A 144,179-nucleotide genomic window follows, 5' to 3' on the forward strand; every position below is an offset into this window, starting at 1 on the left:
TCATTTCTAGGCAGAAGTTTTAAAAGTCATTCTGTGATGAACTATGCTCCCTTTGGCCTGCCTTTCAAATCATGAATACATAGAGATGGAACCTTGCTTTGCCTGGATCCCACAGAACATCCCGACACTAGGGTAAATGAAAAATAGACATTTGTTGTTTTAGCCACTGAGATTTGGGTTGGTTTTTTTGTTTGTTTGTTATTTACAAGAGCATAACTTAGCCTATACCAACTGATAAAGCACATGTTGAAAAGTCTGGGTTAGAACAGTTAGACAAGAAAAAGAAAAAGTATCCAAATTGGAAAAGAAGTAAAATTATCTCTGTTCATACATGTCATGATCTTATGTAGAAAATCCTAAAGAATCTGTTTGTAAAATCTGTTACAACTAATTAATGATTTCAACGAAGTTTCAGGATACAAAATCAACATGGAAAAATCAGTTGCAGTTCAGTACGGCTAACAATGACCAATCAAAAAAGAAACTAAGGAAACAATCCAATTTGCTATAGCATCAAAAAGAATAAAATACCTAGGAGTAAACCTAACTAAGGAGGTGAAAGACTTGTACACTGAAAATTACAAAATGTTGCTAAAAGTAATCAGAGAATATACAAGAGAGTGGGAAGACATTCTGTGCTGGAGGATTGGAAGACTCAACAAAATGTCCATACTACCCAAAGCGATCTATGGATTCAATACTATCTCTTATCAAAATACCAATAACATTTGTAGAAATGGAAAAGGAAAAAATGCCAATACTGGTATGGAATCTCAAGGGATCCCGAATAGCCAAAACAATCTTGGAAAGGAAGAACAAAGTTGGAGGCCTCATGCTTCCTGATTTCAAAACATACTACAAAGCAAAGTACTAATCAAGACAGTGTTGTACTGACATAAAGACAGATATACAGACCAAATGCAATGATAGAGAGCCCAGAAATAAACCCATACACATACAGACGTTCCTTTATATTAGCAGGGGATTGGTTCCAGGACCCTCACAGACGCCAAAATCTGTGGATGCTCAAGTCCCTTATATAAAGTGGTGAAGTATTTGCGTCTAACCTATGCACATCCTCCCATATACTTTATTTATTTATTTATTTATTTTGTGTGCAGTACGTGGGCTTCTCACTACCGTGGCCTCTCCCGCTGTGGAGCACAGGCTCTGGATGCGCAGGCTCAGCGGCCATGGCTCACGGGCCCAGCCGCTCCACGGCATGTGGGATCCTCCCGGACCGGGGCACGAACCCACGTCCCCCACACCGGCAGGTGGACTCTCAATCACTGCGCCACCAGGGAAGGCCCATCCCATATACTTTAAACCATCTCTAGATTACTTACAATAATGCAATATAGTTACCAGTGCACAGCAAATTCAAATTTTGCTTTTTGGAATTTTCTGGAACTTTTTCCCCCAAATATTTTCTGTCCCCAGCTGCTTGAATCCACTGGTGCAATACCTTTGGATATGTTGGGCTGACCGTATTGCCAAATGATTCTCTACAAGGGTACAAGACCACACATGGGAAAAGGACAGTCTCTTGAACAAATGGTTCTCAGAAAACTGGATATCCACATGCAAAAGAATGAAGTTAGACTCTTACGCCATATACAAAAATTAACTCAAAGTGGATCAAAGACCTACACACATGACCTAAACTATAAAACTAGAAAAAACAAAGGAGAAAACTTTAGGACATTAGATTTCACAATGATTTATTGGGTGTGACACCAAAAATATTGACAACAAAAGCAAAACTAGACAAATGGGACTACGTCAAACTAAAAACCTTTTGTGTATCAAAAGAATCAAGAGAGTGGAAGGCAGGGCTTCCCTGCTGGCGCAGTGGTTGAGAATCTGCCTGCTAATGCAGGGGACACGGGTTCGAGCCCTGGTCTGGGAAGATCCCACATGCCGCGGAGCAACTAGGCCTGTGAGCCACAACTACTGAGCCTGCGCGTCTGGAGCCTGTGCTCCCAACAAGAGAGGCCGCAATAGTGAGAGGCCCGCGCACTGCGATGAAGAGTGGCCCCCACTTGCCAGAACTAGAGAAAGCCCTCACACAGAAATGAAGACCCAACACAGCCATAAATAAATAAATAAATAAAAGCCAAGCATTTGAAGCCCTTAAGAAAAAAAAGAGGAAGGCAATCTATGGAATTGGAGAAAATATTTGGAAATCATATATCTGATTAGGGATTAATATCCAAAATTTATAAGGAACTTCAACAACAGAAAACAGTCTGATTTTAAAAACGGGCAAAAGACTTGAACAGACAGTTCTCTGAAGAAGATACACAAATAGACAACAAGCACATGAAAAAGATGCTCGACATCACCAATGAGAAAGGCAAATCAAAACCACAATGAGGTATTACATCTCTCCCATTAGGGTAGCCACTCTCAAAAAAACAGAAAATGAACAAGGGTTGGTGAGGATGTGACCAACATCCTATTAATTGGAACACTTGTGCACTATAGGTAGGAATGTAAAATGGTACAGCTGATATGGAAAATAGTAGTTTTTGAGGTGGTTCCTCAAAAAAATTATAGAATTACCATATGATCTGGCAATCTGGTTATATATACAATAGAATTCAAAGCAGAGTCTGAAAGAGATATGTGCACACCCATGTTCATTGCAGCATTATTCACAATAACCAAGAGGTGGAAGAAACCCAAATATCCTCTTAAAAATGATAAAGATGGCAAGTGTAATGTGATCTGTGTTTTACTACAATTAAAAAAACATATTACAAGATCCAAGCGATGGCACAGTGAGAAATGAAAGTTTAATGATCAAAGGAAGTCACAAACCCATTAAGAATTGCTTCTCTGTTTGCTGTAGTCCTGTGGGACTCATGGACACAAGCCCTGTTGGCTTTCAGAGCTAGGTGTTTTAGGGACCCATCCCTGATGTGAGAACCTTAAAAGTTGGGGCACAAGATGTGGGTCCAAACCTTTCACTCCTCAGGGAGAAGGTGGGAATTGGGGGTTCCCCCCCAATTGTATGGCCCTGTACTGAGGGTGAGGTTCATGGTGAGAGTGTGTCTCAGCCTTTCCTACCCATTTTGAGGTGGGTATTTTCTCATCTACTCGATGTGTAGAAGTCGCTAAGCTAGTTTCTGGATTTCTCCCAGAGGAATTGCTCTGTACGTGGCTGTACATTCTGTGTGTCCATGGGAGGAAGGAAGTTCATGAGCCTTCGATGTCACCATCTTGGTCCCTCTTCATAATAAGGAAATTTTTTAATTATAGAAAAATGCAAGGAAGTGCTCAAAAATTGATGGGGACTTGCCAAAAGAAACAGGAACCAGCTTGAAAAGTCTCATGTTGGTCAAATTTGAGACAATTGAAGGATCAAAATTAGTAATGACAGTAGTGGATTATCACATGATTATTTTTAATTTTTATTGATATATATTTGATGTATAACATTGTATAAATGTAAGGTGTACATGTTCATTTTTAATAAAGAATCCATGTGTCCATAAGATATTAAGAGTAAACAAAGAAAATGAGAGAGATGGGGGAGCTTTTTTGTATAGGAATATTACAACTGATAAATGTAGAAGGAAGGATAGAAATATAAAATCATTTACAATCATCATTGTAATAACTGATTTGGGCAAGAATCATCAGTGGATGTCAGAACCATTGGTAAAAAGCTGTAGGGAAAAAGATACTTTCAGAACCTCAAAGTATTATCCCATAGATTACTATACATACCTTTACAATAGAGAAATTTGGCAAACACTGCCTTACCCAAATGATCAAACTTGATGTCACTACTGATGGGACAAACTGACATAATGTACATCATGGTGTGGGATATATAAGGATACATTAATTATGTAGTATTTTTGTCCCCCCAAATTAAAAAAAAATCTAATTATGAGGAAACTGAAATCCAAAGTTTAGGGACATTCTGCAAAACAGTCGGTTTGGAGTCTTAAAAAATGTCAATGTCATGAAAGAAAAAAAAAAGGCTACAGAACTGTTTTTATATTAAAGGAGACTAGGCATGAAAACTAAATGCAATGTGTGATCCTTGATTGTACCCTGAATTAAAAAAATAAGAAACTAGAGTTCTCAGAGTGTCTTCCCTTGGGTGGATTCTTGGCTTTTCTCCCAGCATGGCCCCCAAACACCAGTCTTCACTTCCACCCCAAGCAAAGAAACCGAAGAAACCAAGACTGACTCCTGCCTTCAGGCCAGAGGAAACGTCTGCTTCTCCGAACTTGACCAATGAAAAAAAAGAACAGCAAGAAGCAATTGAACATATTGATGAAGTACAAAATGAAACAGACTTAACGAACAAGCCTGTGAGGAGATTTTGAAAGTAGAACAGAAATATAACAAACTCCGCCAACCATTTTTTCAGAAGAGGTCGGAATTGATGGCCAAAATCCCAAATTTTGGGGTAACATTTGTTAACCATCCACAAGTGTCTGCACTGCTTGGGGAGGAGGATGAAGAGGCGCTGCATTATTTGACAAGAGTGAAGTGACAGAATGTGAAGATATTAACTCAGGTTACAGAATAGATTTTTATTTTGATGAAAACCCTTACTTCGAAAATAAAGTTCTCTCCAAAGAATTTCATCTGAATGAGAGTAGTGATCCATCTTCAAAGTCCACTCAAATCAAATGGAAATCCAGAAAGGATTTGACAAAACATTCAAATCAAATGCAGAATAAAGCCAGCAGGAAGAGACAGCATGAGGAACCAGAAAGCTTCTTCACCTGGTTTACTGATCATTCTGATGCTGGTGCAGATGAGTTAGGAGAGGTCCTCAAAGATGATATTTGGCCAAATCCATTACAGTGCTACTTGGTTCTGGATGTGGATGATGAGGAAGGGGAAGGTGAAGAAGAAGATGATGATGAAGAGGAAGAAGGATTGGAAGATACTGATGAAGAAGGGGATGCGGATGAAGGTGAAGAAGATGAAGATGATGATGGGGGGGAGGAGAGGAAGATGGAGAAGATGACTAATGGAACCCTGATGGATTCCAGCCTGCCTTTTTTAATTTTCTTCAGTCTCTGGGAGCAAGTTGCAGTCTTTTTCTTTTCTCCTCCTCTTGTGTTCAGGCGCCCTGTTTTTGAGGTCTCTCTTCTCCTTTATACCAGGGCTCACAACTTATTTTGGGGGAAAATACCTTGAGCAGAATTCAGTGGGAAAAGAATCTCTACCCCTTTCTATTCCAAATTCATTTTTATTCTTTCCTGTCTCAACAAAAACTTTATGGAATCAACACCACCATTCTCTGTGGGAAAAAAGAAAAACCTTCTGCTCCCTTAGCTCTGCTGGAAGCTGGAGGGTGCTAGGCCCCTGTGTAGTAGTACATAGAATTCTAGCTTTTTTCCTCCTTTCTCTGTATATTGGGCTCAGAGATTACACTGTGTCTCTATGTGAGTATGGACAGTTAGTGTTTACCAACATGTATCTGTCTACTTTCTCTTGTTTAAAAAAAGGAAAAAAAACTTTAAAAAATGGGGTTATAGGGCTTCCCTGGTGGCGCAGTGGTTGAGAGTCCGCCTGCCGATGCAGGGGACACGGGTTCGTGCCCCGGTCCGGGAAGATCCCACATGCCGCAGAGCGGCTGGGCCCGTGAGCCATGGCAGCTGAGCCTGCGCGTCCGGAGCCTGTGCTCCGCAACGGGAGAGGCCACAACAGTGAGAGGCCTGCGTACCGCAAAAAAAAAAAAAAAAAAAAAAGGTTATAGAAGGTCAGCAAAGGGTGGGTTTGAGATGTTTGGGTGGGTTAAGTGGGCATTTTGACAACATGGCTTCTCCTTTGGCATGTTTAATTGTGATGTTTAACGGACATCCTTGCAATTTAAGATGACACTTTTAAAATAAAATTCTCTCCTAATCATGACTCGAGCCCTACCACTCGATGGGAGAATCAGCAGAACCTGTAGGATCTTATTTGCAATTGACATTCTCTATTGTAATTTCATTCCTGTTTATTTTTAAATTTTTCTTTTTGTTTCACTGGAAAGATGATGTTCAGTTTTAAACGTTAAAAGTGTACAAGTTGCTTTGTTACAATAAAACTAAATGTGTACACACACACCAAAAAAAAAGAAACTGTAAAGGATATTATTGGGACAATTGAGGAAATTTAAATAATGGGCCGACTGTAATTGTATTTATGTTAAGTTTCCTTAGAGTGAATAGTATATAGTAGTTGCATGTAAGGATAGCTTTGTTCCTAGGAAATACCTGCTGAATGTTTAGGTGTGAAGGGTCACAATAGCTTCAAGTAACTGTTTAATGGATTGGGGAAAAACAGATAAGTAGATAGATAGATAGATAGATGGAAGAGGGAGGGAGAGAGAGAATGTAGCAAAACATCAACAAATGATATGCCTAAATGAAGTGTGTAGGGTATTTATTTACTTATTTTTTTTTTGGCTGCATCCTGCAACTTGCAGTTTCCCTGACCAGGGATTGAACCCATGCACTCTGCATTGGCAGGCAGATTCTCAACCACTGTGCCACCAGGGAAGTCCCTCAACTACTGTTAATTGAGTCAAGGGTAGGGCATCTTACCCACAAACATCTAATCTATAGATTGGCAGTGGGTTCACGAGATGGAGTGTCTTAAGGAAATAGATCCTCTCTGGGGAATTTAGATCTCAAGACATGAAGAGTTGAACAGCTATAGCAAGATTAGAAATCATACATAAAGAAAAGCAGGGATGCACCTGAAACGAGTACCAAGATGGCAGAGTCCTGGGATAAGAATTGATCAAAAACTTACTAATGCTGAGGGAGTGACAGCCAGGTCTACACTGGATCCTAAGGGCCACCCAGTTCCTGAGCTATGTTCCACTCTCTGTGAGACCTACATATTCAGCCCTTCTTGTAGTGACAAGTAGGGTTCCTGAACTTCCATGGGGCCCAACTGTGTGTCTGAGGTTCCTGTTTCTCTATGTATCCTTAAAATGTACCTCCAGGGCTTCCCTGGTGGCGCAGTGGTTGAGAGTCCGCCTGCTGATGCAGGAGACACGGGTTCGTGCCCCGGTCTGGGAAGATCCCACATGCCGCGGAGCGGCTGGGCCCGTGAGCCATGGCCGCTGAGCCTGCGCGTCCGGAGCCTGTGCTCCGCAACGGGAGAGGCCACAACAGTGAGAGGCCCACGTACCGCAAAAAAAAAAAAAAAAAAAAAAAAAAAAAAAAAAAAAAATGTACCTCCAGGTTTCAGTTAGGGTGGTTCCAGTTCAAGCAGTGGGAATCCTAACTCAGTCTACCTTAACCAGTGAGGAAATACATCTCAAATAACAGGAGTTTCAAAGGTAGTGAGCTCTATAACCAGCACTATCAGGGCTGAAGCTCCGTATCTCTCAGTTCTGACCTTCCTCCTCTGTTGGCTTTGTCATCAAAGCCCCCAGTTGGCTGTAAACAGAAGTTGGAACAACATGTTCCTTGTTCATACCTGTTAGAAATAGGGTCTCTTCCCCAAACCATGTAATAAAAATCCTGCTCGTCAGCATGATTGTGCCAACTTTGGACAGATGCCAATCTTTGAATGGCCTAAGAAATGCCACACGCAGGGAATTCCCTGGCGGTCCAGTGGTTAGGACTCTGCACTCTCATTGCTGAGGGCCCGGGGTTCAATCCCTGGTCGGGGAACTAAAATCCCACAAGCTGCACAGCAGGGCCAAAAAAACAAGCCAAAACAAAACAAAATAAAAAAGAAATGCCACAGGCTGATTAGGTTAAGCCAGAATCTCTGAACCAATAAAAGGCAAGGGGATGATATTGGCATGACTGACTTTAACTGCAGCGACCTACTCTTGGAGCTGAAGATAGTCAGCTTTTTCTTAGTGACATGGGATATGTAAGGGGAGATGTGGACTCCTGAACAAAACTGGGATTTTATCAAGAAGGAAGAAGGAAGGAAATGGATGTCCTGAAGGCAGACAATAGTATTCACTACACCTCATTCTCAAACCTGTTGTTTGAGGTGGAACTATACAAGTTGGAACTGTTTCAGCCTAGAGAGAGTTTCTGAACATTAGTTTTTCGAAGTTTTCCTCAAGTAACCCACTTTCATGTTTCTTAATTCTCCTTTAATTTTCCCACGTAAAAATATGTAATACTTCATACATTCAAAAGCATACATTTATATTAAGTATATATGATATGTGTATTTAAATGTATACCTTTGTATGAAATACTGTATAACATATAGATACTATAAAATATTACATACATAGAGTATATTTAAGGGATAAAGAATATTACTAAAATGAACACCCTTGTACATATAACCTAATTTAAGAAAAAGAATATTACCCATAACTTTGACACTTTCTATATAATCCTCTCTGATTACGTTCCCTCCTTCTCTCAGCTCCACCCCACCTCTTGGGTAACCACTCTCCTGGATTTTGTATTTGTCATCCTTTTGGTTTACTTTATAGTTTTACCCACTACTTGTATACCTTAACAATATATTTGTAATGTGTATGCTTTTGAGTTGCCTGTAAATGAAAACATACTGTATATAGTAATTTTTGTGGTAGAATATACATAACATAAAATTCACCATGTTGGGCTTCCCTGGTGGCGCAGTGGTTGAGAGTCCACCTGCCGATGCAGGGGACACGGGTTCGTGCCCCGGTCCGGGAAGATCCCACATGCCGTGGAGCGGCTGGGCCCGTGAGCCATGGCCGCTGGGCCTGCGCGTCTGGAGCCTGTGCTCTGCAACGGGAGAGGCCACAACAGTGAGAGGCCCATGTACCACCAAAAAAAAAAAAAAAAAAAAAATTCACCATGTTAACCATTTTCAAGTGTACAGTTCAGTGGCATTAAGTACATTCACAGTGTCGTGCAACCATCACCACCGTCCAACTCCAAATTTTTTTGTTTTCTAAAACTGAAACTCTGTACCCATTAAACAAAAGCTTCCAATTCTTCCCTTCCCCCAACCCCTGTCAATCCTGATTCTATTTTTTGTCTTCATGAATTTGACTACTCTAGTTACCTCATATAAGTGGAATCATATAGTATTTGTCCTTTTGTGACTGGCTTATTTCACTTAGCATAATGTTCAAGATTCATTCATGTTGTAACATGTATCAGAATTTCCTTCCTTTTAAGGTTGAATAATATTCCATTGTAGGTATAAGCCACATTTTGTTTATCCATTCATCTGTGGATGGGGCACTTGGGTTGCTTCCATCTTTTGGCCATTGTGAATAATACTGCTATGAATATGGGTGTACAAATACCTGTTCAAGTTTCTGCTTTCAATTCTTTGGAGTATATAGTTTTTTGCAACTTTCTCTTTTTTTCTGAGTTATGTTTGTGAGATTCATCCATGTTAGTTTTAGCTTTAGTTCACTCACCTTAATTGCTGTATGATATTTCAGTGTGAATATTAAACGACTTGTTTATTCATGCTCATATAGATGATCATTTAAGTTTTTGCCGTTTTTAATATTAGAAACAGAGCTTTATTCTTTTACATGCCTCCTTGTACATATGTAAAAAAGTATCTGTAGTCCAAGATAATATACTTAGAAGTGAAATTGTGTCATAAGGCATTGTATGTCTTCAAATTATTGAAGATAATATATTCTCAAATTATTCTTTAAGTACTGTACACATTCATACTCCCATAAACAGTGTGGGAGTTTCTGTTGCTCCACAGCCATATTAGAACTTGTCATTGTCAGTGTAACAGATATTGCCAGTTGTCCCAGCATTCACTCTTCCCTTCTTCCTTTAATAATAGGTCTTATGAGTTTTATTTGGGTTGCCCAAGTAGAAATTTTATTTCCCTGCCTTCCTTGCAGTTAGGCATGGCCTACCATTTAAGTTGTAGACAACAGGGTGTAACTGAAAATGATAAGTATCTCTTCTGGGTTATGACCTTAAAAGTCATGCTCCTTGGGACTTCCCTGGCCCTCCAGTGGTTAAGCTTCCGTGCTTGCACTGCAGGGGGCGTTCAACCCCTGGTCAGGGAACTAAGATCGCACATGCTGGGGGGCAACTAAGTCTGCATGCCGCAACTGCTGAGCACGCACACCACAACTAGAGAGACTGCACACCATAACAAAGAGCCTGCGCATCGCAACTAAAACCTGACATGGCCAAAAATAAATAAATTAATTAATTTAAAAAAAATTTTTTTAAAGGTATACTCCCCTAACCCATTCTACCTCCCTACTGACTAGATGCAGATTTGATGACAGGAGCCAGAGCAGCCACCTTGAACCCAGAGATGGAAGCTTTAGGTTAAAGATGACAACTTTGGACTGCTTACCTCTGAATTGTTCTATGAGTGAAAATGAACTTTTGTTTTGCTTAATCCACTGTACTTCAGTGTCTCATTGCTATAGCAACTTGGACTACTTCCTAATGAATACATTTATTCTTTGATTTTAAAATCATTCCCAATTTTTCCTTGCTCAGAAAGCCTCTGTTTATTCTCTCTCAAAATCTTTGTGGTGGTATTCTTTTTGCATTTGATTGATAATGCTAATCTCCTTTTTATGCCCAGGTCTTTGAATACATTTACCTGAAAATGGAGGCCCTTCCCCCAGGGGAGTGGATATTTGTTGCTTTTGTTTGCTCACATCCACTCCTTTCTAAGAGTATCCAGACTTTTTTCTTGGCACATTACACTCAAATTATACGCAGTTGTATTAGGATTTAGATTAGAGTGCCCAGCCTTTTCACTATAGGTGTTGAAGGGGAGAACTGAAGAATCCTTCCTCTTGTTAGGGAAAACACTGACTGAAACCGCCAGCCCTGGCCAGGCAACATAGTAACCACTTGCATGAGTTATCTTAAACAGGAAGTCCTGGTAAGGAACGCAGAACTAACAAGCAACCACCAACCGGAAGAATTCGGGAAAGGTCAAAAGGAGAGAGGAGATGCCAATCCATATGTCCTTCTAACCTCCCAGAATCCTCGCTGGAATCCATTTTGGCCTGGCGATGTGTGAGCCACCAGGAGGGAGCCTGAGTCAGAATGATTGGCCAGAGACAACCCGAAAACTAACCCCATTCCCATAAAACCCGAGACTGCAAGCCCCGTGGCAGAGAGTCCTCCCAGGTTCCCTTACCCTCCTGCTCTCCACCTGAGTTCCCCTTCCCAATAAAGTCTTGTTTTGTCAGCACGTGTGTCTCCTCAGACAATTCATTTCCGAGTGTTAGACAAGAGCCCACTCTTAGCCCTGGAACAGGTTCCCCTTCCTGCAACATTCTCACCACCCCCTATATCTGAGAAGGCATTGAGTGGCTAAAGGAAAAAAAAAAAGAGTTTAACTTTGTTTCATACAGCATCCAGAGCTTTGATAGTATAATAGCTCCTGGATTGGCTTTTTCCTGCTCCTAGACCTAGTTATATGGCCTTCTTGTCTGCTTTGTGACTTCCATAATATCTTTCTAAATATATTTCTTTTAAAGTTTTAGCTGCTGCTATGGATAACATCCAAAGAACTGTAAGGGATCAACCACTCTCAAGTTACAGGCTCTCCTAAACTGTGCAGATCCACTGGGAATGAAAGACTGACCACATGCAATTGAGATTACTTATTAACACCTATGGAGTTTATTTTTAGGATAAAATGAAAGCGTGACTCCATGGTGTTAAGAAGGGAAAGAAGTACTCACACTGCCAAGGTTATATATGATCAGGTTACCCTGAGCCTAGACACTATCCATCCCAAATCTTAAGGGGTCCAATAGCAGATAATCTGCCTCTAGATCCTGTTGTTTAGAATGGTACAAGCTGCGAGAGGTAGCAGGGATTTTATTCCACAAAATAATACGCAAGCCACCAGCCAATCAGAATATGGCTTCAAACCACTAACCAATCAAATGTCACCCCCTTGTCCCCGCCCTCACCCAAGTCCCCCTAGTAACAGCAAGAATGAAACATAAGGAAAGAAGGGCAGCTGGATTTTTTTTTTTAATATTTATATATTTATTTGGCTGCACCGAGTCTTAGTTGCAGTATGCGAGCCTTTTAAGTTGTGGCATGTGGGATCTAGTTCCCTGACCATGGGTCGAACCCTGGCCCCCCTGCATTCGGAGCACAGAGTCTTATCCACTGGACCACCAGGAAAGTCCCGGGCAGCTGGATTGTAAACCTAACCCAGAGAAGGCTCATGCTGAGTTGATTTTGACAGCATTGACAATTAACAGCTGACCACCCCCCCCCCCCCCGCTAGAGTTTCCCACACAAAACCTTCTGTGTGATTTGTGCTTTAATTCATCCCTTATTTCATTTTGAATAAGAGCACTTTATGTTTTTATTGTTCTTTACTTTTTGCATTCTAGATTAGTAAAATTAGTCTCTAAAAAATGGGCTTGGGGTTGGTCACATAACGTGAAATCAATGTTACTAAAATGTCATAAGGAGAGTATTACACAAACAATGAGTCTTCTTTTTTTTTTTTTTTTTGCGGTACGCGGGCCTCTTACTGTTGTGGCCTCTCCCGTTGCGGAGCACAGGCTCCGGACGCGCAGGCTCAGCGGCCATGGCTCACGGGCCCAGCTGCTCTGCGGCATGTGGGATCTTCCCGGACCGGGGCACGAACCCGTGTCCCCTGCATCGGCAGGCGGACTCTCAGCCACTGCGCCACCAGGGAAGCCCTAATGAGTCTTCTTTTAAATAATTTTCTGGAGACGGGTTCTGTATAACGAAGATGGCTGTGACTTTTGAAAATTAATTGTGCAGGTTACAAAATTTGAACGGCCAACTATATGTTAGTTCCTTAAGTGTAAGAATGTAGCAGATAGAGGCTTCCCTGGTGATGCAGTGGTTAAGAATCCTCCTGCCAATGCAGGGGACACGGGTTTGAGCCCTGGTCTGGGAAGAGCCCACATATTGCGGAGCAACTAAGCCCGTGCGCCACAACTACTGAGCCTGTGCTCTAGAGCCCGCGAGCCACAGCTACTGAGCCCGCATGCCACGACTACTGAAGCCTGCGCGCCTAGAGCCGGTGCTCCACAACAAGAGAAGCCACTGCAATGAGAAGGCCCTGCTCGCCGCAACTAAAGAAAGCCCGCGCGCGGCAACAAAGACCCAACACAGCCAAAAATAAAATAAATAAATTTATTTTTTTAAAAAAGGGATGTAGCAGATAGAATTTCCTATAGGATCTAGAAAAATGCTGAAATCTATCTTGAAACAATGAGGGGAACGTGGAAGGGCCTGTTTTAAACAGCGTTGCTGCTTCCCTATTAGGTGCCTTGCTGAGGGAGGGTTTCTGGATAGAGGGCCTGGGGCCTGACAGCTAGAACCTATCATGCCAGGTAGGAAAGGAAAAGGCAAAGAGAAAGCTTCCTGCCTTCCTCAACCTAATCTCATCTTTTCTTTGTCTTCCACTACCATCACTTTTCTTCTCCTTCCCACTCTTAAAAAATTTTTTTTAAAATTATGAGGTACAAAACACAAACAGGGGGCTTCCCTGGTGGCGCAGTGGCTGAGAGTCCGCCTGCCGATGCAGGGGACGCGGGTTCGTGCCCCGGTCCGGGAAGATCCCACATGCCATGGAGCGGCTGGGCCCGTGAGCCATGGCCGCTGAGCCTGCACGTCCGGAGCCTGTGCTCCACAACGGGAGAGGCCACAACAGTGAGAGGCCTGCGTACAGCAAAAAAAAAAAAAAAAAACACAAACAGGAAAGCGCAAATGATAAATTTACAGCTCATAAGTTTTAACAAAGCAAATATTTATGTAATTACCACTTGGTTCAAGAAATAGAACATTGTTAGCACTTAAAACCCTACTTGTGACCCCTCTTGGTCACTACCCTTTTCCTTCTCCCCAAAGGCAACCACTACCTTCCTTATTTTCTTTTTTTTTTTTTAGGCCTCACCGTGTGGCATGCGGGATCTTAGTTCCCCAACCAGGGATTGAACCCGTGCCCCCAGCAATGGGAGTGCAGAGCCCTAACCACTGGACCGCCAGGGAAGTCCTTACCTTCACTTTTAACATTATGATTTAATTTTGTCTATTTTTGAACTATATGTAAAGTCAATTTTACAGTAAATATTCTTTTGAACTTCCATATTTCACAGTTTTCTTGGAGGTACATTATTATTGAATTATACAAACAGAAAAGTGCACAAATCAAAAGTGGTTCAGCTTGAACTTTTCATAAACTGAGCATACCTATGTAACAAGCACCCAGATCACAAAACAGCCTTAGCAGCTCCCGTTCAGTCACTATCCCTCCACTGTCCTGAATTCTAACACTATATATAAATTTTGTCTATTTTTGAACTTATATATGTGAAAACATATAGTATATATTCTTTTCTGTCTAGCTTCTTCTGCTCAACATTGTGAGATTCATCTGAGTGGTTTCATGTAGTTATAGATCATTCATTCTCTTTGGTGTTTTGTATTCCATTGTACAAATATACCACAATTTGATTATGTATTCTAGTGTAGGTAGACATTTGTGTTGTTTTCCAGTTTTCAGCCATTACAAATAATGTTGCTGTGAACATCCTTGTACATACCTTCTGGTGAACATATATATGCATTTCTGTTGGTTATATGTTTAGGAGTGGGATTCCTGGGTCATAGGCTCTGGGGCTGTTCAGCTTTAGTAGATAGTGCCAAATAGTATTTCAGAGTAGTCATCCCAATTTACACTCCCACCAGTGGCATATGAGAATTCCATTTATTCCATTCTTTGGCTTGCAGCTGCATAACTCCATTTCTGCCTTCACCATCACATGGCATTCTCTCTGTGTGCTGTCTTCAAATGGCCATGTTATAAGGAGACTACTTGGGCCCATCCTACTCCAGTATGACTTCATCTTAATTAATTACACCTGGGACAACCCTATTTCCAAATAAGGTCACATTCTGAGGTGCTGGGGGTTAGGATTTAAACATCTTTTTTGGGGGTGTGTGGGGGGGACACAGTTCAACCTGTAACAGACATGATAGCAGTGGACATCTGTTCTTGATCTCAGTGGGAAAACTTTCAAGTTTTCAGCATTAACTGTGATGTTTGCTGTAGTTTTCTTAGTAAATACTCTGTATAAGATTAAGGAAGTTTCCTTTTATTTCTGGCTTGCAAATCTTTTTAAAAATCATAAATGGATATTGAAATTTATGAAATGAAAGAAACCATTCTTTTTCTGCATCTAATGAGATGATCATCTGATTTTCTCCTTGTCTGTTCTATAGTAAATTACATTTATTTTTATAGTTTTCAAAGAGAATTTCAATTGAAAATATTAAAATTACAAGTGGGATTTCTGAGTTGGATAATGTTCTGTTTCTTGATCTGTACACAAGTGTGATTGTTTTGTGAAAATTCACTAAGCTGTACACTATGATTTGTAATTTTATGTATATACTTTATATTTCAATAAAAGCTAAAAGAAACACAGCTAAATTCCTATTTGAGAATGAAAAGCTCTTTCTTCCAAAGGAAACTTAGCTGCCCCACTTTCCGCTCACATCCACCTCCTATGAGAGGTGAAGATCTGGGTTATTAAGATGGAAGCAAGGTCAAACCTTTAAGTGGTGCACAACTGACACACTGACACACTTAATAGTCTCAGAGTTAGGTAGGTTTTTGTTTTGTTTTGTTTTGTTTTGTTTTCAGAATTCAGTGTGTATCAGCTTTGTTTTTCAGTGATTCTCTCAAGCCAAATGGGTTCATGTTTAGTATTACATGAGATTGGATTATTTTCTAAATCCAATCTGGCCCTCTCTAGACAATCTTGTTATCTGGCTTTTGCTATCTTTCCTTTGACTGATAGTCTCCAACATAAATTCTTCTGCGTTGAATTATTCTAAAGAATTCCCTTTCTTCCCTTTTACAATACCTGCAGGAATTGATGTACTCTTACATTCTGCCTTCAGAATACATCTTCACAGATTTGTTCCTAATTGGATTTTTTGTTAGAATTGAATTAAGTCTATTCACTTAATTTGAGTAGAACTGACATCTTTATAATTTTTCCTCTTTTCATTCAGAACCATGGTAAACCTCTCCATTATTTCAAGTCTAATTTTATTCCACTCGGATATGAGACTGTGTAGTTCTGTAGTTTCCTTTATAGAGATTCTGCATATTTCTTATTAGTGTTATTCCTACCTGCTTCATGTTTTTTTTGTTGTTGTTGCTATTGTTAATGGAACCTTTTTTTTTTTTCCATTCAAAAGCGAACCCGTAGAGCGATAGGATCTCTACCACCGCTCTCAGCTGTGAGACTCTATGGTTCCTTGGCTATATAGGAACATTCACTCGCCCCTACATTATCCCAACCGGAAGGAAGATGGCAACCGAGAGTCGCCAAGCAAAGGGCCGCTCTATCTTGCCTTTGTTCTCCTCTCGGTGGCTACTGCGCAGGCGTAATCGCCCCGGTACCGTCCCCACCTTCCCGGTCGCGGGCGCAGCTCGGTAGCGCCGGCGCACTGGCGCGCTCCGTTTACACGCTCCGGGGCCTGTAGGCGCCGCGAGTTCCGGCTGTCGCCGTCGTCGCCGCAGCTCCTGGAGGTCGGTTGCGAAGCGTAACGACGCCGGGACGAGCGCTGCGCCTTCTTCTCCGATATGTACCCGAATTGGGGCCGGTATGGCGGGAGCAGCCACTATCCGCCGCCGCCGGTCCCGCCGCCACCGCCGGTGGCGCTTCCTGAGGCCTCGCCGGGGCCCGGGTACTCGAGCTCGACGACTCCCGCGGCCCCCTCCTCTTCTGGCTTCATGAGCTTCCGCGAGCAGCACCTGGCGCAGCTCCAGCAGCTGCAGCAGATGCACCAGAAGCAAATGCAGTGCGTGCTCCAGCCCCATCACCTTCCTCCGCCCCCCCTGCCACCCCCGCCGGTGATGCCGGGGGGCGGCTACGGGGACTGGCAGACACCGCCGCCGCCGATGCCCCCGCCGCCTGGGCCGGCTCTCAGCTATCAGAAGCAGCAGCAGTACAAACACCAGATGCTCCACCACCAACGAGACGGGCCTCCTGGTTTGGTTCCCATGGAGCTGGATTCTCCCCCTGAATCTCCCCCAGTACCGCCGGGGTCTTACATGCCTCCGTCTCAATCTTACATGCCTCCACCTCAGCCACCACCCTCGTACTATCCCCCGGCCTCGTCTCAGCCCTACCTGCCTCCCGCTCAGCCGTCCCCTTCTCAGTCCCCACCTTCCCAGTCCTACCTGGCGCCCACTCCATCTTATTCTTCCTCTTCCTCCTCCTCGCAGTCCTATTTGAGCCATTCCCAGTCCTACTTGCCCTCTTCTCAGGCATCTCCTTCCCGCCCCTCCCAAGGCCATTCTAAATCCCAGCTGCTAGCTCCGCCACCGCCGTCCGCCCCTTCTGGGAATAAGACAACTGTCCAGCAAGAGCCTTTGGAGAGCGGGGCCAAGAACAAGGGTGCTGAACAGCAGCAAGCTGCCCCTGAGCCAGATCCCTCTACGATGACTCCACAGGTAAGAAAACATCTGCCCAAGCTGCGTCTCTCACCTAGAGGGCCCTAAGTGAGCAGGCCTGGGGGCTTTACCCAGTGCTTAGCCTAATTCCAACACACAATAACTGGCTAATTTACACTCCAGAGTATTCCATAAAAGTCAAAGGTCTGACATCCCAGCTTTTTAATTAGCTAAATGTGGATTATTAAAAGAACAGTGTTTGAAGATATTTCTAGACACCAGAGTGATGGGGTGGCTCAAGAGTTACTTCTCAGATATATTCCTTGGTTTCCTTTGACCATGCTTCTAGGTTTTGTTGCTGTTGCAAAGGGCTTTTTTGTTGTTCTTGTTTAATTGTAACTTAAACTAAAATTCTATTTTAGAGGTGGCATAAAAAAGAAGCTTCTCAAAGAGCTGACACCTGAAATGCATATGAATCTTATGACCAGTTAGTTGCTTTAAAAGAAAATTGAGGGCCACTGATAGCTGTCAGCTTCCTGAATTAAGAAGTCTCAGCAAATGAAGGATGGAAATCTTGTTCTAATCAGGAACATCCTAATTATGTTTATAGATATATATGCCATACCTAGGGAAGTCTACATATTTGACCTTTTTGGGAATCTGTTGGTCATTTAAGGAGCTGACCCGTACATCCTTTTCTCACATCACTTACAGATAGTTTTAAGACATGACCAATTTGCTGCATTGCATTGTTGTTACCATTTACTCCACAGTAGCAGCCTTGGAATTCGGCCAAGTTTTTAAAAAATGGTTGTGACATCTCTTCATTCATGAGAGAGCCATTCTTCTAAACTTCTCTTTCAAGTGATGCTTCCCTGTCAAAGATTGATAGGGTAGCAGTAATATGAATTCCTTTCTTAAGAAAGAAGATAAAATTAAAGTGGAAGAAATAATTTGTTTTGGTTTCTTAAAATAGACACTTTTATCAATTACTAATCTACCTGGATTCCCTCGTGAAAAAAGAGAATCTTTTAATCTACAAGCTCAGATTTACATATAAAGATTTCCAAAAGACATTATTCTAATTTTACAGTGGTTTGGCATTAGAAATTAAGAAGAGAAACAGGTTGTTTTAAGTAAGCAAGATGTGGTACTTGGCACATCATCAGGAGAAAACACTTGAGATGCTGGGATAAAACAGTAGAATGAGAGATTCTGTTAGCTTACACCAAATTAGTACTATCCCATCAGGTTATTTCTCCAGATTCCTCTATTATAATAGAGATGGAATTTTTGCCCCCTTTACCACCTCACTCTGAAATTTCCAGTGCTTTTGTTGTCCAGCACTCTCAGAGTTAGTCCAAGCCAAAATATGACATTTATATCCTCATCTCTACTGGACTTTTTCTGGCCTCTTTTAGACAAATGAATTGTTTTTTGGTAGTGGGGGATGGGGGCGGGAATCAGACCGGTCCTTAATATGAATATTTAGCACGAACACTGTTTTTGTTTTTCTGTCTTTGTACCTTTGTCTATAGTGAACTTCTTTTAGTGCTTTGACTATTCAGTGCCTCAAATTCTTTGATGAGAGCCGTAAAGAAAGTGGTGGAAGATGAGATTTGAGAGGTGTGAATGGGCCAGATCAAGAAGGCCCTTGCTGAGCCTCTTTAGGTTTTTTTTACCTCTCTCTAGAATTCATCCCAACTTCCTCAACCCTCTCTCCCCCCTTACAGTTGTATTGCTTTCGAGGCACATCTCAAATATCAGGGTCTCTGTGAAGCCGTGCTTCAGCTTACCCATGTGGTTTGGCTCTGTTCTTCAAATTGTAAGTCCCTTGCAGACAGAGACTGCCTCACTTACCTTTTTATCCCCTGTAGCACCTAGGACAGTGTCTTGCCAACTGTCGGCTCTCCACAAAGTTTTGTTGAATAAGATACAAGAGTTGTCGTGTTCTAGACTTAGGATACTTTGGTTTATTAGGTGGTAAACATTTTCTTCATGCCAGTGCCAATCTCTGACAATTAACCCTTCTTTGTTGATTCATATTTTATTTTTGGAATATTTCATTAAAAATTTTTTTATGGTGAAAGATTTTAAACATGCACAAAAGTAGAGAAAATGGTATGATTCTCCCCATATACCCATCACTCAGATTCAACAGCTGTCAAGATTTTGCCATGTATGCTTCGCCTAGGCCTTTACTGTTGTTCTTTATTGTTGTTGTTGTTTTGTTTTTGTTTTTGTTTTTTGCGGTACGCGGGCCTCTCAGTGTTGTGGCCTCTCCTGTTGCGGAGCACAGGCTCCGGACGCGCAGGCTCAGTGGCCATGGCTCACGGGCCCAGCCGCTCTGCGGCATGTGGGATCTTCCCGGACCGGGGCACGAACCTGCGTCCCCTGCATCGGCAGGCGGACTCTCAACCACTGCGCCACCAGGGAAGCCCCTTTACTGTTGTTCTTGCTGAAATATTTTTAAATGAATCTTAGATCTCACATCATTTCATTCCTACATTCTTAGACATTTTTTAAAGGACTTTTTCTAAGGTAAACACGTTATAACACCTAACAAAATTAACAGGTTTCTATCATCTAATACCAGATCTGTTCAGATTTCCCCTATTGTCTCATCATACTAATAAAAATTCCTTGATATTATCCATGTTAAAATTCCCCCATGGACTTAATAAAGTTTTGATGGTTTGTTCAAATTGGGATTCAATATAAACATTTTGGGGCAGAATAATTCTGTTGTGGGGCTGTCTTGTGCATTGTAGGATGTTTAGCAGCATCTCTGGCCTCTACCTGCTAGATGCCAGCAGCAGCCCCCAGTTGTGACAACCAAAAATGTTTCCAGATATTGCCAGATATCCCCTGGGGGGCAAAATCACTCTCACTTGAGAATCCCTGATTTAGGTCAGTCTCTCCTATTCTGCTTCTCTACCCTTGCCATTGAGCTTGTTGAAAAATCTGTTAGTTATCCTGTAGAATGTCCCACGTCCTGGATTTGTCTGCTGTCTCGTTGGTGTCATTTGACTTGTTCCTCTCTCTCCCATTTTTTTTGTAAACTAGGCATTAACTGTGCAGCCTTCTTAGATTTAAGTTCACCTTTCTTTTGGCAAGTGTACTTCGTAACCTAGGTAGTGCTGTGTACTTCATTTGCATCCCATCAGGAGTCACTCAATGCCCCCACTCACTGGTTGTCCCATAGTTAGTGGTGCCAAGATTGATCAAGGGGGGTGACTGGTTTCTCTGCTGTAAAGTTTCCCATCAATTTTGCATCTAATATTTCATGTAGTGGTTCATCCATTGATGGTCTTTGCTTGAGTAAATTTTTTCTTTGTTAGAGGTTACAATATGGTGATTTTTTTCCTGCTATTTCTTCTATATTTACCATAAGGAATTCTGTAAAGAAAAACTTTCACTCATGAACTAGGGCTGTTTGATTGGACATACAGTTAGCATAGAAAAGACAGGATAAGTGCTTGATATTCTTCCATTTAATTTCTAGTTTTCAGAGTAAAGTGGTGATGTAATGGAATGTGTCTTTTTTGAAGAATTAACTTTTCTGTGTGTTTAAAGGACTGGCTAGTTAAAATGTATACTGGTCTTTTTTTTAATGAACTGTGATTTATTCTTTTATTCTTAAAACTTGTTTAGGTAAAGCTGTTGACTTTGATTAGAGTTCTTAGTCACTATTTAATACTTAAATATATATTGAGTAACAGCTGTGTGCCAAGAACTGTGCTTAGTACTGGAGATGAAATGGTGAACAAAATAGACAAGGTACCTGCCCTCATTCACTTGTTCCAATGCGGGGAAGAGACATTTAAAAAGTAATTGAAGACGTGTAAGGTGCTGTGGAATTATAAAATAGAAAATATCACTAGACCATTCCATAAGGATTAGCTTTTTTTTAAGCTCACCATTGTATTCACAGGGCTTTGCTCAGGGTCTAGCACATAGTAGGTGAAGAATAAATATTTTTCAAATGATTGAATATAGCTGGGAGCTCTGACCTAATTGAAGAGATCTCCCTTTGCAAGTAATATTTAAATGAAACCTGAAGAATGGGTAGGAAATAACCTGATAAGAGTTCAAAGAGTTAAGTTCAGTAGGGCTTACTGAAGGTACAAACCAGGCCAGGGAGGACCTATGAAGACTTTATCCTAAGGGCAGTAGGAAGCCATTGAAGGATTTTATATAGGCAAATGTGACAGATTGGCTTTTCTGAAAGTTCACACTGCTTTGGGGAGAGTGGAATCGAAAGGAGCAAGAGTGATTTAGAGAGAATAGTGAATAGAGTGATCCAGGCAAGAGTTAGTAGTGTCTTGGACTTGGATGGTGATGGAGGAGATGGAGAGAAGTGGAAAGACTGGAGAAATATTTTGGTGCTGGAATCCAGTTGGAGGTTGAGTAGTAGTGGAGACGGAAGCATCAAGGACGATTCCTGGGTTTCTGGAATAGAAAACTGGGTGGATGGTGGTTCCATATACTAATAACCTACAGGAGGGGGAAGAACAGGTCTGGGGATGAAGGGAAAATGATGAGTTAAGTTTTAGACTTGTACTGAGTTTAAGATCCTTGAGACATAAGATTCCAAATGGAGATGTCCAGTTAGAAGTTAGATACAGGTCTGGAGTCTAGAAGTGAGATCTGGGAGACATGGTCGTGTGAGTCATCAGCATAAAAATGGTATTTGAAGGCACAGAAATAGATGAGGTCTCCTGAGGAGTGTGTGTAGAGTAAGAATAAAGTTTAAAGGACATTGAGCCTAGCCCTGCAGAACCACAGTACCTAAGGGAACCAATGGGAAGAAAGGCCAAATAGGTAGATGGAAAATCAGGACAGTGCAGTGCCACAGAAGTGAAGGGAAGACTGTTTCTAGGAGGAGGGTATAGTCAGCTGTGTTACTGCTGAGAGGTCAAGGAAGATGAAGACTGTGAGTTATCTTTTGCATTTACTGACATGTAGATTATTGTTGACCTTGGCAGGAGCAGTTTCATAGTGACTGAAGCCATATTGCATTGATTTGAGGAGTGATGGAAGGTGAGGAAATGGGGATGGTGAGTACAGACAACTCTTTTAAGAAGTTTGACTGAAGGAGAGAGAGAGAATGTGGGCAGGAGCTGGAGGAAGAGGCACAGTAAAGGAGTTTTTGTTGTTTTTTTTTTAAGATGGGACCATAATTCCTGGAATAGAGTGTGAACTTCAAAAATGTTGAAAATAAATATATTTTAAATAAATTTAAAAAATGGAAATCCATTTCATTATTTTACCAAGTCCCCCCTCCCCATCCCACTTGCTTTAGGGTATGACACTGAACATTTAATGTTACAGGCATTTATCCTAATCAACCTGGACAGGAAAGGCAACCTTTCAAAATTAATCTTTAAAACATCACACACATAGACACATGTGTCCATTCATTCATTCATCCATTCATTCATTCATCCTCTCTCTCTCTCTCTCTCCCTGTCCCTCCTTCTTTATATTTACCTACTTGGAGAATCATTTAGTACCTAGTTCCTTACTGTACTGGTAGCAAGTGGTCAGTAAATACTTGCTGAATTAATTAGCATCTTTTTTGGTAATGATATTTATGACAAATACATCCTTACTTTTTAACTCTATTCAGTCTCTTTTTGAATGTGACATTTACTGTGATTTTCCTCTACCTATGAACTAACATCCCATATGAGATGGAGTTGTCTGATATAATGGGACATTCAGAAGAACTGGCTACTATTTCAGCTTCATTAGCAAGTCCAGGCAGGTTTTATTCCTTTTTAAAATAGAGATAAAGCAACCTTCTCTGGGGTCAATGAGGACATTTCTGAATGATTTCATCATTATTCATTTGCAGAGCTTTAAAAATGTGCCAAAGCCTCGTCCTAGGATTGAATTAGATCTGGTTCTGCTTATTGGGTTCATATTAAATAGAAATTGATCTGCAGTGCATACTGTTAGTAAATCAACAAGTACTTGAGCTCCTAACAAGGTTCTTAACCTTAGACTAGGTCTAAGACAAAGATAGAAAGCATGAGAATAAGGTGGGTATAAATTGATAAGGAATTGAGACCTGAATAATCTTCCTATCTATAGCCACTAGCTTCTAGTTTATGAAAGATAGTTTGCATCTTCGTATCTTTTGGTGATGCTTTCAAAGTAACTTAAAAAAAAGGAAACTTTTAACTTCTACTTGAAAGAGTTTATTAATTTTTTAAAGCTAAAAAACAAGCCTGTTGCTGTTTTCAGTATTTTCATACAATAATGGAAGAAAGTTGAAAATGTTTTAATACCACATAATTGTTGACTATCATGAACAGTGTGTTAGGTTTTTTTCTCTTTTTTTCATGTTGAATAGTAAAAGTAATTATATTTCAGGAACTGATGATTATGTGTATGATAATTAAAAAGAGAAAAACCCAGTCATGACCCAAACTTCAGGTTGGAGTTAGTGAGATGGAATTTACTCTTCCCAAGGGATGTAGCAAGTTTCAGGTCATAGAAATTAGTAGCCTAGAAGGGAACTCTTTAGCTGATCAGCAACTATTTATTGACATTCTACTGTGTGTTCCAGCACTATGCTTAAGCACCAGACAGGATATGAGAAAAGCATGAAACACCTCTCTCCCAAGACAGTTACATTCTGCGAATGAGAAAACAGATAACAAGACAGTATGCTTCGTGAGAAAAGAGTATCATGTATATTTGCATGTGTAAAATTGGAGAGGTTATACAGTAAAATAGTAACAATATAGGAAATCCTGGTTATCCAGAGATAATGAATCTCAGTGAATGCAAGTAAAATGAATCCATTTAACACAAGGACCAAAAGTTTATTGTAAAAAGTAAAAAATTTAATTTGGGACACAATCTTGAAAAATAAAGCTCAAAAATCATAAAGAACAGCTGAGTCTTAGAGTTTATAAAGAATAAAGTGTAGATTAGGTTTCTGTACTATAATTTTTGTGACAAAATTGTGTGACAACATTTTATTATCATCATTTATTTCATTTTTGAATATGTTGAAAAAATATTTTAGGGATTTATACATTTTTCCAAGGGCTGTTTTTCAACATTTGATATTCATGTCATTCTCTTTTGCAGTTCCTATTATAAAAATTCTTTTTGGTTGTTAACTGGTAGTACTTCTGCTAGATCCTGCATCTTTATAATTGTAGTAGAAATGTATGCTATTGTTTTTGTTTTTGTTTATATGCTGCTGTTAATTATAGAAGTATATAGGGCAGTTCATTAGTGAATATTTTAGTGTTATGACAACTTTTTTTTCCTTATGCCACCTTGTAACCATGGGGAATTATATAGTGAACACTGGGATAATGAAGATCCTGTAGTTATTTCTGAGCGGTGAGATTTTTTTAAATTGATTTTAATTATTGCTTATTTGTAGTTGAGTCTCTTTATTTGAGGTATTTATATTTTATAAAGTTGTCAAGAGCCCTGAATTAGTGAATACTGAACGATTGCTCCTAGGGGAAGTGCAGGGTTAGGTTCCTGTGGGCCTTTGGTCACATTTTCTTCAACCAATCAATACATAACCTTGTTTTATATGTGTTTCTGTTTAAAAACAACTTATTTAATGTATATTGTTGATTCATTAACATTGAACTCACAGCCAACAGCACTATAACACATGCCTGAAAGAAGCTTATCCAACACAAGTATTTTCTTCTTAAGGCACATCATAGCGTTCTCGCACTTAGGAATACTAGACAGCACTTCAGCACAATGCTTGGGGGCCATTTTAAACAGCAAAATCTTCAACCAAAAAGTACAGAAATGTGAAAAATGTGGCCCTAAATAGACCTTGAAAAGAACACTTATTTACAATATAAGGGCTAAACAAAAAGGCAGAGCATGGCCGTGTTCTGCCTCAGACAGGAACGTGCAAGTCAGATAACTAATTTTTTGCCCATCTACGCGTGTCCACAAATCACTGTGAAAGTTCCCTGAGTGTTGATTTCTGAGTTAGAAATAAATTTTAGCAAGTTGGCAAATTCACAAATACAGAATCCATGAATAATCAGGATAGGCTATATCTTCTAATTTTTTTTCCACATTAAACTTATTATTGTGGTAATTTTTAGAAAGTGGAAGCACAAAATAAGCTTCCAGAAAATCAAATTACAGTATAACTTGGAAGACAAAGTGAAACTTTTAAAATAAATAGAAAGCATTCTAAAACACAGTGTATTTTCATTTATGTATATATACCTGGGTATGGCAAGGTAAATGATACAGCAGGTGTTTAAAAGAGGGAAGGACACTGCCGAAGAGAAGACAGAGAGAAGAGGTAGGACTATTATGTTCATTAATCACGAGACCCCCATGGATAAAACTGAACCAACTAAAGGCAAGTTAAAAACAATAGCTATGAATACTGAAAAGATTTACTCTGATCTTTTATCAGAAAGACTACTCTCACCTCCAAAAGCATGTTTTTTTAATGAGAATAGAGAAGTATGTTGAATTAACATGTATGGTTTAACTTAAATATATAAATTTGGGGGAGGAATTGAAAGATCGTGTTTATTTATTTGCCTTTCTCAGTTCAGATTTGCCTTTTCTTATGTATAAATACATGAACACAGACACAAATGTAGCTCCCTGTCAAAACCAAGTTGCAGATATACAGGATTGTCGATTAAAATTCTTTTTTTTTTTTAATTTTTAAATTTAATTTAATTTATTTTTTTATACAGCAGGTTCTTATTAGTCATCCATTTTATACACATCAGTGTATACATGTCAATCCCAATCTCCCAATTCATCACACCACCACCAGCCCAGCCACTTTCCCCCCTTGGTGTCCATACGTTTGTTCTTTACATCTGTGTCTCTGTTTCTGCGCTGCAAACCGGTTCATCTGTACCATTTTTCTAGGTTCCACGTATATGCGTTAATATAGGATATTTGTTTTTCTCTTTCTGACTTAAAAATGGTTTCTGTTGTAGGAACAGCAGCAGTATTGGTATCGACAGCACCTGCTTAGTTTGCAGCAGAGGACAAAAGTGCATTTGCCGGGACACAAAAAAGGTCCTGTTGTAGCAAAGGATGCAGCTGAGCCAGTAAAGGAAGAAGTTACTGTACCTGCCACCAGCCAAGTACCAGAACCCCCTCCATCGGAGGAGCCCCCATTACCGCCCCCTAATGAGGACGTACCACCTCCTCTCCCACCTGAGGAACCCCAGGTAACCATGAAATTAATTACTTGGTATTTATTAAGTTCTTCCATTTTTTTATGATTCATATATATATGTACCTTTGTTATAAATGGATATATATTTTCATGTGTTTTTTTTTTAAGTGCATGTAAAATTTCATTTGTGGAATAGTCAGATGTGTGCCATATCGGGTTTAGAAAAGGCATTTTTTCGTCATTTAAGTGAGCGTGAAGAATTAGACACTCTTCTGAATTGAGTGTCTCTAAGCACTAAAGGGATGCAAGGGTGGGTGTTTTCATATTGGCAGCACAGGGCAATAATTAAGAGATTCAGCTTTTATTGTCAAACTGCCCGGGCTGTAGTCCAGGCATTGCTACTTGCTGGTGGTGACTCTGAGCAAGTTAGTTAACCATTCTGTGCTTCAATTTCCTCATCTACAAAATGGGCATATTCAAATAGTAGCTTTCTTATTGAGCTATTAAAGCATTAAATGTGATAATCCTTGTCGCTTAGCATACTGACTGGCACATGGAAAGTTCTCACATTGGTCCAAAGGTCATTGTTCTCCCAAGAGCCTTATGTGGAAACATTAATGAAACATGATTACACTGTAGTCAGCTGGTGAAAAGTGACTAAGGTGAAAAAGAGATTTCTCATATAGTGAAAAGGATAGTAACTGTGGATTGATTTTCTGCTGGGGAAATGGTTATCCTATTTAGGAACAGTGAGGTGATTATTCTCGTAAAGACCATGGGATTTATAAATTCCTTTGTATTAGTATCCATGATCACAGTATAGATAGAACTAGGTATTTTATCTAAAGATAGAATAGCTTTTCTCAGAGTTGCAGGGATTCTGGACTTTATAACACAACACTATTACAACACAATACTTTATAAAATATTCAGGTTTCTTACTAATTTGGTTGCTGTTTATGACTTAGAAAAAAACTGTACCCTCTCTTTTATCTTTAGTCTGAGGACCCGGAAGAAGACGCCAGGTTAAAGCAGTTGCAGGCTGCAGCAGCACACTGGCAGCAGCACCAGCAGCATCGAGTTGGCTTCCAGTATCAGGGAATAATGCAGAAGCACACTCAGTTACAGCAGATCCTACAACAGTACCAGCAGATTATACAGCATCCACCACATATACAGGTGAGCGCTTCCTCAGTTGCCACATGGGAAATTGCCCCAGGATGTTAAAGGGATTTGTTTCTCATGAAAGAGATTTAAGTATGAAGAAGGAAAGATATCAGATGTTTCCCCTGGAGTGCCCAAGTAGTTATTTGTCACATTACTGGGGGCTTGGGAAATGTGGTATTGTGAAAATGCTCTTGGGGAAGGGCAGGTATAGTGGAATCTTCTGATCATGTTAACCCAGGCAGATGTTAGAGTACTGTTGCTAAGGGATTTAAGAACCAGGGCTTCTTACAGACTCAACAGACATAGAAACGAACTTATGGTTATCAAAGGGGAAAGCAGGGGGAGGGATAAATTAGGAGTTTGGGGTTAACAGATACACACTACTATATATATAATAGATAAACAACAAGGACTTAACTGTATAGCACAGGGAGCTATATTCACTCTCTTGTAATAACCTATAATGGAAAAGAATCTGAAAAAGAATGTGTGTGTGTGTGTGTATATATATATATTTTAATTTTTTTGCTGTACACCTGAAACTAACACAATATTGTAAATCAACTATACTTCAATTAAAAAAAAAAAAAAAAAAGAATTCCCTGGTGGTCCAGTGGTTAGGACTCTGTGTTTTCACGTCCGAGGGCGTGGGGTTCAATCCTTGGTCGGGGAACTAAGGTCCTGTAAGCTGTGCAGAGTGGCCAAAAAAAAGAAGAAGAAGAAGAACCAAGGCTTCTTATGTCACTTCAAGTTAACCTGTGATTTTGCCTGAAAAGCACTGCAGTAACAAGCAGAAATCCACCAGCAATATCGAAGCAACCACCACAAAAAACCTAAGCAAATGCACCACAAAAGATGAAGTGACTTAGATACTTGTTTGTCTTGTATCTGTGAGGTATAAACTTATGCCTATATGTCTATAACAGATCATTTTCAATAGTAATATTTAAAGTGACCCATAGTAGTAATAAAAACTTGAAAAATACTTATTGCTGAGATAGGTATTTGCTTTAGTGTTTGGTAGATTTTTTTCCAACTCAGTGATAACATATAAATAAGTCAAAGGGATAAAGGCGAATGATCATCATGGAAAGGATTTAACAAGCTTATCCTTAGCCTCCCAAAGCCTTGTGTTCTAATTTCCTAAGGCTGCAAATGCCCTTGATTCATTCATATTTTAACTTATGATTAATTTTCTTATACGAATGTCTTGAAATAATTTTTATCCCTTTATTTGTAGACGATGTCTGTAGATTTGCAGATGCGGCATTATGAGATGCAGCAGCAGCAGTTTCAACATCTCTACCAAGAATGGGAGCGAGAGTTTCAGCTGTGGGAGGAACAGCTTCATTCCTATCCTCATAAAGATCAGCTTCAGGAGTATGAGAAGCAGTGGAAAACATGGCAGGGACATATGAAAGCCACTCAGACCTATCTCCAGGAGAAAGTCAGTTCATTTCAGAACATGAAGAACCAGTATATGGGGAACATGTCCATGCCGCCACCTTTTGTCCCATATTCTCAGATGCCTCCACCTCTACCAACAATGCCTCCTCCGGTATTGCCTCCATCATTGCCACCACCAGTGATGCCCCCTGCCCTGCCTGCTTCAGTGCCACCACCTGGCATGCCCCCACCTGTGATGCCACCTTCTCTACCAACCTCTGTGCCCCCACCTGTGATGCCTCCATCTCTCTCTGCTGCAGGGCCACCACCAGTTCTACCCCCGCCTTCCCTCTCTTCTGCAGGGCCGCCACCAGTTCTTCCCCCACCGTCTCTCTCTTCAACAGCGCCTCCACCTGTTATGCCCCTCCCACCATTATCTTCAGCCACACCTCCTCCAGGAATACCTCCCCCTGGAGTTCCACAAGGGATACCTCCTCAGTTAACAACAGCCCCAGTTCCACCAGCCTCCAGTTCTCAGAACTCCCAAGTTCCAGAGAAACCTAGACCAGCACTGCTTCCCACTCCTGTGTCCTTTGGTTCAGCCCCACCCTCAACTTACCATCCTCCATTGCAATCAGCCATTGGCCCATCTGAACAAGTGAATTCTAAAGCTCCACTGAGCAAGTCTGCTCTGCCGTACAGTTCATTCTCATCTGAGCAAGGACTTGGGGAGTCTTCAGCTGCTCCATCTCAGCCAATCACTTCAGTCAAGGACATGCCAGGGCGGTCAGGTGGATTGCTTCCAGATCCTCCTAGAAGCAGTTACTTGGAAGGTCCAAGAGGCCCAAGGTAGGTCTGCCTTTTTTTTGGGAGTGGGTGGGGAGTGGGGGGGGTGGTTTTGCTGCTTTGCTGATACAGACTGAGTAGGCTTTTACGTTCTCTTTGTACTTTTATATACATTCCTGGTTTACAGTTAATAATGTTAGTGTTGTTCACTTATTAGACATGACGTAATGAAATCTAGAAATGACAACATGCCCCCCTTTCTTTGATGTCATTGCTTTTATCCTGTATGTAGCGATTTTAGTCCAGGATGAATGTAGTGGTTTAGAGTAATGCTTATCAATTCCTTAGTGACTGTCAGTTTCAAAAGCAATTTTTATTAAATTTATTGATCTTTTTTGCTTTTTGTTTATGTAACAAATAACTGGATTGGTAACTTTCTGTGACATGATATGCCAGCTGTTGGAGATAAAAATGAATAAGCATCTAGTGAAATAAGGTAATGGAATTTAGTGTAAGGGTAAATAGGACTTTTATCCATTTGTTCAGCAAATATTTATTAATATTTGTGCTTCCAGCAGTGAATGTAACATAACAGACACAATCCCTGCCCCCGTGGAACTTTTATCCTTTATATTTTCCTCAGTTTAGGAGATGTTTTTGTTTGAACCACATTTTTATTTAGAAAAGCACACAAAACATTTACTAGTAGTTTCTAAATTTTTTCTTTTACCTTTTAAAAGGTGTTAAATTTATTTTTCCAAGTTTGTAAAAGTATTTTTTCCCCAAGTTGGCCTAAATGATAATTTTCTTATAGAAAAACATTTTCAATCAGATTTTTTTCCAGTTGGAAATTGTACTGGAAATACTCCTTATACAAAATTTAGACAGGACAGGAAAGTATTGAAAAAATGTAAAAGTCACCTAATTCTACTATCTGGAGGTAATAATTTTTAAAACATATGTCATAAAAAATTGAAGCATACTAAGTGTATTAGTTTGTAACTTGTGTAACTTGGTTTTTCCACTTGTCAGCATTGGTTAGTTTTCCATCTCAGTGTTGATGGATCTACATCATCATTTTAAATTTAAACCTAATTTCAATATTTGAAAACAAAATATATTTTTTATTCTCCAAGTTTATATTCAGAAAACAGAACTCCATCCAAAAATGAAAGCTAATTAAAGGCAATTAACGTGAATTCCACTGAGTACCAGAAGCCTTGTCAGAAGCTTTACATACATTATCCCATGAAGTCTTCTCGACAGCCTGTGAACTTGGCAGTTTCATACCCTACATTTACCCTTTACAAACTGGGGCTGAGAGGATTGGGTAACTTGCTCAGGATCATGTAGGTGGGAGAGTAGAGCCTAAGTCCACATAGTGGGAGCTGAGTCCAGAGGGTCCCCAGAGCAAGAGCACTAGTTAAGCACTGTGTTTAATGCCGTGATTCAGTGATGTTCATCCTGTCAGTGATTACAAGTGCATTTGTAGTGCTGATTTATTTGGCATGTGTTTCATCTTGATTTGAATTCCTACTTATCTCCTGGATTGAGCATTACCTTTTAGATATGGTAACTGATTTGCTATATGAGAAGTATGTTCTTATAACCTCATAAAACACAGATTTCCTGCTCCCTTCTTTTCTGTCATAATACTGTTTTCTCTCTTTTGCCTACCAAATCTTGACTTTGTAAATTTAGGACCTACTTTAACTTTTTTTTTTTTTTTTTTTTTTTTGTGGTATGCGGGCCTCTCACTGTTGTGGCCTCTCCCGTTGCGGAGCACAGGCTCCGGATGCGCAGGCTCAGCAGCCATGGCTCACGGGCCCAGCCGCTCCGCGGCATATGGGATCCTCCCAGACCGGGGCACGAACCCGTATCCCCTGCATCGGCAGGCGGACTCTCAACCACTGCGCCACCCGGGAGGCCCTTAACTTTTTTTCTTTTGCCTCAGGGGACAGTTAATAATTTCAGTGCTAGGAGGACTTAGCAGTTACCTAGTGCAACTTTCCCTCTATATAGCAACTCACCTTTGTATTGCATTTTGTCATCCTAGGTCTTGCACATATTATCTCATTTATTCCTCTCAGTGATCTCATGAAGTAAATGGATAAAGGGAGCAGAGATTTGGAGAGGTTATAAATAAATTGCCCCAGATGACACAGCAAATAAATGGTTGAGATGGGGTTAGAATCCAGGGCCTTCTGACACACTCTTAAGTCCATTGTGCTTCCTGTGGCAAGCAGCTGATGAGCTCTGCTTGAGCGTTGGCACTGTGATAAGGAACACTGCCCTACGAGGTGCTGACAGTTTTACAGAAATTGTGTTTCTTGCATTGAACATAAATGTGTTGCCTTGACTTCTGCCTGTTGATTCTAGATCTGCCTGTGTGGTGCAACACATAATGATTTATCCTGTCCCTCTTCTAAAGTGTATTCCTGCTGTTGTTTAAAGACCATCCTCTTGTCTCCCTCCACCCACCTTAACCATTCTGCTGTGCCATCACATAAACTGAAGTTCTCTTCATATTAACATTGGTGCTAGCTTTCTCCTGCTATATTGTTCACTGTCCTTTTTAAAAAAAAATTATTGATTATTTGGCTGCGCTGGGTCTTAGTTGCAGCACTCAGGATCTTCGTTGTGGCATACGGGATCTTTTTAGTTGGGGCATGTGGTATCTAGCTCTCTGACCAGGGATCGAACCTGGGTCCCCTGCATTGGGAGCGTGGAGTTTTAACTGCTGGACCACCAGGGAAGTCCCTGTTCACTGTCCTTTGAAGGGCCTTTGGTTTGTCAGTCTCCTTCAGAATGAACACTTACTTCAGATGGAGAAGACCATAGGCCTATTACTAACTTTGTTATAAAAATGTACTTATATAGCTGAACAAATTGCTTTTTTTTTTTTGGGTCAGTACTCTCACAGTGTTGACTCATGTTGAGCTTACATCAATTTGGCCAGCCAGGTCTTTTTCACCTTACTGTTATTAAGCCAGTTCTCTGTCACCCTGAACTTGTACAGTTTTTTTGTCTTGTGTTTTTTTTTTTTTTTCCTAAGACTTTACATTTCATCTAGTTAGGTGGGCCTGCATTCTAGTCTGCTGAATCTTCATGAATGGAGATTACACTGTTTTTAGATATGAGATATCCCTTCCTGGCTTTTTCCACCTGCAGCTTTGATAAGGATGGCATATTTTGTCCTTGAATTGTATCCTGCTCACATTTCTACCTTGTTGTTTTTTTTTTTTCCTACTTTGTTTTAAAAACCTTTCCCCGATCTAGCTGTGTCATTGCCATTTCTATTACCCTTCTACTTCTATTGTTCACTTAGCCCATGTAAAGTATAGTTTGTGACTGTTGCCCAGGCATGGTTTTTTTTTTTGTTTTGTTTTTTAACCTTGTTACGTGAGGGAAAAAAAGATCAGTGGGAAGCCGGTAAGTGAGTAAAAGAGACTGAGGTAAGAATAATCCACACTATTAAGAAAACTTGTGAATTTCCTTTATTAGTTGAATTCAGAGTTTGCTATATATATAACATACGGTAAGCCACTCTAGTTGTGTGTGTGTGTGTGTGTGTGTGTGTGTGTGTGTGTGTTGTTTCTTAAACAAACCTGGGTAGAAAAACAAGAACTGAGAACACAGTTAACTGATTTACCAATTATGCACTGTTAAATAAAGTACTGGAAATTACTTTGAGTTTTTTGAAAAATCCAGATTTAGGCTGCTTTCTAAAAACTGAAGGTTCACAAAAAGTCAAGTGACATAAATGCATCATATGTAAATAGCATACCACATTGTTGAGCATCTGGGGCAGCTTTTTGAAACTGTTTATATGTGTATGTATCATTGGATTCATGAAGTCTTGTAGAAGACTACCACAGCTCCAGTAAACTGTCATGTTAGTGGATGTTGGTTTCCAAGAATCTTTTATTTTCAATAATAAAACTTATCGAAGAGGAACATACAGAGATGTGCACAATCATAAGTGTACAGCTTAGTAAATTTTCACAGATACACCTGTGTTATCGCGACTCAGATTAAGAAATAGAAATTAACAGTGTCTGAGAAGTCCCACTCATGCCGCTTCCCATTTTTCCTCATCCCAAAGATAACCACTATTCCAACTTTTTACACGATAGATTAGTTTTGCCTATTTTTGAACTTTATATAAATGGACTCATGCTGTACGTACTCTTGAGTCTGGCTTCTTTCACTTGACATTATATTATTGTGAGATTTATCCATGTTGTGTGTAGCTGTAGTTTGTTCAATTCTCATTTTTTTTTTTTGCCAAAAATAAAATAAATTTATTAAAAAAAGAAAAGACATAGGCAATTCACAGAAGAGGCAATAGAAATAGTCAATAGACACTTGAAATATATTTAACCTAATTTATAGTAAATCAATCATTTAAATGTCTATTAAACCAATAACAAAATACCATTTTCACATATGAAATTGGCAAAAATGAAAATATAATTTTAAAAAATAGACCATAAAAGTGAATCCGTTTCCAAATCTGAATATAAAGAAATTTCAATGAAATACATGAACAATTAAGGATATTAACCCTTTCTTGGTCATGTATGTCTTCCCTGTTTTTTCTTTTTTTTTTTTTACATCTTTATTGGAGTATAATTGCTTAACAATGGTGTGTTAGTTTCTGCTTTATAACAAAATGAATCAGTTATACATATACATATATTCCCATATCCCCTCCCTCTTGGGTCTCCCTCCCACCCTCCCTATCCCACCCCTCCAGGCGGTGACAAAGCACCGAGCTGATCTCCCCGTGCCACGCGGCTGCCTCCCACCAGCCATCCACCCCACGCCCGGTAGTGTATATACGTCCATGCCCCCCCGCCACCCCGCCACAGCCCACCCTTCCCCCTCCTCATATCCTCAAGTCCATTCTCTTAGTAGGTCTGTGTCTTTATTCCTGTCTTACCCCCATGTTCTTCAGGACATTTTTTTCCTTAAATTCCATGTATATGTGTCAGCATACAGTATTTGTCTTTCTCTTTCTGACTTACTTCACTCTGTATGACAGACTCTAGGTCCATCCACCTCATTACAAATAGCTCAATTTTGTTTCTTTTTATGGCTGAGTAATATTCCATTGCATATATGTGCCACATCTTCTTTATCCATTCATCCAATGATGGACACTGAGGTTGTTTCCATCTCCGGGCTATTGTAAATAGGGCTGCTATGAACATTTTGGTACATGGCTCTTTTTGAATTATGGTTTTCTCAGTAGTGGGATTGCTGGGTCATATGGTAGTTCTATTTGTAGTTTTTTAAGGAACCTCCATACTGTTCTCCATAGCGGCTGTACCAATTCACATTCCCACCAGCAGTGCAAGAGTGTTCCCTTTTTCCCACACCCTCTCCAGCATTTACTGTTTCTAGATTTTTTGATGATGGCCATTCTGACTGGTGTGAGATGATATCTCATTGTAGTGGTTTTTTTTTTTTTTTTTTTTTTTTTTGCGGTACGCGGGCCTCTCACTGTTGTGGCCTCTCCCGTTGCGGAGCACAGGCTCCAGATGCACAGGCTCAGCGGCCATGGCTCACGGGCCCAGCCGCTCCGCGGCATGTGGGATCTTCCCGGACCGGGGCACGAACCTGTGTCCCCTGCAATGGCAGGAGAACTCTCAACCACTGCGCCACCAGGGAAGCCCTCATTGTAGTTTTGATTTGCATTTCTCTAATGATTAAAGATGTTGAGCCTCCTTTCATGTGTTTGTTGGCAGTCTGTATATCTTCTGTGGAGAAATGTCTATTTAGGTCTTCTGCCCATTTTTGGATTGGGTTGTTTGTTTTTTTGTTATTGAGCTGCATGAGCTGCTTATAAATTTCAGAGATTAATCCTTTGTCAGTTGCTTCATTTACAAATATTTTCTCCCATTCTAAGGGTTGTCTTTTGGTCTTGTTTATGGTTTCCTTTGCTGTGCAAAAGCTTTTAAGTTTCATTAGGTCCCATGTGTTTATTTTTGTCTTTATTTCCATTTCCCTAGGAGGTGGGTCAAAAAGGATCTTGCTGTGATTTATGTCATACAGTGTTCTGCCTATGTTTTCCTCTAAGAGTTTGATAGTGTCTGGCCTTACATTTAGGTCTTTAATCCATTTTGAGCTTATTTTTGTGTATGGTGTTAGGGAGTGTTCTAATCTCATACTTTTACATGTCCCTGTCCAGTTTTCCCAGCACCACTTATTGAAGAGACTGTCCTTTCTCCACTGTACATTCCTGCCTCCTTTATCAAAGATAAGGTGACCATATGTGCGTGGGTTTATCTCTGGGCTTTCTGTCCTGTTCCATTGATCTATATTTCTGTTTGTGCCAGTACCATACTGTCTTGATTACTGTAGCTTTGTAGTATAGTCTGAAGTCAGGGAGCCTGATTGCTCCAGCTCCATTTTTCGTTCTCAAGATTGCTTTGGCTATTCGGGGTCTTTTGTGTTTCCATACAAATTGTGAAATTTTTTGTTCTAGTTCTGTGAAAAATGCCAGTGGTAGTTTGATAGGGATTGCATTGAATCTGTAGATTGCTTTGGGTAGTAGAGTTATTTTCACAATGTTGATTCTTCCAATCCAAGAACGTGGTATATCTCTCCATCTATTTGTATCATCTTTAATTTCATTCATCAGTGTCTTATAATTTTCTGCATACAGGTCTTTTGTCTCCTTAGGTAGGTTTATTCCTAGATATTTTATTCTTTTTGTTGCAATGGTGAATGGGAGTGTTTTCTTGATTTCACTTTCAGATTTTTCATCATTAGTATATAGGAATGCCAGAGATTTCTGTGCATTAATTTTGTATCCTGCCACTTGACCAAATTCATTGATTAGCTCTAGTAGTTTTCTGGTGGCATCTTTAGGATTCTCTATGTATAGTATCATGTCATCTGCAAACAGTGACAGCTTTACTTCTTCTTTTCTGATTTGGATTCCTTTTATTTCCTTTTCTTCTCTGATTGCTGTGGCTAAAAATTCCAAAACTCTGTTGCATAAGAGTGGTGAGAGTGGGCAGCCTTGTCTTGTTCCTGACCTTAGTGGAAACGCTTTCAGTTTTTCACCATTGAGGACGATGTTGGCTGTGGGTTTGTCATATATGGCCTTTATTATGTTGAGGAAAGTTCCCTCTGTGCCTACTTTCTGCAGAGTTTTTTATCATAAATGGGTGTTGAATTTTGTCGAAAGCTTTCTCTGCATCTATTGAGATGATCATATGGTTTTTCTCCTTCAATTTGTTAATATGGTGTATCACGTTGATTGATTTGCGTATATTGAAGAATCCTTGCATTCCTGGAATAAACCCCACTTGATCATGGTGTATGATCCTTTTAATGTGCTGTTGGATTCTGTTTGCTAGTATTTTGTTGAGGATTTTTGCATCTATGTTCATCAGTGATATTGGCCTGTAGTTTTCTTTCTTTGTGACATCCTTGCCTGGTTTTGGTATCAAGGTGATGGTGGCCTCGTAGAATGAGTTTGGGAGTGTTCCTCCCTCTGCTATATTTTGGAAGAGTTTGAGAAGGATAGGTGTTAGCTCTTCTCTAAATGCTTGATAGAATTTGCCTGTGAAGCCATCTGGTCCTGGGCTTTTGTTTGTTGGAAGATTTTTTATCACAGTTTCAATTTCAGTGCTTGTGATTGGTCTGTTCATATTTTCTATTTCTTCCTGATTCAGTCTTGGCAGGTTGTCCATTTCTAAGAATTTGTCCGTTTCTTCCAGGTTGTCCATTTTATTGGCATAGAGTTGCTTGTAGTAATCTCTCAATATCTTTTGTATTTCTGCAGTGTCAGTTGTTACTTCTCCGTTTTCATTTCTAATTCTATTGATTTGAGTCTTCTCCCTTTTTTCTTGGTGAGTCTGGCTAATGGTTTATCAATTTTGTTTGTCTTCTCAAAGAACCAGCTTTTAGTTTTATTGATCTTTGCTATCGTTTCCTTCATTTCTTTTTCATTTATTTCTGATCTGATTTTTATGATTTCTTTCCTTCTGCTAACTTTGGGATGTTTTTGTTCTTCTTTCTCTAATTGCTTTAGGTGCAAGGTTAGGTTGTTTATTCGAGATGTTTCCTGTTTCTTAAGGTGGGATTGTATTGCTATAAACTTCCCTCTTAGAACTGCTTTTGCTGCATCCCATAGGTTTTGGGTCGTCGTGTCTCCATTGTCATTTGTTTCCAGGTATTTTTTGATTTCCTCTTTGATTTCTTCAGTGATCACTTCGTTATTAAGTAGTGTATTGTTTAGCCTCCATGTGTTTGTATTTTTTACAGATCTTTTCCTGTAATTGATATCTAGTCTCATAGCATTGTGGTCGGAAAAGATACTTGATACAATTTCAATTTTCTTAAATTTACCAAGGCTTGATTTGTGACCCAAGATATCTATCCTGGAGAATGTTCCATGAGCACTTGAGAAAAATGTGTATTCTGTTGTTTTTGGATGGAATGTCCTATAAATATCAATTAAGTCCATCTTGTTTAATGTATCATTTAAAGCTTGTGTTTCCTTATTTATTTTCATTTTGGATGATCTGTCCATTGGTGAAAGTGGGGTGTTAAAGTCCCCTACTATGAATGTGTTACTGTCGATTTCCCCTTTTATGGCTGTTAGTATTTGCCTTATGTATTGAGGTGCTCCTATGTTGGGTGCATAAATATTTACAATTGTTATATCTTCTTCTTGGATCGATCCCTTGATCATTATGTAGTGTCCTTCTTTGTCTCTTCTAGTAGTCTTTATTTTAAAGTCTATTTTGTCTGATATGAGAATTGCTACTCCAGCTTTCTTTTGGTTTCCATTTGCATGGAATATCTTTTTCCATCCCCTTACTTTCAGTCTGTATGTGTCTCTAGGTCTGAAGTGGGTCTCTTGTAGACAGCATATATATGGGTCTTGTTTTTGTATCCATTCAGCCAATCTGTGTCTTTTGGTGGGAGCATTTAGTCCATTTACATTTAAGGTAATTATCGATATGTATGTTCCTATTCCCATTTTCTTAATTGTTTTAGGTTCATTATTGTAGGTCTTTTCCTTCTGTTGTGTTTCTTGCCTAGAGAAGTTCCTTTATCATTTGTTGTAAAGCTGGTTTGGTGGTGCTGAACTCTCTCAGCTTTTGCTTGTCTGTAAACGTTTTAATTTCTCCATCAAATCTGAATGAGATCCTTGCTGGGTAGAGTAATCTTGGTTGCAGGTTTTTCTCCTTCATCACTTTAATTATGTCCTGCCAGTCCCTTCTGGCTCGCAGAGTTTCTGCTGAAAGATCAGCTGTTAACCTTATGGGGATTCCCTTGTGTGTTATTTATTGTTTTTCCCTTGCTGCTTTTAATATGTTTTCTTTGTATTTAATTTTTGACAGTTTGATTAATATGTGTCTTGGCGTATTTCTCCTTGGATTTATCCTGTATGGGACTCTCTGTGCCTCCTGGACTTGACTGACTATTTCCTTTCCCATATTAGGGAAGTTTTCAACTATAATCTCTTCAAATATTTTCTCAGTCCCTTTCTTTTTCTCTTCTTCTTCTGGAACCCCTATAATTTGAATGTTGGTGCATTTAATGTTGTCCTAGAGGTCTCTGAGACTGTCCTCAGTTCTTTTCATTCTTTTTTCTTTCTTCTGCTCTGCAGTAGTTATTTCCACTATTTTATCTTCCACGTCACTTATCTGTTCTTCTGCCTCAGTTATTCTGCTATTGATCCCATCTATAGTATTTTTCATTTCATTTATTGTGTTTTTAATCGTTGCTTGATTCATCTTTAGTTCTTCTAGGTCCTTGTTAACTGTTTCTTGCATTTTGTCTATTCTATTTCCAAGATTTTGGATCATCTTTACTATCATTATTCTGAATTCTTTTTCAGGTAGACTGCATATTTCCTCTTCATTTGTTAGGTCTGGTGGGTTTTTATCTTGCTCCTTCACCTGCTGTGTGTTTTTCTGTCTTCTCATTTTGCTTATCTTACTGTGTTTGGGGTCTCCTTTTTGCAGGCTGCAGGTTCGTAGTTCCCATTGTTTTTGGTGTCTGTCCCCAGTGGCTAAGGTTGGTTCAGTGGGTTGTGTAGGCTTCCTGGTGGAGGGAACTAGTGCCTGTGTTCTGGTGGATGAGGCTGAATCTTGTCTTTCTGGTGGGCAGGTCCACGTTTGGTGGTGTGTTTTGGGGTGTCTGTGGACGTTTTATGATTTTAGGCAGCCTCTCCGCTAATGGGTGGCGTTGTGTTCCTGGCTTGCTAGTTATTTGGCATGGGGCATCCAGCACTGTAGCTTGCTGGTCGTTGAGTGAAACTGGGTGCTGGTGTTGAGATGGAGATCTCTGGAAGATTTTCGCCATTTGATATTATGTGGAGCTGGGAGGTCTCTTGTGGACCAGTGTCCTGAAGTTGGCTCTCCCACCTCAGAGGCACAGCACTGACTCCTGGCTCCTCAATTTGGGCTTATTTGTTGTCTCTTCATGTATTCCACAGATGCAGGGTACATCAAGTTGATTGTGGAGCTTTAATCTGCTGCTTTTGAGGCTGCTGGGAGATATTTCCCTTTCTCTTCTTTGTTCTCACAGCTCCCGGGTCTCAGCTTTGGATTTGGCCCCGCCTGTGCGTGTAGGTCGCCGGAGGGCGTCTGTTCTTCACTCAGACAGGACAGGGTTAAAGGAGCAGCCGCTTTGGGGACTCTGGCTCACTCAGGCCGGGGGGGAGGGAGGGGCACGGAGTGCGGGGGCGAGCCTGCAGCGGCAGAGGCCGGCGTGACGTTGCGCCAGCCCGAGGCGCGCCGTGTGTTCTCCCAGGGAAGCCATCTGTGGATCCCGGGACCCTGGCAGTGACGGGCTGCACAAGTTCTCCGGAAGGGGGGCGTGGACAGTGACCTGCGCTCGCACACAGGCCTTGTGGCGGTGGCAGCAGCCCCAGCGTCCCTCGCCCGTCTCTGGGGTCCGTACTTTCAGCCGCGGCTGGCACCCGTGTCTGGGGCTCCTTTAAGCAGCGCTCTTAATCCCCTCTCCTCGCGCACCAGGAAACAAAGAGGGAAGAGAAAGTCTCTTGCCTCTTCGGCAGGTCCAGACCTTTTCCCGGACTCCCTCCCGGCTAGCTGTGGCGCATTAGCTCCTTCAGGATGTGTTCATGCTGCCAGCCCCAGTCCTCTCCCTGCGCTCCGACTGGAGCCCGAGCCTCAGCTCCCAGCGCCGCCCGCCCCGGCGGGCGAGCAGACAAGCCTCTCGGGCTGGTGAGTGCCGGTTGGCACCCATCCTCTGTGCGGCTATCTCTCCACTTTGCCCTACCCAGGTACGTGGGGAGTTTCTTGCCTTTTGGTAGGTCTGAAGTTTTCTGCCAGCGTTCAGTAGGTGTTCTGTAGGAGTTGTTCCACGTGTAGCTGTGTTTCTGGTGTATCTGTGGGGAGGAAGGTGATCTCCGCTCATTCTCATTTCTTTACAGTATTTTATTGTATGAATATATCACAATTTGTTTATCCATTCTAATATTGATGGTCATTTAAGTTTTTGGTGGTTATTATGAAAAACACTGCTTTGTGTCTTTGGTGCTATATATGTCCCTTTAGGGGTGTGTGTGTGTGTGTGTGTGTGTGTGTTTAATTTTGTTTAGATATATGCCAAGGACGGGAATTGCTTGGTCATAAGAGTACAAATATGTTCTGCTTTGAGAGATATCGTCAAACAGTTTTCCAAAGTGGTTGTGTCAGTTTACACTCTCACCACCAGTGTTTCTGTATTCCAGTTTTTTTCTATCCTCATTAGTACTTGGTGTTATTAAACTTTAAAATTTTAGCAATCTTGGTGGATGTCTAGTGGTATTGTAATATGGCTTTAATTTATATTTCCCTGATGACGAATGAGATTGACTTCCATTCCATTTGATTTTCGTTCAGTTGGATTTCTTCTTTTATGAAATGCTGATTCAAGTCTTTTCCCTGTTTTTCTGTTGGGTTATGTTTTTTTCTTATTGGTTTGTAAGAGTCCTTTATATATACTAGATATCAGTTCATATGTCTAGATTGTCTTGACTATTTCTCACTCTGCAGCACTTTTTGCATTCTTATCCTTCAGTATACTAAAAGAAAGTAGTCTTCACTTTACCATCTAGATGGTCCATAGGAACTTTTAAAGAAATATTTATTTAGGGGCTTCCCTGGTGGCGCAGTGGTTGAGAGTCCGCCTGCCGATGCAGGGGACCCGGGTTTGTGCCCCGGTCCGGGAAGATCCCACATGCCACGGAGCAGCTGGGCCCGTGGGCCATGGCCGCTGAGCCTGCGCGTCCGGAGCCTGTGCTCCGCAACGGGAGAGGCCACAGCAGTGAGGGGCCCACGTACCGCCAAAAAAATATATATATATATATATATATTTTTAAAATTAATTTATTTATATTTTAGCTGCGCCGGGTTTTAGTTGCGGCATGCACAGCCTTTAGTTGCAGCATGCTGACTGTTAGTTGCGGCATGCAGGCTTCTTAGTTGCAGTTGTGGACTCTTAGTTACGGCACGTGAACTCTTAAATGCGGCATGCATGTGGGATCTAGTTTCCCAACTCAGGATTGAACCCAGGCCCCCTGCATTGGACACATGGAGTCTTACCCCCTGGACCACCAGGGAAGTCCTGGAAACTTTTTATTTTTTTAATTTAAAAGTAATTTTACAAAGGCATAATGAAAACAACTTACTAGAAATTTTAATTAAATTTTTTAAAATTAATTAATTTATTTTTGTCTGCGTTGGGTCTTCGTTGCTGCACGCAGGCTTTCTCTAGTTGCGGCGAGCGGGGGCTACTCTTCGTTGAGTTGCGTGGGCTTCTCATTGTGGTGGCTTCTCTTGTTGAGCATGGGCTCTAGGCGTGTGGGCTTCAGTAGTTGTGGCACGTGTACTCAGTAGTTGTGGCTTGTGGGCTCTAGAGCGCAGGCTCAGTAGTTGTGACGCACGGGCTTAGTTGCTCTGTGGCATGTGGGATCGTCCCAGACCAGGGCTCAAATCCATGTCCACTGCATTGGCAGGAGGCCCTTAACCACTGCGCCACCAGGGAAGCCCCTAAAAATTTTTAAAGAGTAAAACTCTTTGCATCAAGTAAATTTTGACACACAAACATTATAGAAGATGAAATAATTCTGTCACATATTCTTTTAGCAAAGCAGAATGGTCCAGGTTCTTGCCAAAAATACGTGATGAAGTCTTTCCTGTTTAATAACTAACTGGATGACGATACCACATTTCCTTTCTGTCCTTAGAAATATATTGTTCACTCATCTATCTTGAGTTTGAGAATATTCATCTAGGATATTGTCATCCGAGGACTCATAGTCAGAGATTTTGCTTGTATGATTAATTTCACATCTTTATTAGGACCTAGAGTGTAGCTGTCTCTGCATTTATCTTTTGATTCATTTAATAATTTTTTTTTTTTTTGCGGTACGTGGGCCTCTCACTGTTGTGGCCCTTCCTGTTGCGGAGCAAGGCTCCGGACGCACAGGCTCAGCGGCCACGGCTCATGGGCCCAGCCGCTCCGCAGCATGTGGGATCTTCGCAGACCGGGGCACGAGCCCGTGTCCCCTGCATTGGCAGGCGGACTCTCAACCACTGCGCCACCAGGGAAGCCCTAATAATTTTTTTAAAATAAATTTATTTATTTATTTTATTTTTGGCTGCATTGGGTCTTCGTTGCTGTGTGCAGGCTTTCTCTAGTTCTGTCAAGCGGGGGCTACTCTTGATTGCAGTGCGTGGGCTTCTCATTGTGGTGGCTTCTCTTGTTATGGAGCATGGGCTTTAGGCACGCGGGCTTCAGTAGTTGTGGCTCGTGGGCTCTAGAGCGTGGGCTCAGTAGTTGTGGCGCACGGGTTTAGTTGCTCTGCGGCATGTGGGATCTTCCCGGACCAGGACTTGAACCTGTGTTCCCTGCATTGGTGGGTGGATTCTTAACCACTGCGCCACCAGGGAAGGCCCGTCTAATAATTTTGACACAACTTTCTCTGTCACTTTTCTTTGTCAGGAAATGAAAATTTCTGAATTCTCAGTTGTGCTCAATGAAGCCTAAAAGCAGGCTGCAATATTTGGGGCAATGCAAGGAGGGGTGACAGCTTATTTTACAATTCTATCATTCTTTTGTTGTCTTTGTATTTTGATCTTTAGCATAGTTGGGGATAATTGATAAGGAATGATGAGTAATAATGAATTCTAGGATAAGAAGATCACAAAATGTTTCAATATATAGAAAGAAGATCCCATAATGTATCTTAGGTTTATGAAAGAATTCAGTGGACCTATATGGTAATTGCAAGATAATGTAAACTTCATTCTATTTTTCAAAAAGTAAATTTTCTCTTTGTTCTTAGGAAAGCCTGTAGGAAGAAAAAAGTCATGAAATATCAATCCTTACAAATAGAACTGTTTTTAAAAAACTCAAAAACTATAATTGATTCCAGTGAACCCAAATGAACCCCAAGGGTTAATGGTATCTTTTTTTGTTTGTTTGTTTGTGGTACGCGGGCCTCTCACTGTTGTGGCCTCTCCCATTGCAGAGCACAGGCTCCCGACGCGCAGGCTCAGTGGCCATGGCTCACGGGCCCAGCCGCTCCACGGCATGTGGGATCTTCCCGGACCAGGGCACGAACCTGTGTCCCCTGCATCGGCAGGTGGACTCTCAACCACTGCGCCACCAGTGAAGCCCAGTGGTATCTTTTGATTAATAGAAATTCTTGATTTTTTTAATTTAGTAGTCTAATTTATTGATCTTTTCTTTATGGTTAGTGCCTTTTCATGTCCTGTTTAAGAGATCTTTGCTTACTCCAAGGCCATAAATACATTATTGTATTTTTTTTTATTGTTTTGCCTTTCTGTTTTAAAATCAACAATCCATATAGAATTGATTTTTCTGTTAATGTATAGTATGAGGTAGGGTAAAGTTCATTGTTTTCCATATGGCTATCAAGTTGACCCCAGTACCATTTATTGAAAAAGCCATCCTTTTCTTACTACTTTACAGTGTCTCCATCATAAATCAAGTGACTATATATGTGGATTTGTCTGTGGACTCTGTTACTTTGGTTTATTTGTCTATCCTTGCACCAGTGTCAAATAGTTTTAATTACTGTAGCTTCATAATAAATCTTGATATCTCTTAGTGTAAGTCCTCCAGTTCTATGTTTCTAGATCAGGGATTTTCTGTGAAGGGCTGAATGGTAAATATTTTTAGGCTTTGTGGGCCATGTTTGGTCTCTGTCAAATATTTTTCTTTCTTCCTTTTTTTCTTTCTTTCTTTTTTAACCTATAAAAATATTTTAAAAGTCAGTCTTAACTGGGTTTGGCCCTGGGCCGTAGTTTGCTGACCCCTGATCTAGATTGTCTTGACCATTCTTGGTCCTTTCTGTTTCCCATATAATGCTTAGAAGCAGCTTGTCAGTTTTCAAAAAACCGCTGGAATTTTGCTGAACATTGCATAGACTCTATTGACCATGTTGAGGAAGAACTGACATTTTAATAATATCAAGGCTTCTGATCAGTTATACCTATTTTTGATTAGTTTTAGGATTGGAATTGTGACCTCTTCCATTCTGTAGCTGTCTTACTAGGTTTAACAAGGGACTATGAACACCATAATTTTTCTTAATGCTTCCATTTGCCATGGCTTTTCCTGTTTATAGTGATTATTTCTCTTCGGAATTTTGATTTTAGGATCTTGGTTATACATATTAGAAAATGGCATTATTTCACATGAAAACTAAAAGGGCAGGAATTTGATTCCAGAATTTAAAATCTTGTAATTACCGTGGTCTGCTGATGTGAATGTGTTTATATATTGTGATAATCAGACATTATCTTGTTTAAGGGTATTTGTATTTCTGCATCCCTCTTTAAGTTTTTGTACCCAATTTGGAGTATATTTTTTGTATCAAGTTTTGAAATTTTTATACCTAGTTCTAATGGTTTCATACCTAGTTTTAGGGATATTATTTTTTAGAAGTTTATGAAATACCTAACTGTACAAGCAAAAATTTTCAAAATATTTAAACACCAGATATTTGTCTTTTTTTCTTTTCATCTAACCAATGTACAATGCGTGTGTTTTTGTGTGGTTGTATTTAGTGAATGTATACTACGTTTGTACTTTATTTCCAGTACGTTTTTATATGTTGAAAAGGTCATAGTAGTTCATTGTGTTGATGTAAAGATGGCTTATTTTTGTACATGTGTTTAATATGAGTATCTCTTATTATATTTATTCCAAAGGCCTAAAAGCTATTTACTTTTATAAATCAAAAAGGTTTTGATAGTCTGACATTTTTAACATCCTTGAACTTTGAAAAATTTGAAGTGCAGTATTGATAACTAATTTCCATTTATATGTAGTGTTGAAAGTATATTTCAATTGGTTTAACATATTCTGACTCCCCAAATAAAAATAAAATGATGACCCTTGGCTCCTGGTCAACAATTAAATCTAAAAGCAAAGCACCCTACCTTTTCATAAACACTGCATATTATATATGCAGACATGAGGCTTACAGAAGTGAGTTCATTACGTTTTACAACTTTTCCGCCATGTTCACTTCTTCTATATCTTCACACCTTTTAGTGCCTCCTGCTTCCTTTATCCTTCCCTCTGGCCTTTGCATATGCTCTTTTCCTTGTTTGGAATCCCCTTTCTGTCATTTTTTGCTTTATCAATTCCTACTTTTCCTGCCCTGGGGATGACACTTCTATAATTATGTGTCGAGATCTTTCAGTGAGTCAGACATTGGGGATACTTAAGTGAGCAAGACCAACATGCCCCATATTTCTCAAATTCTGTTCTAACTGTTGATTTACTTGTTTCATTCTTCTTATGGACTGTGAACTCCTTGAGGTTAGGTATCAGTTTATTTCCAGCACTAACACAGTACATGACAATTAGTAGGTGTTCAATAAATGTTGCTTATGCCAGAATGTCTTAGTTATGGGTAAAATTCTCAAGGCATTCACAGTTTAGTTAGAAAGCAGTTCATTCATATTCAGAATTTGATTATAACACTAGCTAACATGTTGAAAAGTGTTCTTATACTGACTTGTGTATTATATATAGTCTTCTCTTATCACTTATATGAACTAAAAATTGCTGAATTCAATACAAAACAGATGACTTTACATATCTTTAATGACCTAAGGTGTTATTTCGGACACTTTGAATTAATAAATGTAACTTCAAGAAAAGGAACCAAATCATCACAAAACCTGAAATGGCATACTTTTTTTCCTTCATAAATATGTGGTCTTTATCTTTAGCATTGCAACGTACCTGTTTTGGGGGGGGCTGTATCACGCAGCTTGTGGGATCTTAGTTCCCTGAACAGGGATCAAAGTGGAAGCTCAGAGTCCTAACCAGGAGTTCCCTGTGACATAGTTTTGTCAAGCACCTGGTCAGCTCCTTTCCTCTTTGTCCAACAATAGCTGTGTCAAGCCTTCACTATTTTGCATAGACCATCTGTGCTAATGCTGCTTTCTCCGTCTTAGCAAACATTATTATTTCTCTTTGTATCTTTCATTTAGCTTCCTGCTTCACAGAGAGAATCAAGGCTTTCAGGCCCAGTGAAACTCACTTCCAGGCCTTACTATTACTTAAGTTGCCATCCTTATCTTTCTTGTAGTCTCAGAAGAAGCCCTTTTCCTGGTTAGGGCTAACACTCTCTGTGTGTCTTTTAAAGAAATACATTTTACATTTTTATCGAAGTGATACATACACATAGTTTTTTAAAAATCAAGATAAACAACCACCCACTGCCCCAAACCACCCTAGACGTGTTTCCTAATGACATCTTTTAATTCTTTAGCTGTTTCTTTTGGTAGTTACCTTCATATCACTAAATAATGTGTTGCTCCTTTCTTGACTTATACATGTATACTTATACATTAGATACTACATGTTTACTTCCTATTCTGATAGATAAAAGTTTAGTTCTTATACTGTTCTCTAACCCCATCTGCCCAATATATTTATTTCATTCAGTAAATAATGTTCATAGAGGCAAGTGGTGTACTGTGATTACATTTCCTTTAGCATAATAACTTTTTTAGAATTTCCAGTTGCCTTTCTTCTTGCAACATCTTTTTTAAAAAATATTTTATTTATTTATTCGACTGCATTGGGTCTTAGTTGTGGCACGCAGGATCTTGTTGCAGTGTATGGGCTCTTAGTTGTGGCACACAGGCTTCTCTAGTTGTGGCACACAGACTTCTCTCTAGCTGTGGCATGTGGGCTCTCTAGTTGTCATGCGCAGGCTCAGTAGTTGTGGCACGCGGGCTTAGCCCCTGGACAACCAGGTAAGTCCCTCTTCTTACAGCATCTTTAAAATAATCCTCCAACTCCAGTCTCAAAAGCAACATCTCTTTTTCTCTTGAGATCTCTCCCCCAGATTCATGCATTCTCTTGCTTTTGCCTGGGCTGGTTGGCTGGTTTGCTGCTCTCAAGATCTGTCATATGGCTGTTACTCCAGCATTTCCCTTGACTCTGCTTCTAGATTGGATTCACTGTTTACTGAATCTCATGGCTTCCAGTTTGTGGTTTAGTGCCTCCTTTTCCTGGAGTGCATGCTCAACTAAGAAATTGTGGGTTGGAGTTTCCTGAGCCCTTGCATGCCTGAAAATGTTTTAATCTAACCTCACACTTGATTAGTAATTTGGATATATAATTTGAGGTTGAATATATTTTTATTATAATTTATGTAAACTAAAAAACAAAAGAAAACAAAAAGTTTACCCATTTTTCCCACCTCCACACCCTGCCTCTGGCAGCCATCAGTCTGTTCTCCATATCTATGAGCTTGGTTTTTTAATTAATTAAAAAATTTTTAAGATTCCAAATATAAGAGAGATCATACAGTATGTCTTCCTCTGACTTATTTCACTTAGCATAATGCTCTGCAGGTCCATTTATATCGTTGCAAACGAAAAGATTTCATTGTTTTTTGTGGCTGAATAATATTCCATTGAATGTATATACCACATCTTCGTTATCCATTCATCCATCAGTGGACACTTAGGTTGTTTCCATACCTCAGCTATTGTAAATGATGCTGCATTGAACACGGGGTTGGGGGGAGGTGCATATATCTTTTTGAGTTAGTTTTTTCATTTTCTTCCAATAAATACCCAGAAGTGGAATTGCTGGGTCATATGATAGTTCTATTTTTAATATTTTGAAGAGCCTTCATACTGTTTTCCATAGTGGGCTTCACCAGTTTTCATTCCTACCAATAGTACACAAGGGTTCCCTTTTCTCTGTATCCTTGCCAACACTTGTTATTTCTAGTCTTTTTTTTTTTTTTTTTTTTTTTGCGGTATGCGGGCCTCTCACTGTTGTGGCCTCTCCCATTGCAGAGCACAGGCTCCGGATGCGCAGGCTCAGCGGCCATGGCTCACGGGCCCAGCTGCTCCGCGGCATGTGGGATCTTCCCGGACCGGGGCACGAACCCGTGTCCCCGTGTCCCCTGCATTGGCAGGCAGACTCTCAACCACTGCACCATCAGGGAAGCCCCATTTCTAGTCTTTTTGATAATAGCCTTTCTAACAAATGTAAAGTACTATCTCATTGTGGTTTTGATTTGCATTTCCCTGATGATTAGTGATGTAGGGCATCTTTTCATGATGTCTTCTTTGGAAAGACATCTGTGTATCTTCTTTGGAAAGACATCTGTGTATCTTCTTTGGAAAAATGTCATTTGTCTGTTGGAAAAGTGTCTGTGATCTTCTGCTCATTTTAAAATCATATTGTTTCTTTTTTTGCTGTTGTATGAGTTCTTTATATATTTTGGAATTAGCCCCTTATCAGATACATGATTTGCAAATATTTTCTCCCATTCAGTAGGCTGCCTTTTCATTTTATTGATGGTTTGCTTTGCTGTGCAGAAGCTTTTTAGTTTGACGTAGTCCCACTTTATTTTTGCTTTTGTTGTTTTGCTTTTTTTTTTAAGTAAGCTTTTTTAAAATTTTTATTTACTTTATTTATTTTTGGCTGCATTGGGTCTTCACTGCTGCACGCAGGCTATTCTCTAGTTGTGGCGACCAGGGGCTACTCTTCGTTGAGTTGTGTGGGCTTCTCATTGTGGTGTCTTGTTGTGTAGCGCAGGCTCTAGGTGCTTGGGCTTCTGTAGTTGTGGCACGCGGGCTCAGTAGTTATGGCTTGCAGGCTCAGTAGTTGTGATGCATGGGCTTAGTTGCTCCACGGCATGTGGGATTTTCCCAGACCAGGGCTCAAACCCATGTTCCCTGCATTGGCAGGCAGATTCTTAACCACTACACCACCAGGGAAGTCCCTGTTGCTTTGCTTTTGGTGACAGAATCAAAAAATCATTGCCAAGATCTATGTCAAGGAGCCTACTGCCTATATTTCTTCTAGGAGTTTCATTGTTTCAGGTCTTACACTCAAGTCTTTCATCTATTTGTTTTTCTTTCATCTATTTTGAGTTAATTTTTGTATATGGTGTAAGGTAATAGTCCAGTTTCATTCTTTTGCATGTGGCTGTCCAGTTTTCCCGATACCATTTATTGAAGAGACTATCCTTTCTCCATTGTATTTATATTCTTGGCTCCTTCGTCATGAATTAGTATAAACATGGGTTTATTTTTAGGTTCTTTATTCTGTTCCATTGATATGTGTGTTTGTTTTTGTACCATACTATTTAAAACTGTTTATAAACTGTTTACTGAAGTTGAACATAATTTAGGATCAGCGTTTAATGTCAAGGTTTTAGGGTCAGCGAGCATTCTCTTTTCTTTTTTTTTTTCTTTTTTTTTTTGAGGTACGCGTGCCTCTCACTGTTGTGGCCTCTCCCGTTGCGGAGCGCAGGCTCAGCGGCCATGGCTCACGGGCCCAGCCGCTCCGCGGCATGTGGGATCTTCCCGGACCGGGGCATGAACCCATGTTCCCTGCATCGGCAGGCGGACTCCCAACCACTGCGCCACCAGGGAAGCCCCCTCTTTTCTTCTGTTACCTAGTGTAGCTGTTGTACTGTTTTGATTCTTTTCCTTTTTAGATGGTTTCTCCCTACTGCCAGAATCTTTTTATTTAATCCGTTTTCTTTTAGTATTTTATAGTGGTTTTTGTTTGTTTAGTTTTATTGACTGTACTGGATACTTAGGGAGCTGGGCCCTTTCCATCTGGAGATTAGAGTCTCTTAACTCTGGGAAATTTCTTTGTCCTATTTCTTCATTTATTTATTTATGTACTCTTATTTTCTGTTTTTATCTTTCTGGAACTCTTCATTTGTAGGATTTGGACCTGTTGGATTGATCATATTTGTCTCTATTCTCTCTCATTTTGTTGTACTTTCTGAGATACTTCTAATCCTTTTATTGCGTTTTTTTAAATTTTGAGAATTAAAAAACAGTTCTACAGTTCTGGTTCTGATCCTTTTTTTTAAATAAATTTATTCATTTATTTATTTTTGGCTGCATTGGATATTCAGTGCTCTGCACAGACTTTCTCTAGTTGCAGTGAGCGGGGGCTACTCTTTTTTGTTTGTTTGTTTTGTGGTACACGGGCCTCTCACTGTCGTGGCCTCTCCCCTTGTGGAGCACAGGCTCCGGACACACAGGCTCAGCGGCCATGGCTCACGGGCCCAGCCGCTCCGTGGCATGTGGGATCTTCCCGGACCGGGGCATGAACCCGTGTCCCCTGCATCGGCAGGCAGACTCTCAACCACTGCGCCACCAGGGAAGCCCACGGGGGCTACTCTTCGTTGTGGTGTGCATGCTTCTAGTTGCAATGGCTTCTCTTGTTGCAGAGAACAGGCTCTAGGTGCCCGGGCTTCAGTAGTTGTGGCTCGTGGGCTCTAGAGTGCAGGCTCAGTAGTTGTGGTGCAGGGGCTTAGTTACTCCACGGCATGTGGGATCTTCCCAAACCAGGGCTCAAACCCATGTCCCCTGCATTGGCAGGTGGATTCTTAACCACTGTGCCACCAGGGAAGTCCTGATCCTTTTTTATATATAGCAAATTGTTGTCAATTTACTGATACAGTATCTTTAAGAATGTCTCTGAGGATACTAACTTGAGGGTTGTTTTTTTTTAAGTTCTTTTCTGTTTGTTTTTTTTGTTTGTTTTTTTTTTTGCATTATGTCTGTTTCCTCCAGATCCATGTTCTGTTTATCTTTGGTCTCTTCTTTTCATTTTGGAGACATTTCTCAAATACATTGTGATCTCTGGTTGTCCATTTATGTTTAAGAGTGGGAGACACTGAAGCTGATTGGGAGCTCTGTGTGTATGTAGAGGGCTAACCAATTGTCAGACTTTGCTTTAGGTGATAGGGCAAAAACTGTGCTAACGCTACAGGACTCTCAAATTCAGGCATTTAGAGACATTCAAGACCAGGGAAAGGCTGATCAGTGGTTCTGAATATAGATTTTAATTTACATAATTTTAGCCCCAAGTCTTGTCTTTCCCCAGCACCCCTGGATTCTGAGAGTCCTGATCCTCTCTGGGTTTCTGTGGGCAGGCCAGCCCCATTTTGATTGTATCCTTCTCTGCTACCAGCACTCTAAACTGCGGCTTCTTCCTGTTCCATATGTTACCACTCATGTTTGTTCTTTGTCTTCCAGAATTTAAAAACAAAATTCTCATCTACTGGTAGCCCCTTCTCTCTGTTTATAGTGACTTTATGTATTTTTATTTTTATTTATTTATTTTTAAAACGTTATTTATTTATTTATTTCTGCATTGGGTTTTCGTTGCTGCGCGCGGGCTTTCTCTAGTTGTTGCGAGCGGGGGCTACTCTTCGTTGCAGTACGCGGGCTTCTTATTGTGGTGGCTTCTCTTGTTACGGAGCACCGGCCCTAGGCACGCAGGCTTCAGTAGTTGTGGCTCTTGGGCTCTAGAGCGCAGGCTCAGTAGTTGTGGCGCACGGGCTTAGTTGCTCCGCGGCATGAGTTTATGTATTTTTTAATTCCTTGTGATGACTCTATATAGTGTCAACTTGGCTGGGCTGAAGTACATTTTCCAGCCATGTTTCTTTCTTTCTTCGATGTTTCTTATTAGGGTGGGTCACAGGGGAGATTTTTGTATCTAACATGAAACATTTATCCCTGGACAACCAGAAATTTTCTAACCCTTTCCCCAGAAAAGATTATAAAGCCCCTTTTTTGTCTTTGGGGAAATCGTCATTCTCCCTAGCTGGTTTACATCCCCTCTTTGATATTCTGTAACTTAAATTCTGAGATATAAAGCTAGCTAGTACTAATACATCTTATGTTAGATGATAAGGAAGAAAAATCAATCAAAAATATTTGACTAATAAATATATATTTAAACATTTAATATCAAACGTTAAGGAAGAAATATTCATAACTATCACAGCCCTTATTTCAGCAACTGGTCATGTAATTACAGTTGGTATTTATAACTTGCCTTCTTCCTCTACTTAATCCATATTCCCTTTGCTCTCAGTGAGCACCTCAGCTGGTCTTGGTTCCTTGTCTGGTGGAGTGACCCAAACCTTCATTTTTGAAAGGTTTGAGCTATTCTCAACCCTGCCTGAATTGAGTTATTGTAGTTTTCTGTTGACTTTAATCACAGGACATGGAAGTACTAAGGGGTGTCCTAGAGGATCTCCTCCATTCCAGACATACTCCTCACCCTCACTGTGTAGAAGTAACCCAATTTCCCCTTGAACGACAGGATTAATCCCCCCCAGCCAGTACAATAACTCCCTTTTTTGCTTGTTGATTCAGAACCTAAAGTGGCCAGATGGCAGTCTGAACTGGAGTTTAATAGAGTCATTGTTGTGTCCCCTGATAGACGCATTCTCCCTTTGAAACTAAGACTTCTAGATCACCAAAGACTGATGTCACAGGGATGGGAAGTTAATATTTTGCTGAAACCGAATTTATTACTCTCATTTATTTCCCTAACAAATGAAAGAAAAACCCTTCTATTTCTCATTAGAGGCATGAAAGGCATCACCATCACCGAAGCCAAAAACCTTGGAACCATCCTAAATTCTTCCTTTTCCATTATTTTAATCCCACGTGTTAGAAAATTTATCAGCTTTACTTTCCTTCACATCTCTCACTTTTACCTCCTCCTTTGCATCCTCAAATCAATCACTGCCTTAAAACAGACTTCACCTTCACTTACTCAAATTGTAGAGACAATCTACAGTTAGCTTTTCCCACTTATCCATCTACTACTTTTCTGCTAGAGAAATCTTTTAAAAATCACGTCATATTTAGTGGCTCTACGTGCTTAAGGTAATTTCCAACTCCTTACCCAGCTGAATTAATTCATCTGTTGTAACAGAGATCCAAAGTCACATGGCTTTAACACGTTAGAAGTTTATTCTCTCTCAGGACTTGTATGGTGGCTCTGCAGTGTCAAGAATCCAGGTTCCTTCTGATTTGTTACTTTACCATCTCTTAGTATGTTGCCCTTATCTACATGGTTCAGGATGCCTCACCACCATGTCAGAGCCAGCATGAAAAAGAAAATGGTGAAGAGAAGGATGTGTTCTTCCCTTTAAGTTTACAACCTGGAAGGATGTGTAAATCATTTTCACTCTCAGCTCATTGGCCAGAACATGGCTAAAAGTTCCAACTGCCAGAGAGTTTTGGAAAAAGAGTTTTTAGTCTGGCTATCCTTATGTCTAGCTAATAATGGAGAGCCTCAGTTACTGTAGAAAAAGGGGGAATGAATATTGGAGGTGTACCAGTAGTCCATGCCACCGAGGTATACAAGGTCTTCTGGAGATTGACCCTTGCCTGCCTCTTTACCTTATCTCTTAGTGTGCTGCTTTTCCACTCCTTCTCCTTTCCTAGGTGTCCTAGACTTTGTTTCCTCTTCCTTTCAGCCATGCTAAACTGTTTGCCAAACATGCTATGCTGGTATGTGTTTCTCTGCCTTTCCTCATAATGCTTCCTTAGCCTGAGATGTCCTTGCCACCCACTCCCGTCATCTCTAATACTCTCTGTTAACCTGATCCCTGAGAATTTGTTTTTCAAGAGTTAACTTAAGCATCTTCTACTATATAAAGCCTTTATTGGAGAGCACCACCTTCACCCTGGTAGAACTGACCATTCTCTCCTCTGTTGCCCTTATTATATGCAGATAGACTTTAGTCATTGTACCTTTTGGCAGTTATTTACACTTAGATTCTTTCTTTTCCATTGTAAACCCTTTGAGGGTAAAGAAGACATTTTATTCACGTATCCCTTGGATGTAGCATAGTGCCTGACAGAGGATATACACTAAATATTTACCGAATATGCAAGTGGGTCTATAGGAAAAATATCTCTGTCCAGATTTTTAAATGTCAGGGCATGCCCTTAAGGCATAGCTGGCTGCTGTTTTTTAAACTTTTGTCGATTAGTCAAGATGATAATGTTAGCTCCAACATTATCTATAATCATCCTATATTATCTTGTTAATTGTTTCATATTTAGTTTTTAGTTATAATTTAACTCTAAAAGTACTTTCAGAATTAGCTACGGGACTTTTTTTTCTGTTTGAAATGAGTGGACTTTTCTGTCTACTAAGGCACAATATTTATAATTGCTTTTTAACAATTCAGCATATCAGTGACTTGCTGCAGGAGATTTGTCCTGAGACCTTCTGAGCTCTGCCACCTTAACATACTGGTTCTAAGATACAGATATCTCAGGGTTTGTTTAATGACTAAGAGTCATTTTTGTAAACAGATACTAAGGCAAGATTGCCTTAAATATTTTTACATGGAGAATTTTTTTTTTCTGCTTTACTGTCTTGAGTAATATCTTTTGTTTTACTTGTAGATTTGATGGTCCTCGAAGATTTGAGGATTTAGGGTCAAGGTGTGAAGGACCGAGACCCAAAGGGCCTCGTTTTGAAGGAAATCGCCCCGATGGGCCAAGACCCAGATATGAAGGTCACCCAACAGAGGGTGCTAAAAGCAAATGGGGAGTGATTCCCCGGGGGCCAGCATCTCAGTTCTATATTACCCCCAATACATCCCTCAGTCCTCGACAGAGTGGACCACAGTGGAAAGGCCCCAAACCAGCTTTTGGACAGCAACATCAGCAGCAACCTAAGTCACAAGCAGAACCAGGAAACAAAGAACCATTAGCAGACACCAGTAGTAACCAGCAGAAGAATTTTAAAATGCAATCAGCTGCATTTTCCATTGCTGCAGATGTAAAGGATGCCAAGGCGGCTCAGTCAAATGAGAATCTAAGCGACTCTCAACAAGAGCCACCTAAAAGCGAAGTCTCGGAAGGGCCCATAGAGCCTTCTAATTGGGACCAGAATTCTCAAAGTATGGAGACTCAAATGGACAAAGCCCAAGCTGTTACTCAGCCTGTACCCCTTGCAAATAAACCTGTACCTTCTCAATCTACTTTTCCCTCAAAAACAGGGGGGATGGAGGGAGGAACAGCAGTAGCAGCAGCATCATCACTAACTGCAGATAATGATTTTAAACCTTTGGGTATTGGTCTTCCCCATTCAGAAAACAACCAGGATAAAGGCCTGCCTCGGCCAGATAACAGAGATAATAGGTTAGAAGGCAATCGCGGCAGCAGCTCATCTTACAGAGGTCCTGGGCAAAGCAGAATGGAAGACACACGGGATAAAGGACTAGTAAATAGAGGTCGAGGCCAGGCAATCAGCCGTGGCCCAGGGTTGGTCAAGCAAGAAGACTTTCGTGATAAAATGATGGGTAGAAGAGAAGACAGTCGAGAGAAGATGAGTAGAGGAGAAGGCAGCCGGGACAGAGGCTTGGTGAGGCCAGGAAGCAGTCGGGAGAAAATGCCAGGTGGTCTGCAGGGCAGCCAGGAGAGGGGTAGAGCTGGCAGCCGAGAAAGGGGACCACCTCGGAGGGCTGGCAGTCAGGAGAGAGGACCCCCTCGAAGACCTGGGAGTAGAGAGAGGGTACCACCCCGAAGAGCCGGGAGCAGGGAGAGGGGACCACCTCGAGGGCCTGGCAGTCGGGAAAGGGGTCTGGGAAGACCAGATTTTGGTCGTGACAGAGGTCCATTTAGACCAGAACCAGGAGATGGTGGGGAAAAAATGTATTCATATCACCGAGATGAGCCTCCTAGGGCAACATGGAACCATGGAGAAGAGAGAGGGCATGAAGAGTTCCCATTAGATGGTAGAAATGCTCCAGTGGAACGAGAAAGACATGATGATTGGGATAGAGAGAGATACTGGAGAGAATGTGAACATGACTATCAAGATGATACACTAGATTCATATAACAGAGAGGACAGGTTTTCGGCACCATCTCGATCTCATGATGGAGATAGACGAGGCCCTTGGTGGGATGATTGGGAGAGAGAGCAGGATATGGATGAGGACTACAACAGGGAAATGGACAGGAACTTGGACAGGGATGTGGATCGGATTGGAAGACCTATGGATATGTATGATAGAAATTTGGATAATGAGTGGGACAGAGATTATGGGAGACCACTGGATGAACAAGAATCACAGTTCCGTGAACGAGATATTCCATCTCTTCCACCTTTACCACCCCTCCCACCTCTTCCACCTGTGGATAGATATCGGGATGATAGATGGCGAGAAGAAAGAAATCGAGACCATGGGTATGATCGAGATTTCCGTGATAGGGGTGAGTTGAGGATCCGAGAGTACCCAGAAAGAGGAGATACATGGCGGGAAAAGCGAGATTATATTCCTGACAGAATGGACTGGGAAAGAGAACGATTGTCAGACAGATGGTACCCATCTGATGTGGATAGACATTCCCCCATGGCGGAACATATGCCCTCCTCACATCATTCTTCTGAAATGATGGGGTCGGATGCAAACTTAGACTCTGACCAAGGCCTTGGAGGGGTAATGGTTCTCAGTCAGAGGCAGCATGAAATCATTTTGAAAGCTGCACAAGAACTGAAAATGCTTCGGTAAGTTAACTTAAGATCATTTCTTTTAGTCAAAACTGCATTCAGACTGCTCTTTTTAAAATGATGTATTATATTTGAATGGAATCATTTTTTTTCAAGTTCTTACCACATGATTTTAATTTTAATTTGTAGTCATTGAGTGCTGTTTTAGGGTAGGATGGATATTTAGGAACTGTATTAATTAACTGTATTAATTATAAACTTACGTCCTGAAATATGAAAATTTGATAGCCATTCTTGGCTTTTGTAGATATGTTGCCGACGTGTCATGCCTGTGATTGTTTCAAGTTCAAACTTCAACTTTCCAGTGCTCTGGATTTCACAGAGCTCATACGTAGTAAAATCCCTTTTTTCCCCTGAGGCAGTTTGTTCTTTGGTATTAGATCTGATAGACTTCATATTCGGTAATCTTTGGTATAACTTTGGAAAGTGCTGGAAGGATTTATATTTTTCTCTGTTGAAGCTAAGAATAGTTTACCTGGAAGCAGCCTCAGATATATCTAACTATTGATTCTTTCTTTTTGGGATGTTTTATCTTTCATTATAACTAGAAGCAGGTATCTCTACTTGAGGATGTTACTTGTTTCTACATAATCAAATATTTTCTTTGTGAGATGGAGAATAGAATTTGGATTTCTTGATTTACAATCACCCAACTATGTATAGGTATCTACATAATGCTTCCCATTAGTAGCAGTAATAATAAAAGCTAACATTTATTGCATGCTTACTATGTACCAGGAACTGTACTAAGTGCTTTGTATGTATTAATTCATGTAATACTTATACCAACTATATCCTGAGATGAGAATTTAGGAGTCCCTGACAGATTGCAATGAGAAATTACTTTTTGAGTAATTTCTTAGGAATTAGCAATGTTTTGTGAAAATAATGGTTAGTTTTTTATATATTCCAATGTATTGTGTTTTTTTCATTTTTCAATTCTGGTCTACATTTGTGGATTATGCCGATTGAAATTATAACTGAAGCTTTTTGACTAAAAAAGTATAATGAGGAAAAATACCTGTAAGTAAAGATGAAGGATCAGGTGCCTCAGGAAACAAAACAGATTTCTGTGGTCTATAGAAGATACACTCTAAGAGATTTGACTTTTCCAGATTACTCCTGAAGAAAGTAGTAAATGTGGAAAAAGTATGCTATAGAACATTTAGCTATTCTCTGTTCACTTTTAAATTATGGACACCTTTAATTTAACACCTACTGTGTGCTGGCACTGTGCTGATAATTTAGCATGTATTATCTCAATCCTCCTATCTCAAATCCCTATCTCAAAGGCCTGCAAAGATAAGCAGTAGTATTCTCACTTCACCAAAGACACTAAGGCTCAGAGAGTACCACTTGGCTACTAGAATTGGTAAACCTAGAATTTGAACCCAGTCTGTCCAACTCTAAAATCTATGTTGTTTATGGAGAACACCAAGCTGATTGGTGTTACTAAGCTGCCAAGGTTTCTTTCCTTTCCTTTTTGAAATTTCCTTTTCACCCATTATTGCTTTGTATAGAAATGCTGGATACAAGGTGCCTCATCATCCTTTTTTTAAAGCTCTTTCTAGGCCACATAATAAAATAGGTGAAGTGATGGGTAAGAGTGGTCATAGTTGAATACAGGTCAGTCACGTTGTATTGGGAAAGTCATAGTATGATTTACATGAGGCAGAAAATAATCTTTTTTTATACTTGACCCTTACTTTGTGTCCATTTGGGTCATTACACTTTACCAAATGGTAGGGAGAAAATTGTAAAAGGTCTGAAGAGGTTGTGGTAGATGTTGTATGTGTTTACTGTGGGCATTGTAAGGAAAAGTGAAGGGAATTTGACCAGTGATTTAAAGAAAAACTGGAAGAGTTATGTAATTACTCTTTAGGAGTATGAAGTGTTGTTTTTTTTTTTTTTTTTTTTTGGTGGTACGCGGGCCTCTCACTGTCGTGGCCTCTCCCGTTGTGGAGCACAGACTCCAGACGCGCAGGCTCAGCGGCCATGGCTCACGGGCCCAGCCATCTTCCCAGACCAGGGCACGAACCCGTGTCCCCTGCATCAGCAGGCGGACTCTCAACCACTGCGCCACCAGGGAAGCCGTGAAGTGTTGTTTTTAAAGGTTTAGACTGACAACTGTTCTCACTGTATACCGCAGGGGCTGTAAACTAAAATGCCCACAAGAACCAGACAGGTAACTAAAATGAGTGAAAGTGGGCCAGTGTAACTCTACTGGGTTTGGTGAGGACTGTGGCAAATTGCTTCATCTAAAGCGGGCAGCCACTACTCCACTGAGCTGTTTGTTGGCATGTGGGAATGTAGGCCCAGTGTCTGCAGATCTCTTTAAAATTTGAATTTATATGGAAAAATGTATTATTTTGCTTTGTAAGTAATGGCAGCTGGCTCAGATTTTAAAACTAATATGGAAGCTAAATTTTAAAAAACCTTTTTATATATTCATATATATCCAAATACATTGATATTTGGCCTATGTGCCACCATTTTGCAACCTCTTATCTAAAGACTATTGAACAAAAAAAAATAGCAAGAGAGATTTTTGTTGGATGAAAGAAAAACATGACAAGTAGGTGAGATATTAAAATAGACTAAAGAGGCAGGTTCTAGAATCGGTCCTTGAAGATCTTCAATAATTTATCATTATTTTATAGGTTGTAGGTGACTGATCAGTTAGGTCATAAAGGCAAGAGAGTATTACCCTGGAGATGCTTTATGGGCGCTGTAGAGGGTTTGAAAAAAGGTTCTAGTTTCCTTTTTTGTTCTTCAATATTAATTATAGTTATTTAGGAATGGAGAACACATGCCTTATGTACAATGGCAATTTTATTTGTTTACAGAGAACAGAAAGAACAGCTTCAAAAGATGAAAGACTATGGGTCTGAGCCACAGATGCCTGACCATCTACCACCCCAGGATTCGAGATTGCAGAATACATCTTCAAGACCTGGAATGTATCCGGTATGGGAAAATATGTGCCCAGAAAATGAAATGGTTCTTACTTTGTATGTTTGTATGTCGTTTGATTTTTTTTTTTGTATTACAATAAGTATAAATTTCCTCTATAAAAAATGTAAATTTTCGAAAAGTAAAAAGCTAATGGTAATGGACCTTTGAAAATATTATGAGTATGGTCGAAAGTGTGACAGAAATGCTTTTTCCCCCAGGGTTTGATAAGTACACCAAGCACACCTGAACTATATATATGGCTTTGTGTTCACAAAATTGTAGAATTTTCTTGGTAATCCTTTTTGTTCAGATAGTCCTGTTTTCCATTTGGACAGTGCAGGGACTCCCTGTGAGCCCTGCTCATGTGAGCTTCGTAGTCTCCGTGCCTCTTCAAGCTACTAGTCCTTAGCTAGGGAAAGGGTTGAACATCATGCCCCAGTTCAGGCAGTGAAGCTACGTTAAAGACTTGTGTGATTAAGCTCTCCCCTTGTTTTGCTTTCATTTTGTTGTTGTTGTTGTTGTTTTACCTTTAAGTCAGTGATGGGCTTTAAAAACGTTATCATGCAAATATAAGTGAGAGAGAGAAAAAAAACACTGCTGAACCATTTCATCAGATTAACTCTTCATTTCTCAATGTTCCCTTCCATCCTAATCTAACACACAACACTCAGACGTAATTGTTGATGTCAGCAACCACCATGATGTTGACTCCCCAAATCATATCTCTTGGCCTGTGTATGCATCCATCTGCCTACAGGGTTTCTCTCTGGGTGTGTCTCCTGCCAAACTCAACATATTTAAAATGGAGCTCATTACCATCCTCCATGAAAACTTGTTCTTTCTCCTCATTATCACCTAGTCACCTGAACTTGAAACCTGAAGTCAGCCCTAACTCTTTCCTCTGTCCTAACCTTCTGTGTTCAGTCATTCTGTTGATTAGTTTTACTGTCTTTTTAATATTGTTCAAGTATTCTATCCTCCACTTCCCTACAACCTCAGTTCTAGCCTTTGTCAGTTCTTGCCTAGATTATTTCAGAAACATCCTAATTCATCTCTCTCCATCTCATTCCCCTCTGATCCATTCTTCATTCTCCTTCCAGAGTGATTATTTTAAAAATATTTTTGGAATCAAATTTTGAGTTATAATTTACATATGTTTTAAGCCCACAGTTTGAGTTTCGAGAAATGTATACCAAAAGATAAAAAAAATTTCCATTGCCCCCAAAAGTTCTGTCATGCCACTTTGTAGTTAGGACTACCCTACACTCTACTTTAGGCAGCACTGATGTGACTGCTGGCCAAAATAGACATTTAATGTCTTTTTTTTTTTTTTTTTTTTTTGACTGCATTGGGTCTTCATTGCTGTGCGCGGGCTTTTTCAAGTTGTGGCGAGTGGGAGCTACTCTTCGTTGCGGTGCACGGGCTTCTCACTGCGGTGGCTTCTCCTGTTGAGGAACACAGGCTGTAGTCATGCAGGCTTCAGTAGTTGCAGCATGCGGGCTCAGTAGTTGCGGCACACAGGCTTCAATAGTTGTGGCATGTGGGCTCAGTAGCTGTGGCGTCGGGTCCTAGGGCACATGGGCCCTAGGGCACAGGCTCAGTAGTTGTGGCTCATGGGCTTAGTTGCTCTGTGGCATGTGGGATCTTCCCGGACCAGGGGTTGAACCCACGTCCCGTGCATTGGCAGGTGGATTTTTAACCACTGCACCACCAGGGAAGTCTCCAAAATGGACATTTTAAAACATAAATCTCACCATGTGTACCTTGGCTTTAGAACGCTTCAGTATTCTTGTGTTCCTTTCGGGATAAAATCTAGATTCTTTTGCCTGGCCTTTTATGTTCTTCCTGAGCTGGCCCAAGCTCTGCTTACCATTACTTGCTACTCCCTCTCTTTACTTTCCCTCCACATGGAGCTTCTGACAATTCTGTAAGTGTGACTGGCTCTTACTTCTCCATGCCTTTGCATATGCATGTTGTTCTCTAAACCTAGAGTTTCTTTTTTTTTTTCTCTTCCTATCCTCTCCTCCAACTAGTTAATTGTTTATTTTTTAGAACTCATCTCTGTATCTTCTCTTCCACTTGTGTAAGACAATTGCCCTTGCATGTACGCCTGTAACATCTTATGGGCCTCTGTCAGAACCCTTATACTGTATTTGGATTGTCTGTCTTCTTGTCTGTCTTGTCTTCTGTCTTGTCTTGCCTTCTCTCTTATCTTGCCTGTCCTTCATAAGGATAGGAACTACATCTTTTATCTTTGACTCTCTTAGCAAATAGTAGAAGCTCTAGATTATAGATCCACATTTCTGCTTTATTCACTTGATAAATCAGTCATAAACATTTTAACATATTGCTACATGCTTTATATTTTGGATGCACAATTTATTAAAACTATTCCATTTAACAAAGTTAAACCTTTGTTTCTAATCTTTTATTAATACAATGTTAATAAATGTCTTTGTATCAAATTCTTGTTTTTTTTAGTTTTAATATTTTTTATTGAAGTATAGTTGATTTACAATGTTGTGTTAATTTCTGCTGTACGGCAAAGTGATGCAGTTATACATATATACACATTTTTAATATTCTTTTCCATTGTGGTTTATCCCAGGATATTGAATACAGTTCTTTGTGCTATACAGTAGGACCTTGTTGTTTACCCATTCTATAGATAAAAGCTTACATCTGCATTCTTTATTTTCTACAAACCACTATGCATTATGCTTCAAATTCTTGTTTTAGATAACTTCTTAAAAGTACTTTTAAAGTCCTATAGTGGTATACTTTAGTTAAAGAACGAGGACATTTTTAATGATTCCTTTAATATAGCCAATGGCTCTCTAAAATAGTTATATAACAACTATACTATAGCCTTGCAAGCATCAGCTACTTAATATTTTTGGAGGATTTAATATTTTAATCAAATGTTTTAAAATGTTTGGTAATGGGACTAACCTAGTGGTCCAGTGGTTAAGACTCTGCGCTCTCAATGCAGGGGGCCCAGGTTTGATCCTTGGTTAGGGAACTAGATCCCTCATGCTGCAACTAAAGATCCCGCACACAGCAACGAAGATCCTGCGTGCCGCAACTAAGACCCGGTGCAGCCAAATAAATAAATAAATATTTTAAAAAATAATAAAATGTTTGGTAGTTTTGATAATTAGTGAACATGAATACTTTCTGATAATTGTTAATTACATTTCTTATAAAAATCCTATTTTATCTATTTGACTCTTAAGGTTTTTCTTACTAATTTATGTTATTCTTAGCATGGTACAGATATTAATCCTTTCTCATGTAAATACTGTAGGAGTGTTCTGTTTTTCACAAATGTATGTATTGCTTTCACTATGTAATATGAAGAAAACACTTTTTTTTTTTTTTTTTTTTGTGGTACACGGGCCTCTTACTGTTGTGGCCTCTCCCGTTGCAGAGCACAGGCTCCGGACGCGCAGGCTCAGTGGCCATGGCTCACGGGCCCAGCCGCTCCGCAGCATGTGGGATCTTCCCGGACCGGGGCACGAACCCGTGTCCCCTGCATCGGCAGGCGGACTCTCAACCACTGCGCCACCAGGGAAGCCCCAAGAAAACACTTTTTATTTGTAGACATAGTCCAGAATTCTTATGATATTTAAAGCATGTCTGGATAGCTATACTCCAGATGCAGTAGCTTTGTCATGTATAGGCATTTCCTTAATAAAGTTTAAAGTGCCGTAACCTAAAGTTTACCTTACATCATTTACCTAATAGTCATTTGTCTTTAACTCCAGCCTATAGTGGCCTCTTGTTAAATAATATTTCTTACGTATTAGCCACAATGTAATTTTGTTACTCAAAAAGTTTAACACGCAGCCTGTGTATGAATAAATATATAAGTAATGTGTATTGTTGGCTTTCCAAGGTCTAAAGCAGCTGTCAATTTGTTTGTCAATAGAACAAACCAGAAACATAGAACTAAGAGAAATGGGTAAAGAGTGTTCGAATCAGAGATTAAAATTATCTCTAATTGCAAAGATTAAAATAAAATTTGACGATTGGGTTTCAGTATTAAGTAAATAGAACCTATCTGCCCAGAGATTCTACTGTTTCCTTAATATACATTTCTGTTGACATTTGGTGGTTGTCAGAGAGATTACTAAATGTCCCATTTGGTTTCTTTGTTTTGTTGTTTCCCGGTTCTGATGTTGTGTGTTGGTACCAGCCTTGCCACAAACTACTATTGTCAGTCAGACAATTAGATAGAAGTGAGGGAGCTAGCTAGAGTTTGTTTCTCTCACTGGAAATTCACTATTTTTGTGGAGGAGATAGGTTACCATAGTGAGGAGATAGTTTATAGCAGAGATTCTTAACCGGCTGGTGAACATCAGAATTACAGAAGTTTTGTTTAATTTAAACTAATGCCAGGACCTCACTCACAGAAATTCAGTAGGTTTGAGGTGGGCCTGGGATATTTGTATCAAATTGGCTAGCACCCTAATTTTTCTGGAAGGAGAAGAAAGAGGGTGGTTCATTGCAGGGAAGGGAGGAGGTGATAGTGTTGAGGGCATTTTTTTTTTTTTCCTTTTTTAAACCAACCTAATTGAGGTATAATTTACATAATCTAATTTGCCCATTTTAAGTTTGTAATTCAGTGATTTTTAGTAAATTTACTGAATTGTCCAACCATCACCATAATCCAGTTGTAGAACATTTTCATCACCCCAGTAAGATCCCTTGTGCCAATTTGCAGTTAATCCTCATTCCTACCCAAGTCCCAGGCAACAGCTAATCCACTTTCTGTCCCTATAGATTTGCCTTTTTGGGCATTTAATTTAAGTGGAATCATACAATATGTGGTCTTTTGTGTCTGGCTTCTTTCACTTAGCATAATGTTTTCAAGGTTCATCCATGTTATAGCATGAATCAGTACTTCATTTCTTTTTATTGCCAAGTAACAATCTGTTGTATGGCTATACCATATTTTGTTTGCCCATTCACCAGTTGATGGACATTTGGGTTATCGAATAATGCTGTTGTGAATATTTGTGTGCAGGTCTTTGGGGGGGCATGTTTTTCTTGGTTAGAGACCTAGGAATGGAACTGCTGAATTATTTGGTAAATTGAAGTTTAACTTTTTGACAAATTGTTAGACCATTTTCCAAAGTGGAAATTTTACATTCTTACTAGCAGTCTAAGAGTCTTTGTGTTTCTCTGCATCTTTGCCATCATTTGTTACTGTCTGTTTTATCAATCATAGCCATTCTACTGGGTATGAAATGGTACCTCATTGTGGTTTTAATTTGCATTTCCCTCATGACTAATGATGTCGAGTATATTTTCATGGGCTTATTGGCCATTCATATATCTTCTTTGGAAAAATATATGCAGATCTTTTGCCCATACTTTTTTTGACTATTTGTCTTATAAGAGATTTTTATATTCTGAATACAAGTCCTTTATCAGATAGGTGATATGCACACATTTTCTCCCTAATGGTGTATTTTAAAGTACAGAAAGTTTTGAATTTTGAATAAGTTCAATATATCAAATTTTTCTTCTGTGGATTGAGAACCAGATTTTAATTTCTACTGATATGTGAAAACATGGTATGCTCATTCATTAAGTCATTTACTCTGTTCTCCAGCCTCCAGGGTCCTATAGACCACCCCCTCCTATGGGTAAACCACCAGGTTCAATTGTAAGACCCTCTGCTCCACCAGCAAGATCATCTGTTCCTGTGACCAGGCCGCCTATCCCAATACCGCCACCGCCACCGCCTCCTCCTCCGCCGCCACCTCCTCCTCCTGTGATAAAGCCACAGACTTCAGCTATGGAACAAGAACGCTGGGATGAAGATTCTTTCTATGGCCTCTGGGATACAAATGATGAACAAGGACTGAATTCGGAATTTAAACCTGAAGCTGCAACGATTCCATCTGCTCCAGTGTTACCACCCCCACCTGTTCACCCTTCCATCCCTCCTCCTGGCCCGGTGCCTATGGGTATGCCACCAATGTCCAAACCACCACCAGTGCAGCAGACTGTCGATTATGGCCATGGCCGAGGTGAGTGAAAGTGGCAAATTTGTATTTGGGATTCTAAAGGAATTGTTAGCTTCAGCTTTGGCTTCCTTAAGCTTCACTCTTAGAGTGTTTTTATCCCTGACTTTGTTTACCAGACATATCCACTAATAAAGTTGAACAGATACCCTATGGAGAAAGAATAACTCTGCGTCCAGATCCACTACCTGAAAGATCAACTTTTGAAACAGGTAGGAGACCCAGAGAGATCAGTATTTTTAAACCTTTTAGGACCCAATTATCATATGATTTCCCTTTTGGTAAGATTATCTGGGCCTCCCTTTTTTTTTTTTTTTTCCCACTGTTCAGAAATAAAGTTTTGTGGTGTTTTTTAAAATTTATTAATTAATTTATTTTTGGCTGCATTGGGTCTTCATTGCTGCGTGTGGGCTTTCTCTAGTTGTGGCGAGCAGGGACTACTCTTCGTTGTGGTGCACGGGCTTCTTATTGCATTGGCTTCTCTTGTTGCGGAGCATGGGCTCTAGTCACACGGGCTTCAGTAGCTGTGGCACGCAGGCTCAGTAGTTGTGGCTCGTGGGCTCTAGAGCACAGGCTCAGTAGTTGTGGTGCACAGGCTTAGTTGCTCTGCAGCATGTGGGATCTTCCCGGACCAGGGCTCGAACCCGTGTCCCCTGCATTGGTGGGCAGATTCTTAACTACTGTGCCACCAGGGAAGTCCCAGAAATAAAGTTTTAATGGAACACAGACACACTCCCATTAGCTATTGTTTACAGCTGCTTTTATGCTAACAGACCAGAGCTGGGGTAGTTATGACAAAGACTGTATGTCCTATAAAACATTTACCATCTGTCCCTTTACAGAAAAAGTTTGCTAATCCCTGTTCTAGACACTGGGAATTCAACATGAGAAAAATAAAAGTTTCTGTGCTTATGAAATTACATTCTAATGGGAAAACAAACAAAAAGAATAAATGAACAAGATCATTTCAGACCTTTGAATGTATTATAAAGACAATGAAACATTTGATGTGATGGACAGTGAAGGTGGTTAATTTAGACAGAGTGGTCAGAGGAGGCCCCTGTGACAGTGAAGCTGAGAGCTGAATGACAAGGAGTCAACCATGAAGCATCTGCAAACAGACGGTCCCAGTCAGAGGGAACAGCAGGTGGTAGGTCTCAGGAACAGGAAAGTGTGATTGCATCACAAAGAGATGGGGAAGGTAATAGGAGGTGAGATCAGAGAGGGAACTAGGGTTAGGCAGGGGCCAGCTCACAGAAGGCCTCTTAGAATGTGGGCCTCCCTTTAATATAGCTAAAAGATTTATTTATGAGTTGAGTTTAGGGCAACAATTTATACTAGTTCTAAATTTAGATTTGTACGTTTCTGCTTTTATTTCAGAAAAAAAGGGATATAGTTCTTATTTTATATTGTTTTTATAGAGCATGTAGGCCAACGAGATCGTTATGATAGAGACAGAGATCGTGAGCCTTATTTTGATCGTCAGAGTAATGTCATGGCAGATCATCGAGATTTCAAAAGGGATCGGGAGACACATAGAGATCGAGACCGGGATCGTGGTGTTATTGACTATGACCGGGATCGATTTGACAGAGAACGCCGACCTCGAGATGATAGGTATGCTATGAGAAATATCTTTGCCAGGTATGCAAACTACCATATATTTAAGTTCAGCAAAAGTCAGTGTAGTTAAAGGAAATTTAGTAAATGATGTATTTTTCTCATGCATGTGTGTGTATAATTTGGAGAGGGAAGAGTACCAATTTTCAGGAAACTAGGTGGTTGAGTTTTCTGAGCTTGAATTCCAGAGAGTTAAATGGGAGATGGAGATAGCCAGAAAGGAGAGGAAAGAGTATTGTTAACAAAGTTGTTGTCATTGCTTAATTAATAGGCAAACAATTTGTTTTTGCAATTTGTGAGCTCTGTGGATGTGTGTATGCAAGGCAGATCTAAATGGGAAAGCAAAATGAAAATATAAGTATTGACTATGTATAGTAAGTACCCATAAAAAAATTTGGGCAGATAATGGTGTTGCATTATAAGAGACCTCCCTATGTTTTTTATTTACCAAAGCACTCCCTGTTAAACCTTCTAGGACTCAGTCATATCGAGACAAAAAAGACCATTCCTCATCCAGAAGAGGGGGATTTGATAGGCCATCCTATGATCGGAAGTCTGACCGACCAGCCTATGAAGGACCGTCCATGTTTGGAGGTAGATTAGTGCCTCGTTAACTATAAAGATGCTGAGAACTGAAAACAACATGAGATGCTTTCCATTGTAGTTATGGATTTAAACTTTCAGAGTAAAATGCACTCACAGATTTCCCAGAGGTGACAACATTATCACCAAAAATAGCCATGTAATTGATGAAATAAAATGTAAATTGCTTTTTTTTACCTTATTAAAGAAATTTTGGAAGCTAGAAACAAAATCGCTTATAATCCCACTACCTACCATACCACAACTATTGTAATTTTGTATATTTCCTGTCATTCTGTCTTCACACACATATTAATGAAGTTGTAATCAAAGTATAAATACAGTTTCTTTGTTGTGCTTGTTCCCATTGATATTGTGTACTATATACATTTTTCCATACATAAACCTATTATATTAATGGCTCTATGATAGTCCATCAAGTGGATGAGATACATGACTCTTATTTTTGGACATTTAGGTTGCTTTTAGTTTTTCACTGTTACAAATTACACTTAAACTAGAAATTCACACCTACTTATATAAACAAGCTTTCCTAAGCTGGTGACTCGTTCTCAAAATTGTAAAGCAGAAGTTACATACAGATGGACTATAAATCATACTCAGGACTATTCAGGAGTACATGTTATTCTTCTATATTCTGTTGCTTAACTTTTTTCCTAAGTTTAATACAAACAAGGATGAATTCAGTATTTTTCAGAACATTCTTTTTGCCTGAAATCATACCTAAATCTTTTCATTTTCTTGATTTCAGTAGATTTACATTATCTTAAACTCTCTCTAATTAAGGATAAAAGTAGCCCCCAAATCACCATAAGTTATATTACCTTAGGAGGAGTGGAGAGAGTTAAAATTTTAAATAATTACTGTATAAATAGTAATTTGTTCAACTACTGGAATCCTAGGAGAACGAAGAACTTACCCAGAGGAGCGAATGCCCCTGCCAACTCCTTCACTAAGCCACCAGCCACCTCCAGCTCCACGGGTTGAGAAGAAACCTGAATCTAAGAATGTGGATGATATTTTGAAACCACCTGGCCGAGAGAGCAGACCTGAGAGAGTAAGTCCTATGTAAATGACTAGTTTTCTTGCAAATTAGAAGCTGATAAGAAATCTTTTTAGTACCCTGAACAGAATTTCTGTACTTTTGTGACATAGTATTTTTTTTAATTTTCAAGAATATTTTATTTTATTTTATTAAAGTATAGTTGATTTGCAATGTTGTGTTAATTTCTACTGTATAGCAAAGTGATTCAGCTACACAGATATATACATTCTTTTTCATTTTGGTTTAATCACAGGATATTGAATATATATAGCTCCCTGTGCTATACAGTAGGACCTTGTTGTTTATCCATCTGTATATAATAATTTGCATGTGCTAATCCCAAACTCCCAGTCCATCCCCCCCGCCCTCCCCCTTGGCACCCACAACTCTGTGCTCTGTGCCTGTGAGTCTGTTTCTGGGTCGTAGTTAAATTCATTTGTGCCATACTTTAGATTCCACATATAAGTGATATCATGGTATTTGTCTTTCTCTTTCTGACTTACTTCACTTAGTGTGATAATCTCTAGGTCCATCCATGTTGCTGCAAATGGCATTATTTCATTCTTTTTATGGCTGAGTAGTATTCCATTGTGTATATGTACCACATCTTCTTTATCCATTCATCTGTTGATGGACATTTAGGTTGTTTCCATGTGTGATGTAGTATTAATATCAGATTCAAGGCATCTCCAAATCATCATAAAATCTCATAAACTGCCTACCCTATAGAATCTAAGAAATTAGAGCTTAACTGCTTGGCAGAAAAAAATGTTGAAAATTTTAGAAAATAATTCATAAGAACTCAATTAATTGCAATTTGAAGAAGGGAAAAGAGGATTTGGTTTTATGGTATGTGGAACTAAAAGAGGGAGAATTAGGAGACTTGATTAGTTTAGACATATTTTCCTCCATATGTATACATTCTTAAATTTATCTTATATTGCAAAATAATTAGATTCCATTTAAATAAAGTGGTTCCATTTAAATAAAATGGGAGATTTCCATCAGAAGTTTGACTCTGTATATGTATGTATGTCACTGTTTTAAAGTCTATTTCATCTATTATTAGTATAGTTACTCCAGCTTTCCTGTGGCTGTTGATATATCTTTTTCCATCCTTTTAATTTCAATCTATTTGTGTCTTTCAATGACACAAAGTATGTTTCCTATAGACAGCATATAGTTGGATCATGCTTTTTTATGCAGTCTGATAATTTTTGCCTTTTAATTGGATTGTTTAAATCCATTCACGTGTAATGTTATTATTGATATAGATAGCTTAAGCTCCCTGGTGGTCTAGTGGTTAGGATTCTGCGCTTTGACTGCTGTGGCCCGAGTTCAATCCCTGGTCGGGGAACTGAGATCCCGGAAACCACACAGTGCTGCCAAAAAAAAAAAAAAGGAAGACATAGATGGCTTAATTCCATTCTTGGATTGTTCAGTTGTATTGAAATACAATTGATTTTTTCATATTGATTGTATATCCTTCAACATTGCTGAACTCATTTATTGGTTCTAATAGATTTTTAGTGGATTCCTTAGGATTTTTCCCATATATAAGGTCATGTAATCTGCAGATGGAGATGGTTTTACTTCTTTCTTTACAATGTAAGGCATTGTAAAGGCATATGCCTTTTTTCTTTTTCTTGCCTCATTGCTCTGGCTAGACCTCCAGTACAGTGTTGAATAGATGTGGTGAGAGTGGACATACTTGTTTTATTCCTGATCTTAGAAAGAAAACTTTCAGTCTTTCACCATTAAGTACTATGTTAGTTGTGGGTTTTCATTAGATGTCCTTTATCAGGTTCAGGAGGTTCCCTTCCATTCCTAGTTCGTTGAATGTTTTTATCATGAAAGGATGTTGGATTTTGTTAAATGCTTTTCCTGCATTGAGATTTTTTTGTTTTTTATTGTATTGATATAATGTATTACATTAACTGATTTTCAGATATTAATTTGAATCTCTGGGATAAACCCTACTTGATCATGTTGTGTACTTCTTTTTATATGTTGCTAGATTCAATATGGTAGTATTTTGTTGAGAATTTTTGTATCCATAATCCTAAGAGATATCTGTAATTTTCTTGTGATGTCTTTGTCTGGTTTTGGTATCAGATTATACGCTTGATTTGAAATGCTGGCCTCATAAAATAAGTTGGGAATTGTTCCTTCCTCTTCTGTTTTTTGGAAGAGTTTGTGAAGAGTTGGTATTCTTTAAAGGTTTGTTAGGATTCGGTGAAGAAGCCATCAGGGCCTGGGCTTTTCTTTTTTGGCAGTTTTTTGACTACTAATTAAATCTCTTCACTTGTCATAGGTCTATTCAGGTTATCTGTTTCTTCTTGAGTCAGTTTCAGTAGGCTGTGTCTTTCTAGGAATTTGTCCATTTCATTTAAGTTATCTAATTTGTTGGTATACAGTTGTTCATAGTATTCCTTTTAAAATTTCTGTAAGGTTGGCAGTCATGTCCCCTCTTTTTTTTCTGATTCTAGTAATTTGAATTTTCTCTCTTTTTTCTTAGTCTAGCTAAAGGTTTGTCAATTTTGTTGCTCTTTTCAAAGAGCTAGCTTTTGGTTCCATTGATTTTTCTTTGTTTTTCGATTCTCTATTTTATTAACTTCTGGTCTAATATTACTATTTCCTTCCTTCTGCTTGCTTTCGGTTTAGTTTGTTCTTCCACTGTCTTATGTTGTGTCTTCATTTTTGTTTATCTCAGAGTATTTTCTGATTTTTCTTTTGACTTCTTCTTTGGCCCATTGGTTATTTAGGAGTATGGTACTTTCTACATACTTGTGGATTTCCCAAATTTTTAATTTTACTCCATTGTGGTCAGAGACATGCTTTGTATTATTCCTATGCTCTCAAATGTATTAAGGTTTGTTTCATGGCCTATCATATGGTCTGTCCTGGAGAATGATAGGTCATTGTTAACTCTGAGATCTCACTGTGAAATAAAATCTTCTCTGGGTGATTTTTTTTTTTCATTGTGTTTCAGATTGTTGTTATAATGAGAGGATTGCCTGGCAGTGGAAAGACACATGTTGCGAAACTTATTCGAGTGAGTATGGGAAAGTGAAAGAATCAGTTGCTTTTGTTAGCCACTTGCCTTCTTAGCAAGTAATATGATATTGATACAGATATTTCCCATTTGATCCATTCTAGTTGGCCCATCTGGTAGATGCTATCTCATAAATTTTGATCTGCTTAGGCAGATACTTTGCCCCTGCTTGATTTGAAACTACAAGAAGATTGCGTGGTATTTAGCCACAAGAAAAACTTTGTGCATATTTATTAACTTATTCCATAAATTCTCTTTAACTTTCTTGAATATGTGATTCTTAGGATAAGGAGGTAGAATTTGGAGGACCTGCACCTAGAGTTCTAAGCCTGGATGATTACTTCATCGCTGAAGTGGAAAAAGAGGAAAAAGATCCAGATTCTGGAAAGAAAGTGAAAAAAAAGGTATGGTATATTCCTCTCAGATTACATCCTGATTCATAAATAGCATTGAAAGGAAAACATGTTCAGAGAGAAATGTGGCTTTTTTGAACACAAACTTTAGTACTCAGGTGTGAAGGAAAGACTAGAAAGTTGTCTCTATCCAAATGCTAACGAGGGAAGAGATTTAAGATGAGTCTTTGCTTTTGCTAACTCCATATCTCTTTTGGGGGATCTTAGGTGATGGAATATGAATATGAAGCTGAGATGGAGGAAACCTACCGCACCAGCATGTTCAAAACTTTCAAAAAGACTCTGGATGATGGCTTTTTCCCTTTCATCATCCTGGATGCCATCAATGACAGAGTTAGACATTTTGACCAGTTTTGGAGTGCAGCAAAAACCAAGGGATTTGAGGTATAGATTTAAAAGAACTTTAGAGTACTTTATGTTATCATGTAAGTGCTGCATTTGTTTGCCTAATCATTATTCATTCTTTCTTAGGTGTATTTGGCTGAAATGAGTGCAGATAACCAGACTTGTAGCAAGAGGAATATTCATGGAAGAAAGCTTAAAGAAATAAATAAGGTGATTTTTTTGAAGCACAGAGGGTGTAATATTCTAAACTTCATTTTGCCTGTTTCATCACTGTTGTCTGGAAATTCTTATTTATCCCCTTTACTTTCAAAATATATTTTCTACCTGCTTTAGTAAATGTTTCTTACCCTTTGTATCTAAGGGTACGAGGTGTCCTAGCTCTTCCTGGAGCTAGCCTGTTAGACTTCACAGTATTAGTTAAATTTGTCTTGGATATTCTCTTGGTCTTTCTTTGAGTAGTTTCCAGAGATAACTTGACCTCCTGAATCTCTCAATTAGATGGCCGATCACTGGGAAACCGCACCTCGTCATATGATGCGTCTGGACATTCGTTCTTTGCTGCAGGATGCTGCTATTGAAGAGGTGAGCGTCCTTTGGCTCGAAAGCAGTGCAAAAGCGACCTCTTTTTCCACCTTTTTTTATTTTGAAAAAAATATAAATTACAGAAAATTGCACGTATAGTATTGCTTTGGCCAGAAAGTTCGTTTGGGGTTTTCCATAATGGAAAAACCTAACAAACTTTTTGGCCAACCCAATATAAGAACACCTGCATGACTTTCGTTGAGATTCACCAATTGTTAATATTTTGTCTCATTTTTCTCTATTTAGATTTCTTCTATTTCTTCTTCCTCTTCTTCTTGTTACTACTACTACTGCTACTGCTACTACTACTACTACTACTATTCCTCTTACTGTGGAACCATTTGAGAGTTAAAATGCAGACTTCATAAACCCTTTAGCCCTAAATATTTCAGTAGATATCTCCCAAGAACAAGGGCATTCTCTTACAAATCTAGAAGACTCAATTATCAAACTTAAGAAATTTCACATTGATAAGATACTATATTAGGTAATATAAATTTCCTGAATTCTTTCATATACAGTCCATATTCATATTTTACCAGTTGTTCCCATACTGTACTTTATAAGAATTTCTTAAAATCCAAGATCCAGTCCTTTAATACAAAAAATGGTTTCTCAGCTATGTCATTGTCATGAAAGACAAAAAAATTTTGAAGAGTATAGGCCACTTAGCTGTTTTGTAGAATGCCCCTCAATTTGGGTTTGTTATGATTAGCTTTAGGTTAAACATTAGCAGGAATGCTACATAAGTGACATTGTGTTCTCACTGCATCATATCAGGGGTCATATGATGTCATCTTATTTCATTATTGGTGATTTAAGTGTTGATCACTTGGTTCAGGTGATATCCATCAAATTTTTCTGCATTTTTCTCTTCCTAATAAGTAATCTGTAGGGAGATACTTTGAAACTGTTAATGTCCTGTTCCCCGACAGATCTTCACAGATTGTGAATTCTTGTCTAAATCAATTACTAGTTTGAAATAAATAAATCTTTATTATGGAAAAGGAGAGATTTTTCTCTTTTAATCAGTTATATACTTCTGTATTATTTGACCTCTTCCTGTGAATGAGAGTTATCTGTACTCAGTGTTGTCACTGTATTTTTATGTGTTTTTACCTCCCATGCCACTCCTCATGCATTTCCTCTGGCTTCTGCCCCAGCCATTCTCTAGAGACTCTCTCACCAAAGATTTCCATGGCAATGGACAATTCTCACTTCTCTTGCTTAATTTTGCAGCCACATATGACATGGTTGACCATGTCCACCTTCTTGAAACCATTTTTCTCTCGGCTTCTGTGAGTCTACCTTCTCCTGGTTTTCCTCTTGCATCTCTGGCCATCCCTTTTCAGTCTCCTTTGCTGGCTTCTCTTGCTACACAGTCCTTAAATGCTGGCATTCTTTAGGGCTCTATTTTCAATCTGCACATTCTGTATAGATAATCAGGCTTCTTGGTACCTTGGATTGCCACTTCTATGCCCTTAATATTAAATTGTAAAGGCTGGAATGAATTTTATCAATATCTTAACAGTAATTATATCTGTGTGGAGGGGTTATGGGTGATTTTTATAATTCTACCATTATTTTCCAAATTCTCTACCAAAAAATATGTATTATCTTAGTATACCTCAAACTCAACCTATTCAATATGTAAGTCATCCAAACCTGTTCCTCTTCTCACATTCTCTATTTTAGTAATTAGATACATCAATCCACTTGGTTGCTGAAACCCTGACTCTCTACTCTCCATTATCTTTGACTCTTTACTTTCCCCTTGTACCAGTGTTTGATTCTATCCCTCCACCATGTAGTCAGTCTACAAGTTTTGTCAGTTTTACGTTATAAATACTCCTCTAATTTATCTACTCTCTATTTGCATTGCTACTATTCTGGGCCAAGCTATTATCATCTGACTTTTCACTATACCCTTTCTTACATTTTGAAATTTGAATCATACCTGTTACTTGATTGAAAAAATACTTGCTAAAGGTTTTAAAAAGAAATCCTAGTAATCCATTGTCATTCAAAACATATAACCATCAATTTAGATCATTATACTCAACTTCATAGAGAATTACAAAGATGGATATCCCAGGAAAATGAAAAGCAGGAATATCATCCTGTCTGTCAGTTCTGTTTCAAAGTTTAGGGTGTTAGAAATTACTTAGCGTGTAACAGCAAGTCTGTGTGTCTTGCTCTGGGCAACTGTGCTCATTTCATATCTCAGGGACTCAACATTTTCCTAAATGTTAACTCAGTCTTTTTGTGTGTGATTATTGCGGTATTGTAGGTGGAGATGGAAGATTTTGATGCAAATATTGAAGAACAGAAGGATGAAAAGAAAGATGCAGAGGAAGAGGAAAGCGAACTGGTAGGAGACAGAACAACCACTTTGAACAAAGTGTCTCTTTATTAAAATTCTTAAGGGTTTAAATTCAGCTCTGTGATCAGATGACTATTGTTGATATGCACCTTAATGGTAAAAGTTTCCATAATCATCTTCAAGGAGACTTTTGGATACTTTTTGTTTTTCCCCTGACCAAAGGAAAAGAACCCTCTACTGTGTTGTTACAAGACAATTTTTAGAATGCTAAGAAACTTACCCTTGTACTCACTCATCTATTTGTGGGTGGCTCTAGGGGAATACACTTTTTAAGAAAATCGATTATATTTGAAAGGGTATTCTTACATTCCAGCAGATATGTGGTACAGCCTACCCAATGTATGCATAATTGTCTCTTCTTCGCTATAAGAGCTCAAAATTGATTTTCTATAAACTGAGGCAGAAGAACTTATTGAATGAGGAGGCAGAGGGTTGCCACTGACTGCTGGATTTGTTCTTCCACATTTTATCCTATTAAGTGATGGGGAAAATGATCTGACTGTGTAGGCAATGCATTTTGCTTAGGCTGATTAAAGGCTTACGTAGTGCGAATTCAAAGATCCCGTGTACCTACTGTAAATGCTTTTGATCACACCTCTGTAGTGATGTCTGCCTTACCCTGTCATTCAAGAATATGCGACCTATAGACTTACGTTATTTTCAGTGTTTGCTAATGGGGTACAGAGTTTAGCAGTGCCTTGGAATAGTGTTGCTTTTTAAACTCAAAATATTATTTGTTTTATTTAATACTTCAGCCCTTGCTAAAGCTGCTTTTCATATTCTTCTGAAAATGTGCAAAGCGAGAACCCTGATTCCTAACCCCTAGAGAATACATTCTCTCTAAGGAGTGGTCCCATCAACCCATGTGTGTTATAGAGGACTCTGAATAGAAACTGTGTGTTTGCATAGAGATGGTGTCAATCTCTACATTCCTAGATTTCATATGTGGATTAAAAAATAAGCTTTAAAGTTAATGGCATTTGAGTCTGCTATGTTTTTTTTTCTTTAAACAAAGTATTTTTATTAATTAGGTTGTATTTTGACATACATGATCTAAGACGTAGGCAGGAAATTCACGTAAAGGTCCACGCTGTCCTGGAATATGGCTAATGACCAGTTAAGCTACTTGCAGCGTGCGTACTAGCAATCGATCATGTGAGAAGTCTCTAATGTTAGCTTTCTGAAGCTCTGTCTTCCCTTTGTGGAGATTTCAGTTCAGCATATGGTTCATAACATCTGACTTGCTTAGGTGTAGGTCAAAACTTGGAACTTTTAATTGAACGTACTATCATTTTTAAAAGTGAAACACACTGTAATACTATATTTTTTCATCAGAAACATGGGAATGAAGCCTTAGAACTCTACCCTGCTGAGCTATCTCTTTTATTTCCAAGTAGCCTAATATTTCAAACAGTGAGAAGATGATTTTAAGTTTTAAGGAAGAAAAAGGTGGTTCCAGCAGGGGGAAATTAATGTACTCATTTTGCTTATCTTTATGTTATAAAACTTCTCTTAACCTTCTTTCAAAATGCAGAATCGAGATCTTCTACTATTGGGTTCTATCCCAAGAGTAAAAGATTCTTGGAGAATTGACCCTTGGAAAGGGTTAAGAGCAAGTCTTGTGTCATTCAGACCATTTTAATGGAATTTTCACTGAACTTTACATTTTCTACTCTGTACTGATTACTATAGCTGGGTGAAATCCAAACTTTTCTTGGTTAAGAGACTCCTTTGCGGGGGGATCATTGGTATGATATTTTGTCTTCTTTAGTGCTTCAGTGAACCTCATAGATCTGACTCAGAATTTATAAATATATTATTCTAGTGATGTTTAAGGTTTTCAGATGATTTTTTGAGGTACAACTGTACAAATTCCATCAGTACTAAACTTTTAGCACCATCATTTCAGCCTTTGTCTTGGTTTGTTCTAAACATGTATTTGGAAAGGATGGTATAATTTATAATCTGAAATACTACCTAATTAGTTGAAATTGAATTATTAGTCTGGCTTAAAGACTAGAAATATATAAAATGTGTAGATTTCCTGGAAGAATGATGATGCTCTAGTACACTCTTACACAGAAGCTATTGTCCTGAAATGTTCAACATACTTTCCAACTTTACCTGTGTGTCAGTCTGTTCTATGAACTTGAACATTCCCAATAGTAGAAAGATATATGGATTCTTAAAAGAAGATGCTGACACCTTTGATGAATCTGTCCTATATAATAAGTCCTAATATTAAAGTTCTGTATGTTAAGACCTAATAGAGAACAGAGTCAAAATGAAGGAAAGGGGGAATCAGTGAATTATGTGGAAAAAGCATACACTTGCTAGGTGAATAAACCGAAAGGCTTACTATATAGCTAAATAGGTACACTGTGAAATTTGAAAATCTTATGTAGGACTTCGTTTGAAATAAACCACCCAGTTATTTTATTAAATAAGATATAAATTGCCTGTGGAGATTTCTGGGTTTTCATATAATAGAAAGATGTAATTTTTGAAAAGACATCAGAAATAATAATCTAGTTTCCAACTGATGAAAAAGTAATGCTCTGAAATTGATTCAGTAAAATTAGTCTTTGTAAGATCTAACTGGTAAATGGATTGAGTCATTTTAAAATGAAGTTGAACTTCATAATTGTGTTCAGTGATACCAAGTTTTCTCCCTTCTTTTGAGTATCTAAAAGTACACTGGAATATAAAGTAACTGTCTTAAAGAACACTCTTTGGACCTCATGGCTACTATCACCTGATAATAGCAGTTGTATTTAGAAAATAACCTAGCTAGTATTATAAATTCTCTGCTACTCTGAATGATATTAATTGAGCACAGTAACTACCATACATTCTTACCATATTGGCTATATAGCTGTTGTTCAGACTACAGTTGTGTGTCCTGAACTGTAGTTGCCACCAAGCGCCTTCATGATACTATTCTAAAGTGACCATTCTGAAATCTGGGCAGTGAAGTTTGGTGAACTTGGTAATTCAGTTTCTTCAAAGATAATGAAACTGTGTTTTCCCTCAGGATATATTTATAAATAGTGAGTGGAAACTGAATCCATTCCCAGTTTTAATGCTTTTCCAATTCAAAAGTGATGTGCATGTATGTGTCTCTTTCTAACCCTTCGAGCTTCTCTCTGTGTACGATTTAGGGTTACATTCCGAAAAGCAAATGGGAGATGGACACATCTGAGGCAAAGCTAGGTGGGTATTTCCTTTTTCCTGTTTTTATATGTGATACCTGATGGTAATGGTCATAGATCTTTCTGCTATAAGAAGAACAAATTTCCCAAAATTCCTGCTTAAATGAAGATTTTTGGCCTACCTTACATCCTCAGTCTATTTTGTTGGCTTTCATTTATGTCTTGTGACAGAGTGAAAGAAGAGTATTTTAAAAGAACTACCTTCGGTACCACTTAAAGTTTTTAGAGTAAATGGAAATATGTGATAAATTTAGTAATAAAACACTGTCGCTTCTAAAATCCATTCATTTATATTAATCAGAAATGTTGGTGTAGGTGAGATTTCTACTTTTTTAAAAAAATATTTAACTGCAGTCCAAAGTTGAACCTGATTATGAATACTTTGGGTAATAGTGGTAGTAATAAATATTGAAGTTTAAAAATTAATTAAAAGGCAGTTATTTTCCTTGTATAATAAATTAGAATTTCTGAGTTGGGGAGGTAGATATATAATTCAGGTCTTTGAGGAGCCTGCTTTGAAAGATTCCATTTAAATTTTCCTCCAGCTTGTCTTTAGTGCCAGATTACAAGGTAGACTGGTGAAAATTATTGTCTAAATCAAAAATTGGAGTTGCTTAACGTGAGGTTCTTTGTCAAGCAGAAAATCATACATATCCAATGGATTTTCCCCCAATATTTCACGGTAATATTGCAGAACAATTTTTTTTTTAACTCACCTAAAGAGAACCATTTAACATGTTGATTAAGATGTATTAGTAAATAATTTAAGATAATGGTATAAGATTTTTTTGAAAAGATGGACCTTACTAATACATGAAGTATGACTGTTGGTCTCTGCATTTCTCCTCCTGGAATTATGCTAGAACTCCAAAGCTGAAGTAACCATAGAAATATATCTTAAATTTATAGAACAAATTTGAGTCATTTAGCTACTTCACTGTTTGGGGCATATTATCTGTGTTTCTGACATCAGAGGGATGCACTTTACACACAATTGCATAGGCTATGCTTTTTATTTTGCCCAGCTGATCATGTGAGCCATTGATGACGACCAGGTCCTATGTGAAAAGATAATTCCGTAAACCTTAGTATTACCATATTGTTGCGATAGGTGCTTTGTTGCAAAGTCTAGGATTTTTTTCTAGTGTATGGCATGTGAAAATGATATGTGGTTACTGACATATTCTTGCATTCGTCCTCCCTCTGTGGGAAATCTTAATAATAAACCATCTCCTTCCCTAAACTTTTAAAGTATTCATAAGTGTTTAAATGCAATTAAATATGTAGGAAAATAACAATCACAAATTACTTTTTAAATAATAATGCTTCAGATATGTTTATTTTAAGATTAGATTAAATCTGAAGTTCTGTACTTATAGAATAACCTATAAGACTATAAGATCGTTTCCCTATTTTCTGGTTCTCTAAGTAGTGATTATCTTTTGAGGCAAAGAGAAATGGTAATTAAAGAGACATGGGGATTGTAAAATATTTTAGCTAAGCATATAATCTTTAGAGGCCTTATGTAATATATTACCTAGGATAATGCTTTTTTTTAACTTGAGCTAGTCCACTTTCTATTTTCCTTTCTAATTTCTAAAGAGAAAGGAAAATGGAATTTAGTTATGATGATTTCAAGATAATATGACATTAATCTTGGTATCAATTTCTGGAAAAAATTCTGGCCTATCTACTATTTGCTTCTCAGAAAATACATTTTATGTAAATTCAGCCCATTTTAAAGGCAGAATGTTAGACAGTGATCCAGAAATAGAACTGTTAAATAAACCATTTCAATTAAAGGCACTGAAGATCTAGTAATGAATCTAGGAAATAAATTCTTACATGTTTGCAGTTGGGTTTTTGTTTGTGACAGTGATGTTTCGTATAATGACTTGCCTCTTGCACCACTGTGTTATCTTGAGAGCTATATCATCTGTAGAGAAAGGCAGATGGAGTGTGAGCATTCCTGAAAGTGCTTGCTTCTTTGAGATTGGCCCATGGAGCCAATTGAGAAAAAGAAGAAGAGCCTAAAACATGAGGCTCTTCATTTGAGAATTAGCCTATTTATGTTGCCTTCCTTATCATAGCAAATTCAGTAGATTTGATTAGCAGGTACAATTTATTTTTCTGAGTATTTTACCAACATTTCTTAAATTACTCTTGGTAACATGATTATGCTGGGTGGAAACATACTAAGCTTTAGCAGTGTCATACATTGAGCTAGACAAGCTGAATCTGTAACTGAGGAATTTTGATTTACAAATGAGTCTGCCAGTGAGAAAATACTTAACCTATAATCTTTCAAAGAGCTGTTAAATCTCATTGTAGAGTCTTGATCTGTGTTCATTAAGTACAGTATACAGTTCAGCCTATGTGTGAGTGTTAAATTGGAAGTGGTGTAATTTTAGAAAAATTCAGAACTGACCTGAGCTGCATCTGGCATGGGTGTCATGGAGTTGTTGAAGACTGCCTGTGGCCCACCTTCAGTAGCACCTGAATGGCTCCTTTCCAGCTGGGACACAGGCACCCTAATGCAAGGGTGGGTGTTACATGCCACATCAAATGCTGGGATTCAGCATTCAAGCTACTTAAATTCCACTGACATGATTTTGGTTTCTCAAACTGAAAAACCAAAAGAATATTTGAGACTGTTGTCATCCTAATTTAGTCTTCTTCATATCAAGTACTTTTGCTTTTCTCATCTCAGTGTCATTTGTCTCTGCTTATGAGTTATTGTGTACTGGCCTTCTACATGTCAGGCAGTTTCATCTCCACAGTTGGAATGCAATTATTATTTGTATAGGCACGTAACCCTTGTGTGTTCACTGTGATGAAATTTTCAGAAATATCATTTATGTCTAGAAAATACATAGATATATCTAAAATTTTTTTTCTGTTGTGCTGTAATAATAATATATACTGTTCTGAAGATGTGGTAAAATTCTGTGACCTGCCAAGTTGTATATTTATACTTTCATCTTCATCTTAAAACTTCACCTTTTGAAATTCAGACCTCTGAAAATCATTAGTATGAGTGTGTTGGACACCAGTCGTCTTCTGTAACTAACAAATACCCCAGATTCCTCTTCCTTCACCTTATGCCATACATCTGTGTGTTTGGGTTTCCAGGATGCCATGTGGAAGAGGTATGAACCTTTCTTCAGCCCCAAGAAGGAAACTTTAAACATGTTGTGCACAATAAAATTTCAAATTAAACATTACAAACAAGGGTGTTCAGACTAGAAATACATGCTCTTCTGAACTTCCATGTTGCAAATATGGGACTCCTGGTGTGTAACTCCTGTCATACACCCAGTGTATGAGAAAAAGTTCTTGCAGTTTTCTCACTGCCCTTCTGTATTGCTGCCTGGCCATGTTCTATTCTTAGAATTGAAATATGGAATTTTCCTTTGAAGTATGTTAATGTGGAAGTTGATCTTATTAAGTTTGGAAATCCTTTGAGGTTTATTCAATAAGTGTATTGGAGCTGCCTACTCTTCTGCTAATACTGTACACTGTTGAACTGAGAACAGTTTTACTGTTTATGGGACTTCGTTGGTTTTCTAATACCATGTTCTATGTCCCTGTGCAATCAAGATGTCACTTCTTTAAGATCTTGTATAATATGGCCTGTCATATACTACATGTAGGTTAGAGCCATTTGGTACAGCATGTGATTTACAGAGGAGATTAGAAGACTGTTTCTGTTGAACTCAATCCGTGTTAAAAATTTCCTGAAGTGATATAAAAATTTCTTGGGTTTTGTAAAGTGTTGTAGTTTGCCTTGCTGATATTTCAATAATATTGCTTTTATGGGGGAGGAACTTAGGAAATAAAAGCTCTGCCAAGTATGCAAAATCTTACTGGTTTTTGAGGCCTATATGGTATGCACAGTTAGTTGTGTGTATAACTTTTACATTTGAAGCATAAACTCACCTTCCCTCCTGCTTCCATTGTACTTTTCTTTTCATGTCAAGTTCTCTCCACCTTGATGCCTAAAAGGTCTCTATTATATATACACTCCGCACCCTTTATGGACTTAAATGAAGTGTGGTTATTGTGTGTTTCTGAAGTGTTTAGGTTTTCCTTTATTGACCTACTTAATAATAGTGTGTTTATAACTACAGATGATCCAAAAATGTAGTGCTTCAATGTAGTGCATACATATATATATATGTATATGTATAACTCATAATATTTCACATATAGAATTAAAAATCAGAATTAACAACCAATAAAAAAAACCCACACATTTTCATCGTGTGTTCTTGAAGACACCTAAACTCATATCTAATAATTTCTGAATCAGCAATCCCTGTTCATTTAATTGATTACAGTTTGGGGCTTTTGGAAAGCCTCTCAGATTGAGGATTCAGAAAGAAAATTCAGATCCAGCCACTTTGGCTGACTAGCCCTTAGCCTCAGGATGGTCAACAGCACTTCACAGTATAACCAAAGAAAGTGGTGATTTGTATAATCAACTTACTCATAAACATTCTCATGACGAATCATCTCACAGTGGTCAAAATCCCAAGAAACTGTTAATCTAAAACCTTTCTGAACGTTAGCTTGGCTCATTAAATTCTTGAACTACCTGCTTTTCATATAATACGATACACACATGGTTGCACATCTAATGGGTGGTGTTAATATTGTGTTAAAGAAAAAAAAGAATGGAAGAAATTGCTTTTAGAAAAACCCAATGTTGCATTTTCATCAGAACATGAGAGCTGAAGTGTTGTGATTTTAGGTGGGGTGGGAGGATAAGGAGGCCGGGAAACAAGTGCCTTCTCTCGTTCTTGTTACTTAAACCAACATAGTAATATAAAGGCTGCCAGTATGAACACCAGATAAACAATGGAAATTGCACAGAACTTGATATTATCTCAGCCAAGAAGATAGTTTGGATCTACAAGTGATGCTGCTCTCAAAAATGCGAATGTGCCCTCTGACAGTGTTCCAGCCTTCTTTTCCCTTGTTTGTGTGTCGTGTGCCAGCTCACACTCGTCCTTAATGCTGCGGCTCTGTGTTTGTCCCTCAGACAAGTTGGATGGCTTGAGAACTGGTACTAAAAGGAAACGTGACTGGGAGGCTATTGCCAGCAGAATGGAGGATTATCTTCAGCTCCCTGATGATTATGACACTCGTGCTTCTGAGCCTGGGAAGAAGAGGGTAAGAGACTGTCAATAACTACCAACAGATAACGGGGCCGTTTAGCATCTGGTTTTAGAAAGTTATAGTTAGATAATCATATGAATGCTGTTTTTTTAGAGTGGTTTGGTTTATACTGTATCATATTACACATTAAAAAAAGAGTCCTTACAAATGATCAGATCAAAATGTACAAGTAACTTAAAAAATGGAGAACAGAACCTCACATGGCTAGCATGTTGTCAACCTTAAAGGAGTTTGGAATGGCTGCTTGTGCCATTTTGTCATGGGACAAAAGAGCCAGGTGCAAAGTAGAGTATTAAAGAGAATCTATGGGACTTCTTAATGGATTAGATGTAGAGGGTCCAGGATGGATGAAATCAAAGGTGACTCTTCAGGGTTCTGGCCGTAAGCATTCCATGTAGGTGGTGCCGTTTACTGAGTTAGTGAAAAGTAGGGGAGACGTAAGTTTGGGAGTGAAAAATCAGAAGTTCAGGGAGGTACCAGTTAAGTTAGAAGTGATAATAGGACTCAGGTCTCCAAAATTTAGAAGTTCAGATAGAGGTAAATGTTTTAAGAAGTAAAGAATAGTCCATTGTTAAATGATACAGGGAAGACAAGTAAATTGAGAAAAGAGAAATAGCCATTGGATTTGGCAACATGGAGATTGTTGATGTTTGATCAAAAAAAAAAAGTCAAGCTTTCTTAGAGAGTTGAAGGACAGAAGCCAATTTGGAGCAGATGGTAGAAGAATAGGAAATGAGGAAGTGCAGAACAGCAAATGTAGATAACTTTTTGAAGAAGCTTTGCTATGATAGGGAGCAGAGTAATGAAGCCAGGATGTTGGATAAGTCTTCCATGTAGATGTCAAATTCAATAAGTGATAATTGTATATATCCTTTAAAACAAAATAAAGTAAGAGGGATCATATTACATATGATTTGCATAAACCTGTTCCAGCTAGTCTGTCTTGATCTTTCTATTTAAGTATATACAAACCTACAGTTCTTTTTATTTATTTATTTATTTATTTATTTTTGGCTGCACCACGCAGCTTACAAGATCTTAGTTTCCTGCCAGGGAATTCCCTACCGTTCTTCTTAAATGCCTGCCTAGTGTGCCATTGTTTGGCTGAATAATTAGTTATTTATCCAGTCCCTTATCGGTGGATGCTTATGCTGTTTTCATTTTATTGCTAATATAATACTCTGGTGAAAGTCATATGCATACATCTTGGCATCTTTTTTTTTTTTTTTTTTTTTTTTGCGGTACGTGGGCCTCTCACTGTTGTGGCCTCTCCCGTTGCAGAGCACAGGCTCCGGATGCACAGGCTCAGCGGCCATGGCTCACGGGCCCAGCCGCTCTGCGGCATGTGGGATCTTACCGGACCAGGGCACGAACCCATGTCCCCTGCATTGGCAGGCGGACTCTCAACCACTGCACCACCAGGGAAGCCCTTGGCATCTTTTTGACAGTATATCTCTAGGGAATATTTTTAGCCTTAAAGCTGCAAGCTCATAGAATATGATTTATCATTCTGACAGATATTGTGAGATTGTTTTCCAAAAAGGTTGCACCTATTTATACACCCACATGTAAGGAAATGCCTGTTTTTCCACACTTGCACCAGCAGTGCTGTTATTGAACTTTTTAACTTTTGACAATCTAATAGGTGAAAAAAAAAATGGTATCTCATTTTTCATTTCTCTAAGTAAGACTGAAGTTAATAATAATTTCTTTATCATTACACATCATTTCTTTTTTATGAATTCCCTTAGTAATTCAATATTAAAAGGATATTTATTGTAAGAGAATAAAAATGCCAGTAAAACTTCATTACAGTGGATACCATTACAAAGGACTCCAGGTTTCAAAGCTCTTTCAAATATTGCAGGGGCTTCCCTGGTGGCGCAGTGGTTGGGGGTCCGCCTGCCGATGCAGGGACGCGGGTTCGTGCCCTGGTCCGGGAGGGTCCCTCGTGCAGCGGAGCGACTGGGCCCGTGGGCCATGGCCGCTGGGCCTGCGCATCTGGAGCCTGTGCTCCGCGGCGGGAGGGGCCACAATGGTGAGAGGCCTGCGTACCGCAAAAAAGAAAAAAAAAAAATATTGCAGACAGTCCTTAGACCTGCCCTTGTCTGTGTCTTGAGACCTGGTTAGTGGCCTTCCGTATGTGCCCAGCTCCACGCAGGGACTACTTGTCTTGATACTTCTTATTCCAGTTTTAAGGTTGGGGCAACAGAAAAGTAGAAATAGCTCTTCCTTGGGCATAATAATTTGGTGTAACAGTGAGTAATTCCAAATGAGAAATATTTTTCTCTAGTTCATTTTTAGTCAGGTAACTATTACTCTCTTCAATCAGGAGTATGTGATCCCATGTAATTTACTTTGTAAGCTGGGTGGACAAAGAGCATGAGCGGTACACATCCTAATTCTTGTGGCTCCTCTTTTCACTCTCCTCCCTGCCTCCCACCCTCATTTCAAATAGCTTTTTTTTTTTTTGAGGAGATAGTAATTTTTTTAACATTTTTATTGGAGTATAATTGCTTTACAATGGTGTGTTAGTTTCTACTTTATATCAAAGTGAATCAGCTTCAAATAGTTTTTAACACTCAAACCACTTACCAAAATCAACATCAGAGCACAAGGAAATCCTACAGGTAGCAAGGAATGCAGGACTCATTACTCATTCCTTTCCTGGGGTCTCTTTTTTTTTTTTTTTTTTTTTTTTTTTTTTTTTTGCGGTACGTGGGCCTCTCACTGTTGTGGCCCCTCCTGTTGCGGGGCACAGGCTCCGGATGCGCAGGCTCAGCGGCCATGGCTCACAGGCCCAGCTGCTCCACGGCATGTGGGATCCTCCCAGACCAGGGCACGAACCCGTGTCCCCTGCATCGGCAGGCGGACTCCCAACCACTGCACCACCAGGGAAGCCCTCCTGGGGTCTCTTGATTTCTATAATTCAGCTTTTTATAAATATTGGGCAGGTTTCTGGGATTAATTTACACTGTAACACAAAGGTAGTTCTGTAGAGTTGATCATATTAGAATTTTACCAAAATGGCTAGGTTTTAAAATATAATTTATTTTTTTAAATTTCCACTTGCTTAGTTGGGTATAAAATGGACTTTAATTTGTGTTTCTTTGATAACTGGAAAAGTGAACATTTCTCTTGTTTGCTGAACTCACACATTTCAGAAATGTTTTTGGTGACAACGGGTAAAATATATGTATCTGAAACTTTTGAGTATTGGTCAAGAGTTTTCTTTATTATAACTTTTTTTTCTTTTTACAGTTAAGATAAATGGCAAAAACTTGTGATTGTAAATCTCAATAAAAGTACCTCTAGGAAGATTAGGAGGGACATTGACATTTAAGAAGCTATTTCTAGTTGAAAGTCATAATTTTGCTCCATATATTTTGAGTGTTTTGGGTAATTATTCATTCCTTCTACAGCGTTGTATGTCTGTGTGTCAGGTCTGTGCAATTGGAGGCCACTTAAGGAGTGGACCTCCACTGGAGGAGCCCAACATGTAAATAAATAATGTTGATATAGCATCCGTTTTAAAGACTTAGAATTTAAACTACAGATTTAAAAATTAGCTGTTAGTTTACTCAGGGCAAGATTGATTAGTGTGTTTAACTCTGTGCTAAGGAAGTACTGTGGACTGGTTACCGTTTCTTTGTTCAGTGGCCACAATCCATCTGTCCATCCGTCCATCCATTCTTCATTCCCCTTAACCATAGTCATCTTTTGCTAAAATGTGTACGCTTGATCCCAGGGAGAGCTGAGAGAGAGTGCATGAATCTGTCAAAGTAAATACATCAGCATTAATGGGCAGAAGGCCCAGAGATCTTGGTACACAGAAGCCCACACTGTTTATTAAAATAGCTTTTTACTGAGGCCCATGAAAGAAATTGAGTCATAGGTTTTCTACCCACAAAAAATCTACTTTAAAAAGAGTCAGGTGTTATCAGTTTTCCCCCACAGCTGTTACTGTGTATCTTATCTTTAGCTAACTGGTTGCTAAAAACAGTGGTGGGGGGGAGAAGCCTAGTCATTTGATTACCATTCCTATAAATGATAATAATGAGGGTCAGTGTACCTCTAAGAGCAATTACACATTTCCAGGTGCAGCATGGTTGAGCGTGCTCTGGTTCCCTTCCCTTGTCACAGATCACAATCACAATAAATCACAAGCCATATTTAAAATACAATCTTGGCAGACTTTGGTACTAGGTACTGCAAACCACAGTTTCATAGTCTCTCTTTTTTAAGTATTTCATGTTTTAGAGGATATATCTGCTTATATTTTTAAAATTATTACTATAACATGTAAGAATCCATATTTTAAAAATATCAGAATACCAATAGAAAATATCCCTGATCTATATATTTGTAGTTATAATCTTGCCATAAATGGTATCAACTGAGTCTGTCTCTTGGTCTCTTCATCTCATAAATGAAAGTAACCATACCAGCTCCCTGTTTTCTAAGGATAAATTTCAAAAAAATTTATTTTGTGGAGATAAATAAAACTTAGTCTTTCGGGACTTCCCTGGTGGCGCAGTGGTTAAGAATCTGCCTGCCAATGCAGGGGACATGGTTTCGATCCCTGGTCTGGGAAGATCCCACATGCCGGAGCAACTAAGCCTGTGAGCCATAACTACTGAGCCCAGGTGCTGAAACTACTGAAGCCCAGGTGCCTAGAGCCCGTGCTCCACAACAAGAGAAGCCACTGTAATGAGAAGCCCACGCACTGCAACGAAGAGTAGCCCCCGCTCGCCTCAACTAGAGAAAGCCTGCGCATAGCAACGAAGACCCAATGCAGCCAAAAATAAATAAATTTTTTAAAAAAGAAAAAAACAACTCAGTCTTTGATCTAGGGTGTATATAGTCTGTTAAGGAAGAGAGATCTGTAAGTGGATAATTGCAATATAGTATGGAAGTTCAAAACTAGACATGTCAAAATCCAGAAGTAACTCCAGGGAAGCAGTGATTAATTATTTGATTGGCAAAGGACAAGAGGGATAAAGCAAGGGTTGATGACTAGACTCATGCCAGGTGGACCAGGTTAGAACAAAGACGTTTCAGGAAGAGAGTCTAGTTTGTGCAGCCTTACGGAGATGAGGAATGGCCCAGTGTGTTCTGAGAGCTGGAAGTAATTTTGTGTTGCTGTATAAAGTGCCATAGGTACTGCCCAGAGATACTGCAGGAGAATAGACAGGGCCAGATCCAGAGGGACCTGTGTGCTTGGATTTTATTCCATAGGTAGGGCACAGATTTAAACCTGTGTGTATTTTAGGACGATTCCTCTGGCAGAGTGGATCGGAGGGAGTGAGAATAAAGATAGGAAGACTAGGTAGAGGTTAGTGCTTTTCCTTAGGTAAAAAATGAGGCCAGTGAACTAAAAAGGAGCGACAGGAGGGGGAAGGGGATAGGACTGAACTGAGGGCTGAACTGTTCAGGAGCTGGAGTGGCGGTTAGGACTTCGTGATTGACTAGAGAGTTTTCTTTCTGTAACTTAAGGTATATGGCTTTCTTCAGTTCTCCACAGTTAACTTCTAATTTTTTAACCTCCTGGCTTTAAACTAGTTATCCTACCCATTAGACTATTCAGAACGCTAAGAGGCTCTTTGCGTACTTATTTTTTCTAAAGCCCAGCCTAATGCTGTGTTCTTTTTAGGTGAGATGGGCAGACCTGGAAGAAAAGAAGGATGCAGATAGGAAAAGGGCCATAGGTTTTGTGGTCGGACAGACTGATTGGGAGAAGATCACAGATGAAAGTGGTCACCTGGCTGAAAAAGCCCTCAATCGAACCAAATATATATGAGACTTAGTTTTTGAATGGAGTCATTACTCCTCTGAGGTAAGGGTACACAGTCATATAAATAGCCTACTGTTTGTTACTTTGAAGAGTTTGAGATAAAGAAGACAGCATGCTTTGCTAAAAATGCTTCTCTTCTTGTATTGTTTTCTGGTTCTAAAAGAGTAAGTATGTGCTAGTTGCCAGCATTTGCAATACAGGGTATTAGAAAAGGAAGCAATTTTCTGCAACCTGGCTTACTTATAAAAATATAAGGCTTAAGAAAAGCTTGGATTCTATAGATTTGGTAAGGAGTGGAGTGATGAGAGAGACTAAGGTCTGCTGAATTTTCTGTCTGTTCCTTCCTGCTGTGACAGCCTTTTCTTTTCTTTCCAGGTGATTCGTTTTGAGGTGGTCTGAAGCCAACGCCTCATGGAGCTTCGTTGTGTGTCACCTTGCTTCCACATTTCAGTTTTTGTTTTGTTTCTACTGCTTTAGTTTTTTAAAGTTCTCCAGTGTCCCCAAGAGGTATTAGGATCTTGCTCTACCCAAGCAAGACGTTGATTTTTCTTTTTAACTACTTTGGGGAGGGAGGGATTGATAGCTTAACTGCCGAGGCCAGGTGGAGATCTGCCGGAGGAATCCAACAGACAACGTTTCCTCCACTGTACAGTGTTGCAGACTATCTCTATCATCATTGCTTTGTGGCTGTTTTTGTTTTTTTTACTGTATGTAACTGGTAGCTGATTGTACTAGGATTAAAAAAAATAAACTTTCATGATAAAGCCAATGAGATTCATGGGCTGTACAGCATGAGCCCCTTTCTCTTGTTTTCTTAATTTTATTTTTATTGCTTTTTTAATATGGTGTTCTAATTACATGCTAATTGAACATCCCAAAACCTCTTTTCCATTCAATATTATATAGCTCAATGATTCCATAATTCATGTTATAAACACAAGGCTCAGTGATGTTCACAACACTTACCATTGTTTTATAGCTGATTTCTTTCTCTATCTTTGTGTCTTGAAGACTAGTAGAGACAATTTCACATATTCCTCAGTTCCCTGGAGCACATCTGTTCTGTATCATGATGTTTTATTGTTTTATTTATTTTTTGGATCCTTTCTCTGCTCCTCCCTCTTTTCTTTCCTTCCTCTTCTTACTTTCTCCCTTCACGTTCTGTTATGTTTTGATTTTTCCCTGATCTGGCTTTGACTCCTGTTAGACAAAACTGATGTACTCCGTGAAGCTTGGGAGCTTGTTGCCTTACTGCTAACCTTGAATTGTTGATTTTTTAAGTCAAGATTGCAGGGCAGGAGTATGGCGATGCAGAGTGCTCTGGTAGGCAGCCTTTAAGCCTGTCAAGTTTTCAGGTTCTTGCCAGATTGCTCATTATTGGGAAGCATGGCCTTCTGCATAGAATTTCCTCTCTTGTGAATGGTACCAGGTGGAGCCTGGAAATATACAGAGCTAAAACCCAAATATCGTTCCTGTTTAAAAACAGAAAAGGATCTCTTTTCCCTTTTTCATTCTGCAAAGAAAAAAAAAAGTTATTTCCAGCATGAGAGAAGACAGAGAAGAGACTTCTTTCTCAAACATCATTCCCACTATGTAATTTAACTCAGTAAGCTGTAAATTTGTTTACAAAAGGCTTGAATATTTTGAAACGTTTACTTTTGGGCTACAAATAAAAACCTTTTAGTTTTATGACCTACATTAAATACTGTGTGAATAGAGATAATATTTATTATTTATTATAATGTTTATTACCATTCAAATAGTATCATATTGGGTTCAAGAACTTGAAATTATAGTGCTGAAGACTAACAGGAAATTCTGATGGCTCTCTGTACTTTTTTTATCTTTTCTGCAATTCTGAATGTTTACATGTAAGAGGCTTTATGTTATTAACAAGTCAATACTGAATGTATAATTTGCTACATTAAGTAACTTCTGGTGATTGTAGTGTTTAACAAGCTACTTTGATTGCTTATTGGCCGACAAGACATTTCTATGTAGTGATCTTTCTCAGCCGCCTCTCAAGTTGAATTAAGGTACATCACAAGATAGTCAATAGAATTATCATTTATACAAAGACCAACTTACTAATTACTGAATCTACCAAATGTCCGTTCTCATCAAAAGACAAAATTTCCAGAATATGTTCTTTAGTTCAGGAGGTATATCTGTTCTTATAGAGAATGTTTTGCTTCAGTTTTCTTAACCTTTTTATGTTCTGACTGACAGTATTCAGAACGCCAATGAAATGAGAAGTGTTAATCACCCACGAATCCTTTTAAATCTGTCATGCTTTTGCCTTGCAGCCATGGCTTTGTGTCTGCCATCTTATGCCAAGAGGGGGGAGAGAAAAATGAACAGGGTCAGAAATAGCCTCTGCTGATTTTTAGAAGATACAGATTAACATGACCTTAGGCGATGAACATAATATGTTGCCTACTTTAGGAAATTGGTATAACACATAACCTCGATGAAAGGCGATTAATGAAAAAAAGATCAGGCACCAAAAATAAAGTAATAGTCAGTTGATATTTGACTTTGCTGTTAAGAAATTCTTAAATTTACATTATTGCTAGAAGCAGAATAGAAGAAAAAGATCAGGAACATCTTGGAGAAATTTGGTGTGGTTAGAAATTGCCTTGATAACACAAATACTTTAAGTTTATTAAGAGATGTCCTTGGAATCCAGAGGACCAAACTTGGGTTGCATTTATTTGGTAGCATTTTACTGTTATTTATTAACATTGTTTTCCTTATCTCAGAAAGCAGCTTGGTACGTGTTTTTTAATTTTTATTTTAAACATACTAAGTTTAAAATCTTTTGTGGTATCTGTGTCTTAATACAAAATAGTCCGATGTTGGGGAAAGTTCCAGTTATCTTTAATGTTTCAGATCTTTTAAACTCAATGTAAAACCTCTCACTTCAGCAATTCAACTCTACTTGTAAACTCCCGTGCAAGTAATGTGGTAGATGAGGTGCAGAAATTTATCTATTTGGGAATCATTTATTTAAGGTTAAGCTGGCATATTCAAAATATGTTGTGACTGATACAGAGGTCAAAAGCCATTAATAATACACGGGGGCTTCCCTGGTGGCGCAGTGGTTGGGAGTCCGCCTGCCGATGCAGGGGACGCGGGTTTGTGCCCCGGTCCGGGAGGATCCCGCGTGCCGCGGAGCGGCTGGGCCCGTGAGCCATGACCGCTGAGCCTGCATGTCCGGAGCCTGTGCTCCGCAACGGGAGAGGTCACAACGGTGAGAGGCCTGCGTACCGCAAAAAAAAAAAAAAAAAAAAAAAAAAAAAAAAAAAAAAAAAAATAATAATACACGGTAGTCTGCTTGTTGACACTTACGTGATTCACATAATTTTCCAGAAGTTCAAATTTGATTAAGATATCAATAGTTAATTCAGAAGTTTTTGGATAAAGATAAAATCTTAAATTTTCTAGTTGGATTCATTTCTTGTGAAAGAATTCCGATTGTTGATTGTACAGATCAAAGTAAGTGCCATCTCATCTGGAGACCAAGTATTAAGTTCTGAATTGGATTGCCTAAAAATGTATTACTTTGGAGGCACCTCAGCTTTTTGTTTAGTGTTTTATCTTCCTAACTACACAAGGTGCAGGTATTTTGGTAATAATAGACATCTAGAGCCAGCTTACTGCTAGCACTGTAAAAGCAGCAGGGTGTCAGCTACAAAGAGACCATACAGCTGTTTCAGATGGATTTTAGAGTTCAGAGTTACCAAAACTGAGGTGCATTTTACTAGGCTATAGAAGAATGATTCCTCATTTCTAGTATTGACAGACGCTAATACAGGTTCAAGTTCCTTTCTTAGAACCTACGTGACGTTAATCAAATTATTTACCCTATCTGAGCTCCAGTTTCCTCATCTATAAAATAAAAACAACAAAACTCACCTATTAAATGTTTCTGTGAGGAGTAAATTGAGATAATGCTTGTAAAGCTGCTTGGCACAGTATCAAGCTCAAAAATTGGTAGCTGTCATCATCATCATTATTTTTTGACGTTCTCATATATGCTTTTAAAATTAAAAATTTTCACTTGGCTTGAAGATAGTTGTCACCTTTTATAGTGAGCTACTATAACTGAGCTAGGCCATATGAAATAGTGCAGTGAGTGTAGGTTGGAAGAGTAATAATTTAGAAGCATTTTCAGGTAACCAGTGAAACTGATCTTCAGAACTAGTATGGAGGCTTAAGAGAATCACTTAGGTACAAAGGCTCATTAATAAGTACCTAGGAGGGGATGAGTAGTAATGGAAAGCTATTGCCAGACCACATATATGAACAAAGGCACTGAAGCATTGATTTGCCTTGTCATATATTCAAAAAGAAAATAGTAATTTTTATGAATAAGTAATACATTCATATGGTATGAAATCAGAAGGTTCAGGAGTATGTATAGTAACATCTCCCTTCCATCCAAGTCCTCAGCCTCCTACTATCCCATCTATAGAGGCAACCAGTGTTGACTGTTTCTTTTGTGTCCTTTCAGAAAAATTCTGTGGATAAGCATTAACATTTTTGCTTCGGTTTACCCAAATGGTAGAGTGCTACACACACTACTCTGGTGTTTTTTGGTTTTTGATTTGTAGTATGTCTTAGAGGTCATTCTGGTCATATAGAACATTTCCATTCTCATCCCCCCCCACTCCTCTCTCCCTCTTCTCCCCCTCTTCTCTTTCCTCCTCTTTAATTTTCCAAAGGTACCTTCTTATTGTAAGAAGCTTTACTGACAATTTTTAGAAATTTATCTGTATTTCTGTTCTTTTGATGGCATGGAATATATACTGTGTGGGTCTGTTTCTGTACAGTTTTATCACGTGTGTAGGTTTGTGTATCCACCCCCATCTTCCTCCCCCTCCCACCGTCCCATCTCTAACCCTAGGCAACCACTAATCTGTTCTCCATCTCTGTAATTTTATCATTTAAAGAATGTTATATAAATGAAGTCATATAGTATGTAACCTTTGGGGACTGGTGTTTTGGCTTCTTTCACTTGGTGTCATTCCCTTGACATTTATCCAAGTTGATATATGTATCAATAGTTTGTTCCCTTTTTATTCCTCAATAGCATTCCATCCCATCCTCTTTTATAGCTGTAGAATGTTTTATTTTATGTCTTTACCATAATTTAACTTACCAGGTCTCTGTTGATGGGTATTTCGGCTGTCTTTTGCTGTTATAAATTGTGACTTTCATATATTGTCATCATTCCGCCACTTCTATACTTGCCTAATTTCTATCAATGAAGGAACACTACTCATGGCATCCTTTACATAGACATCCTCAGAGGGTGACAGGTGCTTAAGAGCCAACACAACACATCACAGCGATGAACTGTCAAGGCAGATGACAAATGAAATGAAAAAGGCAAATCTTGTTTCCTGGAAAATCCTGCATGATAGAATTCTGACAGAGTAAAGAACCGTTGTGTGTCTTAGAGGGCTAGAGTAGCCAGACTGATGATTATGGTCCACACATGACTAAGAGTTAAGACTTTAGTCCACTGTCCTCTGTACCTAGGTATTTATGCTTCTGCACCTCAGTGACTGATCTGATCTCAGGCTCTATTGCTTTCACATCAGACTGTAGTCAGGGAGCATCCTCGTGACTGAGGCTGAGCTGCAGTTATGGACAGCCCTCGGCCTGCTAGCAGGAATCTGCATTTGTGATCCTACGAAGAACCTGTAGACTTAATGGTTTATTATGTAGGGCAAAACTTGACTTTGAATCTTCTACTTAAGAAGCTTGAATTTTTTACCAAATATTCACATTCTTGTTTTTGACAATATTGATCTAGATTATAGATCCCTTTCCTTTGATATTTGAAGAATTAAAATAAATTCTTCCACCATGACTTGAAATCCCACTCTCAGATCTATTGTTTCTGATAGTGAGTTCCTATTTCTTGACTAGGCATGTCTAATTTTTTTTTTCTTTTACAGCATCTAGCTCAGTGCATGGCTCATGTATCTATAGAGTGAATAAATAGAGGGGATGCCTCCTATGTGTATGGCAGTGGTCACTCAGAGTCGGACAGGTGACACATGTGTGAGGCAGAGGGTGGAGACTGTGGCAAACTGGAAAACAAGGTAGGTCCTGTTAAAGGGGAGGCGGCACCTGCTCAACCACAGCAGACTGTGGCCATCTGGGGATTTGGATCTTGTGTTGACAGATTTTCTGGGGTTTCAAGAGAAGTGAGAAAACTGGATTTTTATGTGAGATCTTCAATATTTCAGCACCAGGAACTTTTTTGTTTGGTTTGTTTGTAAATGCTTCAGCGCACACAGGCTGCCTTTCATTTCACACTTGAAGGCTGCGAATTGAAATTCTTGATATTAGGCAAGAGGTTGAAGAGACCATAGAGCTCATTCCTGTTGAGTTCCTTCATTTTACAGGTGAAGTTTCTGAGGCTGAAAGAAGAGAAATGACTTGCTCACTTACTTGATGGCAGAACAAGGCTAAAACTTGGTTTTCCAAGTCTGTAACGTGGCATTTCCTATTTCCTTAACTACAACACCCCCTTTATGAGGGCCTTCATAAGTTCTAGGATGGCACATCCTCCAGTATTGAGTATGTTGTGTGTGCATGTGCACAGGTGTGTGTTTACTAAATTCTGTGGTCCTGGAACAGTGTGACTCATTTGATTACCTCTGAAACTATCTTGACCTCTCAAGAAGCAAAAAGTAGCTATACACATGGGCTCTCATTTATTACTTATTAGATTGGTTGACATTTCTTTTTAATCACAGAAGCTTAAAAATTTGACAAGAGTATTGAATCGATTATTGTGCAAGAGCAGTGGGGTTTTCTCTAGAAAACCACTCATGTATCTATGCTTATAGAAGCAGCTAGCTTATCTACCTTATGTAGAAGCTTATATCTGAGCTATAAGCTCAGATAGCTTATAGGAATAATTTTGTTTTCTGTAATTTATTATTTCTTATGTAATGTAACCAGCCTATTTGCTTTGGCTCCAATGACAAGTGTTATTCCTACTTCACTTAGAACTTCCCTAATACCCACTTTATTAAAGACAAACGCATCAACTTAGCAGTGACGTCTGTCAATGTCATGATCCCAACTACTCCAGCCTTCTCTTCTACCTTTCTTACCATATGTACGCTAACTATACTGCAGGTACACTGCGTGACTTACTGTTGCCGCAGCACTCCCTGAAATTTCTTGGTTTACTGCCTCCTTTTTATCTTATCCTTTAGAAATTATAACTATCTTAATTTGCCTTTCTAGGAGAGTAACTTACATACCTCTCTATTCCTTCTTCCCCATCCCTTCCCACTCCCAAATGTAAGCTCCTAGAGAGTAAGAAGTGTTTTATTCATCTTCATCCTTGTAATACTGACTATGCAGTACCTGTTATGTATAGTTGGTGCTCAGCAAGCATATTTATTTATTTATTTATTTATGCTTTCCTTTTTTTGTTGTTTTTTGGTTTTTTTCAACAAGCATATTTAGAATTGATGGCATGGTATATTTAAATGTGAAGTTAATTCATATCGGTAAAAATGTATGTAATTTACAGAACTCCAATTTTTGTTTGCTTCTTCACTGCCTCTATCTTTTGGTTGGTGGCATATCCATAAATGTTATATAAATCAGGCATTAGAAATTCAAATGCCTAATATGGACAGGAAAATATCATAAGTGAGAGAATTGGCCAGTAGTTTCACAATGGCATGTTAAGTTATATTCTTTCAGCAGAAACATACTTTTTTGCAATTGGACATGTAGAAATATTCTTCATTCTCATAGAAAAATATCCTCTTTTCCATTTTTCTTAAAACATCTGACACTCTGTATCTTTAGCTTTTCCACTTTTGGTAGAAATTAAGTACAAGTATTAATTTTCTTCCTAACTCTCCTGTGAGAAAAACAGCAGTGGAAACAGAATGATATTGGCAGCTGACTCTCAGCCTCAGTACTGGGGAGGCAGTAAGGCATGGTGGGGACTGGGTGTTGCAGAGTGCTTGCCCTATCTCAGTGAGACAGTTCTTCTCCAGCCAGTGGTTGCCATGAAGCAAGGTAGACCCAGTGTTACCAGATGAAGATAAATTAGAAATCTGGATTTTTGTGTGAAATAGTCTTCTCAAAAATACCATGGGGACAATACAGTAGAGATAAATCACATCTGAAAGTCACATACTTCAGCCATCATTCTGGGACTTCTGACATATACCATAAGGGATGGTGAATCTTGAAAGACAGTTATTGCAAAGAAGATATTCTATAGGAAAGGAAACAGGTTATATCACATAGGTGGTATAAAAATATTTGGACCAGCACCTTTTAACTGATGTTTTGGAGTGAGCAATTCTGTTTTCATTGAGCCAGATGGTAATACATAGATAATGTACTGATGCTGAATTTGCAGTGGGTTGATTTTTGTCCATTGCTTGCTTTGACATGGAAGCATGTGTATTGCCCCCCTCCTTGGCTAACATCCTTCCAGTGCTTCCATTTATCAAGATGCAGGTAAGCACCTTATGTGTGCACAATTAAATAGTGGGCGCACACCTGTCCCACAGAAAGAAGACAGCAAGAATTCCCTTTGGTTAAGTGGAACAGCTAAGCAGCCATACCTGGATGCAAATTTGACCAGAATGTTCTCTTAACTCTCCATTGCTTTCTACTATTTCTCTGGGGGAAGAGGATGCGTGTCATTCAGCTTCTTTGTTGGCACCTATCAGTGTCAAGGTGGGTATACTTTTGATATATTTGATTTCTCAAAGTATGTTTTGGGGCATTATCTTTTTCAAATTCATTTCAGCCATAAAATATGAACTCATTATTTTAAAAAATATATGACATATAATACTAAAACCCCCCATTGAGCAACAGACACCTTAAAGTCTTAGAGGTAGTTACTGTTATCATTTTGGAGTGTGGCTTTCCAAACCATTTTCTGCGCGTTTGTATACATATACATGTATCTATAAGGATATAGTTTTATTGCTTTTTTCCATGAGTGATATTCTTTACACGTTGTTTTGCAGACCCACTGTGTCATATACATGTACACATATACATAGGTGTACGTGTATATTCTATTATACGTATATAACATAGATTATTTTCCCTTATTTGTGATAATTTTTCACTGTCATAATGTTGCATTGAACATCCTTGTAAATGCCCCTTTTGGGGTATGTCTTCAAATTTTCCAGGGAAAATACAGAACTAAATTACTGGGCCACAGGGAAACAGTTTTTATGTCCTCCTAATAATTATCTATCCATGTGTTTTAGAGAGAGTCCGAACTTAATGTCCAGGGTTTCAAAAGAAATGCTTTTGTATTTTAGAATTCTAGTTTTAGAATTTTAGAATTCTAGTTTTCTGTGCGGTATTTTAGAATTCTAATTTTCTATGCTGCTGTCATTTGAATTCTGCCTTTTCAGTTAATTCGGAATTGATATGGGTAAGCAAAATAGGTTCTAAGTTCTAGCCATGGTTCAAAATTAATAAGCTTTTGGATGATGTGTTACAATGGTGGGGAAATTAAATTTTCAATTGAGAAGATAATCTCCCTTAATCATGAAGTTCTTTTCTCCAAGTCTTTCTCTGCTCCCTTTGGAATTATAACAGCTGAATCCATAGGAGCCATGAAAATATTTTCTCACATCACACATTTTTTAAAATAGTAGTTTGAATAATCATGCAAAGTGTAGGTTTTGATACTGTGCCCTTTTCATGAAAAAATATATATATTGTGTTAGTGAAGGTCAATTTTCTTAAGAGAATCTAGTTCATTTATTTAGGTATTAAAACTTTTATTAAAAGAATATTCCTTACACAAATGACTAATGTTGAAAATGAAAGAAGATGTCACTACAGATTCCATGGAAATTAAAAGGATAACAAAGGAATACTATGAACAACTCTTTGACCACAAATTGGATAACCTAGATGAAACAGACCAATTACTTGAAAGACACAATCAGCCAAAACTCACACAAGAAGAAATAGACAATTTAAATAGGCCTATATCTATTAAATAAACCAATAATTATTAACCTTTCAAAGCGGGAAACACCAGGCCCAGATGGGTTCACTGGGAATTCTATCAAACACTTAAGAAAGAAATTATACCAACTCCTTATGATCTCTTCCAGAAGATAGAAACAGAGGAAATACTTCCTAACATACTATGACGCCAGCATTATCTTAATATCAAAACCAACAACATTACAAGAAAACTACAGACTACAGATTTCTCTCATGAAATGCAGAAATCATCAACAAAATATTAGCAAATCAAATCCAGTTATGTAGAAAAAGAATTATATATCATGACCAAGTGGGAAATATACCAGGTATGCAAGGCTGGTTCAACATTCAAAAATCAGTTAATATAATCCATCATATCAGCAGACCAAAGAAGAAAAACCACATCATATCAATAGATGTAGAAGAAGTGTTTAACAGAATCCAACCTATTCATGGTAAAACTCTCATTTAACTAGGGATATAGGGGAACTTCCTTAACTTGATATAGAATATCTATGAAAACCCTACAGCTAACCTACTTCATCATACTTGATGGTGAGAGACTTGAAGCTTTCCCTCTAAGATCAGGAACAAGGCAAGGATGTCCCCTCAGACCAGTGCTTTTCAACATTTTATCAGATGTCCTAGTTAATGCAGTAAGACAAGTAAAGGAAACAAAATGTATATGGATTGGGAAGGAAGAAATAAAGCTGTTCGCAGAAGATGTGATTGTCTATGTAGAAAATCTGAAAGAATCAACAAACTCCTGGAACTAAGGAGCAATTATAGCAAGGTTGCAGGATACACAAGATTAATTGATAAAAGTCAGTTGCTTTCCTATGTACCAGCAATAAACAAGTGGAATTTGAAATTTAAAACAATACCATTTACGTTATCACCCCCCAAAATCAAGTACTTAGGTATAAATCTAACAAGACATGTACAAGATCTATATGAGGAAAAAGTACAAAACTCTGATGCAAGAAATTAAATACAGATATTCCATGTTCATGGATAGGAAGACTCAGTATTGTCAAGATGTCAGTTCTTCCCAAATTGATCTATAGATTCAGTGTAATCCCAATCAAAATTCAGCAAAATTTTTTGTGGGTGTCAACAAACTGATTCTAAAGTTTATATGGAGAGGCGAAAGACCTGGAATAGCTAACACAATATTGAAGAACAGAATTGAAGGACTGGTACTACTTACTCAAAGTTGGACTTCAAGACTTAACTATACAACTATAGTAATCAAGACAGTGTGGTATTTGCGAAAGAACAGACAAAAATAATTAAATGGAATAGAATTGAGAGCCCAAAATAGACGCACATGAATATAATCAACTGATCTTTGACAAAGGAGCAAAGGCAATATAATGGAGCAAAGATAGTATTTTCAACAGATGGTGCTGGAACAACTGGACATTGATGTGCAAATAAGTGAATCTAGATGCAGACTTACACCCTTCACAAAAATTAACTCAAAGTGGATCACAGACCTAAATGTAAAACACAAAACTATAAAACTCCTAGAAGAGGACATAGGAGAAAATCTAGATGATTTTGGTATAACCCAGGAAAGCAAGAATTGATAAGTTGGACTTCATTCAAATTAAAATTTCTGCTCTGCTAAAGACACATTCAAGAGAATAAAAATACAAGCCACAGGCTGGGAGAAAATATTTGCAAACCACATATCTGATAAAGGACTATTATCCAAAATCAAAAAGAAGTCTTAAAACTCAACAATAAGAAAACAACCCAATTTAAAAATGGGCCAAAGACCTTGACACCTCACCAAAGAAGGTATACAGATGATAAGCATATGAAAAGTTGCTTCACATCATATGTCTTTAGGGAAATGCAAATTAAAACAATGAGGTACAACTACACACCTGTTAATAATGGCCAAGATCGAGAACGTGGACAGTGTCAAATGTTGGTGAGGATGTGGAGCAACAGGAACTCTCATTCGCTGCTGGTAGGAACGCAAAATGGTACAGCCACTTTGCAAGACAGTTTGGCAGTTTCTTACGAAAGTAAACATGTTCTTATCATACAGTCTAGCAATCACATTCCTTGGTGTTTACCCAAAGGAGCTGAAAACTATGGGCACACAATAACCTGCACATGGCTGTTTACAGCAGCTCTATTCTATAATTGTCAAAGTTTGGAAGCAACCAAGATATCCTTCAGTAGGTGAGGGGATAAATAAACTGGTACATCCAGACAATGGAATATTATTCAGTGCTAAAAAGAATTGAACTATCAAGCCATCAAAAGGCATGGAGGAAACTTAAATGCATATTACTAAATGAAAGAAGCCAGTCTAAAATGCTACATCAGTCCAACTATATGACATTCTGGAAAAGGCAAAACTATGGAGACAGTAAAGATTAGTGTGATTGCTAGGGGTTAATGGAAAAGGATTTTTAGGGCAGTGAAAGTATTTTGTATGATACAGTAATGGTGGATACATGTCATTATACACTTGTTCAAACCCATAGGATACACAACACCGAGAGAACTCTAATGAAAACTATGGACTTTGCATGATGCCGACATATCAATGTAGATTGATCATTTAATGTACCACTCTGGTGGGGATGTTGATAATGTAGAAGCCTGTGCTTAAATGGAGGCAGGGAGTATATATGGGAAGTCTTTGTACCTTCTGCTCCATTTTGCTGTGAACCCAAAATGGCTCTAAAAAGTAAAGTGTGTTTTTAAAATATATATATATAGAAAGACAGAGACAGAGAGGGAGGGGGAGAGAGAGGAAAAGAGAGGATCTCCTGTTTTTCATATGAGCCTTCCGCTTTCATTAGATATGAATCTCAGCGTGTCAGTAGGGACTCTACAAGGCATTCCCAAAGTTTTATGGTCAGGGAAGGGTATTGACAGTGGAGGCCCTAATCCAATAATTTATATGTTTCAAGTTGAATAATTGCTTATATTTCATGAGCACTCAAGCATATGATTACTCTTTTCTTTATGCATGTTTGGAAGAGTGATGAATATGAAAAGTGTTCCATGTGAACAGTTGTGTGCTAAAGCAGTAGTTATCAAACTTTGCATATAAGAATTATCTAGGGGGCCTTCCCTGGTGGCGCAGTGGTTGAGAGTCCGCCTGCCGATGCAGGGGACACGGGTTTGTGCCCCAGTCCGGGAAGATCCCACATGCCGCGGAGCGGATGGGCCCATGAGCCATGGCCGCTGAGCCTGCGCGTCCGGAGCCTGTGCTCCGCAACGGGAGAGGCCACAACAGTGAGAGGCCCGAGTAACACGTAAAAAAAAAAAAAAAAAAGAATTATCTAGGGGGGCTTCCCTGGTGGCGCAGTGGTTGAGAGTCCGCCTGCCAATGCAGGGGACACGGGTTCGTGCCCCGGTCCAGGAAGATCCCACATGCCACGGAGCAGCTGGGTCCGTGAGCCATGGCCGCTGAGACTGCGCGTCCGGAGCCTGTGCTCCGCAACGGGAGAGGCCATGGCAGTGAGAGGCCCGCGTACCACAAAAAAAAAAAAAAAAAAAAAAGAATTATCTAGCGATCTGTTAAAACTCCCAAAGTTCAGGCTACACCTCATAGCAATTAAATCAGAATCTAGAGGTGGGACTCAGACACTGGTAATTTTTAAAGTCCACTGGGTAGTTCCAATGTGTAGCCAAGTTTGAGAACTGGTAGGCTAAAGGAGATTTTAAATTTTATTTTATCTCTGTCTGAAGGTAGGTTCATTGATCACAATTTCCAAAGGCCCTGGTCTGTCAGTAACTTTGCAAGTGTGGAAGAAATTGGAGGTGTAGGAAGGCTATTTGTTAATAGGAAACTCCTAAAGTGAAAAATAAAATCCAACTAGCCTGAAAGAGTTAGTGTAGTTTCCAAAGGTACTTGATAGCCAAGGAACAGCTTAGGCACAGGAAGAATCTGGCTTATTGGGAGCAAATAAAGCCAAGATTTAAAAAGTCTTTTAATCTAAAACACATATGTGCCCCTGGGCCTGAAAACAAGCCAAGACGTTCATAGTTGTGGTGAAGATTCCTAACAATACAAAGAAATGAATTGCTGTACAATGTTACGTAAACTTGGAAGTTTAGAGGGGAAATGTGATTTGTGGGGAGGTTGTAGATAGATGAGGAGTGTGGTGAGTACACAGGACAGGTGGTTTTTCCATGACTTCTTTCTGATCCCAAAGAGAGCAGAACTAGCTGATAGTTTGATCATCTGTGTACTCAGAACAGAACAAAAGCAAACAGACCCTAACAAAATGAAAATTGTGTCCTTACAGAAGCACTCCAGTCTGTGCTGGTGTGGGCTTTTATACGCTTCTTCCTTAGAGTACATCTCTCCTTCAATAGAACCCTTTCTTAAAGATTCTGATTCTATGTGGGTTATGTTTTTTTCTTTAACTTTTTATTTTGAAATAATTATAGATTCATGGGAAGTTTAAAAAAATGTACAGGGAAGTCCTCATGCATCCTTCTCCCAGCCTCCCCTATGTTAGCATCTTACATAAGTAGAGTTTATGTATCAGAACCAAGAAATTAGCATTGGTATACTCCACAGAGCTTGTTCAGATTTTACCAGTTTTACAAGCACTCAAGTGTGTATGTGTGTGTAATTCTATGCTGTTTTATCATGTGTGGCTTTGTGTAACCACTACCATAATCATGATACAGTACTTCACATGGGATTTTGAAGAACTGTTAAAAGATATGGAATGGGTCACTTTGCTCGTCGTCCCATCCCCAACTTGAGTTCAGGACTTTGTATTGCTGGGAGGTGCCACATAGCTTTTGCAACCTCAAGTGGCTTTTGGTCTTTTTTTCTTGGGATCATCAATACAAGTGTGTTTCTCAATAGCTATGCTTTGAAGAGGTAAATTGTGGTCACTTTATTTAAAGGAAGTGAACTGATAAGTATATACCTCAAAGCCGAAAAATCTGTTATTAATCTTCATTTTGGGGGCAAATTCACCAATTCTGGCAAAACAGCAATGGACTGAATGCTTGGGAGTTCTTTTTCTGCCAAGTTTTAGAACATTTGAGATTTGCTCAATAAATAGTGCCTCTTTCTAGTTCCTGAAACAGTGAGAAGACTGTCCATCTGCCAGAGAAATGCCCTGATACGTTTGAAGTGAATAGGCATGATTCTATAGTAAAGAAGTGAAAACTGTTACTTAATAGCATATTCTCAGCATTGTCAACATATTAAACTCTGCCTCACTCAAGGGCCAAAGGATACATTATCATAACTACCATTCACATGGTATGAGGATTTTAATTATCTGTGCATCTAGTATAGCAAAACTAAGGTGTTTAGGAATGTAAGTCCAGTGTTTTTAAGCTTTCTGTTCCCAGGATTTGCTGACAAATCTACAGTCTAGCAAAAACTGTTCTAATACCCGCACGCCATTCTCTTCTCTAGAAACTCTTATTTCTGACACTATTTTTGGCAAGAGTTCCATAGGAGAGGAGTTCTGGAGTTTGTTCTGGTTGGTCCAGAGTCAGTAAGCTCAGCCCTGATGAAGTAAGGGGATAGATGATGAGGAATAAAGTATCTAAACACCAAGATAGTAATGTTGAATAAAAGCAGCTTTGGGGTATTTATAAAGAATATATTCTACCAAATGTAATGTGTTTTTTTTGTTAGGGATTCAATAGTGAGAATTCAGCAAAGCATCAAATTGATAATCCTATTGTCTCATAAAGCTTGATTTGAAAAAGTCAGTTTATTTAGAAACAGTAGCCAAAAAAACATTTAGAGTCTTAAATAGTCTGGAAAAGGTAATCACTGACCCATATTCATGAAAGAGCAGAGGAAGAAAATAATCAACTTTAATGACTAGTAAATGAAAAAGAACCAGAAACGAGGTCAGGTTCTTTTCAATAAGAAAGCAAGCTTATCTTTGTGGAAATGTAAATAGATTTTAAAGGTTAAGAGAGGAAAATCAGGGTTGTGTCAGTACATGCTCCCCCTACCCACCCACCCACCCAATCAAGAAAACAATGAAACAGCCTCTTTAACAAGTGGAACAACTACAAAGATGTTTTGAATAAATAGCAGAAGTTAATTCAGAAAATACTCAGGCCAAAAACGTTCTATCCAATGGATACTGATACAGCCTCAAAAAGCAGTTGCTGAAGACAGCAAGTTGAATAATTTTAGAAATACTATATCAATCACAAAGCTTATAATTAAAAGGGTGTCAAAAAGGCAATGTATTGGCCTACAGAAAAGAAAAGCAGGTTGATGTCTTAGCAACCAACTAGCAAATAGCAATAATAGCTATGTCATGTGTCAAGTAAACACATCAACATAGGATTGTTCTAAAGAGTGAGGGAAGCATATAGAGTTTATGGCACATGGCTTTTTTTTTAGGCTGGGTTTTGTTTACCTCTCAGAAAACGTTAACATACCACTTTAAAGCTAAGTTTTTTTGCTATCTTTACAGGTATTAGTGCATGTTACTACATGGTTATAGTAAAAATGAAATTCAGAATGTTTTATATCAGTAATGTCACACATCAGTGCCGTTCTTAAGAAATAATTCTTCACTGTTAGGAGTACAAGTTCATGATTTTGCTAACAGTTTATGACTGCTGAGTAATAATATAGCTAATATTTACTGAGCACCTACTGTACGCTAGGAGTGTGCTGAGAATTTCATGTATGATTTTACCTAAAACTTAGATCAGTACTATGAGGTAGGTACTATTTTATTATCTCTGTTTTACAAATGGAAAAGCTGAGCCCAAGGGAATAAGTAACTTGCAGAGATCAGAGCTGGTAGGTAGGTACTTGAGCCAGAATGACAAGACACTCCAGAACTCATGCACCTAACCACAGAACTCTACTTAGGAAAGGTATTGGTTGAGGGGGAAAGTGAAGGTTGGGTGGGGGGGCAGCAGATCAGATAGCTGAGGATAAAGTGGGGGAAAGGGAAGGGGAGAGACGACATTCTTGCTTGAGGTACTCAGTGCTTGCTTACTTTTCAGACTTAGTTAAGGAGAAGCAGTTGTCAAGGAGATAGGAGTCTGAGCCACAGAAATCAGTACATATGGGGAGAAAAAGGGTTTTCTAAGGGAAGATTCTAGGACCTGACGTTTGTTTGAGGGGTGATGCTGGAGGATTCGGAAATGGCAAAACGAGTTTGTCAGTGTGAAGGGTAAGATTGTTAGAAACAAATAACCCCGAGAGACTCTTGGTGAAAGAGAAGGCAGACTCCTCAGTGTGAGTAGATGGATGTGTGAAACTGGTGGGGTTTGGATTGGGTGTTCCTATACTGTTTTCATTGTCTGTACCTGCCCTCAGCGTTTCATCAGACTCCCTTCCTCTGGGGCCTAGCATCTGGTTTTCTAAAAGAATATGATTGAGCATTCAACTCCTGGACACTTGGTTATACTCTTTAGGTTTATATAGTCTGAAAGAGCTTCTTCTGGTCTCTAGGAATTGTCTACCCCTGAAAAATACCCTTTTCATGAATTATCTTTTTCCATGGGTGAGCATTTAGTACACAGTTTTAAGTGTAGGTACCATGATCTACCTCAGAGATACAGCATGCATTATTAATGCTCTCAAATACGTAACCAGAGCTGTCTTTACAGTGTGTGTTGTATATACTTAAATCTGACCAAGAGTATGTGTATACTTTCATGAGAAGTATTGTATTTGCCATACTGTCACAAGCATCAGCCTGACAGAACTATAACTTTAGCTCTCCCCCTCATCACTTTATCTCATTACCTTTTCTGATTTTCTCAGTCCTGAGAAAATGATCTTACATTGTGTGAAATACAAATACACACTAATAGAGTTTGTGTAAAAAATCAATGGATTTTTAAAATTTCTGTTTTGTTTTGAATGCATGCATCATCAAACTATGTTTGATCTGCTTTACAGAGCAAAGGTTCAAAACTATAAAAGAAAAAAGAATCAAAGATTATGAACATTTACACTTTGCTGTACACCAGAAACTAACACATCAACTATACTTCACTTAAAAAAAAAAAAGATTATGAACATTTAGAATATATACTTCATCCAGGAAACTGGTTACCAGAATTTCAGCAAATTTTATAAAGATTTTAAAAGAAATATTTTCTTAAAGGCACATGTAAAATTATGTTATGGAAGCCTTATTTTAAATTATTTTTTCTGAGGATTCTATAGTACGTCATTGAAAACAAAGACAATTTTTAGAAGTGGACCTGTGTACCTCCCTGGGTCTGGGGTACAGAACTTTATTAAATAAAGAGTGCTGTGCTATCACTGCCAGGTATGCCCTTCCTCTGATGGAAAGAAAATGGCTCAGGTACCCCTTATATACCTAGGAGATGCCTTTCGCCTCTTCACCGTAGGAATCCGGTCTGGAGCTGTGTATACTATATACAACCATGTTTGAAATAAAGGGTCCTAATGAACATTTTCTGCATGGAATGCCAATTAACTGCCTGCTTTCAGTTGATCATTGGACATTAAGTCCTCAGTAGTGCCATCATCTTAAACCACAGTCCAGCCCCTACTGTCCAACAAAGAAGGATTGGACAGTTATGCAGTATTTGACCAGACACTGAGCATGTCTAATTTGGGAGAGAATAGTATCCACATACACCTTGATGGAAAGAATAAGCAGACCGTTGGCAATATTATGGCTCCTAAAAGAACACAACAACCACCTCAGCTTATGCTCGAATGTGTTCCCACCATGCTTGGTAGAAACAGAAAAATATAGTAAACTAGAATTCTTCTGTTGGCAGAGCATATATATTTATGCATTCTTGTGTGTTTAGCTCAGTGGTTAGAGAACACTTCCTGGAAAGACTGCAGTACCCAAATGTTTTCAATTTGAGCTTGTACATTTCATCTAATTGGTCCCTGGGACAAGGTTCACTGCCCTGGAGGTGGCTTGGCTCAGTGTTTAAAACACTAATGAATTTCAGGTTTGGGACAGAAAGTGGCTGTTCATATTGGACAATCATGTGAACTTGGAATTGTTTCCCAGGAATGTCTTAAATAACTATGTAATGTCACTCTGGACAGCAGGTTCTTCTCCTGTCCCCAAACACAGATGCCTGATTGCCCTTGCTCAGGATACTCAGTGCTTGCTTGCTTTTAAAACAGGTTTGGCGGAGTCCTTCATTTTTGTAAAGAGAACATTGTGGGAGAAAATAGGGCAAAGATCATCTGAGTGCAGTTGGATGTGATGAAGGACACTTACAAATAGCCTTAAAGCAACCCAAAAAGACTGGTTCGGGCTGAGTATGTTTGTTTCGTTTTTCCTCTTAGCTGTTTGGAGTAACAGAAAATTCAAAAGAAAGTCATCTTTCCTACCTTTTTATGTTGATACATCTAGCAATAATTTAGGGATTTCATCTTATCTGATCCAGCTGACCTGAAAAGTCAAGGAAGTGGAGTAGTTAAATGTGGAAACTTGTTTTGCACAGAGGGAAAAGAAGTAAACTAATGAAGTCACAGACACCCCTTAATCAGAACACAGAGCTCAAGCTCTGTGACGCCTATCCTGGCCTGCGCACCTTTGGCATGCTTTCAAAGACTTGACTGACTAGCTGGGAAGCTAGATACAGTTACTCAGCTTTGCAGATGTCTTGCCTATATGCTCAGAGCAAGTCACAATTTGTGTTGGAGCAGTAGGTGAAAGAAATGTTGATTTCATGAATTCCTTTATCTGTGAAAGATTGACCATGGGCTGTAATGTCCTTATGGAGCAGGAGAATTTCCATTGCTATGTGATGCTGTATTTGTCCCATTTAAGCCATCCATAGTCGGTGTAAAGCCTCGCATCTGGGCTTCAGTTTCCTCCTTCCTCTTTTAAGCAGGGTAGGCCAGATGAGCCCCTAAGGCCCTTCTAGCTTTCATGGTCTGAAGTTCAGTTTCTTCTGCACATAGGAAGTTGGGGCATTAATTGCATTGCTCACCTAGAGACTGTTTGGGTTATTCAGCTGATAAATTCTTCCAGCAGATAAATGTAAATGTACAGCAACACTCAGGTCCTGCAGAAAGTTTGTGTTGGCTTTGCTGGAACGATCAGTGGACATCCGGGTGATGAAGCACTCCTAAGTGCCAGGCAGGGGTTGTCAGAAGATAGTGCTGCATCAGTGCTGGATGCTCACCGGGGATGGTGGCCTGTGTGAGAGCATGGGCAGCAGCATGAGGTGGTCCACACGCAGCCTGGCATCAGAAGGCCATGGGTTCCTCCACACTCCTGACTGCTCCTACCAACCCAAATGTCCTAGCCTCATAGCCTTTGGCGACTTATCTTCCAGTTCTAAAACTTGTGTTTGGTTGTTTTAAGAATGTTCCAGGGTAAAAAGCTTAAAGGTAATGTATTTGAAAGTGTCTTGCAAATAAGTGGAGCTTGATAAATAGGTAACTCAAAACAGCAATTTATAAAAACCCCAAATAAGATAGCCTTATCTGAAAGATGAAGGAGAAAAAAAATAACATTTGTGTAGTGAGAAACATTTCACAAAGCTCTTTAGGACATGTCTTTTTATCCTTACAACCTCATGTTACAGATGCAGAGACACCTACAAGTTCCCAGGGTCATGATACCTGGAAACGAGTGGAGATTCTTCTGGTTCCAAACTGTTGTGTTCCTTTTACAATATTTTATAGTTAATGTTAAACCTCTGGTAATTCTGGAAAAGGAAATAAATGATCAAAAATGGTAATGGTACCTATTTGAGGGGTTTCTCCTTATGCTCTTTTTATATGACTACAGCTGTACTGACTGCCATTTAAGATAAACCCAGGAAACCCAGGCCAGTCGCCCCTCACTTTGTGGGACCTTAATTCCGAAACAGCTCCTGGGGATAGCTGGAAGATTTGAATATCTCTGGGATGTCACTGTCCAGTTTCGAAATAATTTTGTAAATGGGTTTCTTCCAGGAAGGATCTGAGTCTTTGCCTGCGGAGACAGCCCTGAAGAACTCCTGTAATGTCAAGCTGGCGATTTCCAAGAAGCAATCTGGGACCTGCACTCCCAAAGAGACCCACAAGGAAGAAAAGACGTGAGGCTGTGAAGCACTGACACCATACAGACCTCACTGCCGGATGCTGCCTGTTCCTAGGGTTGTGGGCTGATCAGAGCATCCCTGCTCTACTGGCCCCTGACTTTTGTGGAATCTTTTCCTCCCTCATCAAATACGTACCTTCAAATGATGGTACTGATGAGACAGCCCTGGGAGAAAGCGTATTAGGGACACTCCCTTTGTAGGAGTAGCTGATTCCACTAATGAGTGACGTTTTTAGTAAGTGGGAGACTGACTCTGATTGAAATTAAATCTGTGGTTCAGAAGAGGTTTTTAGTATTCTTTTCCTAAGTGCCTCACGTGGAAAGAACCGCCCCCAAGCTTACAACTGTCGTACCTCATTCTGCCATCCTTTGGGACTGGGTTCGAAGGACTTGGAATCATTCCTGCTCCCAAAGCCAACCAGGAGGCTTGCGGGGGTGGGGGTGGGCCTCAAGGATATGTTCCAGGACCTCACCCAGACTGGCACCATTAATGATGGGACATCCTACAGGGCCCCCAGATCCAGTCTGGCCTGGGGCTTGCCACCCCTGCGTGCCAGATGACACCCGCACGTGGAAAGACGTGGCAGCGCTGCCTCCCATCCACATGCCTTGACCCCCACGAGCCTCACAAAGGAGGCATGGTCCATTTTCCCCACAGGTAGGCTTAGGTTTCCAAACATATTCTGATGGAGTATCTAAACAGTGGATGCCAGCAGTCCTTCTCCTTTTTGGAGGTGTCAGTACACTGCTTTGTGATCACAGTCAAGTGAGAAATGCGAGAAGAGGGAAGTGTAGCCGGTGACCAGACACACCCAGCACCTGCAGAACAAGATGCCAGCCTAACAGAGCTGTCAGCCACACACAAGGAAGATTACGAGTTCTCACCAGGGACACTTAGGCCACTTGCTCACCCTTTACTGATGCTTTACCTCTAAGGTGCCACCAGCGTACCTTCACAGAGATCCCCAAAGGACTGAGAAGCTTGAGTATTGTTTATTATTTCCAGAAAGGATTTGAGGTGACTTGCCATGGAAGACCCACAGATAAAACTGTTCAAGGGAGAATAAAGATAAGAACCAAATGATGGAAAGAACAGAGACTGTTGTAAAGAAAACCGAGGCCAAGACTAGGTGCTGCAGCCGAGCCCTGCATTCAGTCCTGGGCCTCCTGGCACTAAGGTGAGAAGGTCGACAGGCTGTGTAACTCTGTCATTACAGAGTATTGTCTAAAATGGCGTAACAGCTGACCTCTGGCCAAGTTTATGAATAAAGACTGGCTGTACATTCAGTTTGCAGCATCCATTAGTTGCCTAAGAGAAGATGTGCGGGCTGTAATCTTTGTGGATGGTACAGAGATTGGCCCCAGGCTGCCCTGCTCTCCGTGATGTAAGGACAGACACGGAAGGGGATCTTTTCTAAAACTCCAGTCACAAAGGGAAGGCACTCATCAGACCTGGGACCCAAGCACATGATCTTACCTCAAAGTCGTTTCCCTTGTTATAGTGCATATTGAGAGCTCGAAAAAGCTCTGAGTTGCGGAGAACCGCCAGCATTTTGGGATTTGTGACACCATCTGAAATTGCTTGCCGGGCAAATTTCTCCATTTGGATATAATAAAACTCACGAAAGTTGCTGAACCACTTGATCATCTGGGAGGTAATGCAGCGGTTGAACTGTACAAACAACAGGGTCCATGAAGTCAGACGTTTGCCATGAGGTGCTCAGAGTCAGAACTGTCAGCTTCCAGTTCAACACAGGGGTTAACAAGAATGGCTTCAACCAACACTAAAAAGGGCTTTCTTTAAAAAAGAAGCCACAGCGATTTTCTAAGCCTATACAGTTATACACAGAAAAATCTGAATTAGCCATAATGCCCATTAGAAAATAGTTGTATTTTATAGCCTAGATTTATAAAGGTTTTTCACTCTTGAAGTGTGACTTTGGGAGGGTCCAGGGTCAAGACTAGTGTGGTCCCAGCTTCTGCTGCACCCAGGTAGATTGCATGGCAGCCCCAGAGCCCTCTGCCAGGTAAAGAGCCAAGGAAAGGGGTAAAGGTGTAGATCAGAGAGCCATTTACTGGCAACTCAGAGTTGCAGAATGAATGAGAATGAGAGCTTGGTGCAGGGATCAACCAAGCAATTGGATATGAGGGAAAGAGCTCAAAAACAGCAAAGGGATGATATAGATACAAAGTATTAACAGCCCCTAACCCAATACCCAGGGTAAAGGAGGCTCTCAGAAACTTTATGGAAACAGGCAAGGCCTGGTTCCAACCATCAGACCTTGATTTTTCTTATTGTCACATTGATCTGTATGCACCTTCAGTCGATTTTGAAACGCAGCAGTTTGAATGTAAAGTTGACAGGGACAGTGTCCAACTCTTGATACACTCTTTCTTTTTCATAGTGTCCCCAGCAAAGACAGAACACTAGGCCAGAGATGCCATTTCCTAGTGTTCTTTCTAACCCTGCCTCTCTCTCCATGTGTTTCTGGGTATACCTACAGTTCAAACGCTTAAATTCAGACACCCAACTTTCCTACCCCCAAAATGACCCCTGAGTATTCAGGCAGTTTCTCAGCCCAGACCAAAAATGCCACCAGTTCTTTCCACAACCTGAAGGGGAGCTAAAGTGCACGTATGATGACCTAGGACTTGCCTCACATGGGAGAAACCCGCTGCCACTTGGGAGCTCTGCAGAGGCTGAAGGACTTTACCTGAACATCAGGAAAATAAGCCTTCAGGAGGTTGGAACTGGGATAGCGTGTGAAGAAAAACATTAGTTTGGCCTTCTTCAGGTGACCAGGGTTGAGGCCCTCCTGGATTTATCCCCGGGTCAAGGAAAACTAATACCAGTTTATCAAATAATTTTGTCAAATTATCCAAATAGTAAATTGCCCTGTTCCTTATGGTTTCTATTTTATTTTTTTTTTCTGGTTGAATGATGTATTTGCTCTGTTTTTCTGCCTCTAGCAAGTATGATCAGATAAGCTTTTTCTTTCCAGATGCTGAATACCATATATGTACAGTAAAGTTGCAGAATTTACAAAACATTTTGATGTGTGAAAGTTCTATGGCATATGTGATATCAAATACAGTTTGTTGTACTGTGTGTGTGCTTTCACAATACGATAGGCAGAGACGGCAACTCTCTCCCAGATAAACCATTTCAAAACCTCAAGTAGAGATTTACTTCTCTCTGCCTCAGTTTCCTCATCTGTAAAATGAGAGGAGTCGACTAGATGGTCCCCATTCTGGTTCTCATCATTGCCTTTGCAGTGTTGACGCCAACGAGCATCTAACCAGACTGAGTACCAGATCACAGTTAACTTTGGCTCACGAAGCTTGAATTGCTGGGCTGCAACTGCTCTCCATTTGCCTGGCAGAATTTTCCCTCATCCTTCTCGTCTCAGATCAGATGTTCCCTCTGCTGTGAAACCTTTTCTTGCCAAATTAGGCCTTCCTTACCCTGGGCTACCAACACTCTTTGTATAAACCTTTTTTTTGTAACAATGACATTATTGGAATTTTATTGCATGTTTGTCTCCTCATTTAGACTCTTAGCTCCTTGAGAGCAGAGACCTTATCCTTTCATCTTTGTATTCCACGTGCCTAGCCCGGTGCTAGGAACATAGTAGGTGCTCAATAAATGTTTCTTGGATGAAGGAATGAGTGAGTGCTTAAATGGTCAACTTTAATCCATGCACAAATATAGCAATTCTATTCCAACTCATTCCTCACTCTGGGAACAGATTCCTTCCCCTTTAATAAGAGTAGGGGGCTGTGGTGTGAAAACTAGCACCAGGGTGGGAGGGAAATAAAAGATTTTTACACAAGAACCCTTAGCATTCCCAGGAACACTCCTAGGGCTGAGTGACAAGCATACAGAGTTACCCTGGAGCTCAGGCCTGAGAGCTGTAGCCCTAGGACAATAAAAGACTTCTCAGTAGGATATGTCAGTCTACCCGAAGGAAACCAAGCAACTGATTATAATTATAGCTGGCCAGGCACCCAGGCTGCTGTCCAGGAGGCCCCTGCCCCCTGCCTCATTGGCCCTACTTCTTATCCTTTATAAATGCTGTGGACAGAATCCTGGATTGAGTCCAAAGACCCAGTTTCAGATACAGATTTTGCCACCAAGACCCTATGTGACCTTGGGCAAGCCACTTAATGTTCTCTGGGCCTCATTTCTAAACTGTGGAGTATAGTGGTTGAAGCTTGTGCTTGGCAGTCAGATGCTGGGTTTGAATCCTGTTTCTGCATGTGTCTGTCTTTGACTTTGGACAAGTTATTTTGCTTCTCTGTCCCTGCCTCCCTGATACTGATCTAGAGTGGATGATTGAGGAGGGTAAGATAACACAGCCCCACAATCCGCTATCTGAAACGCTGGGCCAAAGGGAGGCCAGACTTCAGAATCCCTGTTATTTTGTAAAGGTTATATGGTGCGTGTACAATGTGTTAACACCCACAGCAGGGTCTGTGGCAGGAGTCTAATCCGTTTAATATTCCCACAGCAAAATCAATGACTAATTATGCTAAGTGAGATAGTCTATACATAGCCTCCTATCAGTGCAGGTCAGGTTTTGCAACCAAGTGAGTTCCCATCAACCTTTAGGGAAAGAAATCATAGAGATTTTCAGAGCGTTTTGTGTCTCAGAATTGTGGCTAAGTGGGGGTGAGCAGGGGAACTGCCAGTCGCAGTGCCTGCCGCTCTACCTGTTTCACAGGGGTATCATGTGAATGTGAAGGTCCTTGAGAGCAAGAGCCTTATCCATTCATCTTTGTATTCCACGTGCCACGTGAAGAACTTGCTCTTAGGTGGCTTTCATGGCCCAGAGGAATAAATCTCTAATGCTGGAATGAGGGAATAATTGGGGCCAGGATGCTGCCTGGGGGCCCCCAATCATTCCAAAGGAAGCCAAGTACCTGACCCGGGCAGCCAGGCTCCGTGGGTGCCCCCCAAAACCTCCTGAAGCTCTTGGAGCCCAATCCTCATTTCATGAGGCAGGGCCAGGCACATCCCTTCATGTGTATTTCTCAGGGCTAGGTGCCTGAGAAATAGCAGCACACTCCTCACAGGGGAAGGACAGCAGAGAATCTTTGGGGACTGAGTTCTTGAGGTTCTTCCACCACCTGATTTTGACAGAGAGTCTTAACCAGTAGCCTCTTATCAAAGACCCAACAGACAGCTTTCCTCACAGAGGGCTATCACCTGACGAGAAATTCTGTCTATGTTGATATCTCTATGCCTGCTGGTGGCTGGTGAGGTGCTCTCAGCATTGGTTTTGTAGCTGCTCACTGCCTGCCAGGAAAGCAAGCAGCGGTGCCAGAGCTTCGGGAGTGTTTCCAACACCTGTGACCAGCAGGGGGTGCTCATAGCATTTAGGACACAAGGGCGGGCCTGGCGTGGTAGTGAGCTGGCCCCACCCCATCCTACACCCTCACCACAGCTTGCCAGGTAGAGGGCACGACTGTTCACACCTGCTTGTGTGACTCCACAGGCACAAGGAGATTCGACTTAAGGCTGTCCCTGTGAAGCAGCAGCGTGAGCTTGTCTCCCTAAAAAAGCAACATCCAAAATATGTTCTCAGGAACTTGAGTCCTACAGATGCCTGTTGGAAAAGGGTCCTTTGGTCATATGAGTTTGGGGCTGCATACATTCTCCTCTTAGAGCTTTTCATTGGACTTAAGCATGGCTCTGAGGAGTCCCACAGTAATGGAACTAACCCAGCGTTTATTTACCCAAGCCACTTTTTCTCCTACTTCAACAACTGTTAACATCCTGAGGGAGAGTTACTCTGAAGAAAAAACTGTTTAAAAGTGGGGTCTGCCTAAGGGTTGCAAAGATGATGCAATAAGATTCAGACCGTTGGGACTTCTCTGGTGGCGCAGTGTTTGAGAATCCGCCTGCCAATACAGGGGACACGGGTTTGAGCCCTGGTCCAGGAAGATCCCACATGCCGCAGAGCAACTAAGCCTGTGCGCCACAACTACTGAGCCTGCACTCTAGAGCCCACGAGCCACAACTACTGAGCCTGAGTGCCACAACTACTGAAGCCCGCGCACCTGGAGCCCATGCTCCGCAACAAGAGAAGCCACCGCAATGAGAAGCTCACGCACTGCAACGAAGAGTAGCTCCCACTCGCCGCAACTAGAGAAAGCCCACGTGCAGCAACAAAGACCCAACGCAGCCAAAAATACATAAATAAATAAAAATTAAAAAAAAAAGATTCGGACCCTCTCAGACCAGCCTGGGCCCTGCAGCCTTCCCCATGAGGGCCTCCTCTTCCTCCACATGTGTGCAACCCTAGGCTCTCTCCTCAGCTGCAGCTTAGAAGCTAGTCCTTAAACTGAAATCTTCTTACCCCTTTCAGCTTACCCCTCAGGTCTAGTCCCTGCAGAAAACTTCCCCTTTCCCATCTGCTCCAGAAGTTTCTGGTCCCTCGTCTCTTCCCCGTTCATTATCTGGTCAGAGCAGGCCTTTTGCCTGTAGAGCCAAGAGGCTCCAGGAGCCATGCCTCAGGTGAGGCCATTTCTTTGACCTGCGCTGCCAAGGTATATGGGCAGCTGACAACCAAATGATGGAGTTTTTCCTTCCACAGGGTATTTTGGGAGCCAATTTGGGTTTAAAAACAAACAAAACCCTTACAAATCCAAAGGACTAAGTCAGTAGTGGGAGAATCTGATGTGTCACAGAAGAAGGTGACAGACCCCTCCAAGCATGCTTAAATCCCAGGATGTGGTCAACACTTTCTCAGGAACCTAACAAATGCGAGCCACAGGGGAGGGAGGCCCAGAAGCAACGTTAAGAGGACCACCAGGGGCTTCCCTGGTGGCGCAATGGTTGAGAGTCCGCCTGCCGATGCAGGGGACACGGATTCGTGCCCCGGTCCGGGAAGATCCCACGTGCCGTGGAGCGGCTGGGCCCGTGAGCCATGGCCGCCGAGCCTGTGCGTCTGGAGCCTGTGCTCCGCAACGGGAGAGGCCACAGCAGTGACAGGCCCGCATACCGCAAAAAATAGTAATAATAATTAATTAATTAAAAACAGGGCTTCCCTGGTGGCGCAGTGGTTGAGAGTCCGCCTGCTGATGCAGGGGACACGGGTTCGTGCCCCGGTCCGGGAAGATCCCACATGCTGTGGAGCGGCTGGGCCCGTGAGCCATGGCCCCTGGGCCTGCGCGTCCGGAGCCTGTGCTCTGCAACGGGAGAGGCCACAACAGTGAGAGGCCTGCGTACCGCAAAAAAAAAAAAAAAAAAAAAAAAAAAAAAAAAACAAAGAAGACCATCGGGAAAGAAGAGCTGTTCCCTACGCTGGGTAGTTATTTGTCCCCCCCTCCCCTCATCGTCCAGACTTCCTGTCTCTCTGGGCTGTGACAACGAGAACTTCGATTACTAGTAAAGGATATGTAAAGGGCTGAAGAGAAAGGAAGTGCGTCCGTGACAGCCTGCAGGCCACCTTGCTCCATTTTCACTGAGGGAACGAGGGGCAGTCTTTCCAAACAGGTGGACTTGAAGAGCCAGGGGCACTGTTGCTGGCTCAAAGCCAGTGGTCGCAGTTTGGCAGCTCGCCAAGGTCGCAGGGCCGCCTCTGAGGAGGGGTGGCTCGGGGGAGATGAGTCCTGCGGAAGATTGCCCCTCCAGTGGCCACTGGGCCTATGGCCCAGTAGCTGGCTGAGAATCTGATCTTCCTGGATGTGGGCAGGCACCGTCAAGGGACAGTTTGCTGGGGGACCCTGATAGGGTTTGGGGATCATTCTCGGAGAGACAGGGTACCCGGGAGAATCTAGAGGCTTGGCCAGAGATAAGTTTCCCAGTGGAGCCCCTGTCTGTGGCTGGGCCCTCCTGGGCAAGGCAGCCAGGGGAAGTGGATCTTTACAGGCCCCTCCCTCAGGAGGCGAGGGCTCGCTTCCACCGTCTGGCTCCAGCCCCAGGAAGCTTCTGCCCAGGTGAGTCAGGTGGCCTGATGGATCCAATAGCACCTTCTGTAATACTGAGTCCACAGCCTGGGATATGGCCCCCGTCAATTCTTTCTTCAGAATCTCCAGCAAAGCTCGTGCTCCAGAAGGAAGGAACCTGGGTTCCTCAGACTGGTGTTTGACCTCAGACACTCTGTGTTCCTCCACCCTGGAGAGGTCCCCGCTGGAACACTGGTGGTGGTCACTGTCCACAGCCCAGGACCTAGACCCAGAGCCATTCCTCTGCTTTACACTCAGAGGGTCCTTCCCTGTCTCTGAGCCTCCCGGGCCCTGAGCTGGGGCCTTGGGCTCGGCAGCCTGCAGGATGTGCTCCTGCAGGTGTTTTAGCTGTTGCTTCAGCAGGTGAAGCTGTTCTCTCACCCGAGGGCCCCCCTTCCTGCTTCCCCGGTCCCCGGCAGGGCCTGGCTTCAGGGGGCCTTGCTGCATGGGAAGATTCTGCTTCCTCTTCCGCTCCCGGGCCTTCTCTGGGCAGCACGGGCTGTCCCTGGCTGGGGCATTGCCTGGCACTGGAGGGTTAGGGGAGAGGCACATGCCTCGGACGATGGTCTCTACTCTGGCCCTCTTTGCCTGGATGTGCTCATCCCAAAACCAGTCAGGGTCAGCGAGGCTGGAGCTGGGGACCTGGCTCCAGGGAAATGGGGAGTCTCTGCCCTGTTCTCTGGGGGACGGGCTTCTTCCATCTTTGGTACAAGGTTCTGCCAGGTATGAGCAGGCCCGGGATGGCTGGGAAAGCAAGCTGAAGTTTGGATCCATCCCTTGGCTCCACAGAGGCTGTCAGTCAGGGTTCCGTGAGAGAATTCCTCCCCTTCAGGTCCTCAGCTGGAGGTGCACCTACAGTGAGCTGGGGGCTTCTCTTCACTAAGAGGAAGGATTCAGACTCTGCGATGCCGGGGCGTACCCACCTCCCGGTCAGACTCTGAAATCAGAGACAGGAGAAAACAGTACATGTGACTTTGAGCGGTGCTTTCCAAACTTGTAAGTGCAAACAAATCACCTTGGAATCTTGTTAAAATGCAGATTCTGAGTCTGCAGGTCTGGAGTGGGGCAGAGATTCTGCATCCCTAACCAGCTCCCAGGTGATGCCATTGGTCCAGACCACACTTTGAGGAGATTCTGAAGAGCAATCCTCCAAGGAGAAGGTTCTTCTCCTGCCAGGGCATAACAATAAAATAATCTGTAATGATAATGATAATGGCAGCTAACTGCATAACTGGCATTGGGCCAAAAACTTTACATCCATTACCTAATTTATTTCTCATAACAGCTCTGTGGGAATGTTGTCAGTCCTATTTTACAGATAAGGAAACAGGCTCAGAGAAGTTAAGAAGTTACCTCCCTAAGGTCATACAGCTAGTAAGTGTCAGGCTGGAGTCAGAACAATATTTGTCTTGATTCAGAGTGACTATCTGCCACAGAAACACCCTGGGTGCTTGTTAAAACAAGCAAATTCAGTAGGCCCGCCAGCCCTAATTAATCAGAATCTCTCGGTGCTGGGGCAGGGCACCTGCCTTTGAAACAAGCAAACTAAATTTTGAGAACCTGCTGTTTGACTGCTATGCTATCTTGCTCCTGGAAGTGTCAGATTATGCATCTATCTTTCAACGTTTCACAGCTACTTTTTAAGCATCTACTATACATCAGGGCTTCTGGGCACTTGGAGAGTCGGTGGTGAACAAGACAGCAGAGTCTTGCTCTCACAGAGCTGGGCGTGTAACAGGGGAAGAGAGAATAAATAAGTACATTTTCAGGTTGTGCTAACTGCTATGAAGAAAAAGCACAATAAGGGACTGGAAATTGGGATGAAGTTATGGGGAGAAGGAGAGAGCTATGTTAGAAAAGACTGAGTAAAGCTGTTTTATTCCCATGAATATCAAAGTACACTGCACTTGAACCAGGAGGCTTCCGGTAGCAGGTATAAGGCACTTTGAGTTTACGAAACATTCGTTCATGTAACATCATTGCATCTCACACCAACCTTGAGAATCAGTGTAATTCTCCCATTTTATAGATGAGGAAACTGAGGCTCAGTGAGACTGAGTGGCTCTCGGTTACAAGATTCCAAGTCTTCTGATGCAGCCACACTTCAGCTCCCTCCCTGAAGATGAAAAGACCTGCATAAGAGACCGACTTCTCTGCCTGTTAAAAAGTTTCATCCTTTCCTAGAAAAGGTAAGTGAATTTCTTTTTTCTCTACAAATTTTCACTCTCGATTGCTGCTCTGGTCCAAATGATGGTGGGAGAGAGCTTGCTTTCTTCTTCCCACTTTCATCCTGAAGCTTATTTGGAATTCTCTGCTCCAGGAAATCTCAGCTCCTCTGCCTCCAGTGGGTTCTAGTCAGTAGACTTGACCACAGCCTCCACCTGGAGCTGGCAGGTGACTGGCAGCTGCAGAGCACAAGCTCTCTATGAGCAACGTCATACAAGTGCCAGGGCGAAGGGTGGGAGGTGGTGGCATCTGCCGTGCCGTCATGGGGGAAGTGCCACTGAAAGAAGGCTAGGTTCTCAGGTCAGAGTAATTAGAAGATTCTGGCTTCGAGTAAGTAATACATTTGTAAATTACTAAAAAAAAAAGTGACTCACCAAATTAATATAAATGAAAGAATTTGTTATCGCCAAGTTTTACAAACAGTTTGGATGGTTTACCACCTCTTGGAGAGAGAAACATTTAACTTCCTGTGATCATTTGGCAATGAATATATATTATTTGTATCATATGAAAAAATTATTTTAAAATCATATCATCTAATAAGCATAACTGGGTCATTGAGCATGCCTTAGCTGCTTTCTAATAATGATCACTACACTGGAAGAATTGATATTTTAACCAAGAGGAACTATACAGCAATAGTATAAACCGTGTATATTTTCAGTTAAGTAGCTTCCAAATAGAAGAGGGGTTTGGTTATAGTTATTCTAACTATTTAGTGAATATTTCCTAAACTCAACATTTTCAAACCCAAACTCTAGAGCTGCCCCTCTGCCTTACCTCTCTGCTACCTATCTTATTGTTCAAGCCAGAAGCTGGAGAGTCTCTTTGACCCCTGCCCACCTCCTTATCCTCAACATTGAGTTGGTCACCATGGCTGGTAAATTTTTGGGCAAAAATGTCTCTGAACTACATTCTGCCATGCTTTTCCCATTATGTTTTCCTGATTCCACGTCTCTTAACTTTTCACCTGGACAATTCCAATACCTCATGACTGGTCCCCATCTTCTAGCCTCTCCTTACTCTGGTCCTTCTTCTACATTCATTCATTTATTCATTCAACAAACATGGATTGAGTGCTGACAACAGACAAAATCCTCTGCCCATGTGAAGCGAACATCCATGCAAAGGGAGGCAGATGTAATAACATACTAAGTAATGGAAGGCCGTTATATAGGGCCTTGTTGGTCATTTGTAAAAACGTTGGGCTTTACTCTGAGACAAACGAAGACCCATTGGAAGGTTATGAGCAATGGGACCTGACTTAGTTTTAAAAGGGTCATTCTTTACTGGGTAGGGAATAAACTAGGGGGTGGGGAGCAAGGGTTGAAACAGGGAGACTATTTAGGAGGCTCTTGCGATGATCTAGATGATAATAATCCAGATGAGATGGCTTGGACCAGGGTGGCAGTAATGGAAGTGGGAACTTGTGTCAGATCTTGGATATATGTTGAAGTTGGAGCCAATGGGATTTACTAGCAGATTAGATGTGAGGTTCAAGAGAAAAAGAAGTATGACTGATGATGACTCTGAAGTGTCTGGCCTGGAAGGATGGAGTTGCATGAACTGAGCTGGGGAGGGCTGCAGAAGGATCGGGCTTGGGGAGGAATACCAGGAGTCCAGTTTTGGACATGATAAATGTGAGGTAATTATTAGACATCTAAATGAGGGTGTTGAGAAAGCAGTCAGATAACTAAGCCTCAGGTTCAGTGGGGAGATCTGGGCTAGAAATATAAAATTGAGAGTTGCTGGTGTGTAGATGGGTGAACTCATCAAGGAGTCAATGTAGATAGAGAAGGGGCTGAGATCTGAGTCCTAGGACTTAACAGCATGAAGAGGCTGGGGCAAGAGGGGACCCGAACAGGAAACACAAGGACCAATCAGTCCTAGGAAGAAATCTAGTCTAGTCTAGGAGTGTGTGAGGTCCTGGGAGCCAAGTGAAGAAAGTGTTTCTAGGAGTGGGGAGAGGTCAAGTCACATAAGGATTGTGAATTGACCATTCAAGTTAGTAATTCCAGATGTTAATCAGAGTCATTTGGGATCTTGATCAGAGCAGTTTTGGTGGAGTGGAGGGGGGGAAAAGCCTGGTTGGACTGAATTTTAGGGAGAGGATAAGAAGAGGAATTGGTGACATTAACTATGACAACTTTTTCAAGGTGTAAAGAAGAGAGAAATGGGACAGTAGCTGGAAGGAGAAGTGGGTCAAGAGAGGGTTTCTCAAAGGAACCCTCCCACACTGTTGGTGGGAATGCAAACCAGTGCAGCCAATGTGGAGAACAGTACGGAGGTTCCTAAAAAACTAAAAATAGAGCTACCGTATGATCCAGGAATCCCACTCCTGCACATATGTCAGGAGAAAACTCTAATTCAAAAAGAATTAGATTACATGTTGGGAATTCCCTGGCAGTCCAGTGGTTAGGGCTCCGTGTTTCCACCGCAGGGGGCATGGGTTCGACCCCTGGTCAGGGAACTAAGATCCCGCATGCAGGGTGGGGAAAAAAATAAAAAAATAGATACATGCACCCCAGTATTCATAGCAGTACTATTTACAATAGCCAAGACGTGGAAGCAACCTGAATGTCCATCAACAGATGAATGGATAAAGAAGATGTGGTACATATAGACAGTGGAATACTAATCAGCCATAAAAAAAGAACGAAATAATGCCATTTTCAGCAACATGGATGGACCTAGAGATTATCATACTAAGTGAAGTAAGTCAGACAGAGACGAATATCATATGATATCACTTATATGCGGAATCTAAAAATAGTGATACAAATGAGCTTACTTACAAAACAGAAATAGACCCACAGACATAGAAAACAAATTTATGATTACCAAAGGGGAAACAAGGGTGGGTGTGGGGGGAGGGATAAATTAGGAGCTTGGGATTAACAGATACACACGACTGTATATGAAACAGATAAACAACAAGGACCTACTGTATAGCACAGGGAGCTATATTCAATATCTTATAATGGAAAAGAACCTGAAAAAGAGTATATATGTATAACTGTACACCCGAAACTAATACAACATTGTAAATCAACTATACTTCAATAAAAAATAAATTTTTTAAAAAAGAGAGGATTTCTCAAGACAGGAGGAATAACAGGATATTTGCAGGCTGATAGCAATGACGTTGTAGAAAGATAGTATTTGTTAATATAAGCAAGAGGGGGAGAATTTCTGGAGCCTTGTCCTTGGGTAGGAAGGAGGGGGTGTGACGTGCTGCACACGAGGAGGGCTGATTTTAGAGAGGAGAACCCTCAGTTCATCGGTGGTGGCAGTAGAAAGGCAGGTACGTGGGCAGGTGCTGGCATGTGGGTAGATGCGGTGATGGGAGCTGGGGGAAGTCCCTTTTGATTGTTTCACTTTTCTCAGCAACACTGTCATTGGCATGAATTTTCTGAACTATAGGTCTGCTTATGCCCATCCATGGAATCAAAGCCTTTGCTAGCTTCCTATCGACCATAAGGTTCAGATGTCTCAGCTCCTCTTATTCTAACTCCTCTGGAGCCACTACCCTCAACAGTTACCTGCACTGAGTGGTTAAGAATCCACCTGCCAATGCAGGGGACGCGAGCTTGATCTCTGGTCCAGGAAGAACCCACGTGCCGTGGAGCAACTAAGCCCGTGTGCCACAACTACTGAGCCTGCACTCTAGAGCCCGCGAGCCAAAACTACGGAGCCTGCATGTCACAACTACTGAAGCCCAGGCGCCTAGAGCCCGTGCTCCTCAACAAGAGAAGCCACCACAGTGAGAAGCCCATGTGCTGCAACGAAGAGTAGCCCCCGCTCGCCACAACTAGAGAAAGCCTGCGCACAGCACTGAAGACCCAGTGGAGCCATAAACAAACAAACAAACAAACAAACAAACAAACAATAATAATTTGTAAAAAAGAAAACAAAAAACAGTTACCTGCATTGCACTGTCCTGGGCTGTGCTTCCTAAGCTCACCAAACCCCTTCATGCCTCTGGGTCTTTGCACCTACTGTTCCCTCTGCCTGGAAGGCCCTTCTCCTGCTTTTCCACCTGAGAAACCTCTACTCCTCTTTCAAAATCCAACTGAAATGTCAGCTCCTTTCTGAAGCTATCAGTGCATCTCCCCTTCAGACTCTGAGCTCCCGCCTTGTGTCCCCAAGTGGTGCCTGACCGCAAATTGTCACCAAACAGATTTGTGGTGACTCAGTTAAATAAATTATTTCTCAGCACTTTAGACTGACTTTTGTCTCCTCACTAGAGGTCCATTATTTCAGATCTCTTTAGCACCTAGTACAGAGCCTTGTGCATGAAACAAAATCAACACAGACAGACCAAGAGACAGACAGACAGACAGATAGATAGAAGAGCCTAGAACCACCAACTGCCAAATCTCCCTTGTGGGTTATTGAAGGTATTGTTTCTAGTGTTCCGTGTAGTCTTTGTGCCCCGGAAGGCACAACTGCTACAGTAAAAGACAGGACTCAGTGTGTTCAATGAAGCAAAAATCAGCAAGAATGCCTTGAGGTCAGAAACTGGAAGTCCAGCCAGACTCTGCTGTGGTTGGGTGCCCAGAGACGTTTACGCCCGTCTCTGTAGGACAATCATGGAAACTCTGCATCTGGGCAGCTGAGAAACAGGAAACCTCTGTGCTGGGGCCAGCCTGCTGCCCAGAGCCCTTGATCTGGGTGTGGCCTGAGCAACAATGCTTTCTGTCTGAAAATTAACTAGCAGCACTCTCACATTCACTGATCGAAGTAGCCATTGTCACAACCCTTTAAAAACAGGTTTACTGCCTTTCTTAGATTATGAAAGTAACATAGAATCATTTTACCCCAAATATAGAAATGTATTAATAGGAGAAGAAAGACACTTATAATGCTTCCTCCTAGAAAAAAAATCACAGCTAACATTTTGGTGTTCATCATTTTTTCCAATGTTTTTCTCTGTGTGCAGATAAATTTCCATAATTACTTTCATTAAAAAACCAACAATGGAATCATAAATGCATAGTTCTATAGCTTCCAATTTTTCCCCTGTTTTGTGTCAATGAATATTAATCTACAGCAACACTGTGAAAGCCAATTAGTCCACTGTATGGATAACTACCATACAGTAGTTAACTTATTTAATAAATTCCCATACCATAACTTATTTAATAAATTCCCTTTCTAGGGACACTTAGTTCATTCTTATGTTTTCACCATTATACTCGTAGCATGGACCTTGGAATCTGACTGTCTAGATTTTTTTAATAATTAATTAATTAATTAATTAATTTTGGGCTGCACTGGGTCTTCGTTGCTGTCCGCGAGCTTTTCTCTAGTTTGTCAAGCAGGGGCTACTCTTCATTGCGGTGTGCGGGCTTCTCATTGCAGTGGCTTCTCTTGTCGCGGAGCACGGGCTCTAGGCATGTGGGCTCAGTAGCTGTGGCTTGCGGGCTCTAGAGCACAGGCTCAGTAGTTGTGGCGCACAGGCTTAGTTGCTCCGAGGCATGTGGCATCTTCCTGAACTAGGGCTTGAACCCAGGTCCCCTGCATTGGCAGGTGTATTCTTAACCACTGTGCCACAAGGGAAGCCCCTGACAGCCTAGATTTGAATCCCTAGAGCCACTTACTAGCTTTGTGACCTCTCTGTACTAAGCCTTCCAGTCAATAAAATGGGAATAACCATAGTACCTACTGTTATCATAGGGGTGTTGTGAGGATCCAATGAGTTAACAGATGTCACATTTTTAGAGCAGCTCCTGGCACATAGTAAATTGCTATTGTTATTATGAGTAGTATTGGGTTGAACACTCCTATCTATATCCTTGGCAACTTATCCTATTATTTTCTTATGTTACATTTCTAGAAGTGGAAATTCTGTGTCAAAAACAAGGCGTATGTTAAACTTTCATACTTGTCACACAGTTGCCCTCCAGTTTACACCCAACTGATTGGGAGTAAAGATGAGGGTCTGAAGGAGAATTTTCAATTTTGACTGTATATTTCTGTATTAATTGATTTTCATAAGAAAGTACTCATGCATTACTTGTATATACACTTTTAAATAGCCAGTTTGCTCTCTTACCAACATATCTTTAAAAGAACACATATCCTCTCATCCTCACCAACAATGAACATGTCAGTCTTTTGTCAGAGTCAGTCTTTTAAATCTTTGCCAATATGATGGGTGAAAATGTTATCTCATCATTTGTATTTCTTGCTCATTTTTCATATATTTTGGGAGAAATAGTTATGTTGTGTATATTACAAAACTTAAACATGTTTATATTATTTGAGTCAATGACTCTACATCTACAAAGTAAAATCAAGATGCTATTAAAAAATAAAATACATTTTTAAAAATTAAAAAAAGAAAATGAGGGCTGCCCTGGTGGTGCAGTGGTTAAGAATCCGCCTGCCAATGCAGGGGACACAGGTTTGAGCCCTGGTCCGGGAAGATCCCATATGCCACGGAGCAACTAAGCCCATGCGCCACAACTGCTGAGCCTGTGATCTAGAGCCCGCAAGACACAACTACCGAAGCCCGCGCTCCTGGAGCCCATGCTTCGCAACAGGAGAAGCCACCACAATGAGAAGCCTGTGCACCGCAGCGAAGAGTAGACCCCGCTAGCTGCAACTAGAAAAAGCCCACGCACAGCAACGAAGACCCAATGCAGCCAAAAATAAAATTTAAAAAAATTTTTAATAAAAATTTTTAAAAAATGATCTGATACCCACAGATTTATATCAAAATGATTATCTTAATATTATTTATAAGACTAGAGAGTGGTTAAATAAATTATAAAGTATGATATCATCTATGCGATGCTATATTATGCAGCCATTTTAAAAAATCATGTTTGAGAAGAGTTTGTCAAACATTATTTTATAGTAAGTAGAGAGGAGAGAAAAATCACGTATTAAAAATACAAAGAAGAAAAGGATGAGAAAGAAATACATTAAAATGTTAGCAATAGTTCTTCATGGGTGATAGAACCATAGGTAATTTTTTTCTCTATTTCTTCTTTTTACTTTTCTGTATTTTCCATATTTTCAGTGGGTATGTTCTCACTCTCATAATTAAAAAAAAGGCATCCCTTGCCTTGGATAATTTAATAAAACTTGCATTTATAGGGTAGCCTATGCATGTTTGGGGTCAGAAAATTTATGGGAAATCTCTGTACTTTCTGCTTAATTTTACCATGAACCTAAAACTGTTCTAAAAAATAAAGTCTATTAAAACAAACAAACAAAACTGGCATTTTGCTCTTATTGACTCTTTCCCAGACATACATTTCTGGGCACCAGACAGGAAGAACCTCACTGGAGAAGAAAATTCAGCTACAAACACAAGCACAGAACACAGGGCTTATAAGTTAATTCCAAAGGTATGTAGGATTTTTTAGCTAGAAAGTGTAAAATGAGGGCGAGGTTGAATTTCAAGTAAATAATAGACATAAGAAAGAAGCTGTGTGTCATCTCTTTTCAGCTGAAGTATTTGAAACCATGGGTACGAGCTGAAAAGACAGCTCCACTGCACAGATCACCTCCTGACATGAGAGCCTTTCTCCCTGCGAGTCTGTGCCCTTCCATGGGATCTCCCTTGAGATCTCCCAAAAGCTCTGCCCAAGAGGACAAAGGGGAAGAGCTGCCCACAGGGCCAGCTGGGGTGAGACTAGCAGCTCACAGTCTGTGTTTCCCCTTCTGTGGTGTGTCTACATTTAGGGAACAGCAAACACTTCTGACAAACTCCAGCAGGGCCACTAAGAACCAATCAATAAAACAAGGTGGGCTTATGAGGACTCCTTAGATAAGAGGCACCATGTGAAGCCCAAGAGATGCTAGGTCATTCTCATCCCTATGACTGACGCTCAGACCAGATTTATATGAGGTTTATTGTTACTTCCTTGATAATGTTCCTGCAAGGTTTTTGTTGGGAAAATTTAGTGTTTATCTTTGCAGGATTTTGTTCATTCATTTCCTAGAGTCAGTTGGATTCTGATTGGACCAGCCTAGTAGATCACCACTCCAATATGGTTGGAGAAATATGAAGGAAAATGCCTTATCCTGAAACAGCCTTTTCTGTGCAGATGTCACGGGATCTAAGGGCCCACCACGGGTGATTCATAATAGCGATCACTTAATCACACATTTATATACGAATACCTTTTTGCCTGATCCATAGTATTTCTGAACAGCCTCCCATCCTTGTACTTAGCAGGCTCAGCAAACTTTAGCTGCCACCTAAGATTTGTTCAGGGTGGCACATCTCAAGGACATACAGCATTTCCATGCTTTACTAAGGTGTTTTCATATACGACCTCACTTCTGCTTCATTTTCTGAGGGTCCCCTGCATCATCCACCCCCACATGGCTGTGGGTGGGAGCGGGGGCACCCATTGATCTCTGGTTCAGCCCTGAGTAGCTCTCCCTGCTGCACTGGTTGATGATGGAAATGGTGAGAGGAGGTCAGACTGACGGCCCAATAGGCACAGCCCTGACCATCGACAGACATAGATACAACCAAGTCGGAAGCCCTAGTTGTCTGTGTGACTAGTGCCCATGAATTATAGAATTGTCTACTGGTGTTGGATCTGGGTCAGACTCACCAGCTCTTAGGTGATCTCATACAAGTTAACTTTGCCTCTTCCCTCCCTCAGTTGCTTTGTCTGTAAAATGGGGTTGATAACAATGCCGTTTACTAGGGGTTCGGTGAGGATCACAGGTGTTAACACACGTCCAGTGCTTGCACTCTTCAGCACTGATAATAGGTGCTCCTTAAATTGCAGCTTCCTTTCCCTGTAGGGTAGGTCTGGAAGGCCCCAACGCCCTGGAATTTTAACACTGGAATGGGCTTAGGGATCACCTGGTACAGTGGGTGGTTTCCAGACTTTTAGATTTCAATCATTAATAAAATGAAAAAAAAAAAAGGATCAGCTTGAGAGTTGCTGACACTTTCTTTGTGGTAAGGGCACAAAAATAAGTATAAAAGACTACAACCTACTATTATTTTTATTTCATAAAAAAAGAATCTTAACCACTCTGTTTAAAAAAGAAAACAGGAAGGGCATCATATCCAAATAAATTTAGCTTTGTAAAAAAAACTCTTTACATTGCCTTTTCTGAAAATCAGTGAAAACATCACAGACCAGTGTTAAGGAATCTCTGATTGTCAAACCATACCTTCGCTTTATGGATGAGGCAGCTGAAGCCCAGAGAGGTAGAGTGACATGCCCAAGGTCACACAGTGGCTCCATGTCTCACTGTTATCTAGGACAACACCCCTGGACATAAGAGTTCCTTTCATGTCGCTGAGACAGGTGCTCCGAGCTGAGAGTTAGTAGGTCTGGGCTCTACTCCCAGCCATTTGCCCTCAAACCACACTTTATGCCTTATCTGTTTTTCTAAAATGGGGATGATAATCACCCCCTCACTAAGACTGTCTGAGAACCTAATGAAAGATGAGCTTCAAAACTGCTCGGAGATGCATACCAGGGTATTAGAGAGTGAGGTATTAGGAGTGAAAAGTCTCCCTGTCTGTGATCTACTTGAAAGTATTTCTGCCAACAAAAATAGATGAAGCAAATATGGCAACATATGAACAATGGTTAAATCTAGGTGATAGGTTTATAGATAGGTGTTGTTACTCTAGTCTCTCCACTTTTCTGCATACTTGAAATTTTTTAAAATAAACATTCCATCATCATAAAAAGTGCTCTGGCAAGGTAAATGGGAGGGATGGTGTTACTCACAGAGAAGACGCCCTCAGGGAGGTCCGGTCCTGGGCTCTTCAGCCAGGTGGGGCTCGCCACCCCAGGAGCTGGAGCAGCAACACAGCCACAGTCCTGAAGTGATTTTGGTTTCCCTGCTTCCTCCCCAGGCAGGCCTGGTGCCTGTGGCTGGGTAAGGGAAGCCTCCCACCTCTTCTCAGTGCAAGGCACCATCTGACAGACCCAGCCCTGCTGCAGCCGCTGGCACTGGGGACAGTGAGGGCTGCCTAGCGCAGCCAACCAGTGTGGGGGGGTTATGAATATGCAGATAGAGGCCAGAGCTGGTTGGCTGCCCCCCTGCCATCTCCCACTCCCACCGCATCTCAGATGTCCAGAAAAGCCAGCTCAGAGAGGACCTTCTTGAAATGCCATCTCTTCTGTCCTTGCCTAAGGATCCACGGAGCCCCTTGATATTTTGAGACTGAGTTACCCAGCTTCACCCATTACACTGGCCTCCAGCAGGGAGCTCCTGACCTCAGCTTCCAGATTCTCCAGAGAGTCAGCTCCAAAGTGAACATCTTTCTCTCTACCCCTCACGCATCCTGAGGATATGGAAACCAGGCCAGCACCAAAAATATGGCATCTCAGCTCTGCAGGAAGGCTATGCGGCTTCCCCCTCCAGCAGAGGTCTGAACACTTTTGGGGAGGCTGTTTGCTGGGCCAAAAGCCCCCTTCTTTGGCAGAGCTGGGGAGAACTCACTGGCCAAATCATTTCCCCCCAACATCACTAGAATTTTAGCAACTTCTCCTCCTTCATTTTGGGAAGTGGAGTGAATGTTGTGAAATACAGCAATGAAAATCGATGCACTGAAGCTCAGTTCAACATGGATAAAGCCTCAAAATGTAATGTTAGGTGAAAGATGCAAATCACAGAATGACACAGGTACTGTGATTCCATTTATATTACGTTTAAAAATAGGCCAAAATGTCTAGATTTTCGCTGAGTACTCATCTATCCATTATTTTTAATTACAACTGAATGAAGAGATAGACAGATGGAATCTAGGTATCATGAGTAAGTCAAAGTGAATATAGGGTATAGTCTTTATTTTATGGACCCCAGGCTCTAGCTCCATCTATCATCTGGTCAATAATATTAGAAAAAATATAAGTAAGGATGTGAGTGTATAGTTCAGACCACACTTATGAATACTGGGGAGCTTCAGTTAAAGAAAAAGAATGTTGTGTGTATTATTTAAGCTGAGCTGCCCTCTCTGTGGTGTTTTTATAAATTAACTGAGCCATTTATTCTTCCTAGAAACATTTCTTTTTCTTATATAATTTGAAACTAAATACATCTTTTCCTCAATTTAAAGAATAAACAAAAACATGTGTACAGTTTAGGACACATGCATATTGAAGCTGCAATGGAAGCCTGGGGATGGTTAATATATAATTCAGTATAGCAGTGGTTAACTCTGGGACAACCAGCAAGGAGGGTCACATAGTGCTTTGCCATTTCTTTTTCTTTCTTTTTTTTTTTTTTGCGGTACGCGGGCCCCTCACTGTTGTGGCCTCTCCCGTTGTGGAGCACAGGCGCCGGACGCACAGGCTCAGCGGCCATGGCTCACAGGCCTAGCTGCTCCGCGGCATGTGGGATCTTCCCGGACCAGGGCATGAACCCGCGTCCCCTGCATTGGCAGGCAGACTCTCAACCACTGTGCCACCAGGGAAGCCCGGGCTTTACTATTTCTTTGCCATTTCTAAGCTGCATGGTGAGTGTGGGTATTCTTTTTGTTACTTTTCTTTAACTCATACACATATATTTATACACCCTTTTGAATATATATTTTGCCATAAAAATTTTCTTTTGAACCCTGCCATAAACACAAGTTTATGAACTTGTATTCACCAACTCCTGTCCCAATAGATGATGCTGTGTCCTGAAAGGCTTTAAATACAGAAGAAGGTGTGAGCTTATTGAGTTGGACCCTGGGCTCCACGGAAGCTCATATGTGATTCTCAAGAAAATCAGTTTTAACCTTTATCCTGTGAGAGAAATTTTGCACGCAACTGTGTGTGTGTGTGCACTGCTACGTGTGTGGTGTCTAAGACTGTAACATCTAATTAACTTAGGCAATCACTGAAACTCCAGGAGAAATGCTTTGCCACATTATCCAGGCCTGAGCTTCTAAACTCTCAATCAGAATCTCAAAAATTAATTATTTAAGACTGAAAAAATTAAGTAGTTATCTAAGAAATATTAACAGCAACCCCTGCAAAGGATTGTCACAAGTCCTGATTACTGTTTTTGGACTCTTTATCTGCATCCAGCAGTGCTGTCAGCATGGCAGTATTTAATCATGCCACTGTATTTATTGAGTACCTACAGAGTACCAGCCACTGTGTCCTGTGCAGGGGATTTAGGAAAATAGAGTCATCTCTTTCCTTCTGCTGTTGTGCCCAATAGAGGAGACAGACAGGTAAAAATGACATTGCAATCAAGGTGGAGATACAGACACAATGCTTTGGAAAAACAGAAAAGATATCTGTTAACTCTGCTAGAGGGGATTAGGAAGGGATTCAAAAGACTTTTAGAGGATGATTAGGAGTCCTTAGGCAAATAGGAGTTGGGAGCAGCCCGGGCAAAGATGTGAAGGAGTGAAATAGAACTAAAGCTCAGCACCTGGGAGAATGGCGGTGGGGAAGGTAGGGAGAGGGTCACAATATAGCCAGAGGCCAGGTTATCAGGTGCCTGGTCAAGTTGAAGAGTTTGGACTTTACCCTACTGACAGAGAAGCAACCGAAGGACTTTAAGCAGGGGAGTGACAGGATTAGATTTGCATTTCAAAGACATCTTTGACACAGGTGTGGAGGATAAGTTACAGAAAGTAAGAGTGGAGGCCCAGGTCCTTTCAGGAAGCTTTTTTAATTTTTTACTTTTTAATAAATTTATTTATTTATTTTTGGCTGCGGGTGGGCTTTCTCTAGTTGCGGTGAGTGAGGGCTACTCTTCGTTGCGGTGCTCGGGCTTCTCATTGCGGTGGCTTCTCTTGTTGCGGAGCACGGGCTCTAGGGGCCTCGGCTTCAGTAGTTGTGGTGTGTGGGCTTAGTAGTTGTGTCTCGCGGGCTCTAGAGCGCAGGCTCAGTAGATGTGGCGCGTGGGTGTAGTTGCTCCGTGGCACGTGGGATCTTCCTGGACTAGGGCTCGAACCTATGTCCCCTGTATTGGCAGGGGGATTCTTAACCACTGCACCACCAGGGAAGTCCCCAGGAAGTTTTTTAAATAATCAAGGTGAAGGATGCTGAGGACTTGATCAGAGGCAGTTGCAGGACAAGGATGTTTTCTCTGTTTAAAGTTAGGGCCTCTGCCCATCCCTCCAGAACTGCAGTGGAAGTGCTTTCAGGGTTTGGGTGAGTGAAGGCATCATAAAGCTCCTAAGGATCAGGCAAGAAGACTCAGCTAAAGAAACCAACATGAGGCTTGCCTGGTGGCGCAGTGGTTGGGAGTCCGCCTGCCGATGCAGGGGACACGGGTTCGTGTCCCGGTCCGGGAAGATCCCACATGCTGCGGAGCGGCTGGACCCATGAGCCATGGCCACTGGGCGTGCGTGTCCGGAGCCTGTGCTCCACAACAGGAGAGACCACAGCAGTGAGAGGCCCGCGTACCGCAAAAAAAAAAATAATAAAAGAAACCAACATGAGTAGGCACCAAGTGGCTCATTCATTCATTCATTCTTAATTCAAACTGAAGTTTATAGAACACCTTTTCTAATAGGAAGGCGAACTATAAAAGTGGATACTCAGGGGCCTGGGGCTTTACGGGGAGGATAAACTAAAGAGTAGAGGGAGTGCTACCTGCTTTCAATTTGAAGCATGGTCTTCCCAGAGCTGGGAGGCCCAAATTCAGCCCACAAGTATTTATTGCACACCTAAACTGTGACAACCTCTGTTCTAAGTGCTGGGGATACATTATACTTCAAAAACAAGCAAACAAACTCATAGAGAAAGAAATCTTATTTGTGGGTACCAGAGGTGAGGGAGGTGGGGGAATTGGATGAAGGTATAAACTTCCAGTTATAAGATAAATAAGTACTAGGGAGGTAACGCACAACATGATAGATTAACACTGCTGTAAGTTATATATGAACGTTTTTAAGAGCATAAATCATGAGTTCTCATCACAAGAAAAAATTTTTCTTTAATTTCTCTAATTTTGTACCTCTGAGACAACGGATGTTCATTAAACTTTTTGTGATAATCACTTCATGATACACATAAATCATTATGCTGTATATCTTAAACTTACACAGTGCTACATGTCAATTATATCGCGACAAAACTGTAATTTAAAAAAATTGCTGGGGATACATCAGTGAACAAGACAGACGAGGTCCCTAATCTCATGGATTTTATATTCTGGGGGTAGAGTGACAAATGAACGGCCTCCAAAATGCACAGGATGTATGGGGAACAATTAGCTCGGCTGGAGACAGTTTGAGTTGGCACTATGGAAGATCAGGAGATGTGGATGCAGAAGTAAGCCTACTTGGTGAAGATCTTCAGCTCGGTTAAAGGGCAATGGGAGCCCTTTAGAGGTTCCTTGGGGTTCTGTTTCTTTGTTCCGGGGTTAGGGAGCGAGGCAAGTGATTATTGCTTTTTTCAATATTTGAGGAACCTGAGGCTTAGGAAGGCAATGTCACCTGCCCAAGGCCACACAAGTGTAAGGTAAGGCAGGCATGTCTGCCAAGGTCCGAGTCCGAAGCCCATGCCGCCTTCGGCTCTTTTCCGGTAGTGCAGAGGAGGAACGGCGCGGTGCCCCTGGGTGCCAGGACAGAGGGGCACCTTCGGGTGGACAGGCCCCGGCCGGCTGGCAGCGCGGCAGCCTCCCCAGCGCGGACAGCTGGCTTGAGGCGGTGGCACCTCCGCGCTGCCCGTCGGTTCCCCCCGCCCGCCAGTGGTTCGCTCCGAACACCCCTCCCCGAGCGGCGGGTGCCGCGGCCCGCCCCGCTTCCGGTTGTTGCCGGGCCCTATATCCGGTGTCCGCCTGCCCTCCGCTCCGCCACCTCCGCCACCGCTAAAGCCGCTGCAGCCGCGATGCTGTCCCGGTCCCGCTTCCTGTCCCGGGCGTTCAGCCGCTCGCTCTCCGCCTTCCAGAAGGTATGGTACTGCCGGGCCGGGGCCCCGGCGGGTGAGAAACTCGCCGGTGGTGGACGGGCGGCTTGGGGACAGGGGCGTGGCGCCAAGGGCACCGGGACTCGGAGGCCGCGGGCTGGGCGGCCCAGAGCCGCTGTTGCCCTCGGGGCCGTCTTGCGGAGCTCACCGGCCCGTCGCCTTCCCGAGGCAGCCGGCGCCCCGTCCCCTGCTGGACCCCACCCTCCGCGCCGGCGGAGGAGCCGCCTTAGAGCCGCGCTCGCCCCCGCACGAGACTCAGAGTTCGGGAGGAGGCGCGCGGAAGCCCCGACGGGATCCGGGGGCCCGTTTCTTTTCTGTTAAAGTCGGTGGATATCAATTCGGTTGGGAAGTTGAGATAGTTTGGCAGGCCCCGTGTGAGCCCGCCCAGGCTGTTGCCTTTACCTTTTGGAGTCATGAGATTCGCCTGTCACCGGCACCCGGGCAGCTTTGAGTCTGTGCTTGAAAGAGAAAGCTGTTTCTTCTCTCCTTTCGTCTTGGGTGACGTCGATAATGTCTTCTTTCTCAACAGGGGAACTGCCCTCTGGGGAGACGTTCCCTGCCTGGTAAGTTCTGCCCTTGCCGTCACCTAAAATGCTCTCCTCCTGGGCAGAGCAGTATGCGAGGAAATCGGGGTGCCTGTGTTTCTCCACATCGTGTTCAGATAGATAGGAGTGAAACAGGTGTTGTTTAATGACAGCTATCGTTTATTCATTTGGCACTTAGCTACTTAGTATCTCCTGAGTGTCAGGCACCATGCTAGGCCCTCACAAGGGATCCAGCAGTGACGGGTTCTCGCCCTCCTGGAGCTTACAGTCTAGTGGGAAAGACAAAGTGTAAATTGCTAAACAAGTGAACCATCATGAATCTTGGTTAAATGCTGAGAAGGAAACGTACGAAGCTGGACACTGAAGCTGTGACCCAGAGGATGTGACAGGCCAGCCGGATGAAGAGCAGGAGAAAGAAAGGGAATAGCATGTACAAAGTCCCTGAGGAGGGAAAAGCTTGGCAGTATTTTGGAACTGGAAAAAGGGTGGTTTGGCCAGAGCATTTTAGTTGAGGGAGAGAGTGGCATGAGATAGAAGATGGCATAGAGACTAGCGAGAATTTAGGTTTTATCTCAACAGTCCTTTATATGCGTGGCATAAGTATTTGTTGAATGAGTTGATCTTATTGTGGGCATTCTGTGTGCCAGGCATTGTTCTGAGCGCTTTCTGTGCATTTTTTCAGTTGATCATCAAGAAACAGTAAAAGAGGTGTTTTCTCTATTTTACAAATGTATGACTCAAGACTAAGAGAGGTTAAGTGCCTTGACCAAGGTCCTGCAGCCAACTATTGGTCAAGCCAGGTCTGCCTATTCCTCAGCCCGAACTCCTAACGCACCATGTTATCATTTGCTCATATAATCAACAGATTATTGAATTCTTACTACATGCCAGGCAGTGTGCTACGTGACATGGATAGAGGCGGTCTCTACCCTCCAGGATCTTAGGGGCTACCTGGAGAGAAAACAAATATATATTTATGCATACCTAAGGACATAATTGCATTGTGATTACTATAAAGGAGAAGTGGAGTGTAATGAGAGGATGGGATGATGTAGCCAGGCTTGGGAGGGTGGAGAGTGTGGTGGCAACGTCAGTAAAGGCTTCCCCAAAGAAGTGACATTTAAGCTAAGTCTTGAAGAATACATAGGAGTTGGCCAGGAGAACGATATTCTAAACAAAGGGGATCGCTTGTGCAAAGGTTTTCAGGCAGGAAGAGACTTGACCGGTCATAGAAATGGAAAGGAAGCCTGTCTGGGAGGGCTGGACAGGAATATGGAAAGTTTTTGGACTTTATCCTAAGAGTCATGAGATCATAGGCACCTAGCACAGTGTTCGCTCATAGTGGACTCTTAGTAATAAACTTTTTAACTTAGAATTTTGAAAAATGTCAGTAAACATTTTCTCCACTTCATAGATTGGCAGGACAATGGGAAGAGCCTTGTACTTGGGGTTTGCGTTGTGGTTCAGGGCTTCTCCTTGGGCTGTCACTTAACCTCCAGAAGCCCTGCTTATATATGAAACGGGAGTAATGGCAGATGGTCGTTCCACTTCAGGGAGTTGTGAGACACAAAAATCAAAATGAGGTCATTATGTGAAAGCTTTTTATAAACTCTTAAACGCTGTACAAATGAAACTTGCTGTAGGATGAACTCTAAATTGGAGTTAGGGTTCCAAAAATCAGTAAGGGCTGCTGACTGTTCTAGCTCAAATACATGCTGTGTTTGGGATTTGTACTGCAACGTCATTGGTTCCTGGATATAGAGGTGACTTAACTTGCCTCTGAAACCCTCGGGGTGTTTGTGAGGAGGTGGGCACAAGAGAGAATTGTCTCCCATTTGGTGTTGGTTCAGAAAGAGTTGTTAATAGATCTGAAAAAATAAGACACATGAAAGAATATAATCAGGTGAAGCAGATACAGTAATTAGTTGTCAGTTGAGGAAGTGCAGTTATCTGTGATGATAAGGACAATTGGGGCAGAAAGGAGCTCCCACCTTGTTGAGTGTGACCGGAGTGGAAGGTCTCGGGAAGAGTGTAGGAAGACAGTAAACTGAAAGGAGGGACAATGATTTGCTCAGTCCTGGAGCAAGCTGGAGACCTTAGGCCTGAAGTAGCCTAGTCTTTGCTACTGGGGTTCAGGCAACAAGACTTCCAGCTCAGTGTATTTTAAGTAACCAGGGAAACAAACTCAGATCAAACATTCCCACTGCTTCTCTGATTAGGCTATATGTAGTCACAGGATAAGCCATCATGTGTCTTTTTCAAGCTTCAATTGTATTTGAAGTCTTGGGGAGTAGAACGTTTTATTATGAAAACATAAAGGGATAATGAAAGTTTATGAGTTTTAAGATAAATAAGATTATAGAATTCTCCCCTGTCTTCCTCAAAGCCATTCCCACCCGAAGTCCCACATCCCTGTTGTTCTCTGCCATGACTATTGCTATGGTGGAAAAGCTTAAGAAGCAGGACTCTGTGTGATAAAGATTATGTTGTTGCCTGCTGTTGATCCTGTTCTATCTCAGAGTTAGGGGGTGAACAGACTTCTTTTCCATTCCCAGCAGGTATCCTGTATAAGATAAAGAGTTGTTGGTTAAGAGTTGTTTTGTTTCTTGCAGGGATCTCCTTATGTCAGGGACCAGGTTACCCTGACAGCAGGAAGATTGTGTAAGTATCACTGGGGAGCACAGATATGTGGACATGGGGTATTTAAGACACCAGCTGAACCATCTGCTTTCTTAACTGTCTTTCAAGCCTAGTAATCAAGCTGGTTATGTTGAGTCCCTCTACCTAAACTTGATGTTAATTTATGACATGTGCTTGCACTTCAGCCCCATGTTAAGTGCTGGACCAGGAGTGTGTCTGTCCTGAGGTGTTTAGATTATAATGAAAGTGAAGCTGGAATCCTCTTTTTATAGGAATAGATATAGAAAGGTGCTCCTAAATATTCTGGTTGGATACAAGTGAAGCTGAAGGACTGACTGGACGTTACATTTATTGTGGAGATTAAGAGCATCCTTTTGGTTGCATGGTTACTCATTTTAGAAACAGTAAAAGCAAAAGACTAGTCAGTTGAGTCATGGGACTTTGACTAGTTCAGAGGGAATGCTGTTATTGCATAATGCAAAGTTTGGAGAAAGGCCACCCATGTGTGTTTCAGATTAACTTCTGCTTATGAATGTTGCTTAATGCTACTTTGCATTCCAAGTATTTTCAGGGTGGTGGTAAGAGGATGCTCTTTAGTTACCTGTTGAGCAGCTGTCAAGCTATTTTCTCTACAGGTAGGATCTTCAAAATGAAGGGTGAGCAGATTGGCTCCTTCTTCACTGTGCATTACAAGCATAATCCCATTGTAAATGTTCTTTTTGCTGTTTCTAAGTATTCTACTGTTAACCTCTAATACTTTTGTAATTTAAAAGTTATTTAGGGAGATTCAAAATGTGTTACTCATCTGCAGTTTAAATGAAAAGTGGAGCAGCCACAAATCCTATGCAATAAATGCAATAAATAACTATTCAAAAGTAAATTATTTTAAAATACCCTAAACTTTGAGGGATAAGGATCACACATTAGGGTATTACTCTAATCTAATAACTGTTTTTGTGTTTTATATTGTCTTTTTTCATGAATAAGGTATTCATTTTACTTAAAAATCTTTTATTGTAAAACTATTTTTGGTTTTATGTTTTTATTTAATAGCTTATAAATTTACATGGTTCAGAAGTAAAAAGAGAGTCCATGAGAAGATTTTTTCCTGTTCTCCGGTGCCACCAAGTTTCTCTTCCCCAAGACAGCCGATGCTCCAGGTTCTCGGGTGTCCTCAAAGAGCAGTCTCTGCATTTACACATTACCTGTTAGTTCTTGCCTACGAACATGTACCTGTACATGGTTGTAAACTTTTTGCAGAACACTTTGTGTTCTGTATTTTTTTTTTTTTTTTTTTTTTTTGTGGTACGCGGGCCTCTCACCGTTGTGGCCTCTCCCGTTGCGGAGCACAGGCTCTGGACGTGCAGGCTCTGGACATGCAGGCTCAGCGGCCATGGCTCACGGGCCCAGCCGCTCTGCGGCACGTGGGATCCTCCTGGACCGGGGCATGAACCCGTGTTCCCTGCATCGGCAGGTGCACTCTCAACCACTGCGCCACCAGGGAAGCTCTGTATTTTTTTAATAACATACATTTTCCCCTTGATTTTACATAGACCTTATAGTTAATTTGAAATTATAAAAATAAAAATATCAAAAGGCAGCTTAAATCTGTTATACTTTTCTATTATAAAGATGCTTATGGTAGAATATTCAAACAGTCCTGAAGTGTAGAAAGTGAAAGTCCCCATCGGTCCAAATCACTCTTCCAAGATGTGTGTGTATGTAACAGATAACCATAGATACCATATATATCTACGTTTCCCACCCTCCAGTGGTAACCACTATTAATGGTTTTGTACATACAAGGTAATATCATTCTCCAGTTTACGTTATTTAAAGTTAGTGTCATATCAAAGAATACCTTGCTCCTTTTTTTTTTTTGCTGCGGTACGCGGGCCTCTCACTGTTGTGGCCTCTCCCCTTGCGGAGCACAGGCTCCGGACGCGCAGGCTCAGCGGCCATGGCTTACGGGCCCAGCCGCTCCGCGGCATGTGGGATCTTCCCGGACCGGGGCACGAACCCGTGTCCCCTGCATCGGCAGGCGGACTCTCAACCACTGCGCCACCAGGGAAGCCCTACCTTGCTCTTTTGAAGTTCCTCTTGAATGAGTCCAGAATGGACTGATATGCTGCCTCCTGGCAAGAGAACAGATTAGGAGATACTATATCAGTTTTTTGGTGTTTTGTTTGTTTGTTTGTTTTGCATATAACACCTTGTTTTACTTGTTAACTGTCTCATCTTGCTGTCCTGTATAATCTATAATCATGTGGACAGAAATTCTGTTGTATGTGGCACAGTGGCATGTACCCTGAGGGCACACAATTTATCTTACTTGCATTTAGTTAAGACAAAACGTCATCAGGAAGCTGAGTCCTTTTGGTGGGTATGCAAAGGGCCAAGATGCTATCTTTTTCTTCAAAGACCCAAACTAGGTCTGTTCTGGGAGAGCTGGCATTTCACTGCAGCACATTTCACTCACCCAAGGGACTCGCTGTTTAAGGCACCCAAGTCATCCAGGCTTTGCTCTAGACCTGCTGAGTCAGAATCTCTGGGAATGGGGCCTAGACATGTATGCTTTGAAAAAGTTCCCCCAGGTAACACTGACGGGCACTCCTAGTCAAGAATCACTGATTTAAAGGGAAGGTGAAAGAATCTAAAAAAGAGTGGATATATGTATATGTATAACTGATTCACTTTGCTGACAGCAGAAACTAACACAACATTGTAAATCAACTATACTCCAATAAAAATTTAAGAAATGAAAATAAAAAAGGCAAGGTGACCCGTGGTGCCTTATCTAGACTAAAATGTGAGTGAATCACCGGTTAAAGGAGTTTACTTTTATGTTTGTTTTCTAGCATTAACAACGGTAGTGTCTTCAGTGTTCGCTTTTTCAGAACTACAGCTGTGTGCAGTAAGTACCTTCAGCTCCCTACCTTATTGGGAATGGAGTTTTAATGGGAAGAACAACAATTGACTGAATTTAATTAAAGAAAAAAATTAAAAAGGAGAAATGTGGACTATGTGATTTTTTTTTCCCCCTCTTTTCCTAGAGGATGATGTGATTACAGTCAAAACCCCAGCATTTGCAGAATCTGTCACAGAAGGGGATGTCAGGTGGGAGAAAGGTAAGATTTAGTGCCTTCTCACTTCTTGAGTTTAAATACTTTTGAAAAGTCCCCTTTACCCCCACGATAATCAACGGCTCCACCGTTTTCTTTACATGCAGTGTACTTTCCCCTGGCTTTAGGAAAGGGGTATTGTAACACACCTGCCAATGGGGATTTTGTGGCTACTGGAGGGTTCCCCCCACCGCCACCACCACCCTAAGAGGTAGGCTTTGACTATCTTTTCAGCTGTTGGAGACACAGTTGCAGAAGATGAAGTGGTTTGTGAGATTGAAACTGACAAGGTAGGCTTGTCCTATTAGTGCCAACTTTTCATGGTCTCCCCTTGGTTTCTTAACCTAATGAAAGGAACAGGGACTTAACTGTTGGTTATAGATAATTTTTAACTGCCTCAGTTGTAAAATTGTTGGAATAGCTCATTAAAAAGAAAACATTAAAAGTTTAATTTTAGATTATCCTAGGTGTATGTACTATGTACTTTAATAGCTTTAGTTTTATAGCTTTTGTGTGTGTGTGTGCATGAGCTGTTTCCAGTTGTTTTTATGTATCACTGGGAAACACATTAACTGAATCTTGCTTTAGTGCTCTGTGAAAGGACAGAAAGGGTGAATCTTCACAGTAGCATTGATTACTCTTACTCTGAAAGTGTGGCCTTGGTGTTTCTATATACAGGGTCTTGTGTATCTGTGTTGCAACTCTTGTGACTCATTTGAGATTCTATACAATTAATTTTCTAATGCTGAGTAAAAATTTGGACTCTTTCTCCATCTGTCTTCTTTTCAAGACATCTGTGCAGGTTCCATCACCAGCAAATGGCA

The 144,179-nt window shown here is 40.5% G+C and overlaps 3 protein-coding genes and 1 pseudogene across 4 annotated transcripts in view; 3 read left to right on the plus strand and 1 right to left on the minus strand.

The window, feature by feature from the left end:
• The first annotated feature begins 4,142 nt into the window (after nt 1-4,142).
• Nucleotides 4,143-5,003, plus strand: LOC307050226 (protein SET-like; annotated as a pseudogene). Its single transcript has one exon. The product of its transcript is annotated as a protein SET-like (transcript).
• Nucleotides 5,004-16,557: 11,554 nt separating this feature from the next.
• Nucleotides 16,558-91,721, plus strand: YLPM1 (YLP motif containing 1; the record flags this gene model as incomplete). The annotated part of the gene is made up of 21 exons (XM_079699502.1): nt 16,558-17,430; nt 26,346-26,582; nt 27,530-27,709; nt 28,938-29,932; nt 55,612-57,723; nt 60,573-60,693; nt 66,302-66,722; nt 66,836-66,928; nt 68,138-68,333; nt 68,812-68,930; nt 69,842-69,996; nt 72,977-73,039; nt 73,324-73,443; nt 73,660-73,836; nt 73,924-74,007; nt 74,296-74,379; nt 76,670-76,750; nt 79,924-79,975; nt 85,019-85,149; nt 90,809-90,991; nt 91,325-91,721. The coding sequence occupies 20 exons, from the start codon at nt 16,558-16,560 to the stop codon at nt 90,953-90,955; spliced, it is 6,441 nt and encodes a 2,146-aa protein (XP_079555628.1). The 3' UTR covers nt 90,956-90,991; nt 91,325-91,721.
• Nucleotides 91,722-111,784: 20,063 nt separating this feature from the next.
• Nucleotides 111,785-120,738, minus strand: PROX2 (prospero homeobox 2; the record flags this gene model as incomplete). The annotated part of the gene is made up of 4 exons (XM_079699189.1): nt 111,785-111,970; nt 113,489-113,683; nt 114,726-114,827; nt 119,416-120,738. 4 exons carry the CDS (start codon nt 120,736-120,738, stop codon nt 111,785-111,787), a joined length of 1,806 nt encoding a protein of 601 aa, XP_079555315.1.
• Nucleotides 120,739-136,955: 16,217 nt separating this feature from the next.
• Nucleotides 136,956-144,179, plus strand: part of DLST (dihydrolipoamide S-succinyltransferase) — a gene marked incomplete at its 3' end in the record, with an annotated part of 18,423 nt that continues 11,199 nt past the window's right edge. The window contains exons 1-7 of the mRNA XM_079700559.1: nt 136,956-137,033; nt 137,578-137,611; nt 140,206-140,254; nt 143,092-143,147; nt 143,287-143,361; nt 143,590-143,645; nt 144,146-144,179. The exon at nt 144,146-144,179 is cut by the window's right edge and continues 78 nt beyond it. Of these exons, the coding sequence (XP_079556685.1) occupies nt 136,971-137,033; nt 137,578-137,611; nt 140,206-140,254; nt 143,092-143,147; nt 143,287-143,361; nt 143,590-143,645; nt 144,146-144,179 (367 nt within the window). The 5' untranslated portion in view covers nt 136,956-136,970. The remainder of the gene's footprint in view (nt 137,034-137,577; nt 137,612-140,205; nt 140,255-143,091; nt 143,148-143,286; nt 143,362-143,589; nt 143,646-144,145) is intronic.

The sequence above is a fragment of the Hyperoodon ampullatus genome (genome assembly GCF_949752795.1).
Source record: "Hyperoodon ampullatus genome assembly, chromosome: 3".
Taxonomy (NCBI): Eukaryota; Metazoa; Chordata; class Mammalia; order Artiodactyla; family Ziphiidae; genus Hyperoodon; species Hyperoodon ampullatus.